The 144,179-nt window shown below is 38.3% G+C and overlaps 3 protein-coding genes across 8 annotated transcripts; 1 reads left to right on the top strand and 2 right to left on the bottom strand.

Moving 5' to 3' along the window:
* Nucleotides 1–51,787: 51,787 nt before the first annotated feature.
* Nucleotides 51,788–53,455, bottom strand: crh (corticotropin releasing hormone). The gene has a single exon (XM_031904646.1). It carries the CDS (start codon nucleotides 52,764–52,766, stop codon nucleotides 52,260–52,262), a length of 507 nt encoding a protein of 168 aa, XP_031760506.1. The 5' UTR covers nucleotides 52,767–53,455; the 3' UTR covers nucleotides 51,788–52,259.
* Nucleotides 53,456–59,093: 5,638 nt separating this feature from the next.
* Nucleotides 59,094–61,527, top strand: LOC100485454 (corticoliberin). Of its 2 annotated transcripts, none has more exons than XM_004915180.4 (2): nucleotides 59,094–59,431; nucleotides 59,860–61,527. In XM_004915180.4, exons 1-2 carry the CDS (start codon nucleotides 59,353–59,355, stop codon nucleotides 60,414–60,416), a joined length of 636 nt encoding a protein of 211 aa, XP_004915237.1. In that variant the 5' UTR covers nucleotides 59,094–59,352; the 3' UTR covers nucleotides 60,417–61,527. The 2 variants fall into 2 exon arrangements, with proteins under 2 accessions (XP_004915237.1, XP_004915236.1); XM_004915179.4 differs by having other exon boundaries at nucleotides 59,815–61,527.
* Nucleotides 60,678–124,034, bottom strand: trim55 (tripartite motif containing 55). 5 transcript variants are annotated; one of them, XM_004915176.4, is made up of 11 exons: nucleotides 123,669–124,034; nucleotides 121,875–122,047; nucleotides 108,657–108,822; nucleotides 104,989–105,084; nucleotides 96,810–97,043; nucleotides 94,832–94,854; nucleotides 93,243–93,367; nucleotides 89,159–89,364; nucleotides 83,616–83,903; nucleotides 77,192–77,282; nucleotides 61,675–61,762 (listed from the first exon to the last, which is right to left on the bottom strand). In XM_004915176.4, the coding sequence occupies exons 1-11, from the start codon at nucleotides 123,834–123,836 to the stop codon at nucleotides 61,758–61,760; spliced, it is 1,575 nt and encodes a 524-aa protein (XP_004915233.2). In that variant the 5' UTR covers nucleotides 123,837–124,034; the 3' UTR covers nucleotides 61,675–61,757. The 5 variants fall into 5 exon arrangements, with proteins under 5 accessions (XP_004915232.2, XP_004915235.1, XP_004915233.2 ...); XM_004915175.4 differs by lacking the exon at nucleotides 77,192–77,282 and having other exon boundaries at nucleotides 60,678–61,762; nucleotides 123,669–124,032; XM_004915177.4 differs by lacking the exons at nucleotides 61,675–61,762; nucleotides 77,192–77,282 and adding an exon at nucleotides 81,199–81,714 and having other exon boundaries at nucleotides 123,669–124,033.
* Nucleotides 124,035–144,179: the final 20,145 nt, after the last annotated feature.

Raw genomic sequence — 144,179 nt, 5'->3', positions numbered from 1 at the left:
TGTTTCTCAGGAAGGCCGTTAGCAAACACAGGCGCCACTTACCGTCTTCTTGAATTCCCTTCTAAATCGTATCAAAATGCAATATCAAATTATTATTCAGTTAATTGCTATGTAGTAATAACCCGTTATAGCATTGGGATCTCAACATAATTGATCTTTTAACTCTATTAACGGGTTAATTCAGGTACCACCATATGGCAAATCAAAAAAGAATGGAAATATAGACTTATACCTTAGGGTGCCACTTGCCGTCTTCATAAAATTCTTGATTTCCCCTTTAAATAGTTCATAAAATGCAAAATTCAATTATTATTCAGTTAATCGCTATGTAGTAATAACCCGTTATAGCATTGGGATCTCAACATAAATGATCTTTTTACTCTATTAACGGGTTAATTCAGGTACCACCATATGGCAAATCAAAAAAGAATGGAAATATAGACTTATACCTTAGGGTGCCACTTGCCGTCTTCATAAAATTCTTGATTTCCCCTTTAAATAGTTCAAAAAATGCAAAATCCAATTATTTTTAGGTTAATCGCTATGTAGTAATAACCCGTTATAGCATTGGGATCTCAGCATAAATGATCTTTTTACTCTATTAACGGGTTAATTCCGGTACCACCATATGGCAAATCAAAACAGAAGAATGGAAATATATACTTATACCTTAGGGTGCTAGCGTTTCCGGGCAGCTACAGTGTTTCTCAGGAAGGCCGTGAGCAAACACAGGCGCCACTTGCCGTCTTCTTTATTTCCCCTTTAAATCGTATCAAAATGCAAATTTAAATTGTTATTAGGTTAATCGCTATGTAGTAATAACCCGTTATAGCATTGGGATATCAGCATAATTGATCTTTTAACTCTATTAACGGGTTAATTTAGGTTCCACCATATTTCAAATCAAACAATAAGAATGGAAATATAGACTTATACCTTAGGGTGCCACTTGCCGTCTTCATAAAATTCTTGATTTCCCCTTTAAATAGTTCATAAAGGCAAAATCCAATTATTATTCAGTTAATCGCTATGTAGTAATAACCCGTTATAGCATTGGGATCTCAGCATAATAAATCTTTTAACTCTATTAACGGGTTAATTCCGGTACCACCATATGGCAAATCAAAACAGAAGAATGGAAATATATACTTATACCTTAGGGTGCTAGCGTTTCCGGGCAGTTCCAGTGTTTCTCAGGAAGGCCGTGAGCAAACACAGGCGCCACTTGCCGTCTTCTTGAATTCCCTTTTAAATCATATCAAAATGCAATATCAAATTATTATTAGGTTAATCGCTATGTAGTAATAACCCGTTATAGCATTGGGATCTCAGCATAATTAATCTTTTAACTCTATTAACGGGTTAATTCAGGTACCACCATATGGCAAATCAAACAATAAGAATGGAAATATATACTTATACCTTAGGGTGCCACTTGCCGTCTTCATAAAATTCTTGATTTCCCCTTTAAATAGTTCAAAAATACAAAATCCAATTATTATTCAGTTAATCGCTATGTAGTAATAACCCATTATAGCATTGGGATCTCAGCATAATTCATCTTTTAACTCTATTAACAGGTTAATTCAGGTACCACCATATGGCAAATCAAACAATAAGAATGGAAATATATACTTATACCTTAGGGTGCTAGCGTTTCCGGGCAGCTACAGTGTTTCTCAGGAAGGCCGTGAGCAAACACAGGCGCCACTTGCCGTCTTCTTGAATTCCCTTTTAAATCATATCAAAATGCAATATCAAATTATTATTAGGTTAATCGCTATGTAGTAATAACCCGTTATAGCGTTGGGATCTCAGCATAATTCATCTTTTAACTCTATTAACGGGTTAATTCAGGTTCCACCATATTTCAAATCAAACAATAAGAATGGAAATATAGACTTATACCTTAGGGTGCCACTTGCTGTCTTCATGAAATTCCTGATTTCCCCTTTAAATCATATCAAAATGCAAAATTCAATTATTATTAGGTTAATCGCTATGTAGTAATAACCCGTTATAGCATTGGGATAGAAACATAATTAATCTTTTAACTCTATTAACGGGTTAATTCAGGTACCACCATATGGCAAATCAAAACAGAAGAATGGAAATATATACTTATACCTTAGGGTGCTAGCGTTTCCGGGCAGCTACAGTGTTTCTCAGGAAGGCCGTGAGCAAACACAGGCGCCACTTGCCGTCTTCTTGAATTCCCTTTTAAATCATATCAAAATGCAAAATCAAATTATTATTAGGTTAATCGCTATGTAGTAATAACCCGTTATAGCATTGGGATCTCAGCATAATTAATCTTTTAACTCTATTAACGGGTTAATTCAGGTACCACCATATGGAAAATCAAAAAAGAATGGAAATATATACTTATACCTTAGGGTGCTAGCGTTTCCGGGCAGCTACAGTGTTTCTCAGGAAGGCCGTGAGCAAACACAGGCGCCACTTGCCGTCTTCTTGATTTCCCCTTTAAATCGTATCAAAATGCAAAATCCAATTATTATTCAGTTAATCGCTATGTAGTAATAACCCGTTATAGCATTGGGATCTCAACATAATTGATCTTTTAACTCTATTAACGGGTTAATTCCGGTACCACCATATGGCAAATCAAAAAAGAAGAATGGAAATAAAGACTTATACCTTAGGGTGCCACTTGCTGTCTTCATGAAATTCCTGATTTCCCCTTTAAATCATATCAAAATGCAAAATTCAATTATTATTAGGTTAATCGCTATGTAGTAATAACCCGTTATAGCATTGGGATAGAAACATAATTAATCTTTTAACTCTATTAACGGGTTAATTTAGGTTCCACCATATTTCAAATCAAACAATAAGAATGGAAATATATACTTATACCTTAGGGTGCCACTTGCCGTCTTCATAAAATTCTTGATTTCCCTTTAAATAGTTCAAAAAATGCAAAATCCAATTATTATTAGGTTAATCGCTATGTAGTAATAACCCGTTATAGCATTGGGATCTCAGCGTAAATGATCTTTTAACTCTATTAACGGGTTAATTTAGGTTCCACCATATTTCAAATCAAACAATAAGAATGGAAATATATACTTATACCTTAGGGTGCTAGCGTTTCCGGGCAGCTACAGTGTTTCTCAGGAAGGCCGTGAGCAAACACAGGCGCCACTTGCCATCTTCTTGATTTCCCCTTTAAATCGTATCAAAATGCAAAATCCAATTATTATTCAGTTAATCGCTATGTAGTAATAACCCGTTATAGCATTGGTATCTCAGCATAATTGATCTTTTAACTCTATTAACGGGTTAATTCAGGTACCAACATATGGCAAATCAAACAATAAGAATGGAAATATAGACTTATACCTTAGGGTGCCACTTGCCGTCTTCATAAAATTCTTGATTTCCCCTTTAGATAGTTCAAAAAGGAAAAATCCAATTATTATTTAGTTAATTGCTATGTAGTAATAACCCGTTATAGCATTGGGATCTCAACATAATTCATCTTTTAACTCTATTAACGGGTTAATTCCGGTACCACCATATGGCAAATCAAAAAAGAAGAATGGAAATAAAGACTTATACCTTAGGGTGCCACTTGCTGTCTTCATGAAATTCCTGATTTCCCCTTTAAATCATATCAAAATGCAAAATTCAATTATTATTAGGTTAATCGCTATGTAGTAATAACCCGTTATAGCATTGGGATAGAAACATAATTAATCTTTTAACTCTATTAACGGGTTAATTCAGGTATCACCATATGGCAAATCAAAAAAGAAGAATGGAAATATATACTTATACCTTAGGGTGCTAGCGTTTCCGGGCAGCTTCAGTGTTTCTCAGGAAGGCCGTGAGCAAACACAGGCGCCACTTGCCGTCTTCTTGATTTCCCTTTTAAATCGTATCAAAATGAAAAATGAAATTATTATTAGGTTAATCGCTATGTAGTAATAACCCGTTATAGCATTGGGATGTCAGCATAATTGATCTACTAACTCTATTAACGGGTTTATTCAGGTACCACCATATGGCAAATCAAACAATAAGAATGGAAATATATACTTATACCTTAGGGTGCCACTTGCTGTCTTCATGAAATTCCTGATTTCCCCTTTAAATCATATCAAAATGCAAAATCCAATTATTATTAGGTTAATCGCTATGTAGTAATAACCCGTTATAGCATTGGGATCTCAGCATAAATGATCTTTTAACTCTATTAACGGGTTAATTCCGGTACCACCATATGGCAAATCAAAAAAGAAGAATGGAAATATATACTTATACCTTAGGGTGCTAGCGTTTCCGGGCAGCTACAGTGTTTCTCAGGAAGGCCGTGAGCAAACACAGGCGCCACTTACCGTCTTCTTGAATTCCCTTCTAAATCATATCAAAATGCAATATCAAATTATTATTAGGTTAATCGCTATGTAGTAATAACCCGTTATAGCATTGGGATCTCAGCGTAAATGATCTTTTAACTCTATTAACGGGTTAATTTAGGTTCCACCATATTTCAAATCAAACAATAAGAATGGAAATATATACTTATACCTTAGGGTGCTAGCGTTTCCGGGCAGCTACAGTGTTTCTCAGGAAGGCCGTGAGCAAACACAGGCGCCACTTGCCATCTTCTTGATTTCCCCTTTAAATCGTATCAAAATGCAAAATCCAATTATTATTCAGTTAATCGCTATGTAGTAATAACCCGTTATAGCATTGGTATCTCAGCATAATTGATCTTTTAACTCTTTTAACGGGTTAATTCAGGTACCACCATATGGCAAATCAAAAAAGAATGGAAATATATACTTATACCTTAGGGTGCCACTTGCCGTCTTCATAAAATTCTTGATTTCCCCTTTAAATAGTTCAAAAATACAAAATCCAATTATTATTCAGTTAATCGCTATGTAGTAATAACCCGTTATAGCATTGGGATCTCAGCATAATTCATCTTTTAACTCTATTAACAGGTTAATTCAGGTACCACCATATGGCAAATCAAACAATAAGAATGGAAATATATACTTATACCTTAGGGTGCTAGCGTTTCCAGGCAGTTCCAGTGTTTCTCAGGAAGGCCGTGAGCAAACACAGGCGCCACTTACCGTCTTCTTGAATTCCCTTCTAAATCATATCAAAATGCAATATCAAATTATTATTAGGTTAATCGCTATGTAGTAATAACCCGTTATAGCATTGGGATCTCAGCATAAATGATCTTTTAACTCTATTAACGGGTTAATTCAGGTACCACCATATTTCAAATCAAACAATAAGAATAGAAATTTATACTTATACCTTAGGGTGCCACTTGCTGTCTTCATAAAATTCTTGATTTCCCCTTTAAATAGTTCAAAAATACAAAATCCAATTATTATTCAGTTAATCGCTATGTAGTAATAACCCGTTATAGCATTGGGATGTCAGCATAATTGATCTACTAACTCTATTAACGGGTTAATTCAGGTACCACCATATGGCAAATCAAACAATAAGAATGGAAATATATACTTATACCTTAGGGTGCCACTTGCTGTCTTCATGAAATTCCTGATTTCCCCTTTAAATCATATCAAAATGCAAAATTCAGTTATTATTAGGTTAATCGCTATGTAGTAATAACCCGTTATAGCATTGGGATCGAAACATAAATGATCTTTTTACTCTATTAACGGGTTAATTCAGGTACCACCATATGACAAATCAAAACAGAAGAATAGAAATATATACTTATACCTTAGGGTGCTAGCGTTTCCAGGCAGTTCCAGTGTTTCTCAGGAAGGCCGTGAGCAAACACAGGCCCCACTTGCCGTCCTCTTGAATTCCCCTTTAAATCGTATCAAAATGAAAAATGAAATTATTATTAGGTTAATCGCTATGTAGTAATAACCCGTTATAGCATTGGGATCTCAGCATAATTGATCTACTAACTCTATTAACGGGTTAATTCAGGTACCACCATATGGCAAATAAAAAAAGAATTGAAATATATACTTATACCTTAGGGTGCCACTTGCCGTCTTCATAACATTCCTGATTTCCCCTTTAAATAGTTCATAAAATGCAAAATTCAATTATTATTCAGTTAATCGCTATGTAGTAATAACCCGTTATAGCATTGGGATCTCAGCATATATGATCTACTAACTCTATTAACGGGTTAATTCAGGTATCACCATATGGCAAATCAAACAATAAGAATGGAAATATATACTTATACCTTAGGGTGCTAGCGTTTCCAGGCAGTTCCAGTGTTTCTCAGGAAGGCCGTGAGCAAACACAGGCGCCACTTGCCGTCTTCTTGATTTCCCCTTTTAATCATATCAAAATGAAAATTTAAATTGTTATTAGGTTAATCGCTATGTAGTAATAACCCGTTATAGCATTGGGATCGCAACATAATTAATCTTTTAACTCTATTAACGCGTTAATTCAGGTACCACCATATGGCAAATCAAACAATAAGAATGGAAAAATATACTTATACCTTAAGGTGCCATTTGCCGTCTTCATAAAATTCTTGATTTCCCCTTTAAATCATATTAAAATGCAAATTTAAATTGTTATTAGGTTAATCGCTATGTAGTAATAACCCGTTATAGCATTGGGATCTCAGCATAATTAATCTTTTAAGTCTATTAACGGGTTAATTCCGGTACCACCATATGACAAATCAAACAAGAAGAATGGAAATATATACTTATACCTTAGGGTGCTAGCGTTTCCGGGCAGCTACAGTGTTTCTCAGGAAGGCTGTGAGCAAAGACAGGCGCCACTTGCCATCTTCATGAACTTCTTGTATGTATTAAAATTCAAAATCCAAATATTATTTGTTTAATTGCTAAGTAGTAATAACCATTTAAAACACTGAGATTAAATATTTTAATTCAGGGTTAATTCATGTACCATATGTTAAAAAGAGTTATCCAAATTTACACGTATACCTTAGGGTTCTAGCGTTTCCATGCAGTGTTTAGATTGTTGTAAATTCTATAAGGAGAATAGTACCTGGATTAAATATTAATTGACAAAGAACAATTAATATCTTTAAGTGGGATTAAAACATTTCTTTCTAGCTATAAGGATTGTTATTTATGTGCACAAGCTGTGTTATGTTTTATAAAGTTATATGTTTCTGAAGGATGTTTGAATGTTGCAGCCTTGGGAAATAGTGGGAGGAGAGTGGGAAGCTAGTCTCTGTGTGTAAGGAATAAAGATGGTGAGCTGATAACAACCTGCCTGCATTACTGTCCAGCATCACTGATATATCAAGGATATTAGAAATAGCGACATCAGCCAATAGGGTTGAGGTAGACTAAAACCAAAGACGTGGAGACATGGGTGCTGCCTCTTAAGATGTCCGGAAGAGTTTTTCACAGCTGCCTTTTACAAAACCTCTATAGTAAAGACTGCCACTTTAGGCCAACTCTTTTTGATAAGGGTCTGAAATTGTTTGCTATTGTCTAATCTAGTTAGGAAAATAATTAACTATGTTTGATAAATCTGCCCTTAGTATTAAAAGCAAGTCATCTTAAACATCTAGAAAACTGCACATTAAGGGGCTGATTTGTGGTGAGGCCACAAAGGCCCGGGCCCAGGGCAGCACAAATTTGGGGGCGGCATGCCGCCAAAGTCGCAAAGAAATTTTGCTCATGTACAGAGCAATGGGGAACTCCATCACTGCTCCGTCTGTGAGTTTAAATGGGGGGGGGCGTGCGAATGGGGGTGGCCTCGGGCGCCCATTTAACAAATCCGGCATTGCTCACATCATTATTGCTTAATCCTGATGGCATTGACGCTTTACAATGTTTTGTATATATTATATACAATATATATCTACTGTAAATCTCATACTTTATCTTGTTTATGGTATAAATGCATTATACAAGAAATTGTCACTCTATGTACACTGCTTTGAAGAATTATACACGGCTAAAGAATTACTTTTATCATATGTTTTGGGATCCATTGTCTGGAAGACCCTTATACAGAAAGTTCTGAATTATTGAAGGCAATCTCCCATAGACTCAATTATAATAAAATAATTCTAATTTTAAGGTCTAATTTTTAAAAATAATTTATTCTTTTTCTAATAAAATAGCATGTATAATTAATCTTTATTGGAGGAAAAACAATCCTATCGGGTTTAATTAATGTTTAAATTATGTATTCGTAGACTTAAGGTATGAAGATCCAAATTACAGAAGGGCCCCTTATCCGGAAAACCCCATGTCCTTAGCATTCTGGAAAACAGGTCCCATACCTGTATATATTACTATGTGTTCTGATGTATTATATGTTAAGTTACCACTATACTTATTTATGCATGAAGTGGTTTGTTGTTTCTGAAGGAGTTTGTGTAGGAGAGCAGCCTAATTAGACTCCCCCAAACAAAAATCAAACCTATGCAGCCAACACTGCCCCACACTCCCTGTTTGACTGCACCTGAGATTTATTATATATGACTCGCGGTGGATTCAAAAAGGGTTCTGTGCTGAGTGAGGGGGGGGCACAAATCTGATCTTTACCCAGGGCCCACCAAGGCCTTTACAGCTGCCCTGGCTCAATCCACCGAGTTTTTTTATGCGCCATGCCCCTACAATTCTTGAACCCCCATTTCACTGCCCTAAAGCTATCTAACCCACCTCCCACTGCAACTCCCAGTGGTGCAGGTAAAATATAATTATTTTTTTAATTTAAGGTTTTGAAATTTTCCGGTGAGTTTATAGACCTGTAAAAAAGGTGAGTTCAAAATGAACTTTGATTTACAGCTTTATTTCATTGACTTTATAGATACAAATTTTGTAATAAATAAAAAGACATTCGACTTTGGTGATATTTATTCAAATGAATAAAACCTAAAAAAAATTACACATTCATACTTTGATAAATAAACCTCTGCATCTATTAGGAACAGAAAGCAATATCATAAATTATTAGTGATCATTAGCTGTCCATAAAATGCAAAGAGGATTTATGGGGAAAATGAAAAGGTAGCTGCTGAAACAGTCAAAATAGCAAAATGAAATGAAATCATATTTTTATTAAACACAATAGAAGGAAGAATTTCTCTTTCAACTGTCACTAAGGTGTAGGCAATGACAACTGCTCATTGCTTTTTAAAATTGTTATTTTGTGTGGTATTTGGCCCTAGGGCCCATGCATATGTTTGAATGGCACAATGAACTGTGGATAGGACCCTCCTGGTCAATGCGCTATTTAGTCTCAGTGGTTATTAATGGTTATTAACAAGCTGGCATTTCATTTGTAGGAGGGGCTAAAAATATGGAAATGTGGGAAAAATGAAAGTGTAAAGCTGCTTAGATTGCTCCCATCTTTAACTTAATGCCCTTTTGAAGTTGAGCTTATTTAGATGATAAGTGCTCCTATTAAGGCTTGGCCACACATAGTTACAATCTCCCCTAGTAAGTAGTGTCAGTCAGTACACTGAGGATGGTTTAGGGATGCTTTCCATAGATGGGAACAGAAAGAAAGCCCATGAATGTTCCAGAATGCATGCCAGCGTAGAACATATAAACATTAGGATTTCCCAGAAATCATTCTGCTGATGTTATAGAGTCTTGAGACTGTACCATTTTCCCCTTATTCCAGGGCCCTACCAATACAGATACCATTACAGATACCAATGCAGTGATAAATAATATATGTTGCCTCATTTCAATCCGAGCTAAAAGGACATTTACAAAAAAAATCCCACATGAAAAGCTGATCACTTACCTCTAGGCCAATTCCCCCTCCCCGTTGATGCTTACCATCAAGTCTTTCTTGTCTGTTACAAAGAAGCGGTTGGTTTGTCCCAACTGTCATTACCCAATAGGATGTAGGCAGCCAATCAGAGCCCTGCTTTCACACAGGGGTTTCTTGTTATGTCTATCTAGTTGTGGATTGGCTGATATACTACAATGCAAAGTGCTGCCAAGTGCTTAGCTGGGCAGCCTGGGAAATCATGTATCTGTGTAACAGCTCTGGGCACTTAAGGGGCTTTGTGGAAATTTTCAGTAAAGTATGAAGGTGAATATGCAATATATTCTTGAACCAGTATTTGCAGAGATGTGCATCTTGTCTGTGCCCTGTACTGTCCCAATCACACTCTGCCATGCCCCCAATCACATCCCAAGCCCCCCCTCATCCTATTAGGAAAACTTGGGCAACCTTAAGCCATAAGCCTAACAGTAAAAGCATTTACATGATCCATTCACTTTCACATAAGGGAAAGTGGTGCAGTTTGGGATATTTATCCAATCATGGTGGTGCTGGAACAAGACTGCTAGTGGTCCATGGTGACTGTAATGTGTTATTATGCAATCTATAGTTATGACATTCCACTGGCATATCACTGGTATTACTGGTGCAACCTTACATGTGGTTAATAAAAAAGGAAAATGAAGACCAACTGCAATTGCCATCATGATGTTTTTTATATAATAAAAATTAATAAAATATTATTATTTTTATATACTGTAAATACAAAGCTCTTGTGTAGCCTGCAGCTAATATTTGACAGCTCCAGTCTTTGGTATTTACTTTTAACATTTCAGGTGCAGAAAACACTGGATTCTAAGCAGCCCTGTGATTTAATTACTAATCAGCCTTGTTGTGTAACTTTTATATATATATATATATATATATAGATAGATAGCTTGAGAAGCTGCAAACCACAAAATTTAGATAATACCTGGGTGCCTGTGCAAAAACAGTCTGAAATTATATTTACAGGAGGTGACGGCACTCATCAGGAATTTTCACTCAGGAGTCAAAGTTTTAAGAAAAAATAAACCGAAGATTTATTAGTCCGACGTTTCAGTTCCCACTGGAACTTTCATCAGGGACTCAAACACCACAATGAAGCACACACATTTTTGAACCCAAAAGGGCGCCAATATTGCTGCAAAGCAACCGTATACAAACATAGACAGAAAGAAAAAGTGCTAAAAGACAATACAATAAGTAATCATATAATACCCATATGGCATTACTTATTGTATTGTCTTTTAGCACTTTTTCTTTCTGTCTATGTTTGTATACGGTTGCTTTGCAACAATATTGGCGCCCTTTTGGGTTCAAAAATGTGTGTGCTTCATTGTGGTGTTTGAGTCCCTGATGAAAGTTCCAGTGGGAACTGAAACGTCGGACTAATAAATCTTCGGTTTATTTTTTCTTAAAACTTTGACTCCTGAGTGAAAATTCCTTATGAGTGCCGTCACCTCCTGTAAATATATATATATATATATATATATATATATACTGTATATTAACGGTCCCTAAACTCAGATGACTGACAGTGCCATTAACCAGAAGAAAATAAGATGGGGCGCTACTGGGGAAAAATACTTAGGAATAGATCTTTGAACAAGTGGTATTACCTAAAAGCTGCAGGTCTATATACGTCTAAACCAAAACCAGAATTTTCCTCTGGAAACCTCAGGTAGCCAAAATGGCTCTCTAGTCTCACACTATTAATTAAAAATTCCATCATTATGTTTAAAAAATTAATTTATGAAGGGTGTCTGCTATTTAATAGTTATCCAGAGATTTGACCTTGGTGAGAATGACACTAAAAAGGGGAGAATCAATTCAAACTATCTGTTCTTAAATTGTACTTTTGTACTTTTACTAAAACTAATGCAAAACTCACTCGGGGGTGGGGGGGTACCTGCTTATGTCCGTGTTTATATGTTTTGTGTGACTGTGTGTTAGGCCAAGAACAAGTGCAAGTTCAGTGCAAGAATCAAATAGATGAATGAATTTTTAATGCATATTATTTTACCCTTTCTGGAAAATGACACCTTTGGATTTGTTAACGTTTTCTATTCTTATGCTGTGGAGCCATAAAGCAAGCAATTGGCACTGCATTTACCTGGCACATGTCCTGAGGGTAATGTACATTAAATTGCATTCTTGTGGCAATATACTGTAAATTCATAAGAAAACGCCACAAGCCACATAAGTGCTGGAGCATCATAGATTAAACTGTCAGTTCTGAAGGCATTCTGTATGAAACTGTCACTGTATTTATCCCTTTGTATATATTATATACAATGTATATCTACTGTAAAATTGGTACTTTATCTTGTTTATGTTGTAAATACATTATACATGAAATTGCCACCTTATGTACACTGCTTTGTAGTATTATACACGGCTAAAGAATTAATTATATCATATCTTGTTATTTGTAGAAAATTCCATTATCCGGAAATCCGTTATCCAGACAGTTCCAAATTACGGGAAGGCCATCACCCATAGACTCCATTATAATCAAATAATTCCGATTTTATTTTAAAATTTCCTTTTTCTCTGTTTTAATAAAATAGTACCTTGTACTTGATCCCAACTAAATGTTTTATTAGAAGATTTAAGGTATGAAGATCCAAATTATGGAAAGATCCTTTATCCGGAAAACCTCACATCCTGAGCATTCTGGATAACAGGTCCCATACCTGTGTATATTACTATGTGTTCTGAGGTATTATACGTTAAGTTACCACTAAACTTATTTAGGCATGAAGTGGTTTGTGTAGGAGAGCAGCCTAATTAGACTCCCCAAACACAAAAAAGAGATCTTTTAACAATCTTTTCTCAGCTCAATTCAAATCGAGTAGGTGCACTTGATATTTATTATATATGGCTCATATGGTCTTCCTTGTTGCAAAATTAGAATTTTGGATTATTGTTGGGTGACTGGAAGCTGGAACCAACCTAGGAATAATGATTAATTACCTATAGGTATAGGATCCCTTAACCGGAAACCCCTTATCTAGAAAGGCCATCTCCCATAAACTCCATTACAAGCAAATAATTCTAATTTTTAAAAATGATTTCCTTTTTCTCTGTAATAATAAAACAGTGCCTTGTACTTGATCCCAACTAAGATATAATTAATCCTTATTGGAGGCAAAACAATCCTATTGGGTTTATTCAATATTTAAATGATTTTTAGCAGATTTATGGTAATTTCAGCTGCCAACTAGTTGCTAGGGTTCAAAACACCTTAGCAACCAGGGAGTGGTTTGAATGAGAGACAGCAATATGAACAGGAGAGGACTTGTAGCTTCACAAAGCAATAGTTTTCTGGTTGCTGGGGGCAGTGACCCCCATTTGAAAGCTACAAGAAGACTGCAAATAATTTTAAAAAACTATAAAAAAATAAATAATGAAGACCAATTGAAAAGTTGCTTAGAACTGGTCATTCTATAACATACTAAAAGTTAACCGAACGATGACCCATCCAATTAATGAAAAACAATTTGTAGAATTGATTTTTAAAATATAATTATCACATTTTAAAGTTTACTCCAGATTAGTTTGCTAGTAACAAACCCAGTCAATTGAATCAATTTATGTCTACATATCAGCAGCAGTAATTGACCCTTTATTTATTTTTAGAGGCATTTTTAAATATAATGGAGGAATAATAAGGGTGTGAGTGCTAAGGGGTTGTCTGTGGTCTCTGTAAGACATACACACAATGTTCATTCTGGTTACTTCAGCCAATGAATGGGCAGAGCCGTGTCCTTCAGTCCCACAATTATTCCTGTTACAGCTGGAACCCACATTTTATTTGCTCATTGCTGTCAGTGATCAGTGAGGGGCTCACAGAGGGTCAGAATATGTTGGCTCAAGGCAAAAGTTGTGTGAGAGGAATATTTATTCCTGGGTATAATTCATACTGTTACAATACATTGCTAGGTCTCGTATTAGGTTAATAATTATCTGTTGCTTACATTCAAACATCCTATTGGTTGCTAAGGCAAACCTGGGCAAATTTAGTGCCTTTAATTACATATGGGGAAAAACTTTTATACCAACTCTAGAAACCCCTAGTAGGGAATCAGATGTTTCTTTAAAAAAAAAAAATGCTATCAGTATATGAATTTAATTGGGCGCTGTATAAATGTTTATAGAAAGCATTCTCACTTTCTGGCAATAGTATATAATATTTCAGTTTATCTGCTCCTTTTATTTTTACAATTTATGACAACAGCACGGGCAGCAGACAGAAAATACCGTGTTCAAGCACATAAGGCACATAAGGCATAAGGCAGAAATAACAATATGAAATTGTTTGCACACTAAGGGGCTGATTTATTAACATAAATAAGAATTTGAATTAGGACTTGAATGTTCCATATTTATTAAGTGCAAATAACTGAAATGTATCATTTTGTCATCTAAAAGCTTGTGGTTCCTGTGACAACTGCTCATTGCTTTTTAAAATAGTTGTTATTTTGTGTGGTATTTGGCCCTAGGGCCCATGCATATGTTTGAATGGCACAATGAACTGTGGATAGGACCCTCCTGGTCAATGCGCTATTTAGTTTCAGTGGTTATTAATGGTTATTAACAAGCTGGCATTTCATTTGTAGGAGGGGCTAAAAATATGGAAATGTGGGAAAAATGAAAGTGTAAAGCTGCTTAGATTGCTCCCATCTTTAACTTAATGCTCTTTTGAAGTTGAGCTTATTTAGATGATAAGTGCTCCTATTAAGGCTTGCCACACATAGTTATAATCTCCCCTAGTAAGTAGTGTCAGTCAGTACACTGAGGATGGTTTAGGGATGCTTTCCATAGATGGGAACAGAAAGAAAGCCCATGAATGTTCCAGAATGCATGCCAGCGTAGAACATATAAACATTAGGATTTCCCAGAAATCATTCTGCTGATGTTATAGAGTCTTGAGACTGTACCATTTTCCTCTTATTCCAGGGCCCTACCAATACAGATGGTTAAATAATACAGACAGATTTTATTTTAAAAATCACCTTCATTATACAAGCAGTGATAAATAATATATGTTGCCTCATTTTAATTCGAGCTAAAAGGACATTTACAAAAAAAGATCCTCACATGAAAAGCTGATCACTTACCTCTAGGCCAATTCCCCCTCCCCGTTGATGCTTACCATCAAGTCTTTCTTGTCTGTTACAAAGAAGCGGTTGGTTTGTCCCAACTGTCATTACCCAATAGGATGTAGGCAGCCAATCAGAGCCCTGCTTTCACACAGGGGTTTCCTGTTATGTCTATCTAGTTGTGGATTGGCTGATATACTACAGTGCAAAGTGCTGCCAAGTGCTTAGCTGGGCAGCCTGGGAAATCATGTATCAGTGTAACAGCTCTGGGCACTTAAGGGGCTTTGTGGAAATTTTCAGTAAAGTATGAAGGTGAATCTGCAATATATTCTTGAACCAGTATTTGCAGAGATGTGCATCTTGTCTGTGCCCTGTACTGTCCCAATCACACTCTGCCATGCCCCCAATCACATCCCAAGCCCCCCCTCATCCTATTAGGAAAACTTGGGCAACCTTAAACCATAAGCCCAACAGTAAAAGCATTTACATGATCCATTCACTTTAACATAAGGGAAAGTGGTGCAGTTTGGGATATTTATCCAATCATGGTGGTGCTGGAACAAGACTGCTAGTGGTCCATGGTGACTGTAATGTGTTATTATGCAATCTATAGTTATGACATTCCACTGGCATATCACTGGTATTACTGGTGCAACCTTACATGTGGTTAATAAAAAAGGAAAATGAAAACCAACTGCAATTGCCATCATGATGTTTTTTATATAATAAAAATTAATAGAATATTATTATATTATTATTTTTATAGACTGCAAACACAAAGTTCCCGTGTAGCGTGCAGCTAATATTTGACAGCTCCAGTCTTTGGTATTTACTTTTAACATTTCAGATGCAGAATAAACTGGATTCTATGCTGCCCTGTAATTTAATTACTAATCAGCCTTGTTGTGTAACTTTTATATTATATACTTTTATATATATATATATATATATATATATATAAAATACTCCACAGATTATGCGCACTTCAATGCCAAATGCTTGTCTTTATTTTAGGCAATTACATGGTTATTACATCAACGTTTCGGTCCGGGTCTAGGACCTTGTTCACAATGTTATATATATATATATATATATATACAGAGAGGAATGGAGACCGCACTCGCAGGACTTAAGAAAGACGAAAAATTTATTATATTGCCAAGAAATGAACTAACGTTTCGGCTGCAACACCAGCCTTTGTCAAAGTTTGACAAAGGCTGGTGTTGCAGCCGAAACGTTAGTTCATTTCTTGGCAATATAATAAATTTTTCGTCTTTCTTAAGTCCTGCGAGTGCGGTCTCCATTCCTCTCTGTGTATACCTTTTTTGAACTCTGCACCCAGGCAACTTCAACACTTTTTTCGTGAGTGCCGGTAGTTTCTCTATCTATATCTATATATATATATATATATATATATATATATATACAGCCACGGTAAAATCCGCACTCCAAACTAACATTCCACCTCTTGCTTGCCCGGGTGCTGCCAGGGAATATTACACAACGAAACCACGTACAATAGGCGCACTCCAGGGTCGTTTCATAAAATTCAAATCTTTATTTTCATACAGATCTGATGGCGTGCGCCTATTGTACGTGGTTTCGTTGTGTAATATTCCCTGGCAGCACCCGGGCAAGCAAGAGGCGGAATGTGAGTTTGGAGTGCGGATTTTACTGTGGCTGTATATATATATATATATATATATATATCAATCCAAATGGTGTCCGCATTCCAAGGCTCAATATTCTGCGGGGTGCTTAGCCAAAATTATGTATGCATAGAAAATAATCATCTGTGGCCAGCACACCCTTCAATGTTTCATCAAAAAAATTGTTATTGTAGATATATTGTTAAAACCATATATTGTTTTAACAATATATCTACAATAAAAAAATTTTTGATGAAACATTGAAGGGAGTGCTGGCCACAGATGATTATTTTATATATATATATAGATAGAGAAACTACCGGCACTCACGAAAAAAGTGTTGAAGTTGCCTGGGTGCAGAGTTCAAAAAAGGTATACACAGAGAGGAATGGAGCCTATTGTACGTGGTTTCGTTATATATATATATATATATATACTGTATATTAACGGTCCCTAAACTCAGATGACTGACAGTGCGATTAACCAGAAGAAAATAAGATGGGGCACTACTGGGGAAAAATACTTTATTAGCTAAAGCTGCAGGTCTATATACGTCTAAACCAAAACCAGAATTTTCCTCTGGAAACCTCAACTAGCCAAAAGGGCTCTCTAGTCTCACACTATGAATTGAAAATTCTGTCATTACGTTAAAAAATCAAATTATGAAGGATGTCTGCTATTTAATAGTTATCCAGAGATTTGACCTTGGTGAGAATGACACTAAAAAGGGAGAATCAATTCAAACTATCTGTTCTTAAATTGTACTTTTACTAAAACTAATGCAAAACTCACTCGGCGGTGGGGGGGTACCTGCTTATGTCCGTGTTTATATGTTTTGTGTGACTGTGTGTTAGGCCAAGAACAAGTGCAAGTTCAGTGCAAGAATCAAATAGATGAATGAATTTTTAATGCATATTATTTTACCCTTTCTGGAAAATGACACCTTTGGATTTGTTAACGTTTTCTATTCTTATGCTGTGGAGCCATAAAGCAAGCAATTGGTACTGCATTTAACTGGCACATGTCCTGAGGGTAATGTACATTCAATTGCATTCTTGTGGCAATATACTGTAAATTTATAAGAAAACGCCACAAGCCACATAAGTGCTGGAGCATCATAGATTAAACTGTCAGTTCTGAAGGCATTCTGTATGAAACTGTCACTGTATTTATCCCTTTGTATATATTATATACAATGTATATCTACTGTAAAATTGGTACTTTATCTTGTTTATGTTGTAAATACATTATACATGAAATTGCCACCTTATGTACACTGCTTTGTAGTATTATACACGGCTAAAGAATTAATTTTATCATATCTTGTTATTTGTAGAAAATTCCATTATCTGGAAATCCGTTATCCAGAAAGTTCCAAATTACGGGAAGGCCATCACCCATAGACTCCATTATAATCAAATAATTCCGATTTTATTTTAAAATTTCCTTTTTCTCTGTTTTAATAAAATAGTACCTTGTACTTGATCCCAACTAAATGTTTTATTTAGAAGATTTAAGGTATGAAGATCCAAATTATGGAAAGATCCTTTATCCGGAAAACCTCACATCCTGAGCATTCTGGATAACAGGTCCCATACCTGTGTATATTACTATGTGTTCTGAGGTATTATACGTTAAGTTACCACTAAACTTATTTAGGCATGAAGTGGTTTGTGTAGGAGAGCAGCCTAATTAGACTCCCCAAACACAAAAAAGAGATCTTTTAACAATCTTTTCTCAGCTCAATTCAAATCGAGTAGGTGCACTTGATATTTATTATATATGGCTCATATGGTCTTCCTTGTTGCAAAATTAGAATTTTGGATTATTGTTGGGTGACTGGAAGCTGGAACCAACCTAGGAATAATGATTAATTACCTACAGGTATAGGATCCCTTAACCGGAAACCCCTTATCTAGAAAGGCTATCTCCCATAAACTCCATTACAAGCAAATAATTCTAATTTTTAAAAATGATTTCCTTTTTCTCTGTAATAAAAAAACAGTGCCTTGTACTTGATCCCAACTAAGAAATAATTAATCCTTATTGGAGGCAAAACAATCCTATTGGGTTTATTCAATATTTAAATGATTTTTAGCAGATTTATGGTATGGAGATCCAAATTACGGAAAGATCCCTTATTCGGAAAACCCCAGGTCCCGAGCATTCTGGATAACAGGTCCCATACCTGAATAGAGATAAAATGAAACATTATTTAAAATTAGAAGTATTTGCTTAAAATGAAGTCTATGGAAGATGACCTGTAATTTGGAGCTTTCAGGATAATGGGTTTCCAGTAATGGATCCCATACCTGTATTACTGAATATTTTAGGAGAGAGGGCATATTTGAAAATGTGTCTGAGCTGGGTGTGGGGGGCCCCAAAAGGCCCAGCAAGGCCTTAAAGCAGCCCTGGCTCAATCCACCAAGTTTTTTATGTGCCATACCCTACAATTCTGTGAATTTCCACTGCCCTTTGCACTTTTCAGTTCCAACCCTATTGGGTTTATTCAATATTTAAATGATTTTTAGCAGATTTATGGTAATTTCAGCTGCCAACTAGTTGCTAGGGTTCAAAACACCTTAGCAACCAGGGAGTGGTTTGAGAGACAGCAATATGAACAGGAGAGGACTTGTAGCTTCACAAAGCAATAGTTTTCTGGTTGCTGGGGGCAGTGACCCCCATTTGAAAGCTACAAGAAGACTGCAAATAATTTTAAAAAACTATAAAAAATAAATAATGAAGACCAATTGAAAAGTTGCTTAGAAGTGGTCATTCTATAACATACTAAAAGTTAACCGAACGATGACCCATCCCTTTAATGAAAAACAATTTGTAGAATTGATTTTTAAAATATAATTATCACATTTTAAAGTTTACTCCAGATTAGTTGGGTAGTAACAACCCCAGTCAATTGAATCAATTTATGTCTACATATCAGCAGCAGTAATTGACCCTTTATTTATTTTTAGAGGCATTTTTAAATATAATGGAGGAATAATAAGGGTGTGAGTGCTAAGGGGTTGTCTGTGGTCTCTGTAAGACATACACACAATGTTCATTTTGGTTACTTCAGCCAATGAATGGGCAGAGCCGTGTCCTTCAGTCCCACAATTATTCCTGTTACAGCTGGAACCCACATTTTTTTTTCTCATTGCTGTCAGTGATCAGTGAGGGGCTCACAGAGGGTCAGAATATGTTGGCTCAAGGCAAAAGTTGTGTGAGAGGAATATTTATTCCTGGGTATAATTCATACTGTTACAATACATTGCTAGGTCTCATATTAGGTCAATAATTATCTGTAGCTTACATTCAAGCATCCTATTGGTTGCTAAGGTTACTGCACCTGGGCAAATTTAGTGCCTTTAATTATATGGGGAAAAACTTTTATACCAACTCTAGAAACCCCTAGTAGGGAATCAGATGTTTCTTTAAAAAAAAAAAAAAAGATAAAAATAGCTATGAATATATTAATTTAGTTGGGCGCTGTATAAATGTTTATAGAAAGCATTCTCACTTTCTGGCAATAGTATATAATATTTCAGTTTATATTTATACTATTTATAACAACAGCATGTGCAGCAGACAGAAAATACTCAAATGTAACATTTTGTCATCTAAAAGCTTGTGGTTCCTGTAGAAACCAAAGGGAGTTGCCCTAGGTGAAATACAGGTATGGGATCCATTATCCAGAAACCCAATATCCAGAAAGCTCCGAATTACGGTAAGGTAAATTGACCTTTTTCTCTGTAAAAATAAAACAATGCTTTGTATTTGATCCCAACTAAAATATAATTAATCCTTACTGGATTCAAAATAATCCTGTTGGATTTAATTAATCTTTTATTGACTTTTTAGTAGACTTAAGGTATAAAGATCCAAATTACAGAAAGACCCCCTATCCGGAATACCCTTGGTCCCGAGCATTCTGGATAACGGGTCCTATACCTGTATGTGATTTTTTTAATTTGAGTTTTGCAAATGTTTGTTGAGAGTTTGAAGACACACAAAAAGTTGTGAGTAAAATATGAATTTGATACATTTTTTTCACAGTTTTATTTAATCAAGTTTATTCAGAAATCTTTTTTAACTAAATCAGCAGACATTTGAGTTTGGTATGATTTTTAGTTTATTCAAATAAAAAGAAAAATCATAAAATTTACAAATTTACAAATTACACAGAAGGGAACATTTCATGTGAGATACCCAGAATTTCATATTTCTGTTCAAGCAGCAATGGCTGAAGAGATGTCCAGATATTGGGCTTTATAGCAAAAATGATTTCATATTGATATTGATTTGTTCCTTTAATAACTGGAACCTGGATCACTTCCATGTATCAATATACCTGTACATTTGGATTATTTATTACTGACATAATTTGGAATGACAGAGGAACTAATGTGCTGATAGGACTCACCCCTAATAACCAGGCAGAAAGTGTGGGCTATACCTTTGGCTTAAGGAATGTTTATGTATGTAAGGAACATGCGTGGTACATGGTTACATTCGCTATACTCAAGGGCAATGAAGCTTTCAACTAAATGATGTTTCCAAGTAACATCACAAGGATCAGGAATGTGTATCAATTGACTTCTTATAAATGTCAGTGAAAAGACCAGAATTTATTTTAACTGCCATAGAAAGCACAATCCAACAAGCTGTAATTATGGTGGGTAATATGATAGCTGATTTCATAAATCATTTTATTATTGATTATTAGCTGTCCATTTAAATACAAAATTTACGGGGATAATGTAAATCAAATTACATTTCTATTAAACACAATATAAAGAAGGATTTCCCTTTAAACTATCACTACCGTGTAGACAATTAAAACTGATCATTGTTTTTAAAGTAGTTGTTGCATTATTTTGTTTAGAATTTGGCCCTAGGGCCCATGTATATGTATGAATGAGGCAATGAAGTGTGGATAGGACCCTGATTAGTATACATTATGCATAAAAATACTCTTCAGACTATACCATTCTTCCCTTATTCCAGGGCCTTACCAAACAGATGGTCAAATAAGACAAACAGGTTTTATTTTTAAAAATCACTGTCATTTTACAAACAATTATGAATAATATGTGCTGCCTAATTTCAATCCGAGCTAAAATAAAAAGATTTACATAAAAGATCTCATATCAAAGGCTGATCACTTACCTTATGGCCAACTCCCCCTGCTCTGTTGTTGGTGCTTACCATCGATATGCTGGTCTGTTGTCTGTTACAAAGAAGCGGTTGGTATGTCCCAACTGTCATTACCCAATAAGATGTAGGCAGCCAATCACAGCTCTGCTTTCACACAGGGGCGCCCAGACCACAGTTTCCTGTTATGTCTATCTTGTGGTTAGGCTGATATACTACAGTGCTAGGAGCTGGGCAGCCTGGGAAATCAGGGAGTGAAACATCTGGGGGAGGGGGTGCTTGAGGGGCTTTTGGATAATTTTAATAAAGTATATAGGTGAATATGCAATGGCAAAGCCTTGTTCTTGAAACAGTATGTGCAGAGATTTGTAATTTGTCTGTGCCCTGTACCATCCCAATCACATCCCACCATGCCCCCAATCACATCCTAAGCCCCCCTCATCCTTTCAGGAAAACGTTAACCCCTTGGGCAAACCTTTAGCCATAAGCCCATCAGTAAAACCATTTACGTGATCCACTGGCTTCCACATTAGTGAAAGTGGTGCAGTTTGGGCTACATTTCAGATAAAGAAAATTGATTGGCACACCTTGGAACGTTTGCTATGCCTCTAGCAATATTTATTTATCTATCCAATCATGGTGGCGCATGTTACAAATGGGTATAACATCAGCAATGTGAAATCCTTTTCTTATTAGAAAAATTCTCAAATAAAAACATCTATAAAACACCTGCTTGGCTCTACTAAGCAATGACTTTTAAACTAGGTGCCTCCCAGACACTGGGAAACTTTAAGTAAATCTATAATAAGTTGGTAATAAATATCATAATGTCTCTTAAAAGTGTTGTTTACCTTTGAGTTAACTTTTAGTATGACGTAGAAAGTAATATTCTGAGACAATTTGCAATTGGTCTTCATTTTTTATTGTTTGTAGTTTTTTTTCAATTATTTCACTTTTTATTCATCAGCTCTTCAGGAGTTTCAGCAGCTATCTCGTTGCTAGGGTCCAAATTACCTTAACAGTCAGACAGTGGGTTGAATGAGAGCCTGGACTATGAATTGGACTGAATAGAAAGATAAGGAATAAAAAGTAACAATAACATTTTAAGCTCACAGAACAATTGGTTTTTGGTTGCTAGGGTCAGTGAAATCTGGAAAGAGTCAGAAGAGGAAGGCAAATAATTTAAAAACTATTACAATAAATAATGAAGATCATTTGAAACGTTGCTTAGAACTGGCTGTCCTATAACATACTAAAAGCTAACATGAAGGTGAAGCAGAACAGTAAATAGAATATATCTGTCAGTGAAATATTTCTCACTTTCCCTATTTTTTGCTTTGAAACAGTATCCTTTGAATTTTTCACTCATGCTAATAAACAAATACATGCACAGACCAACATCAGCCGCCATCTGCTGTTCTTATTAATTACTCTCTGTTGTACATTCCACCTGAGAGTGAAAATAGAATAATAAAGGTATATAATATTAACCCTTTCTATCTATGGATCACAAATCTGTAGCCTGCACAGAAGCAATCATTTCACTAAGTGATTTCCCTCATTTCACATGTGTTACTACTCATGTCGCATGCGCAAAAATCCTGATTATCGCAGAGCATTATTTCCATCGCATTGAGGTAATTATCGAATAGAAATAATACTAACGCATGATTCACAGATATATTTGAAGCGTTAAAAGCATAAAATGTGGTGATAATTACTGTGAAACTTAGGCTAATGCCAGACGAGGCGTAGGGTGGATATTTTTGGCAAGCGGAAAAACGTTTGCCGAAAATACTGCCCTACGCCTCCTACATGTGCCTGCACCCGAATGAATGGAATACGCTCAGGTGCAGGCACATGTAGCCGATATCCGACAAAAAACGCGGGACTTCGTATCTTCGGTGGATATCGGCTACATGTGCCTGCACCCAAGAATATTCCATTCTTTCGGGTGCAGGCACAGGTAGGGGCGTATGGCGTATATTTTCGACAAGCCAAAAAACGCTTGTGTGGCATCGGCCTAAGAAATGGTGATCAATCAGCATTCACACCTAAATAGAAATGAACAAACATTCTCATGCAAAACACTTGCATCTTTCAGCCATATATTATGTATTCTCTTCCAATAATCTGCAGTTTATATGCAAGAGGAACACAAACACACGAGGAACAATCCTGTAGTTAAAGGCAAACTGTTGTATCTTGTAAATGTTTGTTGTGCATTAAGGGCTTTGGAAGACAGTATTGATGGGCACTTGCAGGACACCAGAAGGCACAGTAAGTACCGTACAAATTAGCTTGAAATGGGATCTTATTTGAGTTGGGGATCTCCAAGGACTGGAAGCAGATATAGCCCTAGAACATTTGTGTTATCCTAGAAAAAAACAAGGAGAAAAGTGTGGCATGAAAACCTTGCCCGCTGCTCCCTGTTTAAACCTATTTTTGTATATCTCTTTTAACCTCGGCCGGACTGCTTCTTGTTATAGCTTTTACAGCAAAGACTTAAGTTTTCCTCAAATACATTTGTCATCCAGTGTGAAATGATTACATGGTGCTTGCTGTGTTAGATTGTAAGCAGGGGGGGTAGGGACCAACACATATTATATATTATATAGAACTGGCTTGAGTTTGGCCAAGCAGAAGGAGTCACAGGCAGCCACACGTTCAGGCCATTTGCTTTGCTCGATCTGGCGGGGTTAATTTCACACCAGAACATTAGTAGTTGCTTCATTTATCTAGTTAAAATTAGTTTTTGGGTTTCCACTTGTTTTTCATGGAATAAATTATAATTCCTCTCTAAAGGAGCAACCTATGGAACCTGATGATGCATTGAATATGATTTTTGGTAGATTTTTGGTGCTATGTCTTACATTTACTAAAACGTCTGAACTGAAAAAGCCAACGTGAGAAAAAGTGTCAAAGATCACAATTTTTTTTCACAGTTTTTCCAGCTGTGACGTTTTTCGAATTGTTGCACCAAAAATCAGCATAAAAAAATCTAAAACATTACGTATGTGATCGCCCTAGAGTGATGCATCCTCGAGTTTTCAGGGACAGGTCAATTCTAGAGGGATTAACAAAGAAGGAAATAGTGAGGCGCTATAGGTTAAATAGAGCAGCAATCTATGGCCTGTATGAGGTACTGGAGCCTTACCCGCAGCCAGTAACACACAAAGCTATGCTGTTTCTGGCATTGTGAAATTCTGTGTTCCCTTCATTTTTTCGGGACAGGAAGTTTTCAGAAAGTTTTATCTGCGTCCTCCATCTTGCGACTCAGCAGAAATGGAAATTGGCGGAAATCATGTGATATGAATGTGCATAATAGCATGCGCTAATATCGTGTGCTACGAAATAACACATAAATATATTGCATGCTTTAAAGTATAGCAGCAATAACAACAATAACATCGCTTCTTTTCAGACAAGTGTCCTTTTTGTGAATCGATCGTTAATTCTCCAAATATAAGAAGTGATAATATTTTTAATGCATGCTAAAAATAACACTCTTTTTTTGGCCTTTTGTGAATTGGCCCCATAAAATATATTTATTAACTGAACATGCCCTAAGTTTGTGCAATTATATAAATTCAGTTCCTCAAGTTCATCCAGAGGCACCTGGCTATTTACACATGAGCACAAGAGAACAGTAATAATTTAACACGTTTCCCATATTTTATTTTCCTTTATTTTGTAGTATTCCTAATGTTTAGACCACTTTTAACTTTAGTCACACCAACACCATGTAGTCTTGTCCTCGGATCATTCATTGTCATCGTCATCTATTATCCAAAGCCAAAAATAGAAGACTGGGTGTCTTCATGAGATAAATATAAAGGTCAGATGTTTCTCACCCGCTGCAGGCTGTCAGATGTGTAAAAGCATGTGCCCTGCTGGGATTCTTAGTCATATAACAAACATTTAGCTTTTGGATTCCAGAAACTGTGTTTTTCATCAAAGAAATTACCTGTGGATTTTGGAAGTGGTATACTGTATATATATATATATATATGTGTGCACAAGTTAATTTAATATTTCCAGAAGAAATGTTTTTAACATATATATATATATATATATATAGCAAGAAAAAAGAGCTGCACTCACCAGGACTTGGCAAAAATATAGTAAGTTTATTTAAGCAAAGAGATCTCTTTGCTTAAATAAACTTACTATATTTTTGCCAAGTCCTGGTGAGTGCAGCTCTTTTTTCTTGCTTTATATTTTTTAGCCAGCACCCTGGGCATTTGAATTTCAATAGGGTGTGCTCCGTTTGTTCTTGCTATATATATATATATATATATATATAAAACAACATGGTGTTATCTAAAATAATACTTTTAAAAATTGTAACCCAAACCCTAGAATCTACACACACATAATTTCACACAGGTTTCCCTAAAACAGTGCTGTCCAACTTATTTCATTTATTATTCTTTGGAGGGCCATATCCAGCCCACGGGCCTCCAGTTGGTCAACCCTGCTCTGTCAACTGCACACAGAAGCAGTTGTTGTACATGTGTACACATACAGACACATACAGCTGTAACACCAGCTAACACTGCTATAGTTCACTGACCAATAGTAAACCCAATCCAGAATGTACTGAAAACATTCCTTCAGAATGCCAATGTGTAAATAAAAGTTCTTTATTTCTTCTTTTTGGCACCACCAAAGGACTGTTTGGCTTTTGGAAGATTGACACTAAGTAGGGAACCTACTTTCCAGCCTAATGAAAACACCCACTATAAAAGCCCAAATATAACATTGCTTATTTTGAGTAATCTGTGGCATTGGGCTGCTGTGCCATATCAATCCTGTGCAGCCCTATCTTATATTCATGGCTCTACAGGTGTGTCCTTTCTCTAAGCCCTGGTTGTAGCATGAATACAATATGCCACTCTGGGCTGTAGGTTGCTTAATGCACCTCTCCAGTTACACTGGGGAACCTGGAATGTATATAATACTACATGGGGGTGGATATGGGTATAAGACTAGTGATACTAGTAAGATGAGACTAGTGATACTAGGTAAGGTAGTATGCATTTTCATGTTGACACCACTGACAGGTGGGATCTTTCTCTTTCAGCGCATACTAAAGATGGGGGAAAAGCAACAGATCGGCATTTTCTCCACCGGTGTATTTACACTGTTGGAGAAAACAACATGTTAGACACTAGCCCAATAGTTGTCTGTAGGATTTTTGCCTTGATAAAGCTCTGACGAAACATCCATCAGGCATTTTTCAAAACTTTTAAATCTCTTTTAATATATTGAAATTCAACCAGACTCTGTACTTGGCATATTTGCTTTTTAGAATTCCAAGAATTCTATTAAATCTTGTCTATCGCTAAGGCTAATAATGCCTTAACTTCTCTATCTTTAAGTCAAAATGCCACACTGGGCTGTATAGAGTTTGGCACCAAAATCCGCTCTGTGTGCCTGCACCTGGGCCAATGAAAATGCTCCAGGTCCTGATACAGGGAAAGGCTGATACCAGTGTAGGGGCTGATCCTCAGCTTGCATTTATCCACAGGCCGAGAACCAGCCCCATGTGACATTAGCTTTAGGTATCCAGAGTTTGTGTGTTTTATAGGTTAATTTAGCCTCTCTAAGTGAGATATAGGGAAACCACAGCCCTGTGTGTCCTAACTACCTCCAGCTAGGTGGTATCCCTAGGGACTAGTAAGTAAAAAATTGACATAGCAGTTTTCTCTGGGATATCTCCAACCTTCTGATTGTTTCCTTTTCTATATACCAATCTGTATTTAATTTAATTCTAAGGAACAATTGATGGTTCTCTCTTAATGCTCTTAATGAAGGAAATTGATTTTAGCAATTATTTATAAATCATTACAATATATATCATTACAATATAATCATGGGACTGCGATCAATGTTGGCAATTTCTTGTTTAATTAATTAGATTACAACCTTTTTAGTAGCCTAATAGTTATTAATATAACAACATAAGCAGCAGTTGTCACTTTAATGATATTGGAGGTGTGCAGTAAATATTGCTGGGAGTACATTGAAAGGTCCTTGAGAGAGTTCTCTTTCTTTTCCTTCTAATTTTATCTGTAGGAAGCAGCACTGTGACCCAGTGCCATAAAATTAATTTAATTAAGCAATGTTTAGTCCAAGCTTTATCATCCCCACAAGAAAACTGTTTACCACATACTAAATATATTTGCTGGCTGGTTATTCTTTTGCTTTCAGACCTCTGTAGGTCAGAAGGTTTGTATAGTAAAGGGGTAATTTAGAAAGCTCCCAAGTGCAAAGGCAAGACCACTTAGTGGTAAAAGATTGGAGTTTTAGAGATTTATGTATATATTTTACATCTAATATTTGAGAGGAAAACAGCAAGATACACCTATGCTCTAATAAAAATATAAAATGTCTATTGATGAAGATCATCCTATTATTAAGATCTGTCTTCCTGTGTCCTTTCTAACTGTGTGCCTGAATATTTATATGTCACAAAGGACAAACAATGAAAACAAAATGGCAGGAGCGACTAATAGATTGCCAGTTTTGCATTTTTTTAAAAAAATTGCATTTAGGAGCCAGTAAGCCAAGTGGTCAGCAATGATAATACCCCAGGATGTGGCAGGAATTAGAATGTAATATTGTTCTTCTTTACAGAGATACCAAAACATTGTGGCACCATGGGTATTCCCCTGTATTATACACAATTCTACAGGAAACTTGTAGTGCATATTGGCCCTTTAAGATAAGTACATTTGTACAAAATGGAAAATCGGTTGTATAACTTCCTACATAATAAGATAATTAAGTGATACATTACTCTTAGGTGATGTTCTTTGTGGCGAGCTGTCTCATATTCTAGCTCAATTTTGTGTTATCAATGACATCTAAGAGGAACAAGTCTTTAATGTAACACCTATGATTAAATCATTAATGCCATTATGTGAGACTGGTCTGTTGCAGTTCTCTTTTCTAAGCATTTCTATAGAACACCAATTCTATTGAATAACAGTCTTTCTGTGAGTGGACTTTTGCAGCCCTTGATCAGCAGCAGATTTCTATGTTTTTTTTTTAAAATTTAACACAACTAATTAAACAGAATATTGTAGACAGTAATGAACAGCAACAGACTTAAATTAGAATAAATGCCACTTTCAGCACAGTATAAAGTTATATCACTTTGGAACAAATGTTTGACTAGACCAAAGGCATAGTGACCTGTTCCTCAGTAAGAGTAAGTTTTGGCTAATTACCTGTACCATGCTATATTAGAGACTAATTGACTCTCTAAATAGTTACACTCTGGTGCTCAGTGCTGAGGGGGTCGGCACCCACAGATTACTCATAAACGACACAGAGCCGGCACACACAATTGCTATTCCATGGGGTGCTTTGTTGTGGAGGAGCAATTCCATGTGTTAGTCCTGTGTTTTTATGAGCATGCTAATATAGGTCATAATGATTCCTACTGGGACAAACTACCCTTACATTTGTATTTGATGTGCTGTTTCCCATAGACATTTATGAGTCTCCAATGTCTGTATTTCTCAGTATTTTTACTGATCCTGGCTGCTATGAGTTCCATCTGAGAGCACTGGTTCTGCCGTTATATGGTGAAAGGTTGGAGGAGAGGGTTTTTTTTGTCCAGCACCAAGCAATATTTATTCTGTTTGCAAATAGATTGTGGCAGACTGCATGGCAATATTGAAAAGCTTTTCATTCATTTGCAAACATAAAGAACAACAAAAGCCTCATTCCCTATTTTGTTGACTTTTCCCCCTCTTAGCTTAAACTATTTGTAATTCTATAGCACAAGGAGTGTTTTGACCACCGCTGTGACAACAATGGTCAAAGTCACCCTATTCGTCTGTCACTGCTTCCCATAGAGATTTATAGGAAACATGATACCTAAAGCAGATATGACAGGTTGACTACATTGCAGTTACGCAGAAGTGAGCCCACTATCCGTGTCTTTTGTGTTTGTCAAAATGCATATTTTGCATTTATTTGCAAATTTTTAAATGCAATGTGGGTTTGTGAGTTCCAAATGCAACCCTCTGTTATTAACAAAAAATGCAGAATTTATTCTCACATTAATTTGAGAATAACAAAAATTAATGAATATGCTAAAGTAGGCTTCTACACTGACCTTGCCCATGGGTTGAAATGCTTCCTTTTTTGGTTTTGGCTACATATTATAAAGTCATATTATCTGGCTTTTGACCCCAGGCACTTACAACTCTGGAACGTCACTTAAACTATGACGTCAAACTGGCTTTTTAAGCATTCAAGCCTTTATATTGCCAGGTAATAAACACAAAAACCAAAATCTGCATTTTCAATTGAAAGACAGCAGATAAATCACTGGAAACTGTTGGCATGTTTAACTGTTCTGAAAACATCTGCACTGCAAAGACTGTGCAAACAATGGCCCATAAAGGACACATGCTGCGTGCCTGGTTTCAAATGACAATTTATTTAGAAATGCTATACAGAACTGAGATTTCAAGAGAATTTTTAGGGAGAACTATCTCTAAAATATCTTCAAAAAACATACCTCATTGTATTGTATGCTGTATGCATATGTAATCTCGGCAACATTGCATTTGGCCTCTATTATCTACAAGTCCCTTTGTTTCTAGAAATTCTGTGCACCACCCATTATGGAAACAGCTCTCAAGTCCAAATGAATGACCTTATGTCAATAAGGGGCTATATTTTCCGTTTAAGCCAAGGCAATATTAGATGTTGGCTTATTAATTTATTTGGGGTGGCTTATGAAATCTTATGCAATAATAAGAAATTAAAGCATAATTTAAATGATTAAGGGAACATTTAATAATGTTAATTTTTTCTCTGCAATTCTTGCTTTTTACACTCAGGGGAAGATTTGCCAATGGTCATACACAATTTGTTTTTTGTGTAAAAAACCTCATTTTTTTCCCATTTATTATACCGTATATACTAGAGTATAAGCCGAGTTTTTCAGCACTCAAAATGTGCTGAAAAAGTCACCTTCGGCTTATACTCGAGTCCCTCCAGCAAGCACCCTGCGCTACCTGATTCCCGCTCCTGCTACTGCTTCCCCCGCCAACCCTGGACCCCTCAGGTACCTGCGGCTGTGCACTCTTCTGCGCCGCCGCTCCTTCCCGACTCCTTGCCCCGCCCCTGGCATGATGTCACACACTCCCTGCACTCGCACCATTTAGGCTTGAACCCAAGAAGTTTACTGATGCGGCTGTGTATGGACCTGATTCCCGCTCCTGCTACTGCTTCCCCGCCAACCCTGGACCCCTCAGGTACCTGCGGCTGTGCGCTCTTCTGCGCGCCGCTCATTCCAGATGCCTTGCCCCGCCACGGCGTGATGTCACACGCTCCCTGCACCCACACCATTTAGGCTTGATCCCAAGAAGTTTACTGATGCGGCTGTGTAGGTCCAATATAGCTGCAGTTCTGCACAGGACCTGAAGGTATGTATTAAGCTAGCGTCCTCCACGTCACATCTTAATCATACTGCTGATTTTTCTGCATACAGTTTATGTAACAAAATTCTAGTGTAATATTTACCATATATAAATATAACAGCCTGTATTTGTAAAAGGGGGAGCTTAGTAGAGGAGATTGTAACATTTGTGCTCACTGGACATCTGTTATTGGTTCAATATTGTGTTCCCATTCATCCATAACTTTCAGCTGGGTCCTGAAGGGTTATGTTCCGCAAGGCTTTGTAGAACATACAAAGTATTATGTCTTGGGTTTTCTATGTGGTGTACTTCTGTCACAGTGGAGATAGACACCTGTAAGTTGGGAGGCTGGGAAATCATAGGATTGTTCAAGAGTAGCAAATTATGGGTTAATGCTACTTAAACCATGCACTGGGTGATCTGGTCACTACAGATTGTCTCATGGGGCAGATTTTAGTGACTTTTGCTGTATTTGCTCAGTAAGATTGACAGATCCTAATTTTATTGGTATTTATTTTGATTATTGAAACTTAGCAGTAGCTGCTGCATTTCCCACCCTAGGCTTATACTCGAGTCAATAAGTTTTTCCAGTTTTCTTAGGTAAAATTAGGTACCTCGGCTTATATTCGGATCGGCTTATACTCGAGTATATACGGTATATCAAAACCACGAAAAACGCAAATGTAAAAACAAGCCATTTAAAAGCAGTTGAAGTCAACAGGAGTTGTCCTAGGCAAATGGTAACACTAATTACATTTTTTTGATTTTTTGTTGCATGGAAATTCTTACATAAATTTGTTTGTGCTTTTTCAATATATTACTATGGATACTGCAAAACACGAGTTAAGCTACTACATCCACAATGATATGTCTGATCTTATGTGATAAACTTCCTCTCTAACTGATAAGCACAAGTATGAAAAATCCACATTGGTGTTTATATTTTGTTTGATGATTGAGCCCTAATGATTGACTGAATTGTGCCCTTTGCCTTTTGTGCTTGGAATCTTATAGATTCTAAGCAGCAATGTGCTATGAAATGCAATGCAAAAATAGCATCCTATTTAGCAAATAAATTGAAAACTATCACATTGGAGTGGATTAGGTTCTGTGCCTGATGTGCATTTTGTGATAGATATACCCTACCATAGTTTTGCATTAATATAATTCTCATTCTGTTGGTTAAAGGCTCCATTATATATTATATGCATTATAATGTTGTTGTTAGGACTGTAATATAAGGAAGCCTGAAGACTGCTTGTAACAACCTTTTAGGCCAGAGCCCTGGCAACACCGGTTTTTACTGACACCCTTTTGTGTCCCTGGACTTTCTGTTGCATGGAAGACAGCGATTCTATACATTTCCAAGGTTGATACCGAAACATGGTACAAAAGTTGTCAGGCAGAGGGTCAAGGGCAGGCAGAGAAGATTCAGCATCAAAAAAACAGGCAAAGAGTCAAAACCAGTGGAACAATCAAAGAAAAAGGTCTTAGCTAAGGTCTGGATAATCAGAGCCAGCTTGGGCAAGGAAAACAAGCAGTAGCGCAATATTAACTTTTGAATTTAGATATAAGTGCCGTCTGGACGTGCGCCACACCGATGCACGAGAAAGTAGACAAGTCTGGGGACCAGCGCGTCTGCAGGTAAGAGTGTGCACCCCAGTATTCCCCCTCTCAGGAGCACCCACTGGGGGTACCCAAAGTTTCCCTGGAAACTTTTTGTGAAACGAGGGGCATGGGTGTCTTTAGCTGAAAGGCAAGGGGTGGATAATAATTATGAACAGCCTGTTTTACAGCACAACAAACCATGTTTTTGTTATGAACAAACATACACCCAAAAATAGGCTGTCAAGCTTATTTATAATGTCTGCATTTTTGAAACAAAAAATGAGCTTACTGGTTTGTTTGTTCTGAGTGCCAGTAGTAACAATTACCAGTGTCAATTCAGAAATTGGACTATTGGTCTTGCTTTGTGTCAAGGGACTGATTAATCAATGAATATCTGCTCTAAGGCAAATATCAAACTTGGTGGTTTCTCTGCCAGAAATGGCCCAGATTGCTTGTGCCTCTATCCCTATGGTGCCTGACCCAGCAGGTAGAGCGGGTTACTGGCCCGAAAGTGCTCAAATGCAAATAGGCATTCCAAATATTGCCAGTGTCTTCTATGTCAGATTACTATTACAGTCACTATTAAAGTCAAAGGAAAGTGGCCTTGTCTGGCTTTATCCTTCAGCAAGAAGGGATTTGGTGGTTTTCTTTTTTGTCCAACGGGAAATAGAAAACATCATCGTTTTTCGTCAGATTTCTTTAAAACTGCACTGCCATTCAGCTTTAAGGTGTCATTCTCTATCTGCAATATCTTTTTTTTTAATCTGAGGCTCTGTCAGTAATTTATAATAATTTACAGCACAGTTTATGTAACACAGTCCTTTAAATGCATGGATTATGTCTTCTGTATATTACACCAATTAGTTGAGCAGAAATCTTTTTCCTTTCTGTAAACAGCGAAATGACAATATTACTCATATATTTAGAAAATATCCTCCTTCCATCATTACTTTCTCGTGGAAAGTGTCAGCAGGTTGCTACATGGCATTTACAAATTCAGCATCATCTGTTTTGTATCTGTCTTGCTCCCAGGTCTGTTCTTTCATAATGCTTTAGGCCAATCAGTCATAAGTTAAGTCACGAATCACGATGAACTTCATGAATCCAATTACAACACGACGTAAGTCATCAATTATTCTTCTGCAATCTGCCCAATTTGGCTGAAGCAAGCCAAGTGTTCAAGACCCTCTGTACCTAATTTCCCTTTACTCCTGGTTCCCAGGAGCTTAAAAACAGAAAAGCAATTGCTATGGCCGCTTTCCATCAAGTCTTAAATCACTTCAGTGTTGAAACATTGTTTCCTGTAAACTTCTCCTACAAAGTAAAGACAGTTTTCAAGTACTGCAAGTTGTGTAGGTTTTAAATGATCACCCCTTGACTGAGAAATTATCCCCCCTTTGGTTGGTCTGTTTGGTGCACAAAAATGGAACATATTGGGGCATGTCTATCAAACAGACCAGTTTTTGCACATTCACTGTGCCCTATGTTACCCCATTCCACCCCTGACAATTATTTACTTGTTTTAGAATTTTATGACCAAGCCAGTGGGCCTTAAGATGAGGTACAGTGATAAAACACACAAAGTCAGAAAATTAGCTGGGCTTTGTGTCTTCAAAATTGAATCATCTGGATGTCGGATGTCAAGGAAATTAAAGTATTTTATAAAGTAATCAAGCATCCATTTATAAAAGTAACCAATCAGCCATGTTTAAATGATAAAATGGACCTACTATATACCAATTAAAGTTACCCACAATGTTGCTATTGAAGACTCCCAAATAAGGACTATGTAATGGGCCAGCATGGGGGTTTTGAAACTATTTACTATTTACCCTGTCTAAATGTTTATGGCTTAGAAAATACTCAATATTTCAGTATGCTTGACCCCTAAACATTTAATTTAGCAATGTTTAGACTGAACTACATAGTGATATACAGTAAATTGGTCAAAGGGCCTATTGAGCTGACAGGTAAGAGCATTGGGCTTACTGCTCCACAGTCACTGTTACATTAAATAGCACTACAGTAACTGAACTATTCAACCATGTTATTGCAAAAGGTCTGAGGTCAGCTCAAGCCCCACAACCTATATATAGGGGGCCTATTCATCAAAGTACGAGTTCAAATTCCGTATTGGCAAAAATTCGGATTAAATAACATCATTTCTGATGATCGCAAATATCCCGAAAATGCTTACGAAAAAATCGTAATAGTCACGATAATATTGTATTGGCGATCCAAAAGTATCCGAATGATCGTAAACAGCAGGAAAACCTTGCTGACTTTGATCCTTCAGTGCATGATTTTGGAAGCCTCCCATAGGAATCAATGGCACTCTGCAGCTCCAACCTGGCCCAAGGAAAGTCTCCCATAGGGCTCAATGGCACTCTGCAGTCCAACCTGACCCAAGGAAAGTCTCCCATAGGGCTCAATGGCACTCTGCAGCTCCAACCTGGCCCAAGGAAAGTTTCCCATAGGGCTCAATGGCACTCTGCAGCTCCAACCCGGCCCAAGGAAAGTCTCCCATAGGGCTCAATGGCACTCTGCAGCTCCAACCCGGCCCAAGGAAAGTCTCCCATAGGGCTCAATGGCACTCTGCAGCTCCAACCCGGCCCAAGGAAAGTCTCCCATAGGGCTCAATGGCACTCTGCAGCTCCAACCCGGCCCAAGGAAAGTCTCCCATAGGGCTCAATGGCACTCTGCAGCTCCAACCTGGCCCAAGGAAAGTCTCCCATAGGGCTCAATGGCACTCTGCAGCTCCAACCCGTCCCAAGGAAAGTCTCCCATAGGGCTCAATGGCACCCTGCAGCTCCAACCTGGCCCAAGGAAAGTCTCCCATAGGGCTCAATGGCACTCTGCAGTCCAACCCGGCCCAAGGAAAGTCTCCCATAGGGCTCAATGGCACTCTGCAGCTCCAACCTGGCCCAAGGGAAGTCTCCCATAGGGCTCAATGGCACTCTGCAGTCCAACCTGACCCAAGGAAAGTCTCCCATAGGGCTCAATGGCACTCTGCAGTCCAACCTGACCCAAGGAAAGTCTCCCATAGGGCTCAATGGCACTCTGCAGCTCCAACCCGGCCCAAGGAAAGTCTCCCATAGGGCTCAATGGCACTCTGCAGCTCCAACCCGGCCCAAGGAAAGTCTCCCATAGGGCTCAATGGCACTCTGCAGCTCCAACCCGGCCCAAGGAAAGTCTCCCATAGGGCTCAATGGCACTCTGCAGCTCCAACCTGGCCCAAGGAAAGTCTCCCATAGGGCTCAATGGCACTCTGCAGCTCCAACCCGGCCCAAGGAAAGTCTCCCATAGGGCTCAATGGCGCTCTGCAGTTCCAACCTGGCCCAAGGAAAGTCACGATACCGAAGTTTGAATGAATTTAAAACTTTCATACTTGGTGCGACAATACGATTTTGTCACACAAATTTTGTTGCAAGGTATACCCTGTAAGTAAGGCTTAGATCTTCCTTTGAGAAAGATTTAACTCTAATATGTGTGTGTGTGGTAGAGGTTTGCCAATAAATTACTATACAACAACAAATGTAGCAGTTAGAAACAGAGTGGCACAAGAAATATGGCAGCTGCTACTCATGCACTAATGTAAAATACAGAGAAACGTAAGGTCCTGTGCAGCAGTGTATTGATAATAAGCACACAACCAGACTCAATGCATTAACACCTGTGAAATAGATCTGCTTTCCACATATAGCAACTTCTAAATGCAAACAGGGGGAGCACTGATACGGGAAGTAATGCAACACAGCTTTATTAAAGTGCTGTACGCAACATGTTTCGGGCCCTTTATCAAGTGTCCTGTGCAGACAATAAGCTGTCTGATGTACAACCCATCCAAATTAAGATGCAAAGACCAACCCACTACTATAAATACAACATATTTTCTCTTTGCACATATCCCTTTATACATCAGTGCAGCCATGTAATGTTTAACAGTCAGTACTCTTTAAAAGACTGGAGCATCTGTAACATCATAAAATGCAGCATCATGACATTCTTGATGTAATTCTGCTAATGACCCCATAAGTGATGGATTATATCTGAGATGTCCTTTTAAAAGAGCATTTTCATTTGAGGGTACAGCGAGACCAATCATCCTTCTCTTGAAAGCTTTGTTTGCTGTGTGTGTCACACACCAAGTGTTAGTAGTCTGGGCACACTGCGGCTCAGGTCAGCGGTGTCACAAGCTCGCCTTATTTGATGTAATGAAAGCAAAGTGAATGTTTATTGGATTTAAATGTGAAGGTTTATTGGGTTTGGATAGGGTCAGAATGAAATAAAGGGTGATTAAAATGACCTATATTTCTAATATTAATATTTTATTTGATAGGCTGCGCTGATGGGCTACTATGACAGTAAGTGGTTGTGGCTTTTTAATCTCTCGGAGGTGTTAAGTAGCTTTGCCTGCCATCTCTGATGAATTAACTTGTTAATAACACATTGATTAGTGCAAATGTAGGGCTGTATAGAATTGGGTCCTTAAATGGAAAACTGCATAGAATATTCTATAAATGTTCATGGATGGTACTTGCATTCTTATAAAGAGAATTAGCATGTTATCGACCCTCTCGTTAAATCTTCTCTTATATTAACATAGCCTTGCTCATTATTATACAGAACTACTTACTGTGCACAATAAATCCTGCACCACAGGGATTACCACCTATTATTGTGCCTCAGAAGATTAGAAATGTTAACTGGCTGGCCTGTGGTTAAAAGGAGTTGATAAAGGAATCACCCAGGGTTTCCTGAGTTGGCGTCTAGAGAATAAACATGATAGTGATACGTTTATATGAAACAAAGTAATCATGTAATTATCCCCCCCCCCCATAAATCCACTGATATCTTCACTTACTGGCTTTTAGTACTTATAATGCACCATACATAGGTTAGCACTTGTAGGAATCCAGCTGTTTAAACACGGACTGAACAAATTTATGGCATGGCTGTCTTTCTATTTTCTGAGCAATTGAGCAAACTGCTGTGCTCCTCTTCCCTTCCTAGGCTGTTGATGCACCATACATTGGCAAATAGACTAGATCGTAGGCTAGATTTTCAAACATGGCAGATTCACAAACTTATATCCATAATACAGAGCACAGATATCAGTTGGTATACACATACCAAAAATAACATAAAATCAGTACATGTATGGCCAGTACCTATCCTAAAAAATTAGGAATGCCACAGACCAGTATGCTAAAGTATTGCTCGTGTCATTCTCCTTTAATAAAAGCTATGAGGCAATAACTTACCATAGAGAGCATTTCTTTTCTGCACCTTTGTGTTTTTACCTATAATAGTCATCCGGCTAGCTATATGGTTCCTCTAAACACAGATGACAATTTTTATAACAACATCATACCAGCTACATTTGTGTATATAATAATATATTATAGTATAATATGCAAAGACTGAGTATTTCCTTTACAAATTAAGTTCCTTAATTCACTTAATAAAACATTTATAGAAGATAAACTCTGCTTGTTATTGCTCTGGTTCCATATAAAGACAGATGGAAGAACCTGGGAAAAAAGAGGCTAAGCAAAGGCTGGTTCCAGATTTATTATGAATGTGAAATTATGAATTTAGTTTATGAATGACTGTATTTCTTCATACTCTTTCACCAAAAGATTTCACAAAATATACTTTTTTCTTACTTTTTTAATCTGTGCTACAGAAGTACCCAGAGAAGCACTCGCCGTCTGTTGCTTTTTTTATTTCAGTCAGATGGTTTTAAGCCAATATATACTTTAATCATCACAGACAAATCTAGTTGCTGTCAAATTAGCCAATACAATGTAATTTGTGTAACTGAAATGGGAATTTGATGAATATTCGTAATAACACCCATAAATGACCCAGTTTTGTTTCTAAATAAGGGCTTTTACATTAATACTTCCTAACATCTGATTGCTTGATGTTTAAAGAAGATTATTAACTGTTGACTGCATCTATTTAGTGTTACTATGAATATCCCATATAACAGAATATATTTGATTTCCGGCATCAATAGGATGTTTGATTATATTATAGATGCTTCTTTTTCATTAATGTTGCCAGGGCACTTAATGACATTAAGGATACAACGTGTGCAAGCATTGGATGAGTTCTACCAGCCTTCAGATGGAATTTGTCTCCCTGCTCGTGCTACCATAAAAGAAAATGTGGTGACAAAAAAAATCATATTTCATGTAATTCTTATTGTTAATTATTGTCACTTCATAATAAAATAGTTATAGTTTAGATTTTCCCCAAAATATAAGGGACATATTATCTTCCCAAGGGGCATATTTATTACATTAATTTCAAGCTAAGATTGGTGTGTAATATAAGAGCTCTTTTACATCTGCAAGCACAGCATGCACCGTGCACTTTTCCCCACAATCAGTTGCATATAAATTCAGTTTCATTAAAGGTACTTGCATCTAAATGTGCTCCTTACACTTCTGTAGAGTTGTGCTTGGCGATGCTCAGCCCTTCCTGCCTTCAGTTGCGAACTGGTTGCTGCTGTACCTATTGACACATGGAAAACCTGGAGCTATTGCCACCTCCTGATCAGGCAGTGGCTCCAATGGCAATAAATCACATGCACAGTTGCATCTATTTTGCCGAAACAGTTGGCACAGTGCAATTGCGTTAAGATAATCACCCTTTTTTGTCTTTAATGATGCCGGAATTATCTAAAAAAAATGCTGCATTGTGGGAAAAAATATGGTGGTTGCACTTTGCACACTGCATTAAGGTAAGTGAATAGAGTTGTGTAACAGCTCTGGGTTACCTATTTTTTAAACATGATATTGTGCATTTTCTAAATACAGATACCTTAGTATACTTATACTTTAGAAAAATACAGACCACCACACGGCTATATTGACATCTTCCAATGCCAATCACGTTCAAGATACCCCTGCTTCTGTGGCTTAAGTCAAGATGAAGTAGTTTCTGTCTGAACTTAACATAGTTTAACAAATTGCATGTTCAAAAAAGCAATAAAAATAATAATTAAAACATTTCTATATTACAGCTAATATTCTTTAGTGTTGTGGTTTATGCTGACACATGTTCCTTACATTAAAGAATGTGATTCACTGTTGTGCTAATTAAGAACAGAATGTGCTTATATTTCAGTACTGCTTGAAAGATTATTTTTTGCATAAACCTTACAAATACTGACACTGAAATATTAGTCTGTTTTATTATATTTAATTGAATTTTATTGTGTCTATGTTTATATATTACATTTATAATTATGGTCTTACAAATTATAACAAAAGGGAAAAAGGCTGACAAAGCGTCCATAACATGAAATTGCCAAACAGAGCAATAAAACAACTTGATACAACAGCTAAAACATTGCCAGTAAATAGGAATAAAAAAGGGACAAAGAAGGCAATGAAGAGCATGTGTGTTTGTGTGTGTGAAGGGGTGGTGGTTGAATAAATAGATAGAGGTCGATAAAGTTTGATCTGATGCTCAAGTAAAGCTTACTTAATTTTCAGCTGATCACGAGGAAGGCAATAAAACCCCACCTGACTCTTTCTTCTTGACTCCAAATGGACAACTGGACCAGTACTTGAATCAAAATATCAGTTACCATATATTTGCGTAACAGGCTGTCACTTAGCTGTCAAGATCACAAGACCTTTTTGCAAGGAATGGGCTCCCTGTGGATTAATTTGGTTTGTACAGTTTTGTATTACCAGCCTCATCCAAGTCAATAGTGGGCACATTATTATTATTTCTAAAGAGCTCTTGTACTGCTTTAAAGAGTAAGGGACAAAAACACAAGCTATTGTACACCTACAAACAATTACTTCTTAATGAAGGAGATAACCATTGTAGAGGCCGATAGTATTAAAAACAATAGGGGGCCCTTGCATTGCTCAAAAGAGCTTACTGACCAAAAGGAAAGGGGAAGGAGATGGGGAGGCCTGTGCATCTGGAGATGGGTGGATTGTACTGAAACACATAAAAATGCACCCAGTACAGCGCCCTAAGGCATACAAGGCATACAACTCTAGTCTGCTAGATTCTGTCTACGAGCTATAATTGTATGTTGCCATGCATCTGGCAATGTATTCAGCTGTTGCTGAAATGAGTTTGTAGAGGGTAGCTTACTTAGTAAGGGAATCCGAGGTATGGTAGCTTGAATAGCCAGTTTATTACGATGGGTATGGTAGCTTGAATAGCCAGTTTATTACGATGGGTGTCTGGCTTGCATTGCAACGAGGAATCAAGACGTCCTCATTAACATAGACGAAGATATTTGTTAATGAAGTGTATATGCCCCTCATGCACTGCCTTAAAGGAGAATGCAAGTCAAAATTTAAAAAGCATACTGCCCAATAGTCCTCCTATTGTTTAGTAAAAACGCCACACTTTTGGCTCACCTAATCAAATATTTACTCAGTCACACTTACTTCACATTTTCTAGAACAGGCAGCCATCTCTAAAAAGGTTTTCTCCTTTCCTTTCCCTCCTTGCTTCATACTGCACATGTGTTTCATTCCCTCCCCCCCTCCCCTCTGCCAGATCCGCTTCTGATTGGCTGGTGGGCATGTGTAGCTCAGAACAGGAGACAGGATCAAGTTACACACATGCTCAGAGAATAGGAAGGCTGCCGCTGGCACCTACAGGAAGGGGAGAGAGATTTCAGTGATGTCACTGTAGGCTTCACACTGCTGTAGGCTGCCAGCACCATATCTCAGAGAAGCAAGCAGGGATCTGGGAATTTAGATATGCAGTAAGTACTTAAAAAGAATGCCTTTAGACTTACTTTTAATTTATATTAACCTTTCATTGTCCTTTAATATACAAATCTTCCTAACTTTTGAAAGGCTTGGGTCGCAGGATAGCTTCTGATAGTCACCTCCTCGTCTGTCAGTTGTATTTACCCTGTAATTCCTGTTCCCATCTCTGCACATACCAATGTCTCTCTCTGTTGGCTTTTAGCTGAAATGATTTTAAAAAGATTGACAAAAATGTGAAGGGTGCTATGTTTGAAGCTGAAGCCAGATCACTATTTTATGTACTTTTTGTATTAAATATATACTTTTGTATAAAATATATAACATACCAAATTAAATTAGTGGTAAGACCTGTAGCATTGAAAAAAAATTAAGATTTACCCCCATATGTAATAAAAGGCACTAAGTTTGACCAGTCGCAGTAACCCATAGCAACCAATAAGATGTTTGCTTTTACACAGGTGACCAGTAAATACTACCTGCTGATTGGTTGCTATGGGTTACTGCTCCTGGGCAAACTTAGTGCATTTTATTACATAACCCCCATAGACTTTTTCACTTTAATTCTCAGCCCTGTTGGTTTATGTTGTTGATATTTTTTCAGAAGCATTCTCAGTGCTGCTGGCTCACATCTTTTCCTGAAGTTAGATTTAGTTACTTGTAGACACCCTTGAAGGAGATTAAGGTGCTTTAAAAATGCAGATTGCACCCCTAAGGACTATGACACACTTGTTTTACCTCTAAGGACTATGTCACACTTGGAGTTACCCTGCCAGTAGAGAAGTGCCCCTAACACACCATAGGGCTCATTAACATCCTCAAGTGCAGTTGCAGTCCCTGCAATGTCAGTTTCACATAAAAAAAACACTTTCTTGAAAGGCACATGTGTCAAAATGCACTCCCCTATAATGCACTTCCACATAGTTGTCTATTCCTGGCTTTGGTTGGAAAACGCTGGAAATGATGCCAGATGGACTTCCAAGCAATATCATTTAATTTGTGCTGAAATGTGTGCTCAGTTGCTGGAACTTTGCTTAATGGGATGTAGTTGCTTGAAGACAATAGCCCCTTTGCAATTGCAATAATGCTGTAATTCTGGGGAAAAAACACTACATTGTAAGAAAAAAATCCTTATTGCACTGACAATTGCTTTTTGCTCACTGCACATGTGCCTTGTGTCTGTTCAGACTAAAAAGCGTACTAACAGGCAGATGCCATTTATGTCAGTGCTGAAGAGGCACAGGGCGTTAGTGGAGTTTCTCTGTCAGCAGAGAATGATCACATGTGACACACTCCTAAAGATAATATAATGTTTGTTAGGAAACGTCAGTATTAGGAAGGTTTTTACAGGAAAAGAGGGACTTGTGTAGGGAGAGGATATTTATTAACAAATATATTTAATCAATATAAGGAACCCCCAAGGGTTTATTTTAGTAATGGTTTGTACAACAAAGAAGCAATTATTCCTTGGGATCAGAGGGTAGGAAAATTCACCTTCAGTAATAAGAAGCTATTATTTTTCCAGTTAAACCAATGCAGTATACTGTCCTTACTCTAATCCCAACAACCTGTCTAGATGTACTATGCATCTATTTCTAATTTGTAGTAATACTATCACTTCCAAATTACCTAATTTACATTATTTCTATTCTCTGTAACATAAGATATCAAGGGCCTGATTCACTAAAGGGCGATAAAACGTGCGCTATTTTTATTGTGCGCAAAAATTTTTACCGCGGCTTAATTTTGCCGATTTTTCGCACGATTCACTATAAGCATACTCGCTTTTTTACGCACGATATTGCATGCGTTATTTAACTCGCGAAGACTATTTCAATGCGGTATTTGCTGGTACATGTGCTAAATTTCGCCCACGAATAGTCACCGCATATGAATGGTAGCTTAGAAATAGTGTATAAAAATTGTCGCCGCATATAAATGGTGTATATAAATATTAGCCACATATAAATGGTATCATATAAATAGTAGATGCTTATAAATAGTAGCCACTAGTGATGAGCAAATGTGTTCTGGTTATCTTTAGTGAAAAGATCCACGAAACGGCAAAAATGTTGTGCGGGCAAAAAAATTGTTGCTGTGACTATTATTTTTTGACGCTTGTATAAATTTTTGTATGTGCGGTGAATTTTTGCGTGGCAAATTTTTTCATGCGTTTTGCCATTGGCGGATTGTTTTGCGAAACGCATGAAAAAATCTGCCGCAAAAAAATTCAATGCACATCCAAAAATTTGCTGCGAATCCATGCCTGGCGAAACATTTCATCACTTGTAGCCAAATGAACGCACGCCATGTTAGCCATACACGCCAATACTTGCAGAAAATTACTGTATTAAAAATGAACAGTTCGCTGCAAACTGGCGGCTGCGTCACTCTAGGGGAAACACATACTTGAATAAATAACACTGTAAGTCCATATTTTATTGCAAAAAATCATTTACTGTACTTTTGTATAATTTTTCGCCTGCCTGTAGTAGGTGTTAATTTTCGCATAGCCAAATGCGATATTTAGCGCGCAAAAGTTATAGTGAATCATGCGATCGTATTCTTTTCAGCGCGGAAATTAACGCATGCGGTAAAACTAGTGCGAGAAATAACCCATGCGAAAATGGCGATTTTTCGCACGCGATAATACTATGGTGAATTGCGCGCAAATTATTTTGCTTTTTTTAACGCAAAAAAGCATGCGATAATTTTTATCGCACTTTAGTGAATCAGGCCCCAAGTTTTCGAATGTATATCTTTTAAAGGTTGATGGCTATGATTGCTCTTTCTGTTTCTTTGCCATTCCTCTTCTTCTGTGTATTCTTGAGTATTTATTTGTTTTTTTGCTGTTAAACTAGCAAGCCTTCTGACTGATGAGCGTATCCTGGAGAAAAGAACGTAGCTGCAATTCATACCTTAAATTTTAAAGGTCAGGATATTTCTACTGTAAAAGGCCCATGGGTGCCTTGAAATCTGTTATTTTCCAAGTGTCACCAGCTATGATCAGTATCTTATTCATATGAAAAATTGTTTATTTTTCCTTACTATATATCACAGGCGAATGTAATACAGGGAGTTGTTAGCTCATTGTATTTTGCCCGGCTTAATTGCAGGAAGCGCTGCTTGATGTTTCCCATGCTTGGGAACATCTTTTGAGGGGACTTAAAGTATAGGCATTTCACTATGTTTGTCTGGTCACCTGTTTAAAAGCCAGCATCTTATTGGTTGCTATGGGTTACTGCTCCTGGGCAAAATTAGTGCCTTTTATTACATATGGGGGAATGGGTCAGCACTTTGGGACAATCAACGCAGACAATCAACCTTCTTTTTGTCTTTATGTCCAGTTCAAGTTATACATTTTTGATAGCTTCTTTCATAATATTTAAGGAGATGTTTGTTACAAACTAAAAATATAATATAAAGCCTAAGCTCAAATTTTCTATTTTTATTAATACTTTCATAATCTACAGTATTTATAAAGCACCCCTATATTTATAAAGGTGGGCATTAGGAATGATAATGTCCATGATCCCAAACGACAGCAACAGGATCGGCCATAGGAAGTGTGTTTTCTGTTTGACATAAGAAGAAGCTGTTGCAGGTGGGGCATTATGGGGCAAAATGTATTACAGGGCATTATAGACAAATAAAAATGAACAAAGTACAAGAAGCCACCCATTTGGAGCATTTGGAGGCAATGTTTTTTTTCTAAAATATGGCCATATTTATAAATTGTATATATTGGCAGGCTGTCACTTTGCTTGCTGATGATATCACCTACGTTGGCAGGATAAGGGTTAAATGGGCAACATACAGTCTAGCAAATAAATAGGGTTTGCGATTACATTTATTCTTTCTGTTCACTTAATAAAATGTATATTTTAATTATTCTTCTTTTTAACTAAAGCACTAAAAGCCACTTTTATGTTTTTTCTGCCTCCCCCTACTGTCCTACCTGTAAGGGCTCCGATATGACATCCCACCCGCGAAAATGTAAATCGCCGGTGGGATAGCATACGCGGCGGCACGATTTGCGGAAATTGGCGAAGTTGCCTCTCGAGGCAACTTCGCGTCGCCACATACGCCATATCATATCGGGGAGATTAGTCGCCTGCAACAAGGGAGATTTGTCGTGGGCAACTAATCTCCCTCGTGTGCCAGAGCCCTACTTAGTACAGTTTGTTTAAATAGCAGTAATGAGCTCTGTAAAGCCCCCCCCCCCACCTTCCACAAATTGTTAACTGCATCTCAGTCTTACAGGAATTAACTTTGACTGATAATCTGATCATTTGTGATTACCTTGCATAAATAATCCTTACTATCAGTTTCTTCTTCTCTATATGATTTTGTTACAGAATGTGGTGAAAATAAAGCTAGTTATGCTGGTAGTTATGGTTTTCAGCAGCATGTTACAGAAACAGTTAATTATAGTTCTGTGACTCATATTTCTGTCTGACATATTTAAATGAATCAGCTGCTCAGACAGGTTCAGTTGCAAATAACAGCATTAACTTCCCAATTAAGAGAACATATCCATAATGGTGGGATCTCTGAGGCTCACTGACCATGTGTGGGACCGTTTATTTAACTCAAAAGCAGACATTAATAAGAGTCACTCATCAATAATGAAATAAGTGCTCACTTTAGTCAATTACAGCCCTTGTAACATCTGCCGTTAAAGATTGCACTTACAGAATAGCAGAAAGTTTATAATCAGGACGTAAACATTAAATGGAAAATACACCCTATTTACTAATCGCATTTATATTCACCTAGAAATGCGCAGTAAAACATCTATCTATCTATCATCTATCTATCTATCATCTATCTATCATCTATCTATCTATCTATCTATCTATCATCTATCTATCTATCTATCTATCTATCATCTATCTATCTATCTATCTATCTATCTATCTATCTATCATCTATCTATCTATCTATCTATCTATCTATCTATCTATCTATCCATCTATCTATCATCTATCTATCTATCTATCTATCTATCATCTATCTATCTATCTATCTATCTATCTATCTATCTATCTATCTATCTATCTATCTATCTATCTATCTATCTATCTATCTATCTATCTATCTATCTATCATCTATCTATCTATCTATCATCTATCTATCTATCTATCTATCATCTATCTGTCTGTCTGTCTGTTTTTATTTATCATCTTAAATCTCAACTAAGAAATCTCCTTAGCTTGATTGTGACATAACAAAAAATGTAAATTAATATTTTTTTTGCTGTTTATCAGATTTTATTCTGTGTTCTTGGTCTCATTGAAACATTTTGGGATCTTACAGCTATAAAGGGCTTTGTGTGTTACTGATTTGTATTTACTGTAATAAGTCATTTATAATAAGGCTCCACAAGATGCTCTACAAATAGATTATGGGGATTAGAACAGTGTGATTGGAAAGGTGCGTTCAGTTAATCCAAACAATTGCAAATAGTGCTACAGGCATCAAATTCCCAGCAAGATTTACTTCTAACTTGGGAAATGCCAAATTATATGCAGCTCTGGTTATCACGAGTGCTGTCTGTTATACTAGCCATAACTCCACTCCACTGTATTTTTTTATGGTGCAGCCCAAAGAACATCAAGTTCAGCTTTCTTGCCTTAAGGTGGCCTTATACAGGTAGCTTCCAATTCCGCCCCCCTAGACCAATTCTGCCCATGTATGGGACTTTTTGACAGGCCTACCTGAAAATCAGTCAGATGTCAGCAGGTTTGATTCTCCCATTGGACTGTGTCGCTTGTAGATGCAATCCTCATCCTCAAATGCCAGTATCCCCATTGTTTTTTTTTTTTTTTTTTTAAAAAGGCATTGAGTTCAACCCTTTTGCCTAAATGTGGCCTTACACAAGCAGATATAGGCTGCTGCTTTGGCCCCTTCAAACCAATTCAGCAGTTTGTTTCTAAGAACCACTGGTGCCCATGTTTATTTGTGAAGAATTAAATGGGCAGTTCACCTTTAAATTAACGTTTAGTATGACATAGACAATGATATTCTGAGACAATTTGTGATTGTCAGCATCTTTCACCACTACTTTTACTGGGCTGTCTAAATTCTGTCTCAAAATCTGAGCCAGTCCCTTCCCTCCAGTCTCCTATTTGCCACCTCTTTCACTTTACTACCTTTGCCAGCCACCTCAGTACACCCCTGCCGACGTGGAAAGGATTTGAAGACAGAGTTACAGCAATGACTGAGGAAATGGACAGCTTGTTAAACTGTTGATGCATCTGGATGCATACGTCAAGGCTGTTTCAGAATATATTCTCCCTTGTCTGTGCCATAGATAATAACTCATTTGGATAGAGAGGCAATTTAGTCTGTGTTGCTGTTTGCCCTGGGGCCAAACGATCGGATTACATTTGTGGTTATGGGGCAGTCGGTTCGGGGACCGCATCAACGAGCCGATGCGGTCCCCGATCCAACTGGATTTTCTAACCTGGCCGATTGAGATCTGCCCAATTTCAGGACAGATATCGGTCGGCCAGGCCGCTCTGTTCTGCCCATACGCGGGCCGATTAGCTGCCGAATTGGTCCAAGGGACCCATATCGGCAGCTATAGTCGGCCCGTGTATGGGGACCTTAACCCTGCTGGAGCTGCCAGAATGTATATAAATGCCAACACAAGCTACTAAGTGCACAGAACTTTACTTTTCATACTTCCTAAAAGCTTTCTACCTAGATATTGGCGGACCTGCCTTACAGTACATTCTGTTGAAATTCAGCGCTAATGTTATTCACTATTATTCTGATGAGGGGGAAGTTGCTTGTCTATGAAACATTGATATTTTGTCAGTACCCTGGCTGTTAAGAAATTGACGAAACACTTTAAATCACCATTTTATTTCATACTGTTCTTATTATGCAACTGACACCCCAATATGACTATGTTTGCTCTGGAAATCCAGGGAACCTTCTGTTTAAAAAGAGAGCAGGAAGCGATTAGTTTGGATATTGCTACAGCATTAGCCAGTAAGAAAAGTTGATGTTTTGCAGGAAACCGGAGATATTTCTCCTTGTCTAAATTTCCTTGCTTACTCTCTGTCTAATGGCACATATTCTTATTTACTGTGCTAATTTAAGCATCCAGACACCACAACAGTTTAACAGGCTGCCCATTTCTGGAAAGAGTCATTACTGTAATTCCCACTGGGAGGGTTTATTAAGCCAGAAAACATAGGTTATGCCTGTAGCTTTAATCTTATTAGAACAGAAGGCAGAATGCCCAGGACCTGTTTCTTTGCATCTTATTGGTTGATAACTCTGCAGGACACTGCTCATCTTATTTCAGTACTGTCATCCCTTGTATCCACATCCCTTATATCAGTCAGCATCTTTCACCACTACTTTTACTGGGCTGTCTAAATTCTGTCTCAAAATCTGAGCCAGTCCCTTCCCTCCAGTCTCCTACTTGCCACCTCTTTCACTTTACTACCTTTGCCAGCCACCTCAGTACACCCCTGCCGACGTGGAAAGGATTTGAAGACAGAGTTACAGCAATGACTGAGGAAATGGACAGCTTGTTAAACTGTTGATGCATCTGGATGCATACGTTAAGGCTGTTTCAGAATATATTCTCCCTTGTCTGTGCCATAGATAATAACTCATTTGGATAGAGAGACAATTTAGTCTGTGTTGCTGTTTGCTAGAATTCTTTATTTACCTAAAAATTTCACCCATTAATTAATCCCCACCTTCACTCTTATTTGATCAGTGCATATTAAAGCAGCATCAAAAACACCTGAAATTCCCCTCTGATTCCTCCTGCTGTGTTCAATGGGAATGGCATGAGAGCATCAGTTCTTTCTAAAACTATACATATAGGGGCATATTTATTATAGTGTGTAAGCCAACATCATCAGTGATGTTGCCCATAGCTACCAATCAGATCTTTGCTTTTGTTTCTCATTGGTGACCGTTCAAATCCAACTGGTTGCTATGGGCAATGTCACCAGTGAAATTGGCTTTTACACTATAATAAATATTCCCCAAGTATTTTCAGAGCACGATCATATGAAAGCTTTATGCTGGCACTTGATTGCTGTTAAACATTATCGAAGGAAAGTTTCAAGCACTTTGGTTCAAATTTTTAGTACCAAAAAAATACCCAATGGTGGCTAAAAAAACACCCCATCTGCCATAAGCCTAATTACATTGGTGAAAGTTATTACACCTCACTTTCCTTTATCTCTTTTAAAATGAATCTTCTGTACTTTACTCCTATTCCTTCTTGCATTTTGAATGGACTTACGCTGCACAATCGCTATTCTCTTTTCATTATCAGTTTCATTCATCTCCTCAGTGTGACATGTTACCTACCACAGCAAAAATGAACTGCCCAGTCATCCCATCCTAATTATGTTTTACTACTCAGATAAACCTTCCAAACAGGCAGTAACTCTAACTAATAATGTCTTTTTCAGCTTTTGTATTGTACAAGGGTGTCTGATGCCCTTCAGGAGTTGCACTGGTACTTTTATGGTTAGTGAACTATACTGTTGGTATAAAATCAGACTCTAGAAATATTGGCCAAATGTCCTGTTAGTGGCAGTTCCACATCTCTTTATGTGTGCTCCCCCTTTGTCTTGCTGGCCTTGCCCCACCTGAAGCGCACAATCTATTAGCCCACAGCTTTTCTGGCAGAAACATCATTTTAACATCATATGCCCTTTAATAAATATATTTAACTGGCTGCCAATGAAAAGAGTAATCTAATCTGATCAGGGAAGTGCACTTATTATGTTTTCTGTAAAGTGCTTCCTATTCCTTGCTTGTGTTATTATGTCTGTGTCTGATACGGCAGCTTATTTCCTATTGTATTCTTAATACAGTTATGAAAGACTTGAGAGGACAGGAAACATTTCATTATTGTAATATAATATATGTATATATAAATATATATATTTTGATTGCAGCAGTGCTCCATAGAATATTGTTATGATTTGGTATCCAGGCCACTATAGCAATATGTGACTGATTTATTACAGTTGCTATTGGAAAGAGGTGCCAGTGTTTTTTGTTGTAGTTGATATTCTTGTATTACAGTTTTTCTCTAAAAGGATTTTACTATCACTCAATATTATGGATCACATTCAAAACAGACATACCATTTTAATTTTTTAGATATCATTGCAGCTAACTGGGTATCCTACTTAACTTGTTTTTGAAACGGCATTAATTCTTAAATCTGTAAATACCATACCCATACTTTCCATGTAGGCAGTAAATACTCACAAGAAACTTTTATAACCAGGTTGTCTATTGCAGAACTGTAGTTAGTACTAAAATCTCCTATTTATGATTATGGTCACTTTTTAAAACCAAAGAACTCATTTATTATCGTAGGGTACAAAAGTTAAACACTTGCACTTTGCAACTTGTCCTTATGACATTCAAATTTTGTGCCCAAATGTGCAACAAGCTGAGGACAAAGAGTGTTGTTGCTTTCCTGGATGCAGTTCTGGAGGCACTTGGCATTTATATTGACTGGAGGACATTGGCATCCCCTGTCTCACCCCCGGCTTGTGTGACAACAACAACCTAGGAAGTGCTCTGTGCTTATGGCAGTGATTAAGTACAGGGATTCTTAGTTCTGTGCTCTGCACTTTGTGTGCCAGATTTTTGATTCAGTTCCAGGTATGAAGTGCAGCCTGCACATTGATCTGGGTGCAAGTGCTCTGTGCAATAGTCCTAAGAAGCGCAATTGTGTGCATGCTAGTGTTCTAGTATTTGGGGCAATAGTAAGTAAGCCCTTATAATACTACTATAATACTACACTCCTCCTAAAACCAAATGTCACAATGCTCATAAAGTGAACTCTTTGCTTAAAATATCCTACTCTGCCTTTAGATTCTACCTATTGAAATCAATGGAAGATGCTCAGCCAATGGCCACCGATTTCCACCTGATTACCCCCAGAAAACATCAGTATTTGCCAGAGGCAGAGAATTTCCCCTCTACAGGTGAGGAAGGGCATTTTGAATGGGAAGAATCTGCAGTCGGGTGGCAGGGTGTCAGTCCTCCATGAAAACAACATGGCAGTGTACAACATGGGTAGTGTACAATATTATGTATTTCATGCACGTGGGTGAAAAAATGAAGTCAGTCTTATTTTTATTATGCTCGCAAGAAACATGTATCTTCTCCATAGTAAGCTGTGTGGGAATGCATAGCATATCTTCTTACCAAAGAAATTATATTAAACACACAAAGCTTTGTTTGTTTATTTTCTATTTTATTAAAAATATAGATATTAAATGTTATGTTACACACCCAAGTTGTGCCAGCACTGAAAGCATATTTTGTTATGGAAATGTATACAATAAACTCTGATGCAAAATAAATGACAACAGTTCTTTCCCCTCCCAGGAAAAAACCTTTAGGTTTCAACAAATCAAGCATATCGTTTAAGATGTTTGTTAGTTAAAAGGCCAGAATAGTAAAATAAAGGTTATACTGTATTTACAAATACAAATGACATATGTTGCCTTTAACTGCAGTCAAATATACCTGGTACATGCTGAAAAACAGATATATCCTGGGAACTTTTTATTGCTTCCAGAGGGGCCAGAAACGGAATGCACTGGGTCCATGCTGGCCCCTTTAGCAGCAAAGGGGTTAAGATGCACAACCTGCAACTTTGAAGCTGTAAAAAAATAAATATGGTTTCAGGGCAGCTTTATGGTACATCACCTTTTGTGCTAAATGCAGAGAACTCTTTGGCAGGGAGACCTGTGCTATTTCCCAATGATGTCCATGAGTTTCCTGTTGCTGTGGGCTTGCTGGGCTATTTGCTCAGCTCTTGCCATTTCTAAGACTTCACGGAGCAAGTGAAAAGTCAGATCCAGGGAAATGGGAGGCTCTTCTGCACGCTTTGCTCTTTCTGTGGGCTCTTCCTGAGCACTGTAAGGGCTGTCTGCTCCATCCAAAGCTGCAGCTCTCAGCCCTGGCTGGCTGCTCCACTGCTGAGCCTGCAGTTGCTGCTGTACAGCCCTCACAAAGTTACCGCCAGATGCCTCGGGAAGCCGGCTGGCTGCAAACGAGCTTGGGGAATACTTATGGAGATTGCCTAGCCGGAGGAAATACTCTTCTCCCATGCGAAGTAGAAAGGGCTGGGAATTGGACAGAGCAGGCAGGGGAGCTCCAGGAGAAGATGCTGGGGATTTACTGAAAGCTCGGCACTCATGGCAGGGGAGGAGAGAGACCAGTAGGATTCCTGTAGACACCCACAGCTGGAACTTCATATTAAACTCCAAAGATTGAAGCTGAGATAAAGCTGATGCACAGGGGATCCCTAGAATGGATTGTGAATGGCAGTGAGAAGAGAATGTGAATAGAAAGATAAAGAAGAATTAGAAAGGAAGGGGAGAGAGAGGAGAGAGAATTATAGAGTGTTGAGGAGAAGCATGCTCACTCTCCGTGGTGCTGAAACTTTGCACACATAAGAGAGTTCCTCAGGCAGTGACTTTACAATCTAACGCCATCTCTGTATATGAAAGTACACTATTCTAAGTTATTGTAGAGGAGAAAAATCAAAGGTAATGCCTGCTCAGGTAACAATAATACTAGTGTTAGTCATGTATTTATACTATTGTTATAGAATGATCTACGTTCTACAAACACATAAAGAATATATTCAACAACTTGTGCAAACAGTGTGTTTATGTCTGCATATGTATATGTCACATACATTCATGGTATATATGAATGATTAGAGGCACATAGAAGTTGAACTTACTTGCAGAGAGAGTTGTGCTTGTCTCGCTGGGTGGGTGTTTGGCAGGTGCTGTATCCCACTGTAGCATGGAAGGTATGAGGTGTGTGGGGGCGTCTTCTTGTGCTCTTTTTTACCCCTTAAGGTGCTGCCATATTTCCTACAAACAGAAACCTTCTTTCAAGATCGTGCAGATCTTCTCCAATAAACTGAATCTTTCTTGACAACTGTTGCTGAAGCTCTTGTGCTGAATTAATAATGGCCCTTGAGAGCAATAGGTGGAGTTTTGCCATGCTATCTCCTTTCCAATGACATTCTCTGATTTTCATTGCCCCTTTAATGACGTGAGTGCAACCTAAATGCCATGTTCACAAATCTCCCATTGACAAAAAACTTGGAAGAGATTTCCCAAGTGGGTTGTATAAAGCTACATGACTCCTAAGTCAGACAGGCTAATGTTTTGGTCCAAGGATCTGTTGTAGTTGTATGCACCCCCAGTCACATCCATGCTAAAGTTGTATGGGTATTGAGGGGAACATAATTAACAGGGGAGGTTATGCCCTTTATGTTCCTATGTACATCACACATAAGCACAATTAATTGGCAGCACAAAATCATGGAAACGTAACGAGGTTACTTTTATATGCTTTTGGCTTTTTTAGGATGCCATGGGTTATTGCTCTGGTGCAAATCTGCCCATTGTTGACCCGACATAAAATTTAGAGCAAAAAGTGGTACTGGGGTAAATTTTCAACATAAATCTCCAAGGTTTTGAGATGCTTGGTGCAAATTTACCCCAGTGAAGTTACCCACAAGAACTAACATTTTAACTATGCTAGACAAATGAAAGCTAATCATGGTTGCTATATAAATCCTTTTTAGATGTATGTGATAACTCCAGCATACTTACACATACAATATTTACAGTATATAACAGATTTACCATTCTGTCACTGCTAGAATGTTATCACTGCTACTTCCAATGATTTATTTATAGTGCAGTTTAGGGGTTAAAATGAATAGCTGGCGACACTATACCAGATACTGTACAGCTATAATGGATTGAGAAAAGGGTCATATTAAAGGGATAGTCTCCTCACCACCCCTTTTGTTAATCCATTTAATTTTTAACATTTCAATAGGCGTGCTCCATTGTCTTTTTAATTAAAGGATAACTATAACTGTAACTTATAAAGTTGGCTAGAAATGTTGTAAATTGTGATATGGGTTTCTGTACCAGCCCGAGGCAACTACAGCCCTTTAGCAGAGAAGATCTGTGCCTCCAAAGATGCCCCAGTAGCCCCCCCATCTTATTTTCTGTGCTGCTATTCAGTTATCTGAGCTTTGGGACTGACTCACGATATACTGCATATATAGAATGTAAATGTCACATTATAAGTCTGATTAGTAACTGAATCAGATTTACATTATATGGCAGCTCTAAAACCAGCGCTATTAGCATCAGAAATTAATAATTAGCCCTACAGAAGCAGAGAAACCTTATTTTCTGCTTGATAATTTGTGATGACCCCTAAACTCAGCTTCTCAGCAGCCCAGAGCCCACCGAGCATGTGCGCTGTCCTGGACAGTTCTAACAGAATCCAAGATGGGGAGCTCCTTTAACACTACTACTGTAGAGATGGTGAAACTTTAAGCTAGTGCTGTCAGTTTAGTCTATAAAATATGGCACTTATTCATCTTTTTAGTTTAGTTCTCCTTTAAAAGTTCAAATATGTATTTTAAGAGCAAGAAAGGCTGTTGCACTTTTCAGAATCAAGTGAATGTAAGTAGGGATCCCACCCCATACATCATCTTTGTTTTAACCTACACTACTTTACAGTAAATTGTGTTCAAGTATATGTAACAACACTCTATAAACACTCTTGTGCTGGGGGCTAGAAATTATGTTGAGAGAAAGAAAATACACTGCTTTGGGTTTTCCGAAAGAGAATGCACCGTGAAGGGTTTAGAGAGATGTTGGATTGCTGCACTTCTGGAGAAGTTATGGTCCAGTTGACGGGGGTAAAGGTGGAGAAATATTTTCATTGCAACAATAAAGGGTTATGAGATAATTCAGTGCTGGGTGTGAGGGAAGTGGATTTACTTTTGGGAGGGAAGTACCCTGCTGGATGGTTTGAGATCACTTGCTAGGGAGGATGGGGGGGGGGCATCGTGCACTCCTTGAGGCAAGGAATGTTGTTCTAATAGGAAAAAGCTTACTGCTAGGTTTGGGGGCATAATAAGGATGGCATTCATATGCACTGCTGGCTGACAATAGAGAAAATAACCTTCTCGGCTGGGTGGAGAGGGTGTGTAGTTATAGGGGTATATGCTGCTGGGGGCTAAAGAGGGTGCAGTACTCCTGATGAGTACACTGCTGGGGCAGGGGGTAAGAAAATATGCTTCTGAGTTTATAGAAAGGATACACATCAGAGGGGAAAAGAGGATTCACTGCTTGGGGGGAAGGAAAGAGGGAATAATGCTGGGGGTAGTGGATCCCTTACTATGGAGAGGAAAATGTACTGCTGTAGGGAAAATGTGATGCACAGCTAGGAGTAGGAGAGGGTGAATGCTTAGGGCACAAATACGCACTGCTAGGAGACAGTGAATGGCCAGTGAATGACCTGTCTGACTGTGGGAATGAGGCATTTCTTACAGAGAGGATGCTTTAATATATGTACATTTTATTTCATGTTTAATGTCTTGCCTTCCTCCACAAAACTGTATAAATAAATGGAAACGTTGGCCTATTATAAAGAGGTTGTTTATCCTTGCCAGAATAAGGGGTGGTAGGAAGTGGAAGGAGTGCATTTTGATGCATGTACCTTAATGAAAGTGGCTTTACACACAAGTAACTGGGAGAAATTGCTGGGAGTGCACTTGCTGACGAAGATGAGCCCTCATGTATCCTATCAAGATTTAAAGGGAATATATACCCCCCATTTTCGCATGAGCTCATTCATATTGGCTAATGTAGAAAAGGTGGATAAACACTATCAGAACTTTCCGATATACAGAGAAATGTATTTTATTTTTACACAGACACACCGGATTCCACAGTTTTTAAGGATACCATGATTGTTTGTCTGTGTGTTTGCCAGTTCCCCACACTTCACTGTACTTACAATTCTCCCTTCCTTGTTCCATTTTAAAGTGACAGTTACTGAGGCTAGAAGTCCCTCTGCTTTCAGCACACTGCCCACTGTGGTAAGTAAAGAGACTTCAAGCCCCCTGATTCCATTACTTTACAGCTAATTAAACAGAGGGAGGAGGTTGTATTACACTGCCAGCATAGGGGATCTTGGGAAATAGCTTGTTGCCATTATCATGGTATCCTTCAGTTTTTTAAATCAGAAATGTTTGTGTACAAAAAAGCATTTATATTTATATATAAAATTCCAGATGTTTATTCTCATTTTTTACATAAGCCCAACTGATTGAGCTCATGTCAAAATAGGGGGTATATTTTCTCTTTACGTGCATGAAGTGGCAACTTTAAGGGTATATGCCATTGGGCAAACTGGCACAAGTGTTGATTGATCTCTATGGGCTGAACATCAACACTGAAAATCTGTAACATCTTCTATTTTTCTACATGCTCAGATTTTCTGTTTCAGGGTTTCTGTTAGCTCCCATGGGTGCAGACCCATACAGCAGACAGATGAGTTAACACTTGAGTTACCATGCAGTGCAATACATGAAAAACCACTGTATATCAGCCAGAAGATTAAACACCGATTGGCTCTTACCCTAATTATACCACTGCTGTACTATGATAGTTATTTCACCATAATATAAAGGTTAATATAAAGGTTTAAATGATTACATTCCCAGATTAAAAACAAAGGCAGTACTATGGTACAAGCCAACATATGACTGAGCCACATCTGCACTGTAGGAAGAGGTGAAGGATGTAACATGCCCTAGTTATGGGCTCCAATTTTTAAAACTGAATCTGACCTGGACCTGCAACCTGTGACCCAGACCCGCAACTTGCATTTCTACCCACTTGGACCCACTACCGCAACTGCCTCTGTAAACTAATCCGTGACCCGCTGACCACCATAAAACAGCAAGTGCTGTTGCTGCAAACCTGTAAGTGACCTAATCAGGAGTGGGGTAGAAAAAAACATTTAAAAAATATTTAAAGCTGTAAAGTATAGATAATATAATCTAAAACAACGCTTCTCAATCTGTGGGTTGGGAGCCCTTTGGGGGTCGAACGACCCTTTCACAGGGGTCTCCTAAGACCATTGGAAAACACATATTTAGGAATATTTTATGAGGAACTGTATTAAAGGGTTGTGGCATTAGGAAGGTTGAGGACCACTGATCTAAAATAACAAATATAGAGAAGACCTGCAACCCGATCTGCGACCTTCATCTATACCTGTATCCAGAAAGCCAACCTGCAACCAACAGGTACCCACTTTTCTTGCAGGTAACCCAACCTGCTGCAGGACCAAGAAGTATGTGTGATGAGTGAAATGTTTTGTCAGGCCATTGGTGATTTTTTTTCACGAAACTGCTGCAAAAATTCAGCGAGTGAGGAAAAAGTTGCATGTCAAAAAAGTAATTCACACAAATTTTTCGACAGATTCTGACATCACTACCATTGTGTTATATCAGTTGTCTCCAAAGAGTTTACACAATGAGAGGTTTGCATATTAAACAGGATACCTTCTGGTTTATAACAAGTACTGCCTCCATAGTAATAAGTACACAGTGATCAAGCCAGTGTAAAACAGAAGCCCAAAGCGTCAGTACCACTAAGGAATATCATTGTATGGTTGTTAAGACAAAAGACATAAAGACAAATTTTTATGTTTTAAAGTTTTTATGTATTAAATGTGGATTGAACTGACTCACATGTTCTCCCAAGCAATGAGACCCATGGATGTTCAATAGGTAATTGCAGTGTTTGTTTTCCTAAATGAGACTTAATCTACAGAATGAATGATTATTAACAGCTTACCTCACATATAATGGAAGGGGTGCAATTTAAAAAAAAGCAAGAGCAAATCTCTCTTCAATGTCTGCTTAATGAATGATTTATTGCAGCGTTCCCATAAGGCTAAAACATTTGCACCACAAGGGCTTTTGCACTCTGTCGACTACAAGTAACAGTGATTAATATGAAGGGAGTCAATTCTCAGTGACAGCAATAGTAAGTGTTGTGAGTAGCTCAGAACCCCCAGTCATTGTTTGAAAAGGCATACACAGCTAATTATGTTGCTTCCAAACATCTATTAATGATTTTCATAATGTGTTTAATCACTACAAGGGCACCCAAACTGCCTTACGTTTCATAGTGCTAAAGGCATTTTACACAGTGGCCAGTAATGGTCTATGGTTCCAAAGTAGTACATTCATTTAAATTAAATGCTAGGGTTTGTGCGTGATTCTTCAACAGAACCTGGAAGGGTGAAAAGAATTCCTTAAGCAAAATGTAGAACACAAACATAGTGTATAATATGTCATCCCTCCTAATTATCTATTCTTTAATATTAAACTAACAAGTATAAAACATTCTTGATTATATGAAATGTGCACGTTCGTATGTGAGAATCTGCTGGTGAGCGTTGCTGGGGGGCATCACAGAATATTATTCCTGCAAGCACTACCAGACTCATTAATACCCCACCGACTATACCTCCATGGGGTTAAATTGCTGCCTGTTTGACCTTTGGTAGTAAAAGGTCACTTGGCGTTGCACGGCCCACATGGGAAACCTCATTCATGATTTTTTGTCAATGGGAGACTTGTGAACATCACTTCCAGTTTAGGTGTCATTTACGTCACTAAAGAGGCAATAAATATCTGAGAACATAATTGGACGTAAGAGTCATTGTTGTAATAGCAAACTCTGCCCATTGCTCTGAAGGGCCATTATTTATTCATTCAGCAGAGGAGTTACACGCAACAGTTGTCAAGAAAGCGTCAGCTTATTAGGCAAGATCTGCGTGATCCCCGAAGAAAGTCTAAGCTATAAAGCCTGGGTTCAGGACATCTGTTTGTAGAGAATTATTTCAACCAGAAAAGATCACAATATGCCAGCACCTTAAGGAAGAAAGTCTAAAAACATCACAAGGAGGCACGAACATCACTTACCTTTCATGCTACAGTGGGATATAACCCCAGCACCAGCCAAGCACCTTCTGAGGGAGACGAGACTGACTCTGCCTCTGTCGGCAAGTAAGCTGAACTTTTATGCTGTGTGTGTGCAATTTTCTATTTTGTATGTGTCTATATACATATAAAATAATAATATACAAGGAGTGATACATACTTTAGCAAATATTTTGTGAGTCCTTATGAAAATGACTGATGTTCAGAACTTGTTTTATATATTCCTTAGAAGCTGGGACCATATATTAATTCTGTTGTGAGAATAGTGACATAGTTTATCCTATGCTGTTGTTCCCTATGTACACTTTCTGGTTATTATAGTAAGTTGACATTCTTTTAGTTAAAATACAATGTAAAACTCACCATGGGTAACTAACTCTGTCCTCTGTTTCTTCTCTCTGTTCCTACCCCAATTTCCCTTTTTCATCCCTTTTCCTTTTCTTACTCAGTTCTCCTCATTGCCCTTTTCCTTGTACCGTTTCCATCCTTTCTAGGAATCCCCTGTGCATCAGCTTTATCTCAGCTTCAATCTTTGGAGTTTAATATGAAGTTCCAGCTGTGGGTGTCTACAGGAATCCTACTGGTCTCTCTCCTCCCCTGCCATGAGTGCCGAGCTTTCAGTAAATCCCCAGCATCTTCTCCTGGAGCTCCCCTGCCTGCTCTGTCCAATTCCCAGCCCTTTCTACTTCGCATGGGAGAAGAGTATTTCCTCCGGCTAGGCAATCTCCATAAGTATTCCCCAAGCTCGTTTGCAGCCAGCCGGCTTCCCGAGGCATCTGGCGGTAACTTTGTGAGGGCTGTACAGCAGCAACTGCAGGCTCAGCAGTGGAGCAGCCAGCCAGGGCTGAGAGCTGCAGCTTTGGATGGAGCAGACAGCCCTTACAGTGCTCAGGAAGAGCCCACAGAAAGAGCAAAGCGTGCAGAAGAGCCTCCCATTTCCCTGGATCTGACTTTTCACTTGCTCCGTGAAGTCTTAGAAATGGCAAGAGCTGAGCAAATAGCCCAGCAAGCCCACAGCAACAGGAAACTCATGGACATCATTGGGAAATAGCACAGGTCTCCCTGCCAAAGAGTTCTCTGCATTTAGCACAAAAGGTGATGTACCATAAAGCTGCCCTGAAACCATCTGTTTATTTTTTTACAGCTTCAAAATTGCAGTTTGTGCATCTTAACCCCTTTGCTGCCAAAGGGGCCAGCATGGACCCAGCGCATGGTGTTTCTGGCCCCTCTGGAAGCAATAAAGGGCTCCCAAGCTATATCTGTTTTTTAGCATGTACCGGGTATATTTCACTGCAGTGAAAGGCAACATGTGTCATTTGTAAATATATCGTTTTTTTATTTTACAGTCAAGGGTCATTCTTGTGATATATTTCCTGAGAACACCCATCTGGGGAGGGTTGCATTTTAAAGTCTTAAGGGAGAAGCTAAATCTCTTGAAACCTAAGGGGTTTTCCTCTGGGAGGGGAAAAAATTGTTGTAATTTATTTTGCATCAAAGTTGATTGTATACGTTTCCATAATAAAACATCTATTCAGCATTGGCACAACTTGGGTGTGTAACATAACATTTAATATCTATATTTTTTAATAAAATCTACAAAGCTACAAGTGTTTATTATAGTTTTTTTGGTAAGAAGGTGTGCTATGCATTTCCACACAACTTTGTACAGAAAGAGATGGTCCTGAAACAGAAGTGAACCAAAGCTGATATTTGTCTTGCACCCACATATATGAAATACATAATAACAAAATATTTCCCAGCATGTTAATGTCAAAGCCCCACCAACAAGCTCAGAAGAGATGAGCGACACAAGTTTCAGTGAACAATCTTGATATGTAGATATTTGATCACTGAAACTGGGGTAGGTTTGCTGCCCTTGATTATTATATCACGATGGTGGAAAAGACACACAGAGAGGTAAACAATAGTCAAGTGATGATAATATTAACTCACTAAAAAAAGACATTTTTGGCAGATTTTCCACAGTACTGGGTTATAGTCCCACAGTATCTCTGTATGAGGTATGGAGAATATGAAGAGTTTTGTACTAGTCATATCTGGATGCTAGAATTGTTTATGGTGTCACCACTAATGACTTAGGTAGAAGGTATGGTATGGACCAGTGCAGATTTCCAGATGCAGAAGAAGTGATATAATGTTAAGAAATGACATAAAACGGATTAACAACCACAACAGGGATGAAGAACATTCCAGTGGGATCCACCAGTGCAACATTGCTCGTGTTGCTTAGAGAGTCTCTGTAGAGCCCAAGAGTTACTTAGGTACAGTATTGAGCCAAGAGAAGGAGAAGACATGCTTTGGGTCGCCTGGGCTGTCAGGTTGGTTTGCCACTGTCTGTTCCTGTGCTTCTCCTTGGAGAGATGCTGCAGTCTCATTCTGAAGGGGAAAGATAAATACATGAATTAGACAGTGTGGGAACATTCCCAACCATTTGCTTAGTGCATTTATACTTAAATGAACCTGTGATGCTTGAACACTCTCCATTGTCTAACTTGAACCCCTTAACAACTGTAAAATGGTGCTGTTCCCAACTATTAAATGGTGAGAAGAATCCCCTTTTTTGATTATTCAGTGAAGCAAGAGATTGGGACTTGACATGTGGTCCGTTATCACTTATTACTCTTTACTTTATTATTCATGGGGTGCATCAATCTCTCCTCTTTCTGTTTTCTCTGCTGACATGGACATGTTGCACACTGGGGGAATATTATGGGAGGAATAGTTGAGCAAGAACAATAAATCAGCCTTTCTCTCTCTATATATATATACCCTGAATAGGTTGGGTACCTTTGAAAACTAATATATTCTGACAGTAATTCACTATATACTATTAACTGTATGAAACAAGCAATAAGAACTGAACTCTGTCAGTGACAGAAAGATCACACAAAAACATGGAATGAGAAATTGTTTACACATGGGCTTGGGTTACAATGAAGGTATTAGAGCACAGCACTGCACTTATCAGTTTAAATTGCCCTTTTTATTTTTAGCATGTTCATAGCACAAGTCTTTGTGATAAACAGTCATACACAGCAAAAGCTTCTTAGTGTCAGTATTATGGAATTGGAATGCCATTATGTGCCCTCCAGCTACTGGAAATATTTGTCCCATCTGAATGAAGATAATGGGGGTAGTAGTTCTACAACAGCTGTAAGGCCCTCCTCTCCATGAAGCACAGCCCCATAATGTGACCAATGTGCTCTCACTTATGATTGGTTTTAAATAGTTTGACCCAGTGAACTCAGAGGTGACTTTTTAAATCCTCCTCTTTTCTTTTATTTCTTATAATAAACAAATTGTCATGTGACACAAGTAAAATCATTTGGCACTGTTTATTACTGATCACATCTATAAGCATTATAAGCATATATTTTCCAGGTTATTTGTGGCTATACATATATAGTTATATTCTCATAAGTCAAGCAGTCATCCTAAATGTCCTCATGTTTCTGTCCAGTGTCACATTTTCCCTCCCACCTTAATTTCTAACAAATACTTCCTTCTCCCTCCCTGTTTCATATCTCCAGGATGCCTACTTATCCACACCAACCGCTGCTAGGTGCCATTTCTCAGTTCCCACCCCTTTATATTGTGTTCATTTGTGTCTCAGTTGACACAGTTGCATCAATGTACCATTTTCTGCCCACCCCCACTTCTACTTTGCCTTATTCTCTCTCTACCTGCACCCCTACTCTATATCTACCTGTATAGTTTGTAGCAATGTGGCCCCCTTAAGCTGGTTTTGACCACACCCAAAGGTAAAATCAAAGTAGTCCCCATTTGTAACCGATGGAAGTCACAGATATTCTCATTATCAAACTAAGCATCCCTTATACCAAGCATATAGATAAATGGCCAGATGGGATATTTGGCACTACTGTGCTTGTCCAGTTAATGTACAGAATGAGTGGATCTCTGTGGTAGTGAGATGACCCAGTTTGGACCCTCTTCAGTGCAGTGAGGGCGCACATGGGAACAGGCTGGGTTTAAAGGAATTGCTTGACTACATAGTAGTGGTATTTGTAGCGGTTTTAAATCACTTTTTTTATAACCCAATAATTAAAAGATGTAATAAATAAATACTTAAATATATAATCGGCATTCTGTTGCCCTTATTTAAACAGGTACTGTCTAAACAAGATTACCAAAAGAAATAGGCAGGATGGATAGATAATGGATAGCACATAGGATATTGCATATTTTGAACTAAAGGAGGTCCTGTTAGGCAGCCTATGTTAATTAATACAGGTATGTTCAACTAAAAATTATTCATTTATAAAGGGTGAAACAGGCACCATTTTGATATATTCAACTGTCTCCAGCTGCTGGGGGCTCTGTTACTCAGCAGCAACTGAAAGGACAGCAGGTTGGGTATTACTGATAGAATGTATTATTGTTGTCATGTTCCCCTGGTGGCTCCATCTCAACTCTGTTACACCCACTACTAGAACATTGCTACCTATTCCTAATGACAAAAGCAGATAGTAACAAAAAAAATCAGCAATACACCCCATTTTTGAGTTTAGGGTTACTAACCTGAGCAGGGCCAAGTTAAAACAAATATGTTTGTGAAGAAGTCACATCTTTATGACCTGTTTTATGTCTTTACTCAGTCAGTAAAGATGCACCATGTATACTGACATAGGCAGTAGCACATCCGTTATATTTCTTGCATTGACTGTGATCAAACACACATGTTTGTAGTACAACAGGCAGCAGCTTCTGGTTCCCTTATTGCCCTCAAAAGTGCAGCACAGAATCCCCTGTGTCACAAGACATGCAGAATCTAACATTTGTTCCAAATATATATGATATGGGTACCAACACAAATACCAATGAAAATATGAGTCATGTACTTTTGGGGACACTGTGACTATACTGAGCCAAACAAAAAAAAATTCTCTGTAGATCTTTGAAACCCATACAGTCTTTACAAAGGTGTCTGTAATATCATGTCAGCTTCAAAATCAAAGAGGTGCCAATCACCATCACTCAACCTTCGTACCCACAACCACAACTCTGTAGGCTTCACTATGTGTGGGGCACAGTATCCCCTGTATGGACCACCTAAAAATACAGTATAAGTATAATATCTCCCTTTTCAGTCAATACTCAGAGACATCTAATGATGTCCAGAGTAATAAAAGGGGCATATTTCTTATAGTGTGTAAGCCAACATCACCGGTGTGTTGCCTATGGGGGTTATTCTTCCCCTTTACAGGGGGTTATTCTTCCCCTTTACAGAGCACTGGTAAGGCCCCATCTAGAATATGCTGTTCAGTTTTGGTCTCCAGTGCTCAAACGGGACATTATTGAGCTAGAGAGGGTCCAGAGAAGGGCAACTAAGCTGGTAAAGGGTATGGAAAGTCTCGGTTATGAAGAAAGACTGGCCAAGTTGGGTCTGTTTACACTGGAGAAGAGGCGCTTAAGAGGTGACATGATAACTATGTATAAATATATAAGGGGATCATATAATAACCTCTCTAATGTTTTATTTACCAGTAGGTCCTTCCAACGGACACGAGGGCACCCACTCCGTTTAGAAGAAGGGAGGTTCCATTTAAATATTCGGAAAGGATTTTTTACAGTGAGAGCTGTGAAGTTGTGGAATTCCCTCCCCGAATCAGTCGTACTGGCTGATACATTATATAGCTTTAAGAAGGGGCTGGATGGATTCTTAGCAAGTGAGGGAATACACGGTTATGGGAGATAGCTCTTAGTACAAGTTGATACAGGGACTGGTCCGATTGCCATCTTGGAGTCAGGAAGGAATTTTTTCCCCTCTGAGGCAAATTAGAGAGGCTTCAGATGGGGTTTTTTGCCTTCCTCTGGATCAACTTGTAGTTAGGCAGGTTAGGTATAGGCATTATGGTTGAACTTGATGGACGTATGTCTTTTTTCAACCCAACTTACTATGTTACTATGTTACTATGTATAAGCAGATTTGTCAGAATTGTCACCTACAAGTTAGAAAACAAAACCAAATATCTCATTACCAGTGATGTTGAATTACACATTATAAAAAATATGCCCCTTAGGGGTATATTTCTCATGCTGTGTAAAAAGTGGAGTAAAACATTATCAGTGATGTTGCTCATAGCAGCCAATAAGATGATTTGCTTTGGTTTTCTAACTGTTAAAATCTAATTGCTGATTGGCTGCTATGATAAATATTGATAAATATGCCCTTATGTGTAAGAATCATTTAGATAAAGACAAATGTTTAGTCCTCCTTAAATTTGGGGCCTATGTGACTATAATAAAAAGTTTAAATAATGGCTCCGAATTGAAATAATGAGTACAGGTATAGGATCTATTATCCGGGATTTACTACATAAGGGATCTTTCTCTAATTTATATCGCCAACACCTAAAAATCATTAAAACTTTAGATAATTCCAATAGGATTGTTTTGCCTCTAATATGGATTCTTGTAGCTTAGTTGCCATGAAGTTTTATTATTACAGAGAAAAAGGAAATTGTTTTCAAAAATTAGCATTATTTGCTTAAAGGATATGTCAACAACCCAGAAAACTGTTTTTTTTCCTAATAAAAGAAAGGACATTTCCCTTGGACCCCTAGAAAGAGAGGTGCCCTGAGGGGAAGAATACAGATAAAAATACTATACACATATTATAAAATATATTTCTGTATATACATTAAGAAAGTCAACCTTGCAGTCAGGAGGGGGTGTAGAGAATTGCTGTCCAATCACAGCTGGAGGGTTGCAGGTTGGATTTATACATTTTCCACCCACTTACATGAGGGTTTCAACCTTCTGTCATTGCCAGGGACCCTCTATTCTCTAATTCTGGCCCTGAGTATGAAGTATCATAAGGTTTAAAGCATTGGTAAGTGCAGGAACGGCTGTATCATTAGTTATCGTCTTTCCAGGCTTCCTTTTGTGTTCAGAATATAGAAATCCCCACAAAACCACCATGTGATGTCTGTGTGTTATCTATCAAGGGAAATAAATCGGAGATAATTTAAACTCCATACAATTTCAAAGCAGAATGTAACTGTCTAATGTTCTAGAGCAGCTATTTACTTTATCTAACTATTTATATGGGTTAAAAATGTTATTTCTACCCAGGATATAAAATGATAAAGTTTCAGATAAAAAATGCAGTGTGAGCTAAAAAAAAAATAAAATATATATATATGGGTTGTTAATATCCATTGCAATGCAATTTTGTTGTAGATTTTGAGATATTTCCAATTGCAGATACCTTTCATATATATATAGTGGAGCGGTAAAACTAGCTCATTATCTGTCACATTGTGCTGTTTTGTACATTAGCGTGGCACTCAGAAAGCATTAAAGGAACATTTATTTTTCACTGCCTCTTGAAAAAAAAGAGACTGCACTTCTGCTTTTAAGCCATAAACAAAACAGATTTCTAAATGAAGGAACAGATAGGGGTTACTGTGCAAGAAATACAATCTAACACACACTGTAAGCCATTAGTTATTCTCTAATCCGTTGCTTCGTTCCCATAAATCCCATACTGAGCTTAGAACTATTTACAAAGAAATCAATTGACCTTAAAAAAGAGCGGAATGTCTCTGAAAATGCAGAGGGTGTTGAGAAAGGTCTGACATATTCTGGCATCTTTTTATTCTATAGAACAATAGAGAAAAAAGTGTTACCCAGAAAATTTGTCATAATCCAACATACTAATACATAGAAGTAGGGATAGGTGCACCTGCTGTTGGTTCTGGTATAGTAACCTATAAAAGTGAAATAATCATGATTACATGCTATAGATTACTAGATATAAACAAAATCTTCTCCATTTATTACATAACCTTTGCATTTTGGGAAAAGTAGAGGGTTATATACAAGCAGACTTTTCTTCAAATCTGCAAACTGAATACCTTAGAAATCTATGGCCATAATAATAGGGCCCTTGGGGCCCATACATTTAGCAGATGTGCCTTGGGCAATGGTTGCTGCAGGCTGCATTTTGCATCTAACACTGGATTAAGAATCTGGCGCAAGATGCAGAGCACAACCGCGTCCAGCAGTGTTATATTCATGAGGGGTGGGCTGCGTTGGTTTGTTCATTAAGGGAGTTAATGCTCCAGCCTCTCATGCATGGTTTCTGCATCTGAATACCCTGGCTTGCTACCAACAAAAAATAAAAAGCTCTGCAGGTTTTAGGCACCAGGCCTTTTATTGATTTTTGAAAAATCTGCTCGGGGAAAAATAAATAAGGATCGGTAGCAGGCCAAGGTATTCAGATGCAGAAATCACACATAAGTTTAGGAACTCACATGTGATTTTAGGAGCCCAATGCTCAAGCCTGGACGCTTGAGCATTAATAAATTTGCCCTTTAGACATGCAAGCTAGGGCACATTGCACCCGGGACCTGTACTTACTCCCTGTCTGTGGCATTCGTAATTGATGGGTTGTGTTCATGGCATTACATCTTGAGCTGGATTCTCACAAACCAGGACTTACACTTCTTCATTCAGTATATTAGGGTAAAGGGGTTATCATGTGTTTGCTGTGATTTCTGTTTGAGTTGCATATATAAGGGCTCATTCCCTGCAGTCAGTTGCGTGCAAAACTATGGTACCTGTGTCAAAATTCCATAAAGTTGCTCTCAGCACTGCTTAATCCTTCCTAAGCACCCTGTATAAATGGCCACAGTGTATATGCACCAAAAGTACATAGTGCACATGCCACTCATATGTCAAACTCCAGAAATGATGCCAGACAGACTATGACAATATTCAGCGCAACTGTGTCTGATTTGTGATAAAGCACATATACAGGGGTGTTGGCAAAACAGACGCAGGTGCAGTAGGCACAGCACAAATAGATCAAAGGCACCACAATGTTAACCACAATGATGCAAGAATTTGGAGAAAAAAACACTGCATTGTGGGAAAAAACATGGCAATTGCACTTAATATTGCACTTAGATCATTGCACTTGCGGATGTATGTCTACATAAATACATATCCTGGTTTCATTATGCTTACAAGCCAATAATAACACAGTGTAGAGATTTTACTTCTACAGTAATTTCATAGGCTAACTCTTGTTTTTCATGACTGCTATACCAATATCCAAAAACAGCATTGGACATAGGGATCCTAAATTAACCCTTTTCAGCTGGATCAAATAAGAATAAGGTAGTCACTAGATGTATAGCTCTCCTACTAAAGGATGAGTATGCGTGGCATATAGTGTTCTCAGATCCATCATAAAATGTTAATTAGCTGTAAGAGTGTGAGGGAATTGCACCGTAACCAGTGTCATTAAGTCATTAAGGTGACAAGTGCTTAATTGGACCATGATTACTGGCTAGTATATTCAGGCTAACAGTACTGGGGCTAATGGGATGTCTTGCCCTGTGCCTGGCACAGTAACATCTCATTTACTCTGAGATGGTTCCCTGCCTAATTCTTTGCTCTTACATCTCCCTTCCTTATAATCTCATTCTATCTCACTGTTAATTAACTTCAAAATGGAAAATCATAATAAGATACTCTGATAAGAACAAGTGTGCCAGTTAGACACATTTTATTGAATATGTATATTTTCTGAAATGGAAAGGAAGGCTTAAACTGCCCCAATAAATTTTAGCACTTAGAATTGCCATACAGTACATGCCCAGATTTGGCTAGACAGTTTGGGAATATACAGTTTCAGATATATTGCTATATCTGCTAGACATGAAAGGCATAACAATTTAACAGATTGTATATAATTAGTGTTGGCTGGTCACCTGGTACTTGGTCCTCATTCAGGATACCAAGGATAGAGCATCACACGTTACCCATTTCTGATGGATGCTGATGTTAGGATGCACCATAGATAGAGGACTCAATAAGGGGGCTGCAAATAATGGAGGTTTGGATGTCCAGTCTTTGGTCACACAATGAGTTTAGAGATTTGGAAAACATAGGTGTATCATCCATTACAATATCAAGGACAGAAAAATATCTTGTTTCCAAATCTCACCCTAATGGACCTTCAAATTGGGCTCTCAGGCATATCTAGGAAACCAAATATGTATTCTTCCCTGATTAGAATTGAGACTGCCCCCCCTTCCCCAGGAGGGCTGACCACACAGTTTGGTGGGAACGTTAGCATGCATAATTATACAATATTGGCACACCCATGTAAACTGACAAGGGTTACTTTCTCCGAGCCAACACACTTTTGGATGAACATGTCTGTCTTAGATAATCATGGTTGCACAAACAGAATGAAGATTAGAAAGGGGCCAGTGAAAACTGTGGCATTGTTAAATTGCACCAAAAAGGACAGCTCTTTCAATCTCATTTACTTCCAGGTCCTAGATTTTATTGGGCAGGGACATTTGTGCTAAAAAATTAAGCTATTTTACCATAGGCAGAACATGCCCAATTTTGCGCTGTTAAAAATACATTGATGTTTGGAATGTAGGTTGTTACCTTTGATCAAAGAATATGCCAGCCATGTCAGACCCCACATCTGATCAGCGGTTAGATCTGTATGGCATATCTTTTCATTAAAAAAGGTTATACTGCTCCGGTACATGGTGGTTTTGGAAGGCATAATGAATTGTATATCACTATTTTGCCGAATACAAGGGAATCTTCATAACTGACAGATTCTTAGCACAAAAGTTATTGCTTGGTAAGGCCAAACACTCAACAATTTTTATCATCACCGTGCCCCTGGGGGCACTGTTTCATTGCAATTTATAGATGGTATTTCTTTGAACTTTGCAGAGGCTGCAATATTGCAGCTTCCATTCATGTTAATAAATAGGCATATGAAAGGTTAGAAACATGTTTCTCTGAACTTTGTAGCTTAAATAGGGAATATATCTCCCTTAAGCTATGAAAGCCACACTTTCCTCTGTACAAGTGGGAATTCTCTTTCAAGTAGAACAGCATTTCAGTGCAGATGGACATATAACAGATATGATAATGATGTATTCCTTTGGGGATTAAGTATTTCTCACTTCAATAGCGCTCAATTTAAATAGCTGAATGCACTTTGGTATAGGTAACTTTTTGTTCATTTACTGCCTAAGTAACGATAATAACCTTATATAATTCTGTCCTTATTAACAACTTTATATACTTCTATTCTTACCATCTGTATGAACAGTGATGTGAGTAAAAAATATCTTCAGAGTGGCTAAGCAACCATAGTGACCCCTACCAGCACCTGCCTGCTCCCCTGCTCCTGCCAACTGGCTGGGGAGGTGGGATTTCTTTTAACTATAGAGGAAGCAGACCCCATGGTTCGGGCCCCCTTCCTGTGACTGTGGGCTCTGCTTTCTCTATATTTACGCCAGTGTGTATGAACAGAACTGTTTCTTCAATGCTCCTTTCAAAGGTGTAACTGACTCACACAATCATATTTCTAATTATTGATGAGCGGCTTTTATTAACCTATGCTTTATTGGATTTTAATAAATGATCTCACAAGTCGCACCAAGTCAGGGAACTTCAGACTCTCCGTCATATATCCTTTAGCTTTTGCTTACCCGTCACTGGGAAGTTCATGCTTTTTATTTGCAACTGAAACATAGGAAGATTTGGTTCTTGTAAAGAAGTTAGACAGAAATATGAGTCATGGAACTATAATTAACTAGTTTTGCAAGACACTGCCGAGAAAGTTAACTAATCCAGACTTGATCAGTAATACAACAGCGACAGCAGCAACTTATTTGCAATGTTAATTTTATGACAGTTTTTCTGAAGTGGGTTTAAAACAAGCAAGCAACTAATTTATTATTTACACTAAGTTATATCATTACAGGTAACTTTCTTATTGTTCACTGTAACAGTCAAGGCAAATCCATTTGTATATCTTATTGTGAATAATGCCATTGACGCAGTGGTAATTCTCACCAAATGTATCTAAATGTTCCATAGTTTGACTCTGGAGAAGAATTAAGTTAAAGTAGAGGTGTTTTAGCAGTTAATCCAAATCCACTATAGTGTAGGGGTACAAACTTTTTGGGGGGCACGTGATCACCCCAAAATGCAACATTTATTAAGTACTGTACACAAATGGTGTTCAACATGATGTGCTTCTGCATGGGGTGTGTGCGATGTGCGCTGCATGTATGGGGGGCGAGTTGCTGGGGGTACAAAAGCATACAAACAACTGCCAGTAACTGTGTATGCGACTGTGTACGAGATTTGGAGTATTAGTAATATCAGGTGCACCCAATGTGTAATGTACACAATAATCAATCATAGGGGGCTGAACATGGAAAAGAAAGGTGGGGTAGTGAGTGGGTTTAGGAGTATCATAAATCAGGTATTGGGATAATTTTTGGGTTGGATCTGGGATTATTTGGATGTAAGGGGCTTTTAGTTGTCATTGGGGTCCTATTTTACTTGTAAGCAGGGGCCACCACCAAGGTGCCCCAGATGACCAGTGGGCTAATAATGTGGGCCCCCTGGGGGGAGGGCCCTGCTAACTTAGCAACATGAGTCACCATGAATACTGATGGTGACCCTGAATAAAAAGAAAAAGCATATGACTATTTAAGAGGCACTCTGAAACTAAAACGTAGGTATGATTTACAACAAGTTACTTAAAAAAGAAGATTCCTCAACCCAAAGCAAACAATTATGGTGCAACTGAAACTGAAGTCAAAAGAAATGGGCTGTAAGAGGCATAACCAAATGGTTGGGATGGCTCATATGTATAGAAGCTGAGTTTAAATGGTATTCATATCTGGAGGGAGAATGAATTAAATAAAACCAGTGCACCCGGTTAGGGAAGCACCTCTTTTGCTTTCCCTTTGAATAGCAAATAGATTTTGGTAAGTCCAATTGTCATGCAGGTACCATAGATTCTACAATTAATGGCACTTAAATGATGCTCTTTTGTTTCTTTATGATACTCATTTGTTTACATGGCAACTAGTGTCATAGAATAAAGGACTGAGCACCTGTGCTAGAAGAATTAAAGCTATTTAAGGCAAAGCGACTCCTATAGGTCTTCTTTAAAGTCTTCTTTTTTTTTTCTTTTTTTGGTATTTGTTTTTAAAAGACCTTTTAAAAAGGGGTTGGTTGAATCTGTTATAACATGAAAGAAAGAGGATGGACATACAGTATATTATGCGAGGCAGCAGCAAAGGGCGTTGTATTGGCAAGAAGATTAATTGTGTCAGCAGGTTTGAAAAGGAAAATGATCGCCTACTTAATGTGGATAATCATTTAAAAACCTGACTTGCCAAGAAAAGCAAAGCAAAGTAAAATCCATGAACCATGGTATACAAATTTAAAGGGCACTGAGTGAATTGTGCTCTAAGTGCACTTGTTTGTAACAGATTTTCCCTGGAATGCTTGCAATCGGCACACACCACTAGATGGCACTCCCCCAAAACAGGTTCCCCGGCTCCTGCTGGATCTTAAGGTTTGAGAGCACTCAGCTGAAAGTCTTTATACAATTACAATGATACAGGTAAAGGATTCATTATCTGGAAACCCATTATCCAGAAAGCTCCAAATTACATCTCCCACAGACTTTATTTTAATAAAATAATTTACATTTTTAAAAATGATTTCCTTTTTCTCTGTAAGAATTAAACAGTACCTTGTATTTGATCCCAACTAAAATATAGGTAATCCTTATTGGAGGCAAAACAATCCTATTGGATTTACTTAAAATTATTTTTTAGTAGACTTATGGTATGGAGATCCATATTATGGAAAGACCCTTTATCCTGAAAACCCCAGGTCCCATACCTGTGATAGCGCAGTAGTAGCACATAGAAGAATTGCATATATACATAGAAGTCATTTATGAAGCACAGAGCAGGGTGGAAAGAACAGGTACAAGCTACTCTGTGGGTGAGCACCTAGAGGTGCAGGTCCTTGCACTCCAGAATACAGCACTGCCTACATGAGTGATACTGAATTTATGAAGGGCGGGCTAGGAGAGGCACCTAGGAAGACCCCTACCTTTCCCTTAACTTGTGTGTCAATCAGATGCAAGTTAGAGAATGCCAGCGGATGCAGAGACACAGAGTGCAAAATAGCCTTGGGCTTATCGGCTGCCATAGGTAAGGACAAGGCGGGTTTGCACCTGTCAGTGCTGGCTCCACCCTATGGCAGATTTTTAATACAGCACAAGACGCGGATCCGAGCAAGGCCATGGTCACATACTTATTGAATGAGCACCAAAGGTGGGGTTGCCACCGGTCCGGTTTTGACCCAGACAGTCTGGTTTTTCCAAATCAGCCTGGCTACAAACGCTGACAGAGGTGGCAACCCAAACCAAAGGGTTCCAAAAGTATGATCCCTATAATCTTTATTTTTGGCTGAATTGTGCAGTCTGTATAAATATGTTAGAAACAAACTGTTTACTCCAGCCTGATTCTGTGGGGGCACTTACACATGGCATGCTTGCTATCCAAAATTATTTTTTTAAGAATTTGTTGACGCAAAAAATCCAAGCGTTAAAACCTCCATAAGTATGAAGCAAGGAAAGATCTTCCAGTTGTAAAAAGACCAGGGGCGGGCCAAGCTGACCGGGCGCCCTAGGCAACCCGGTCGGCCAACTCCGCCCACCTCCCCGCCCCCGAACGGCGCATGCGCGCCAAAGCACAGGAGGAGGTTCAGGGGGGGGCAGTGCGATTAGATCGATCATTGCCTCCACCGCTAATGATAAAGTAGCACTAGGGGTAAGCAGGAGAGGTACCTGCCTGGCGCCCCCCAATTGTTGCACCCTAGGCAGCTGCCTCTTCTGCCAGCGCCTACCCCTAGTTCCGGCCCTGAAAAAGACACCTACCGCAGACTTCTAGATGATCTCGACAGCTTTGAGATGGTGTGTTTTTGCATTTGTTGCAGTTTTGTCACATACTAAATTGCAAAAAAAATGTGTATTTTTTTCGTATTTTGGAGCAAAAAAATATGAATTGTGAAAAAAAAAATCGAACAATAGTAAACGCCCCCCATGGAAATCAAACTGAAAATCTAAATATGTTTGGGATATCTACCATTTCAGATTCAGTACTCCCTCTGTATATACTGTAATGTTTGAACACATTTCAAGCACATTATTTGATTATATAAAACTGATTAATGTGCTTAATGGGAACACTCAGCAAGCTTCATTTACTGTGTATCCAGGTCATCATTACAAGAGACTGTATAAGAATATCTAGAACCCCAGTATCAAACAGATGTATTTGTAACTTGACTTTATCTTACAAGCAGCATTATACCCTCTACTGAGCCATTTGACTCTTGTTGTGCCACTGCATTACTGTGTTCGGCTCTTTTCAAATTTTGACCTCTCACCCCAGAGCCAGCAGATACATGGCAGCCAATCAGGCAGCTCTCCCTCCTGCTACATCTCTAGTCATCCACTTTCTATTTTCTCTTCAAATCTTTTGAGTATAAAAATGTGTTGTCTAATGAACTAGCCCATCTCATAAGCTGTCCAAAATCAGAGTTTCAATCTGGTCATGTGGTCTTCAAATAAAAGGTGAGGTTTGATTTAGCCAAGGATCCAACTGCTTGGTTTCCTTGTTGTGCACTGTATTCTCAAAAGTCTCACCAACACCAAAGTTAAAATCATCAACAGATTTCCTGTCCATCGTCTTCACTGTTCAGCTTTCACATCCATAAAGCACAATAGCCTGGACAATTCTGATATGTTAGTACATTCGCAGATCGTTTTTAGGCTTCTAACCTGGTTCTACCAGGCTCCAGTCTGCATCATATTTTTAATGCTGGATTGTTCATAATTAACCCAAAGAAGAGCCAAACCTGTCTACTACTTCTATGTCTTAACCATCAACTGTAATGTTATCTGTATTTCCTATTGTCATAATTTCATATTTGGCTACAGTCCCATCTTTTTACTCTGTTCCTCAACCTTCCTTGTAAAGTGTATATAATTGTCATAACTTATAAAAACATGTAGCAGCTGAGCCTACCCCTAAATTCTTGACTAATATTTGAGATTTCCTTGTATAAAAAAATTTCATACAAACATTCAGCATAGTTCAGCTTTTGTTATTATGAGAGATGGCCATCTGCTCATAGTAGCATGCCTGCTTTTCTTTGTACTCATAGTATATACCAACTATACGCAGGCCATATAAAAACATGGTAAGTATCTCAAGAAGTCTAGTGATGCACATCAACCAACCTGATGTTTACTTGCAAACAGTCTACTAGACCTGGTACAAACTTCTATATAAATTCATAACATTTAAAGTAGAAGGAAAGGCATTTTGGCAGTGGCAGTAGATTAGCCACAATAGTGCAAGCTAGAATGCTGTAGTTATTCTGCAGAAAGCAGAAGCTCCCTCTGTTTGTTTAAGATAGCAGCTGCCATTTTAGCTTGGTCTCAGTAACTTCCATGCTGCAGCTCTGGCTGCTGTAGCTCAGATTACAGCCCAGTTGGGAGGGGGAGAGAGTCGAGGTTGGAGGGGGAGGAGTAAAAGGGAGGAGAAGTGAAGAGCAAACTTGTGCCATGCCCTGAAGGGTTTTCTCAGAGCAGGAAGTCTGACACAGAAGATCGTGTATACAGAGAATTGTGGTGTTTCTTTTCACTGAGGACTCATAGCAGCAGTTCTGTGAGTGCTTATGGCTGTATTTACATAGAGTTTTCCGATAAAGCTTACTTAGTTTTTACCTTTCTTTCTCATTTACCTCTACATTTGCAATAACCATTCCTTTAAACAATAATGGCAATGTATTTACTATATCTCTTTCCCTTTTTTTTAAGACAACTAGCATACCTCTTAATTTGAGCTCTTTTAAAGTGAAGAAAAAAATGCTTTCACTCCTTGCTGGAGAGAAGGGAAGATGTAACAGACTCCTGACTTGGCAACTAACATCCAAACACCTTTAGACCCTTCTGTCTAAATTATTTTAAGCAGTCAGACTAATAGGGATGAGTTATGTGATTATTATACAGCATACTGCGCATTTGAAGGGGTGTATATCGTTTTTTAACTTGCTACTATGCTGACTAATGCACATTTTTTTGCTGTCAGGCAATGGAGTGTTTAACTTGATGAGACCGTGCATTGCTAAGTGGTGCCGTTTCCTTGCTTCCTTTCCCTTTTGTTGTCTTTCTCAGCCTACTGCTTTCCTCCCTCTGCTTTAATTTTGTAATAGTTTAGACACACAGGACACATGGGATAGATGTAAAGCATATTTCAAGACTTAAAACTAGAATGGCAGCATGGCAGTGAGCAGAATGTGAGCAGAATAGATGGACAAACTTGTGTTTTTCATTCACAGTCTATGGATCTTCGGTTCTAATACAGTTTGGTAGTTTTGAGCAACAATATAGTTTGAAAGTTTGGAGTAGGAAAAATACTGTAGAATTCTGCAGAAATTTAGAACATTCTGCTGCCTGGGAAACAGATAAATTCTTTAAAAAAAAAGCCTGTATGGCGAGAAAGCTGACGTCATCCCCAGTTAAATTTCAAGCTTAAAGTTAAAGCATGAAAAAATAGAGTAAAGCAGAGCCAAGCTATAAACCTGTTAGCTGATTTTTGTGTTTACAAGGATACAGGGAAATTGCTCAGTATTTGTTGAACCATTACTTTCATGTGGATAAATCCTGCACCTGCTACTGAAAGTCATTATTTGTTCCTTCTGTGCTTTGTTTCCTTAGTACAGTTATTTCTCTTCAATGTAAATATGATCAAATAAGGAATTAATAGCACACTGCAGATACCCAGTTTAATGTAGTCATACTGATGATAGTCCCACAGTGGGCATGAATTTGAGTTGTCATTTGGAAATGAGTGGGAAAGGGAACAATGAAATGTTAGTAAATAAACAAAATAAAGTCTTTCGTACCCATGATAGTAAATATCATATACTGAATCTGATTCCAGAGATGACGCAGAATGAAAAATAATGCCAGAACTGATAAGCAGAATGCTAACTCCTGTGAGGGAATAAGAAAAATTCTTCACAATTGACATTTATACAGTTTCTCTTTAAAGAAATGGTGACTTTACGCCACATTGACTCATATAGCTCCAATATACAGTAAAATGCTGGCAAACTTAATAAAGAACTCCCTGTCAGTTGCATTTGAGTATCTGAACTGCTTTTTGCTTTAAAGCAAGATTTGGTTTAGAATAAATGTTGCTACCTTTAATTAACATAGTCATTTGAGTATTGTTAAGAGGACATTTCATTTGTATTAAAGGAGATCGAGGTAAGACACTCTAAACTGAATTTTGGGCCACAACTATTTGGCTAAGAACCCTTTCTTTATGGGAATAAAAGAAAAGTACACTGGTATATATTGTCAGGGCAGGGTACATACTGCAAGCGGAGAATAGAATTGTTGGGTAATATGTTCTGTCCCTCTGTCGTCTTTATCTCTTACTTAATGCTTCCAATGTTCACCTTAAAGAGGATGTTTAACCTTTATACTTTTAGGGGAACCATGGCATTGACCATGCCTCCAGAAATGACATAGGTTAGGCAGAGAGATGAGTTCTGGCAGCTGCTGCTATTTGCACATGTATCCTGAACAACCTGATTAGGTCAAGAGCCATATTCGGTTCTTAGACCTCAGTTCTAACATGTATTCATAAATGCCTTGGGAAGAGATAAGTGGTAGTCTTGCCTTTATTTTTATTTAGTGACTCATTCTGAACCATTAAAAGCCAAGGAAAAAAACAGTGCTAGCTTACTGGTAATGATGCACACATAACTATAGAAATATAGTCATTATACACTGCTCAAGCAGGAAGCATGTTACAAAAAGCCTCTTACTAAGCAGACACTAGTTAAACAGACTTTATTCACTATAGTATTTAATATGTATATATATATGTATAAATGTATCATTAAAAACACACCTTCAGCCTGAAAACCATTAGGTGCTTGGGAAGGAGAGACCTCCACTAACAAAGAGATAAAAAGTTTATCACAATTAAGCCTCTTGAGAAAGTAATTATTATGGTGAACGGTTGCTGGGAATATTGGAGTGAGTGGTGAGAGTGGCCGTGACCACTTTTGGCTTTTGTCTGGCTGTGGGATGTTAGATGTCAATATTCCCACAATTCGTTTTACCTGTGCTATTTTCAGCTAAGTATTTTGCAGATTATCAGTGTCCAAAATGCTGGACTTTAAAGTGTGTATACTAGAGTGCTTATGTACAATTCCCCACGCAGTAGGTAAAGTGAAAAAAAAAGGCCACAATCTGCCATTTTTTTGGACTTTGCACACTGTGTGGTCCATTGTGTGAAAAGCTGCAGGCCTCTGCAATGTATTTCTGGGTGCAAAGACCTCAGGACTGTGCATTAAGCAGCACTCCATTTAAGAGGGGCAGAAGGTGGGGAGGCACTTAGGTATTCACCTCGCATGGCATTCTGAGGGTAGGAATAGCAGAATGTGCAGCCTGCATTGGTGCCCTGTCCTTTCCAACTGTCTAAATGCAGCACTAAGGACAGAGCTAAGCTGCATGCCCTGATGCTGCGCTCTTCTTTGAGCACAGAATTTTTCATCCGGCATTCAGTGCAGAGCAGTGTCCAAGGGGGCACAAGTACTTGGGAAATGAGCACTAGGTGGTGCACTTAATGGCCCATTATGTATATTAGTCAGCAATTCACAGCACTGTATTATATACATGCTGTATATCATACAGTATATGTATATTCATACATACAGTATTGGGTTATATACACTATTTTTATTGTGTGAAAGTCAGGATAAATCAACTTGTGATCTATACTTCTGAGGACACAGAATATTGAGTTCACGTATTGGATCTAATTTTGCAAATATAATTAGCAGCATTAGTTTGCAGTAGCTATTTATTGAACTGTTTACTCACATTAATTCTTATGTGCCAGTGCACACACGCAGAGTGGTTGTACTATTACTATGCAGTAGAGAACTGGTTTAATTACTGGAAGCCCTGTGGCTTTTATATTTGGATCAGTAAAGGGGACCCTCCTTCCCTGGGACCTGATGGTTTTAAGGATTAAGGTGTATTTTTTGTGATTCATTTATTACATACCTATAGGTTTTTATTTTTATACACTATGTGAGTGATTGATATCTTTAGCTATGATTCAACCTGGGTGGCTATTAGTTCCTGCAGTCAGGTTGCTTTTTTTGCAAATATACCTAAATACAACCTCCCTGAATGATAATGAGACATTAAATATTCTATATATGCAGATACAAATCCATCCAGTGCCCAGGCTAAATTGTTTGCAGTTTATACCTTTAGTGGACTTTTTCTTGGCCTCTATCTCTATCTGAATCTGGATTATTTTAGGCTCACCAGACATTACTTATTTCTGGAACAAGTCTGGCATTAAAGGAACAGTAACACCAAAAAATGAAAGTGTATAAAAGTAACTAAAATATAATGTGCTGCTGCCCTGCACTGGTAAAAGTTGTGTGTTTACTTCAGAAAGTCTACTATAATTTATATAAATAAGCTGCTATGTAGCCATGGAGGCAGCCATTCAAAGGAGAAAAGGCACAGGCACTTAGCAGATAACAGATAAAACACTATTGTATTCTACAGAACTTATCCGTTATCTGCTATGTAACCTGTGCCTTTTCTCCTTTTTTCCAGCTTGAATGGCTGCCCCCGTGGCTACACAGCAGCTTATTATATAAATTATAGTAGTGTTACTGTAGCAAACACACCAGTTTTACCAGTGCAGGGCAACAGTGCATTATATGTTTATTACTTTAACGCTCTTTCATTTTTTGGAGTTACTGTTCCTTTAAAGGGTCCTTCAGTTGGGTAAAGGAGATATTCATTTTAACAAGCATTCTGCACTGCCATTCCTGCCTAGAGAATGGGAATTGCAAAGTTTGATTTTATCTGCTCCCAACAAAGAAAAGAAGATGGTATTATCCAGTTGGATTTACCAGGTGGCAACTTAAAAGTCAATTGTATTGAAGAGGTCAGAGTTAAAAGCTCTGATTATATTACTGTGGCAGAGCAGACAAGCTGGATATATCACTGTAACAGAACATACAGGGCTGGTGATGTGCACTATTGTTGAACATTGAGTGCCAGCAACAGATCTGTGAGCATATCATCGAGGCCAAGCATGCAGAGCTGATAATGCAAAAGCCAGACATGTTACTGATAGCAATGCTGGTAATGCAGCTGATGGGCATATCACTGGCAGATGGGATGGTATAGTCACAGCTCAAGACCTAGCACTGTAGCAGAACATAGGGGGCTGGTAATGCAACTCTGGCAATGGGTAATATATCTCTGAACATATACTGTAACTGTGGCATTGCATACTGGCTGGTTGTGTAACACAGGGACATATGGTTCAGTAACAATAGAAGAATTCAGGGTGAAACTGGGCCGCCGGGGCATCTCGAAAAAACCTGGTAGGCCCCAGCCATCGGTGTCCCTCCCCTGACGTGTTGAAAGTAAGTTTCTCTTATGCTTGTGTGAGGGGTGCGGGGGATGCGGCGGGGGAACATTGGGGGTGCAGTATTTTTGTTTTATGTGATGGTAAAAGGTGTCAGTCCCCTCCTTTTCTGGGTGCTGGGCAGATGAATTGAAAGGCTTGGGTGTTCTGGCATCTAGCAAAGAAACAATAGACACTAAAATGTGGCAGGTCACAAAGTATGTCCTGTATCCCAAAGCTTATCATTGTGTAAGAGCATATGGGTTCATATACTGTAGATTAATATAACTCTGTGTGTGGTGGCTGAGCATTCTCTCTTATTATGGAAGATTGCCAAGAAATGTTGTAATAAATGTTTGAAAATGGGCATGGCCACACAAAGTGCGGATGTGCAAAAATTGGATGTACAGAAAGAAAAATCAAAGACAATAACAAACCATTAGCAAATAATGGTAATTGTATATTTTTTTTATTTCAAACAGTAGGAAGAATGGAACCATTTGCATATTGCTCCTATTATACTATAACAATATACCTATTTAGGTAGTAACACACAATGTTCCCTCTAAGCTGTGCACTCGTGCACACAAATTTTGAGACCAGCACACAATAAATTGTGATGGACACAAAGAATTTTAGGTGAAAACACATACTTTTGTACTGCGCACACCAGTTTATTTAAAGTGTGCACACAGTGTGCAAAAGAAATTTTCTGCACACACAGCCAAGAAGAAAGGAACATTAAAGAAGAGGGAACATTTGTAACAAAAATGTAATATATATAAAGGAAAAATGATATTGTATCTCTTTCTCCCCCCTGTTTGTAGATGAACAGGGCTGAAACCCTTCCATTCTCTCTGCTGCCAGGGAATATTTGCTGGGCTGCAGGTTTGTGTGTGCCGGTATCCCAGTCACGTATTTGCTATTTAAAGGGCATGTCTTGTTTTACAACACATTCTCTTGCAACTGTTTTGAAGAAAGAAAATGTATTACGGTTTTATAAACCTGGTGATTGACAAAATGCCAGCATTGAAACACTGCAAGGCTTCACTTGGCCCTTCTCCATAGAGAAACTAGAAATGTAAAAGGATAAGGGGTTTTAAATAGCCCCCTGATAAAGCAGTTCTATTCTTGACATCATGGTAAGGCTATTTCTGGCTTCCACTTGGGCTTGCTGCTGATTAATGTTGGATAAGTTGAGTGTGTCCGGAAGTCTCATCACTTGTAGATATTCAATATCATTTTTACTATGAAATGGCTGAATTCTAATTTGTGAATATTGTCATGACATATTGTTTGTATTGTGCAGTATATTGTGTAATAATGTTCCAGGACCCAATGACTAGGCTGCTATGACAGCCAAAGGGGAACCAACTGCAAATTAATACCCTTGGTTGGGGAAAAAGATGTTGCACAGACAGATGTCCAGATACTTTTCGCCACATAGTTCTTAACTTAAATGTGTCAGATATAACAGTAAGCATAGAAATGCATCTGTTCAGGCAGAGAGCTTCTGCTTAGAGGCAAGCATTTTAGCCTTATATGCATTAGTTCAGACATGTGACATCAGGGGCTGAGGCAGAGGGACAAACTAGAGCACCTAAATGTTACTTTACAATAAGAGAAACAAGGTTCTAAAGGTACAGACATGCTATTTTAATATGCATTTGGCGGGGAAGACCTTACATTCTTAAAGGAACATTAATAGTTGCCATAACAAATTGCCTTGTTAAGTTTGTGGCCTCATTTTGTTATTGGTTGGTCTGTAATACACCCAAGGCAAGACACAGCAGGAAGTAGAAAGATAAATTAAAGGAGAACTAAACCCTAAAAAATGTATATGGCTACAAATGCCATGTTTTTTATACTGAACTTGCTGCATCAGCCTAAAGTTTCAGCATCTCTATAGAAGCAATGATCCAGAACTTGAAACTTGTCACATGAGCTCCCCATCTTGGAAAGTGTCAGTGACATTCACATGCTCACATGCTTGGCAGCTGTTGAGAAGTTGGGCTTAGGGGTCTTTGTAAATTATCAAGCAGAGAAAAGCTTGGCCTGTAATATAAGCTGATGCTGTAGGGTTCATTATTACCAATGCACAGTTGTCTGAGCTGCCATGTAGTAATTATCTGTATTAACTGCTATATTTATATGAAGATTTTCATTCATCCAGGTCATGGTATATCTAGTATAAATAAATTTGAAGCAACTGGACTTGTTTGGTAATCATTGAAGACGTTTCACTACTCATCCGAGCAGCTTCTTCAGTTCAACTGACTGGTATGGGAAGTCCTCAGCATATATACTTTTCCACTAATCCAATCACAATGGCACTATGTAACTCTTCAAAAAGGTGACATCTGAAACTCACAGAGGTGTGAATGCTGTGGAGTTACTTTGAAAGGATTACCAAAGTATCATGCAACTCTTCAAACAGGTATGGGACTTCCCATACCAGTCAGTTGAACTGAAGAAGCTGCTCGGATGAGTAGTGAAACGTCTTCAATGATTACTTAGCAAGTCCAGTTGCTTCAAATTTATTTATACTAGATATAACTGCTATATTGTTACATTTATATTCTGAATATACAGTATATTGTGCGTCACTACCTAAGAGCAGATAAGTGACAACAGCACAGAGAATGTGAATCAGTAGAAAAGAGAATGGGGAGCTACTGGGTGTATAGCTAGGCTTTAGTTCTCCTTTAATCTTGAGAATCTTTGCAAAAGTAAGCCTGAGAGCTAATCAAACATATTTATTTACAAGCAAATGTTCTGTGCAGTATAGGAAGCTTATCTATTCTTTCTAAAAGGTTTGTACCTATGTTACACTGTCAAACAATTGCAACGTGGAGACAATCACTGACCTTTGGGATTTCTGCAGATGAGCTGGTGTCCTTACCAGCCACTGCCAAACTTTCTTTAAGAGTTACTGATGAAAGATCATCCTTTACAGTAATTTCCTTAGTAACTGATTGACCTACGGGACCCAGAGCATCACTCAACTCGACTTTGTCTGCGCTGGAATCTTGCTGTGCTTGGCCCTTATACCAACTAGGATAAAGCAAGGGATCGGTGGGTTCTGCTGCTGACAGCACTTGAGCGTTAGACTCAGAGGCCTGTTGGATATCACTTGGCTCAACCTCCCCCTTTATCTGAACAGATAAAGTAAAAAAGGAACAGTTATCTTCTGGCATGAATGAGGAAACGCAGTCTTTCTGAAAGCTCACACAGTATATTGCTTTGCCATGTACCTAGTCACAATTACCTAAACCAAAAGCTTCAATGTGCCTTGTTAGTTAAATAAAATGGTTTTAATAGAGTGCCTTCTAACGTTCCCATTCTGTATCCAATATCTATCAATATCAATATATATATATATACAGCAGAAAAATGGTGCGTTATGAATATTTTGAAACTTCCAAGTGAATTACTAGTAATATTATTTGGTTTTCCTTTATACAGATAATAAAGACCCACAATGCAATATTTACAATAATAATAATAATACAAAACTGTAAGACTGTAACTGCTAAAAATTATATTTAAATACATACCAAACAATGTAGGGCAGATTTATCAAACTGTGAGATTAGAGCTCACCACAGAAAAAGATATTTTCATTCCTATGGGTATTTAGAAGCATATTTATCAAATGGTGAACTCTAAGAACCGTGACACATGGGGAGATTAGTCGCCGCGCGACAAATCTCCCTTGCCGCTGGCGACTAATCTCCCTGTGTGTCACAGCCCTAACTTTCACTGATTGATAAATATGCTTCTAAAAATCCCATAGGAATGAATAGAAAGTGGGTACATTTTCTATGGAGAGCTCTAATCTCACATTTTGATAAATCTGCCTTAAAGTGTCACAATCACATTTTAGGAAATGAGAGTACCCATCCCCTGTAAATTCCACTTTGTAGTTTAATGTATGTGCGACTATTTACTATTATTCTGTGTGACGTTGCTGTACTCCTAGTGGAGGTCATTAATAATGATAGCCACAAAATTTGCAAAACCGCTGAAAAATACACTTAATTGCAAAATGTATGCACTGGAGCCAATAGGCATTTTCTTGCACAAAATGCTTTTTTATCAAGCCAAATGCATTGCAGTCAAAATACATTGGAATTAATGGGCGTTTTTTTTGTTGAGTTTTCCAAATGGATTGAAATGAGTTGCTGTTTTTTCTCAAGAATTTTCTCACACCAAAATGCTTTGAAGTCAATGAGATGAAATAAAACTCCTGGTGAAATTCTAACACAAATTTGCAAAAATTGTTGCTACTTGCACAAATTCAGACACAAATAAATACCAGTTAAAAAAATGTGCTCATCGCTAGCGGTCAGCAACACTGCAGTTTTGATATAGGAACCTTAGAGGTGCGGCTTCTCTTTATTACATTCCTCTCATCAACAAATGCTCTAACATCCACTAGGTGCAAGGGCCATAGAATAAACTCATAGAAAAGGTATCTTCTACTAAACAGGGACAATTACTGTATATTATGAATGTTTTAATTGCAGCTTGTAATAATGACGTCTTTTCTTTTTAAACTTTAAGCTCTTTTGATGCCCGAGTTTAGCCAAGTGTGTAAAGGGCAATTCTCTGTCCCTCCTCCTAGACAGAGAACTAGAGGCCAAACTCAAGGCTACAAAGCTAAAAATGTCTCACTCTTCTTTGCTTGACTATTATATTAATTAATTGGCAAGATGCCCTTAAATGCATAAATACCGAATGGCAGGAGAATATTCCTTGCCTCAATGGGGAAATTGGTTAGACAATAAACCCCAGTGAATGGCTAAATCAGATCATGTTCATAATCTGTGTGTATCACCTTCATAAATAATTGTAACCCCTTTTTGGATGTAATAAAGTCCAGCTGGTGATTGGTTAGAGCATGGGGTATACTGGACTCTAACAAACTGGATGGGCCTTTCGCTATGTGGAAGGTTTGTTATGGATGGTGTTGTTGATCTACACCTTCCACTGCCAGATGTAATAGCGACGTAAAAGAAGGATGCTAGTTGTTCTTTTTCAGCACACTCAAACAGAATTGGTTTATTGTGCAAGACAATCAAGGCAATGCAGGGTTATCAATACTCACAAATGCAGATGAAATGGCAGGTATGCAGATACACAAGATGCAGCAGTAACAAATGATGCACCACTATGGAGAATCAGCTGAGTTAAGTAGATTTACAGTATATCCTTAGGGTTTCCACCTTAATTGACCTGATCCCCTATAGCAAAGAAGACTATGCCTGATACCCTTGTCAGTACTGCGCTCCCCTGTGTAGTCCCTACACTAAGGCAGCAGAGCCTGTAAAGGAGGCTACTCCTGCTGTTCTCCTGGTTGGAGCCAGAACGCTGCTCTTTATAACTAAAGCTGACGTACTAGAAAGTGCTATTATATAAATCTATCCTGCCCCAGCTAATCCTCGTTCATGGGGTCCCTGCCCTGACTTCTCCAAAGGTAATGGATCCCTCTGGGGTATGATGGCTTTACTGGGGCCATGTTGATACCAGGCTCAGTGGAAAATCCACCTGGTTCAACAGATGCCAAAGAGAAAGATCCACCCCTTTCCTATTAATAATATGTTAAATCTGTTACATGGATCTCTGCCCAGAACCAGTAAAATAAATAAGTGTAGGGTTCAAAGCTATAGGGATTGTTAGCCTTATAGGTCCCTACATAATCCTGGTAGAACTGGTAAAAATCAGAGGTGCCTATTCCCAAGGAAATCCTCCAAGATTTGAGAAAATTAGATTTTTGAAAGGTGATCTAGGTCTCCCAAGTATTAAGAAATGTAACTTTCCCTGCAAATTATATTTAATGCAATTATATAAATAAGCTCTGTTCAGGATTCTTTTTTGGGGGACACATTTAGTTAACTTGTTTGTCAGCGACAAGGAGTTAGAGATTGTTGGTCGGAAGCACAGAATTTCAAGCAGTTATGTGACTTTTTGCAGCAGACAGAAAGACTGGCTATTTAGATGTCCAAGTGGCAGATGAGTAGTCATTGTAGACAAATGCAGTTGTGAATTTAGGCAATAAAAGACTTATAACTGGATCTGGTTAAATGGAAGTAAAAAGACATCAAAGAGAAAGATAAAATTCAGCTTCTTCATAAAGCAGTTTCTCATGTTTATTACCGAGCACATTTTGGGCACCAATTCACAGAGACAACCCAAAATACAGAATATGGGCTTGCTATTTCTCTCTATTACAACTTTACTAGCAGTTTCACAGGAGGCTATGACTATTTTTGTTTTTAAAAAAGTCAAATTAATGGGCATAGTTTTCTTTCTATTTGTTTCAAAGTTATTTTTACCTTGAATTATGCTTTGATTTAATGCTTTTGACTTATGTTAAAAAGCCTTGGTGAGGAAAGTCCCCAGACTACAGCACATAGTAGCTCCTGGCTGGTTACTGTATGGATGGTATATTTTAGCACAATGGAATTCAATTATTATAAATCCTTGTGATGATCACAGAGATTAGGAGGTTAACACAGACTATAGATAAGTATATAAACAGGACACCTTGGTCATAGACTGGGAGCTCCATTTATCAACATTTGGATTTTAGTGCTTTTAGAGTTTTGAAGCCAAAAGCACAAATGTCTCGTTATTTAGATCCGCATTTAAAAAACACAAATAGATAAAAATGGAGAATGAAAACTTCCAAATGAACCCCTCCCAAAAACCTCTAAAACCACAAAAGATGGCATTGTTTTGTCTTTTCTTGTGGTTTTTTTCACTTAATCAACATTTTTTTAGCGCTAAAAACCAGGATTCATTATAACGAAAAAATACGAAAGTTAGTAAATGGGCCCCATAGACATATCAGCCAAACTCTGGAAAAGGCAAGTACAGTCCCATATGCCACATTATAGGCCATGAAACCTCAAAAGTCCAGAGTTATTTTTAACAAACAAGCACTACTTTTATTTAATTTCACCTCACTGGGGTATATTTGTCAGAAGGTGCCTAAAAATACTAGATTTTTTTTAGCATTAAAACACTGATTATTATTATCCTTGTGAACTATTTAACAAAAATAGGACCCACTACTGTCTCCTTAAGTAAGTTACTGAAATGAATATAAACATGGAAATGCACCCAACACACTTCAGAAAAACTAAAAGTTATGTTAAAATGCTGCAGTTTAAACCAGGGGCTGTTTTCAGAAAAAGGCATTTGCCCTCGGTCCCCAGACCCAGACATAATAATGATGTTGTCTCTGATTTACCACTAACAATCTTGAAAAGTAATACTTTGGTAAAGAGTTGCAGTGTATATATATGTCAGGTGATCCCAGTGGAGCCAATAAATGGGCAACCATTTGGGAATTTCAACCTTGAAAGCAAGCAAGTTGCAGGTAAAACTCAGCCCCTTTATTAAATGTATGTTGAAGCAGTAGAATTCTTAATGAACCAGATAAGTAAGTGTAGGACTGGCCAGACCAGGGATGACTGACATAGTTGGCCAGCTTGAAATATATTGCAATATATGGACAAACAATCCCTGTTTTGCTTCAAGGAAAGGACATTCCTTGGTAGCTTAATGCACAGAATGTGTTAATCTCTTATATATATTGATAATGGGTGAATACACAGTACCTCTTGTTTCTGTCTATACACAAAGTTTCATTTATTGCAGGCAGTCCCCTATGGTTTGGCACAGCTATGTGTGGTCCTGATTTAGAGATGGAAGGGGGAGATGTTTCCTTATCCTAGATTAGTATTTCCTGTCAGTTCAGAAACTGGCCAGGAGATGTCATAGTTCTAGTTTTTAAGGGTAAGCCAACATGTGTTCAGCCTCTTAGGATCCCATCTGTTGGAGGAGGTGGATGTAACTCAGAGCCTGTAGGTTAAAATAGTTTTATAACAGCTCGTTCTAGGAGTCAGAATTAGGATCAGGGTATATAATGAGCAGCCTAATGTTCTGACAAAGAAAGTAGAAAGATTAGTAATCCTGGCTGTACTAACCACAGAGTAGGGACTCAAGTGTACAGATCTAGAGGCAAAGGTACTCCACCTAGGTTCCACTTGGAGGGCTTGTACCTAGGGTTGGACACTTTTGAACGAGACTAAAACCACAGACTAATTACTGACTCCTGATTTGAGCAAGCACTCTCTGGAAGTTCTGTTTGTGAGTATCTCTGACTGTCCTTCTGGAAGTTTTTCTACATTTCTGTAAATAAGGAGGTATAATTTGTTTTAAGAACCACAAAGGCCCATCCCAAGTCACATGTTTTGATTTGTATAGTGAGCAGATTTTTGGAGCTCCCCGCACCTCAATCTAACTATAGGCTTACATAACGTTTAACAACAAGGCCCTAATTTATATAACTCAATCCCATATAACATTAGTATGTTATATACATTGTGATAGGATTTACCTGAGGAGCAGGAACAGATGGAGTACTGAGCTCAAGTTCTGGAGGTGGAGGTAGCACTTCAGGTGTACTAACTGGTTCTTTGGTTTCAAGCTGGGATGTCTGTGCACCTCTTTCTGCTATATCTTCTTCCCCTGAAGACTCTGTGTGGGCCCCTTCAAAATCTTCACCTTCTGCTGCTTCTTCTTCCTCCTCTTCTTCTTCATCTTCTACATAATGAGAAAACGTTAGCGCTGCATTATTTCCTGTCAGCTGATCTCTGAGGGAGCACACAGCCCATCACTAAATGGTGGATTGAGGGAAAGGATGTAAAAGGGCAATATTTACTGATATATATTCCATTTTGGCGAGATTCCTTAATAGGTCACTTAAAGGAACAGTAACACCAAAAAATGAATGTGTATAAAAGTAATAAGAATAAAATATACTGCTGCCCTGCACTGGTACAACTAGTGTGTTTGCCTCAGAAATTTATATAAACAAAGCTGCTGTTTAGCCACGGGGGCAGCCATTCAAAAGAAAAAGGCACAGGCACATAGGAGATAACAGATAAACACTATTGTATTCTAGAGAGGTCATCTGTTATCTGCTTTGTAACCTGTGCCTTTTCTCCTTTTTTATAACTTTAATGGCTGCCCCCATGGCTACACAGCAGCTTATTTATATAAACTATAGTAGTATTACTGTAGCAAACACACAACTTTTACCAGTGCAGGGCAACAATACATTATATTTTAATTACTTTAAAAAACTTTCATTTTTTGGTGTTACTGTTCCTTTAATATAATGTAAACTGTCTGTTGGTTAAGTATTAATTATGGGGGAATAGTTTTCCTTTAATGCTCAACAATTATAACATTAACCTTTATGATGCATCTGCTGTTACAGCTTCCAAATACCACACTGAATCCACATGAATAGTCATGAGCAAATCTGTCCCGTTTTGCTTTGCCAAAAAAGTCTTGCATCAGAAAAAATGTTGCACAAGACTTTTTTGGATGCACTCAACCTTTTTTTGACATGCACAACTTATTTTTTTTAACGCGGACAACCTTTTTTTGTTGTGTGGCAAACTTTGATGCCCGGCAATGGTGAAACGAGGAAATTCGCCACGAATCCATGCCTGCCAAATAATTTCACCCATCCTTACACGTGAATTATCATATTAGAGCTTTGAGCAAAACAAAAATTGCTTAAGCTAAAATCAAATTGTCCCTTTGAATATCCAGTGCTTTAGAGAAATCTGCCTTTAAAGGAGAACTAAATCTTGAAAAAGAATTGGGCTAGAAATGCTGCACATTATGTTTTGAGATTCTACCAGACCAAGACAATCACAAACCTTTTGCAGGGAAGATCTGTGCATCCACAGATGCCCCCAGTGTAGTATATTTATCTGTGTCTTTACCACCAGTAGTAATATAGAGGGCGCTGTGCTAGGCCTGTAGTAGTTTATTTTCAGTGCCTGTTCTGCTAGGTTTTTCTCTCTCTTGTACAGCAGAGTTGCAGGGATAAGATATTCCTGCTCAATAAGCTTACAGAAAGTTGCTGATAATGTGAAAAATTATTGGTGAACTTTGTATAAAGTACTTACGAAAAATGCTTTAGCTCCTAGTTGTTGCTCTGTGCTGCAACCAAATACAACTGCAAAAATCCAAAAATAGGAAAAAAAAGCTCCAGCAGATTAACTGCAAAACATTTATTATGGGTAGTGGTAACACAGTGTTACCACTACCCATAATAAATGTTTTGCAGTTAATCTGCTGGAGCTTTTTTTTCCTATTTTTGGATTTTTGCAGTTGCTGATAATGTGCTGCCTGTTTTTGGAGCCATCATATAATTTACAGAAGCTGAAAGGCTGAACACAATACCCAGCTACTGTCACTTACCTGACTGACACACAATTTACTGTATCTATAGGATATAAAAGTCACAATACAAGGCTGATAAATAATGATTCCAGATTCTTATTATATGGTAGCTGAGAAACCAGTGCAATTTTCATTTAATAATCAGCCCTGTAGCATCAGCTTCTGTGACATGAGATGATTTGCAATGAGCCCTAAACTTAGCCTATCAAAAGACCAGAGCACATTGAGCATGTGTAGTGTCACTATTAATAAAATCCAAGATGGCAACCCCCTTTGCGCAACTTTGAAGGCCTAAATCATTACTGTTATAGAGATGCTGAAACTTTAGGCTGGTGCAGAACGTTTAGTTTAACACTTTTACCCATATTTGGTTTAAGGGCTTAGTTCTTCTTTAAGGGTTTGAAATTGGCTCAGTTGTAAATTAAGTATTTGGTCTTTGGTTTTAAGCAGAGCAACAACAAAAGACAAAGGAACAGCAGTGGTGCTGTTTAAAATTCATGATATGTTCATCATAGTTAAAAAAAATGGTAAAAACTGCTAATGTATTGAAAACCAGAAACAAAAAGTAAAGTCCTTAGAAGAGCTTTTTGAGCAATTTTACATTCATTTGTGTTTAGGGTTCACATTTTTTAAGGGTCTGGATTTGGCTTATCTGAGCACTGGGTATTTGGCCAAATCCAGATCCAAATCCTGGATATTGTGCATCTTTTAATAACCTGCTTTTAATCTATAATAAACATGAAATTTGGCAATGGCAGTAATGTCTCACTGACTGCTAACAACACGAGTCATGGTATTAGGCATAATATTTCTTCAGTACAAATGGATTAAGACAATGAGGAATTTGGCAGCATTTCGCACAGGTGGGGTTAATTGTGAGGGATTATTAGGCAACCTAAACAATCATGTGAAAAAAACACTAAGACATGATTAGGAAAATATGTAAATCCTTAATGGAAAATACATTTCAGAGTATTTGTAGATTGACTGAGCCTTGGTGTGTAGTGTAAATCAGTTACTATAAAGAGCCATTTATATAAGAAAGGTCACTGACACAAGTGGAGAATAGATTTCTTTGCCACTTTGTGGTAAGGCACCGAAATAAGCACAAAGAAATGAATCCTTTATGTTACTGTATGTGCATTTTCATTGGGATAAATACTGATATAAAAATACCCATTTCATACCGTAACAATATAAAAATAAACATTGTATGATAAAGAATAAATAGAATAATACATTTTTGGATATTAAAATAGTTACAGACTGAGTAATTTCTTATGAGAATTCTTATGGATCAGTTTCAAGGAAAATGAGAGTGAGGGAGGGCAGATTGGCCATGTCGCAACCAACTAAAGAGGGTTCAAAACTAAAAAACTCAAAAATGACTTAGAATTAAGTAAAATAAAACACTAAAAACATGTTCTACTCTTCATTTTCAATGTCTGCACAATTTTGATCTATTTTGTCTTATTTGGAAAAATGTTGATAAATGTGCCCCATGGGGTATTTACAGTTGAATGCTAGATATTTCCTTGCTGCAATCAACCATTATCCGTAATAACTGGGCTTAATTTCAAGAGTTTCTTTCCCCCGTAGTTACACAAGAAGGAGGATGGGTAAAGACGGGGTAGCTATTTCTACAGAGAATGTGACATATTAAGGAGGGTCAATATTAGGCTTGTTCTTACAAGAAAGGATTGCAGGTATAATTACATGCAAATACATTCAAGTCAATACTAACGACTCTCTGGGTATTCTTTCATTAAAGGTTTGTACAGAGAAAAAACAATCATTGCTCATTGAGAATGTATCTCCAGCACATGAACTTGCAATGCAAACCTGTAATCACTGTTCCAATATATACAATTTTTGAAAATATTTCTATACTTAATGGAAGTATTTATCGGTGCATATATAACTAAGGCCAAGCAAAACACATAGGATGAGACAGGCTTTTATTACTGTCCCGTGATTGGGAGAATGCCTGAAGCCATTTTCTCCGTGCATTTAGCTTGCTTCATCTGCTCCACGCCATCTGCATGTCTCTACAGCTTGCTGGCTTGTTATTCAAGAGTTAATTTAAAAATTCTGCTTTAACACTACATTAGGCATCAAATCCACAAGCAAGGTAAAAAAAAATGAACTTTTACAGTGTATAGGAAATATCCGAAAATGATGGTGAAAATCATCAGGCTAAAATCATTTTACTAGCATACCTCTGTAAAAGTCGATTTCTCGTATTATTCTTTCTTCTCTATCTAAATCCACTAGAAAATTATTCATGTTTTCGTATCCAGATTCAATTTTTTCCATCTGAAATCCACTCGATGCTTCTGACATTCTGAAAGTAATTGGATGACTGAATATTTAGCAGATCAGAAACTATACAGTTATTTATTTAAAATGGGTATTAGGGGGTTACTGATTAGTAGTAACATGATCCTCCCAACAGCAGCCTATTAGAAGAACAATGGGAAGTGTGGTGAGTGACCCAACAAATGAGAAGAAATTTGAGTTTTCCCTTTAAGTTCTCCATAGTGGGAGATGTAGGCTTTAACGGTGATGTTGATTAACAGAGAATGTTTTCTCTGTTTAAAGGGTTTAGCTGTCTGGCCCTGGAAGCTATAGTGTTCTGTAAGGAACATCTGGACCAGCGATCCATTCCAGTAGTCCAGCTCACATATTGGAGCTTACTTTCCACAGGAAGGCTGTCCTGTGGAAAAGTATTGAATTGTATGGAAAGGTGTGTAACGGTGTCTCAGAGCAGGGCACAGAGCAGGAAGGATACCTGTCTGTGTTTTAGAACTCCCAGAAGGGGTAGGGGTGCTGCCTGCCATTGCAAGGAGCAGAGGGAGCCTTGAGAAAGTGACTGAGAGACTGGAAAACTGAAAGGAAAGCCAGCAGGCTAAGAAATTCCACAAGAAGCCTTGTGAGTACAGGGGTGACCCCAAACATTTGTGCTTTCTCACTGGTAGTCCACAAGGTGCCCAGTTTAGTGAGGGAACTCATCTAATGTGTGAAGGTAGCGCCCAGAGGGCAGGATTTATTTTTATGATTTATGTATTGTATGCTGAAATGGGCACCCCAGTGTTAAATAAACAGCCTTAAAGCTAAAAAAGTGTCTCTCATGGATCCCGCAAGTTTACAGAAGGTAAGAGGATAGCAACTCCCTGACACCTGCATTGCTAAAAATACTCCCATGCCCCAGTGGTAGATATGAGAATATCACTGAATAGTAAAATTGTAAGTCCATTCATGGCCCTCCAGTTACATGGGAGTAGGAGAAACAATAGCTTATCTGAAAGCAGTTCTAATGTGTAGTGCTGGCTCCTTCTGTAAGCTCAGACTCAGGCACAATGCACTGAGATGGCACCTACACACTAACATTACAGCTACAAAAATACATTTGTTCAAAAATAAAATGTTAAATGTTAGAATGAATTATTTGCAATATACACAGTGCAATACACCATAACAGAATCCCTGTAAACATGACTTACACTGCACACTGCAGCATGATGGTACAATGAGTTGCAGTGACACTGGCTGTAAGGAGTCTTTATGTTCTCCCCATGTAGGTTTCCTTCTAGTTCTTCAGTTTCCTCCCATATTCCAAATACATTCAGGCAGCTTAATTGGCTCCAGATAGAATTTACCATAGTGTGTGTGGGAATGTGATAGGGATGGTATGTGCCACTGGGGCAGGTATGAATTGTCTATAATATCTGTAAAGCTCTGTGACATATATTGGTGCCAAATAGACATAATAATGACGGGCATGCATCTTTATAAACAGCATACTTACTTTTGTAGCAAGGGTTTAGAATTCTGCAAAAATAAAAACATGTTTTTGGTTAATAAAAACAAGCAATGTAATTTTAAACTTCTTAATAATAAAACGTGACTCACTTACACAATGCAGATAAGACGTTGTGACACACGAACAGATGAGTTGGATATGGAAATGAAAGTACATTTTATATTTGTTCATAAATATTTCAATAAAGAAGTTGTCAAAAAGTTTTTCTTTTAATGAAAGGCTTGTGTAATATTCACCTCTAATGAATGAAGTGCAATTCATATGTTTCCCACAATTACATATCCACCCTAGGGGGCCCATTTACTTACTCACGAACGGGCCGAATGCGTCCGATTGCGTTTTTTTCGTAATGATCGGTATTTCGCGACTTTTTCGTTACCAATATGATTTTTGCGGAAAAACGCGAGTTTTTCGTAGCCATTCCGAAAGTTGCGATTTTTTCGTAGTGTTAAAACTTGCGCAAAACGTTGCGCCTTTTAAGTTTTAACGCTACGAAAAAAGCGCAACTTTTCGCGCAAGTTTTAACACTACAAAAAAATCGCAACTTTCGGAATGGCTACGAATCGCGCAAATCGTATTGGTAACGAAAAAGTCGCGATAATTTCCGAAAAGTCGTAAAGGCGCCGAAAAAATCGCAAAAAATACGAAAAAGTCGCAAAATGTTCGTTTTCCAATCGGAATTTTTCCAATTCGGTCGGAATTCGTGTCTTAGTAAATCAGCCCCTAGATGTGCATGAATTACATTTTTTTTTTTTAAAAAGTAATGTAATTTAGAGTGAGATTTTGGGATAATGCATATTAAATGCACTGAAAGTCCATCTTAAAGGTCAGTAAAAAACAGATTTGGGGTTGAATACCTGTTTGCCTTCCTGAAACTATATCTGTAAACTTGTTATGAGCTAAGGGGGCCCTAAAAAAGAGGTTTTCCAACAAGGGGGCTTAAACCAAAACTACAGATCTAGAGTGATTTTCAGGAAAAAAAAATGGCACAACTGTCAGGAATTCAGTGCTGCATTGTGTATAATAGTCAGCTATGACATAAAACTTGTATAGTAGTGTCTGCTTATGTGCTGACTACAAGGTAGTACAAGCTCTGTCGACATCCTGCACTTTTTGCAGACTTTTTACAAAGTGCAAAAAACAGGTACTAGATTTGTTGTACTTTGCACCCTGTCCTCACTCTTTGTGCCTACAGACACATGTTCTTGGACTCCAATAAATGATATCTCTGCCGAATGCATAAGGGGAAATCTGAAGGAGGCAGGTAGGCATAGCCATACCCCCTTCTAACTAGCCCCTAACTTGCACATTTTTCAAACTAGTGAGTGCTGATAGGTGTAAAGTGCAAAGGAGCTTGGCAGGTGGTAAGAACAGGGCTGCCTGTATTCCAGGGCACTGTGTATCATTTATCTCTCTCTCTAACTACAGATTTAGACAATAATGTTATTGAGCGGAATAAAAAATCGTTATCTGCCCATACAAAGACAATTTCTCTGGTTCTTTTTTCAAGAGTAGAGGATCATTTTTGACCTTGGGGTGCAAGAATATGCATCCTTAGTGCTTATTGTGGGAGCCCCCCTGTGTGCTACGCTCTCAGGATGCACAGCACAGCCCTGTCCTTATCTTCTGCCTTCTCACCCCTGCCCCTCTCACCTGCCTTGCCTAGACCCTGCTCTGACTAATGCAGCGGACTAATTGCACTTTTTTTTTCTTTGCACACGGTTTGGCTTTGCAAATGAGGTCTTAGGTGTATGACAATTTGGGGGGATATAATAAAATTTGTAAAGAACTAAAATTTGCCTTTCACAATGTATTATTCCTCATTAGAGAGTTATTGCATTGTAAGTTTGAATTGTGCATAGTGCACTTTTATGGCCTAATTAGAGTGGTGCACTCTCTTAGTACAAAAGTAAAGACTTTTTTTAGTAAGAAATGTTATCACATACACAAGAATACTGCATACCTGTAGGAATACTGCTATTTCTGGCTCCTCCATAAACTGAATCCCTGTTTCAACAAGCTTTGAAACAGTCTCCATGTGGCTGCCATATTTTCTCATTAATGATCGGACATATTCAAGCCTTTCTTCTTGGTCTCTGGTGATTATTTGGGTCAGTTCCCCCTTTCTTTCTTCCAAGATAGCATACAGGTAATCAAATTTTTCACACAGTTGTTCTTTTTGCCTTTTACTATTTTCCTAGTAGTTGAAAGGTATAGTGATGTCAGTATCTATGTGTATATAGACAAGTAATGAAAAGTACAGACACTCTATATATATTTAGAAATAAAAATTATTAAAATGAAACACAAAACAGGGATAAAGATTATGAGGGAAATGGGGTACCCCAGGGGTCTGCCCTTGGCCCATAAATAACACTGATTTTGGCATTGTACCAATATGGTGCAAATCAATAGACTCCAAGCAGGATGTTTCCATAATACACATGAGCTGTAACTTTGCATTTACTGTCAGCTTGAAGCTTGTCAATAGGCACACTCGCACGCAATTTGGAAGAGGAGATGGGATGGATGCACTGCTACTGTAAGAAAGTGCAAAGAGGTGTCTTTGGACGTACCAAGGTAAGTGCCTTAAATGAATGGCTTCAATACCTGCAATCACTGCTTCCATTTTAGCATGGCCGCAATTGCAGCTGTGGTGGTAAATGATCTTCTATATCTTATGAGAATTTGTCTTCTTTCACTGGTTTTCATATAATTCTTATTTATGATCATGCTAAAAAAATGATTGGCATGTGTCATATATTTGATTTATTTGAAGCTATAGCTCTCTTTTATTAAAGTATTTTGATTATTATTTTGATGCCTTTACACAAATTTAATCTGTTGAGTAAACAAACAACCATCATCTTACTATTAGACTTGCTGTTTTCACTAGGTCATAGATGCCTTAATCTCGCTTGAGTCCAATACGAAAATATTTACTGAATATTTTCTATATGCTCTTGCAGTGCTTCTATGGCTACTGCACCCAGGGAATGCACATCAATGGGTACAAAGGAAGTTTATAATTAAACAACTAAGTTGGAGAAGTTAAAAACAAAACAGTGTTGTAGCTCTAAAGAAAAGAAAAAAGTGACTTGGGACATGATAGAAAGTGGCCATATCAATTGCTTTTCTGTTTTTAAACTCCTGGGAGCTGGGGGTGAAGGGAAATTAGGTACAGAGGGTCTTGAAAACTTGGCTTGCTTCAGCCAAATTGGACAGATTGCAGAAGAATAATTGATGACTCAGGTCGTGTTCTACTTGGAGTCATAAAATTCATTGGGATTCGTGACTTAACTTGTGACTGATTGGCCTAAAGCAATATGAAAGAACAGACCTGGGAGCAAGACAGACAGAGAAACAGATGATGCTGCCTTCTTGCCTGAATTTGTAAATGCCACGTGGCAACCAGCAGACACTGTCTTTGTGCCCATTAGGACTAGGACACATGCAAGGCAGATTATTTAAGAAAAACAAAAAAACAAGTTTATTAAGAATTAATCATCTTAAAATCTCATGAAGACATATTTTTACTTTATTCAATGGCATGTATTGTACGACTTGTATTGTGTGGCTTTTTACAAGGGAAATAGTTTTCATATGGATGTACCGTAATAATGTAAAAAGTAGTATCATTTTGCACGTTATAGTAATTTATGTTGCTTACACTGAGCATTGTTTTATTCTTAATTTCACCTCTTTCTCTTGTTTCTTGTTAGCAAAGTGCAAGAATCTTGCTTTGTTTTGTGGTTGAACATGCATTCAGTAATGAAGACTCAACAAGCTCTGCAGCCTTAGACTTAGACTTCAATTTCTAAATAGGTGATATAACAGTTGGTTATATTTCTTGGGGTCTTGAGAGAAGGAGAGTCAGGGAAAATGTTCTTTGATCCAGCAGATAGAATGCCACAAAGAGTCCATTACATACTATATAATTCTAGAATTATGTTGTAGGGAACAGTGTTTATAACAAATGCTCTTTCAGCCAACCAAATCAACAACAACAAATTATACTGCAAAAGCTCCCACAATCCAACAGATGCTGTTAGGATATTTTCGTGTTGCTATGTACTGGTATTTTGTTGACCACATATCATGTGAGGCCCATGTTTCACAATAGCTCTATCAATCACAAGGGCTAAGCAAAACTGAAAATCTTCCATACAAAAAAATTCTCGGGTTAGAGAAAGAAATGTCCAGCAGAAGGTTGATGGATATTGTATACAAATTAATTAGGAGGAATATTAACCCTGTATGAATGTTTATTATTTATTACCATGATATCATTTAATTTGGGTGATCACTGTACTAGGGCAGACTAGAATAGTAAGCAACCAAGCAATACAGGGGGACAACAGCAAACAAGGTAAATGGTCATTACTGCAAGTTTTGAGGTGTCCCACTAGAGGGGGTGAATTCAGCAGGATCCCATAAAAGAAGGTATTTTTTTGCATAGAGAAACTATGTATAGGGTGGCAATCAAGTGGTTATTCTTGTTTTTTCTAACGTCCCATAATTTGAAATAGGGATTATGTTAATCGTATATGATATGAATGAATAATGTTGAATTATGCTTATTCTACATTTCAAGAATAGATGAGGAGTTTTACAAGCACTCATTGCCTTTGATAGGTTACATAATTTAATAAGCTTCATAATGGGCATTATACTATTTATTTGGCATAAATATGACTATACCTGGGTGTATTTAGTGGGTGGAACCCATTTAAGTATCTGTATCCAATTTCACTTTTGAATAAAGCACCAGAATAAGTTACATGTTGAAATGTCTGTGTTGAGATCTCAATAATAACACTGCACATGTCCAACACATTACATTGGTGAGTACCATGTGACTGAAGTATTTATGGCTTGATACAAAGTGGAACTCTGCTCTTCCGCACCACAACAGAGTTTGGACTTTGTTATGTAATTTCACAACCAATACTGAAGTTTAAAAGCATTTCAGGAAAGCAACAAAATAATGTCTGTAACTCTACACAGCCAAATGATGTGTTTTTTAGCAGTTGTTTTCTGTCTTTATTTTAGCAAAATACATTTTGTTCATTCCTTGTGTATTCCAGGAAATCATATTTAATGTGCACTCTTCCTTGGTGAAAGCACTATTTTCAGTTTTATCATCACTTTTGCAGTAATAATGTCTCATTAGTCAGTAGACAACCCTGTTTTCTGAAATAATAGTACAAATGTTCACTCAGTAAAAAGGCCACATATAAAAGCCAAAATACACCTAATAATAAGTCTTCCCTTTTCCAGCACAGTTTAACCCTGCTCCTTTCTGGTATGTGCGGCACAATGTGTCCAATACCTGAACTATTCTGTTACGCAATGTGTCTGATCCCACTAATGTTTGTACATTACTTGATTAGAGACCAGCATGAAATTGCTCACATCAGCCCTTTGATGTAGTGATTAGAAAAGCTGGTCTAACAAATCATTTGTGGGCATCTTGTCCTAATATACATTTCATTAGCTACAGTGGTGTGAAAAACTATTTGCCCCCTTCCTGATTTCTTATTCTTTTGCATGTTTGTCACACAAAATGTTTCTGATCATCAAACACATTTAACTATTAGTCAAAGATAACACAAGTAAACACAAAATGCAGTTTTTAAATGAGGGTTTTTATTATTTAGGGAGAAAAAAAATCCAAACCTACATGGCCCTGTGTGAAAAAGTAATTGCCCCCTGAACCTAATAACTGGTTGGGCCACCCTTAGCAGCAATAACTGCAATCAAGCGTTTGCGATAACTTGCAATGGGTCTTTTACAGCGCTCTGGAGGAATTTTGGCCCACTCATCTTTGCAGAATTGTTGTAATTCAGCTTTATTTGAGGGTTTTCTAGCATGAACCGCCTTTTTAAGGTCATGCCACAACATCTCAATAGGATTCAGGTCAGGACTTTGACTAGGCCACTCCAAAGTCTTCATTTTGTTTTTCTTCAGTCATTCAGAGGTGGATTTGCTGGTGTGTTTTGGGTCATTGTCCTGCTGCAGCACCCAAGATCGCTTCAGCTTGAGTTGACGAACAGATGGCCGGACATTCTCCTTCAGGATTTTTTGGTAGACAGTAGAATTCATGGTTCCATCTATCACAGCAAGCCTTCCAGGTCCTGAAGCAGCAAAACAATCCCAGACCATCACACTACCGCCACCATATTTTACTGTTGGTATGATGTTCTTTTTCTGAAATGCTGTGTTACTTTTACGCCAGATGTAACGGGACACGCACCTTCCAAAAAGTTCAACTTTTGTCTCGTCGGTCCACAAGATATTTTCCCAAAAGTCTTGGCAATCATTGAGATGTTTTTTAGCAAAATTGAGACGAGTCATAATGTTCTTTTTGCTTAAAAGTGGTTTGCGCCTTGGAAATCTGCCATGCAGGCCGTTTTTGCCCAGTCTCTTTCTTATGGTGGAGTCATGAACACTGACCTTAATTGAGGCAAGTGAGGCCTGCAGTTCTTTAGATGTTGTCCTGGGGTCTTTTGTGGCCTCTCGGATGAGTTGTCTCTGCGCTCTTGGGGTAATTTTGGTCGGCCGGCCACTCCTGGGAAGGTTCACCACTGTTCCATGTTTTTGCCATTTGTGGATAATGGCTCTCACCGTGGTTCGCTGGAGTCCCAAAGCTTTAGAAATGGCTTTATAACCTTTACCAGACTGATAGATCTCAATTACTTTTGTTCTCATTTGTTCCTCAATTTCTTTGGATCTTGGCATGATGTCTAGCTTTTGAGGTGCTTTTGGTCTACTTCTCTGTGTCAGGTAGCTCCTATTTAAGTGATTTCTTGATTGAAACAGGTGTGGCAGTAATCAGGCCTGGGGGTGACTACAGAAATTGATATTGAAATTGAAAATTGAAATTGATAAACCACAGTTAAGTTATTTTTTAACAAGGGGGGCAATCACTTTTTCACACAGGGCCATGTAGATTTGGAGTTTTTTTTCTCCCTTAATAACGTAAACCTTCATTTAAAAACTGCATTTTGTGTTCAATTATGTTATCTTTGACTAATAGTTAACGGTTTTTGATGAGCAGAAACATTTAAGTGTGACAAACATGCAAAAGAATAAGAAATCAGGAAGGGGGCAAATAGTTTTTCACACCACTGTATATGTCTCCAAACTGTCCTTGTGTGGCCACAAATATACATATTAGTACCATATTTTACCACAACCTACACTGGAGGATTACAAAGACAAGCAGAACATTCATTATAGATTGGATACAATTATCCCAACCTACATGCATTTGTAAGTACTTTGTAATATATAATTGACTAAGATAGGTTACTAGTGATGATTGCTTTCAAACAGTGCATGCTTTTGTTTTCTATTGGTTACTATTTATACATTTGTCCAAATATCCTATTTTTCAATTTTCTGCATATTTAGCTAGGATATGATAAAAAAGCCTGAATTGGCAAGTTTCATAGTATTAACCGGCCACTTGCAGAAGACATACCTTCCATCTGTGATTATTTTCCCATCAGTGTATCTTTGATATGAAACAAGCAACCACAATATAAAAAAAAGTGACCTAATACTTGATACATAGGTGAGGATGTTTGTGTTCCCCCTGTAGTTTTCTATAAAGTGCAAAAGCTAATGCATGGTGTGGGGCTGGCTCTTAGAGATGGGCTCATTATATGTTTTTTCAGTCTCCTTTAGCCTAATGGTGCTTAAAGGTGTACTGACATCAGGAATTTAACATTGTTTTACAACTATCATAATAATGTTCTTATATGTTATTTATAATTTTGCTATAAAAGTATTTGCCCGGTGCTTTTTACACCTATCAGAACCCCCCATGTTCCCCTATGAGGGGGCTGCCATATTTGTGCAGCAGGAGTCCATTAGCATTAGAAGCTATAACTGACAGGCTGAGAAGGGACAGTCAGGTTGGCAAAACAGTCAGGTTTAGGGACTTCAAGTAACAATTACTTACAAAAGCAGCCCTATCAATGAAAAAAAAATCAACATGATCTATAGGTAACTTTAAATGTACATTATAGAGATCCATAGAGAATTATATAGAAAGTCCAAAGCCACTACCACCACCACTGGCAGGGGCATTATGAATCAATAGGAATAAACGTAGACTTTTTGACCAGTTTTGAATCCCCCCAGATGTGGGAAGTCTCCAAAACCAGACAGATATAATAATAAAGGAAGGAAGAGCTAATACCATATAGAATTTTTGTAAAATATTTTCCATACCACTATAATGTTTAGGAGAGGAATAAACCAAAACAATTTTAATGGAATGAATAAAAATAACTACTAGCACGCTGCCAGCCAATGTAATAATAGTATGCATAGGGAAACTATAACCAACAGCCTCAAAATGATATTAAAGACAAACTATAGAAGGGTATATCTATCACAACATGCGCATCAGGCACATAACGTCATTCATTCCATTTTCCTACCTTTCAATTTCTTTGCTAAATAGAATGCTATTTTTTCATTGCATTTATCAGCATTTTGCTACCTGGAATGTATAGGAAAGAAACCCAGAGCAATGCAAACTAATGCAACAGGCAGCCAGGTCAAGGAAAGGAGGCAATGAAAAGTAAGACCTAATGATTAGAAAGTAGATTGCTTGACCCAATACTAAGCACAAAAGGTAAAGGGGGCAATTCAGTTAATCATTAGGGTTCAATGATGAGGCAGGATATAAACACCAGTGCACGGCTTCCATACTTACATATTTATTCTAAGGCCAAAAGTGTTCTTTTTTTATTTTATTGTAAAATGACAGATATACCTTACATCTAAACTATTGTTTAATATTTGATATCATAGTAATAAAAAATAGTAAAAAAAACAAACCTATTTTGCAATTATTACAGCAACAGTACATTAAATACACTTCGAGCAGACAAATTACATTGTTGGGCTTATTTACAGAGTGCAGTCATGGCTGTGTGAATTTATGTCATTAAGGTTCTCCTTGCACCTCCGCATAGCTGCACCCACCTCTAAGGTATCAGCAATTGCATCAGGCACATTGCTACTTTGCACACTGTACACACAAATACTAATATTCAGTATTTGCCATGCAAGGCATAAGTGTGTCAAACATTTCACACAATAGTGCAATGAAGAATAAAATAGTTGGCTGAAACTCAGACCAAGGTCAATGCTGAAATTTATTTTATTAAACACTACAGGCCTTAAAATTGGCCACGGTTGTGGGCTTAATGAAAGTGGGGAACATACAGTATATGTGATCCCATACTAGTGATTAGCCTGTCCTACCTGCATAAGTCCAAAACAGGACAGGTAATTAGGACATGCTTGGGTGAGGCTGAGCTTTGCTGAGCAGAATAGCCTGGATTGCGCTCTACACGCTTATCATCATGCAGCATCTACCACTGTATGGTAACCTACAGCTACCAATAAACATTAAGTGAATATACTGACCCCTAATACAAGATCTATGATAGGCATTTGCCTCTGTTTCTATAATCACAATTCCTGATTCCTGTACTGTCACACAGAACCAGCATAAAATGGAGTGTTTGAGCTAAAACAAGACCTAATTTACCCTATGTAAAAGAAAAACAGAACCACATTGACACACTCAATTGACACAACTGTTTGTGCAGATGAATAAGCATTCTCAAAATGATTTTATCTCCTTATAAATAACCATATCATACATACAAATATCATTACATAAAATCAGAGCTACATTTACATTGTTTGCCAAAATACAAAAATAATTAGATGCACTTTTTGTAATTAGCGCCTTTAACAAATTAGCAGTGGTTTCTTTCTACTAAACAAGCTTCTGATGGCACCTTGCCAATTTACCAGCCTTACTGGAATAGAGATAAAAGTTTGAACAAACAACAGATATGTTTTAGATTTGAGGGATTACATTTAATACAGACGTGACAGCCAGACCGTACACTATCCTCTGCACTATCAATCTTTATTCAAAATAAAAGGAAGGAAATCTGGTCTTGCAGTCCCAAGGTTCAGCATACAAAATGAGATGACTCACAGAAAACTGATAAACTTTTTGATGATGACTGTTTAATAACGATGGTATTTATAGTAGAACAGTGGGAGGCTGTAGGTTCTAAACACCTGCAAAGTATTACACTTACCTCAACGGTTTTGCAACTCTCCTCCAGTTGGCTTACTACTGCCTGAATTCTGTCATTACATCCAACCAGTATCGCAATGCCATCTGAGAGTTCAGACTGGGGATTAGAAAGTGCATCATTAATCCCATGGTAAGATAACATTTTGACATTATCACGTATTATCATCTAGGTCTTTGTCAAGGAGGTCTTACTAGATGACAAGGGCAGGTGGTACCTAAAACCACCATTCAGATGTCTATGGCCTGCACATTCAGCTATACGCCAGGCACAGCAGTTAGCTTTATTTGGCTAGCGTTTTAGTCTGAAAGGGACAGCAACCTTTTGTCATTAGTGATTCTTAATAGAATGCTGTAGATACTTAGAGAATGGGCTATGCAGAGTAGCAGTCATTTAACATGATTTCTAAAGGAACAGATTTTCTGCATGCAATATTATTCAGTTTACATAGCACATAGAACCTGGTCCATGTGCAGAGTGCATGTCAAATCAAAGGTGCAAAGGTGCACAACCTATAGACTGTGCAGTTTTACAGATACCTGTAGCAATAACTATATTTGTTGTACCCTACATGGCTAATAGCATATAATATAATATAATATTTCTCCTTTATTCTTCAGATGTGTTTCTTCACAGCACCTTTGCACTTTCCATTTGGCTGCAGCTCTTTTGCCTTACCTTGCCCTGTCATCTCTCTGTTCTTAGCTAGGGTAATGGTATTAAAGAGTTAAACCCAACAGCTTTGGCTAAGCTAATGTGTTATTGTTATCCTCAGCCAGATTGCTCTGATATGTTCCATATACAATAACTGAATTCAGGACACCTTATTGATGTAATCCCTGGCAGAAAGCCACATACTGTATTTAATAGTGCTTATGACTTACTTTCAATAACAGTTACAAAGAAATGGTTACAAAACAGAACCAGCAGCAGACCAATCACACATAAAAGCAGTAATCATTTTATTCATCTTTTCAATAGGTGCTGCATTAGAGACCTGGTCCCCTTAGATGTCAGACAGGGACCTGGTTACAACAAACTAGTGCTTAGCATCAGATTGCATTTAATTTACATATTACCTTAAAGACCGATTTGCTGCCTTTTTCACTAAATAAAAACAGATGTATAATATACATCTTCTGAATACAGACATAAATACAGCTCACAATACATCTGTCCCCTTTTGTTATTTGCACAAGTATTCAGATATGCAGAAAGTTGCAGGTAAAACTTAAGGTCCCCATACATGCGACATCGCCAAGCGAGCGGAACTTCTCCCAATATCCCCCACCTATGGGTTTGCGATATCGGGAGAATCCAGGGTAGTTTGATCGTTTGGCCCTGGGGCCAAATTATCGAATTAAAATGACGGGCATAGGCAAAGTCGATCCGGGGACCGCATCAACAAGCCGATGCGGCCCCCGATTGGACTAGATTTTCTAACCTGCCCGATCGAGATCTGCCCAATTTCAGGCCAGATATCGGTTGGGCAGGCGCGTCGGAAGTGCCATACACGGTCCGATTAGCTGCCGAATTGGTGCAAGGGACCGTTATCGACAGCTACTATCGGCCTGTGTATGGGGACCTTTAGTCCCTTTGCTAAAAGTATATTGAAGCAGTAGAATTCTTAATGAATCGCATAAGTCAGTGTAGGACTGGCCAGAAGGGATGACTTTGACGTAGTTGGCCAGCTTGAAGTATATTGCAATATATGGACAAACAATCCCTCTTTTGTTTAAAGGGGAGGGAATTTCCTGGTGGCTTAATGCAGAGAATGTCTTAATGTCCTATATATATTGATAATGAGTGAGTGCAGAGGATCTCTTGTTGTTGTCTATATGTATTTTGTGGTCCCAACCTCATTGCACCCCCACCAAATGGTTTACAATTTAGTGGTTGACCACAACTTCCCCCTTTTTTGCTATAGTTTATGCAGTCACTGAAATAAACATTTAGCTGAACCAAATCTCAGGGCATTCACTCATTTCTGTCAGCATCTAGGGTTTTGTAATCTAGAATACATTTCGCCAGGTCATCGTCAGCTTCTAGAATTTCTTTGATAGATCTGTTCCTATTGGAGTGGCAAAGAGTTACATCTCATCTGTAGCATCTGCCTACTTTCTCTGTGAAATATCTTTAATTCTGGTACCTCATCTTTTTAGGATAGCTCTGAAGACCAGACTTTGTAACAAATGTTAGACTTTTAATAAATAGTTCCTTGTCCCCTTTAAACCTGAGGAACTGAATTTTCATTTAGGGCTCTGGCACACGGGGGAGATTAGTCGCCCGCGATAAAACTCCCTGTTCGCGGGCGACTAATCTCCCCGAGTTGCCTATCCCTGCCATCCCACCGGCGAACATGTAAGTCGCCGGCGGGATGGCAGACGCGGCGGCACGATTTCGCGCAAATCGCCGAAAAAGCCTCGCGAGTCTTTTTCGGCGATTCCCTGATATTGCACCGCCGAGTCTGCCATCCCGCCGGCGACTTACATGTTTGCCGGTGGGATGGCAGGGGTAGGCAACTCGGGGAGATTAGTCGCCCGCGAACAGGGAGTTTTATCGCGGGCGACTAATCTCCCCCGTGTGCCAGAGCCCTTAAAGCAGAGTAGGTGGTTCTTCGCAGTGAGGGCAGTGAGGTTGGGGAATGCCCTTCCTAGAGATGTGGTAATGGCAGGTTCTGTTAATGCCTTTAAGAGGGGCCTGGATGAGTTCTTGAACAAGCATAGTATCCAAAGCTATTAGGATATTAAGATTTTCAGTTTATAGGCCTGTATAAGAAGTGTATATACAGTATATGCACTGGGGTTCAGTTGGAGTTAACTCAGTCGACTTTTCAGTTTTAACCCAAATGAACTAATAACTATGCCAATGAATAGCTTTTGGATGCAATCAGTTTTCTAAAGTAGGAGACTTAGACACACAGAAGGAAAATACTGCAATATGCGGGTGTTAATTCACAATACAGTTTTGGGCTCCACAGGCTCACTTGACACATGACAAAACATTTGGTGTGAATAAAGACTCATTTTGCAGTATATTCTTGCTGTGCCCAAGTACAAAAGTGGTAAAATTGGATGGCTGGGCCTACATGTAGTGATCTACATAATATGTAGATGTGGCTTTTGTATGCCTTGGTCTCCTGGTTAATGTTCCTATGAACTCAGCTATGAGTCAGCTCACTTAAAATGTTACCATGACTGCTAAGAAAGAATATTATTTAACACTTGCTATGTATTTGACTTTTCCAAGAACCTAAAATGAGCAGTGAATTCTGCATTGTTCATTTCGGAGATATGCTAAAGGGAAAAACACACAAAACAATGGCCAGCACTATTTGGCCTTTGACTGAATACAAAGTACAGTCTCCTTGGCTACCGAAATTGTGCCTCTAGTGCATGAAACCTCTAAGATCAATCTGTATTTGGCATTTTATTGCCTTTACAGATGCCTTTAGAAAATACATGTCTACGTGTCTAATCCATCCCACTGTGCTGGTATTTGATGTACCCTCAGATCTTTCTACTAACAAGCAGCAGCAGGACTGGGTTTAACATGTAATTTGGACTTGGTAAAGAAGCCTAGAGTCATCTCCCAGCACAGTCTTATCATCTATTCTATTAATGTAAAATACAAGCAAAACAGAAATCTGTCAGTTAAAGAAACAGAATTACCTTTTGTCTTTGGAAAACTTGTGTGAGAGGAGCAACTTCACAGGTCTTGTGCGCTCCGAACACTTTGCACATAGAACATGTAGGAACTTCACAATTCAGGCAATATATATTAATTTTTTCATCTTCATGCTCATCACACATTGGGCAGTCAGTCTTTCTTTCGGGCCTGTAAAAGAAAATACACAAGTGAGTTCCCTGATTATCACTCAGCACCAAATGAAGTTCCATTTTTTAATATTTTGGATGAAAAAGAGGAAAATGTATATTGTTCAAAAGCTATCATTTCTTTGTTCAAAAGAGATCTCATTTAAGTTGGTGTAGCACTATAGTAAGCTGATATGGTGAGGGTCTCTGGTGTAGAGTGAAATGGATCTCCCAAATGTCCAGGTAAATGGTACATATTGAGTAAGTCAGTATAGAAGCACTAGATGTGGAATTCTCACACATTCACTGGGCTAAAGTTTCACCCCTCGATTGAATACTTAACCAATAGTTTATATCATTTTAAGTGGCTTATTAAAGAATCTTAACAAACTGGAATATACGTACATAAGTAGCGCTTTATAAATAAAGATATACATACATACATACTATTTACCTTGCACCCGGGATAAAGACTGAATGTGGAGTGCCACCCCTGGTTTGATATATCTCAGTAAATATTGCCCTTTTACATCCTTTCCCTTGAGCCACCATTTAGTGATGGGCTGTGTGCTCCCTCAGAGATCAGCTGACAGGAAATAATGCAGCTCTAACTGTAACAGGAAGTAGTGTGGGAGCAAAAGGCAGAACTCTGTCCATTCATTGGCTGATGTGGCCTAGCATGTATGTGTGCCGTGGCTTGTTTGTGTGCACCGTGAAAGGCAGCCTTTAGTACTTACTCGATGGCACATACTACTAAAACTACTTTTATGAAAATGGTGGATTTAAATGAAGCAGGGTTTTAGATATGAGCTGTTTTATGTGATATATTTTTATAGAGACCTACATTATTTGGGGGAATAGTTTTCCTTTAAAACTTTTTTAGAGCAGGTTCACCATATATAAAACAAGCTATTAATAGGTAGAATGTGCACTGTTTGCAAGGGATGAATCAAACAACTTTCTATAATGCATTCCTATATGTTCCTTTCAATGTACAGAGCTTTTGATTGTATGCCCCTTTGTCTTTGTGCACCTTGGGCAAATGCCTATTTATCAAAATGGGCCTGGGAGGAGGCTCTGAGCTAAAGTTCAACAGTTACCCAATCTCTCACAGTTGCCATAATGCCAACAATTTTACATACAGTAGCTAACAAAGGGAGAGCAGACATGTTATAATAAAATGAAAGGCAATTTGAAAGCAAACCTGTGTTCTGTAAGGGGAATAATTATTAAAGGGTAATACAGAGCTTACTACAGTTTACTATAGAAAAATGTTACTGCTGTCTAGACATTTTAGAGGATTTTAGGCGCATACTGTATATCACAGGGTGAACTCTTCCTTTCACCCCTTGATAAATACACTTAATAAATAACATCACCAAACCGAATACTTTTAGTACTGTATTTGCTTCATTCTCACTTTGATCCAACATTTCATGATATTTCCATGAGCACATGATCAGTTTTTAAATATCACATTATTTATTGAGATAAGTAACAGCTTGCGAGCACTTATTAATCATCCGCTTCCATGAAGTATCCAATAAGCAAATGTCATATTATCAACACCTTCACTCCTTAACCTGCGCGCTGGTGAATGCTAAACTTGTAAATGTGTAATTACTATTCTGAGAGCCTAAAAACTTACTTAGAAAATCGCTCTATAAATAAAGGTGTGGATAACGATACACAATGATTAACAATAGTATTCAGTGATATCCTGATATATTTACACTGTCCAATTTGTCACTTCTGTTATTCAGTGAATTCAGTCAAAGCACAAAAAATGGCATTATAGGTGGGAAATAAAGTGGGCACCCAGCCAATCAGTGTATTAGCAGGCAATGCAGTTTGGGATGGACCATGTTGCAATCTATAATAATCATCATCATAATTAAGAAGTACTTCAGCAACAATTGGATGAGTACTAAACCATATTACAGCTTCCTTTTCTATGTAAATTTTGTGTATACTTGACACTTGTTTCGCTCTTACAAAAAACTTTTGTTTAAGGCATTATCCAGAAAGTTCCAAATTACAGGAAAGCCATATCCCATAGTCTAGTGATGAGAGAATCTGTCCCATTTCGCATCGCTAAAAAATTCTCAAAAAGATTTGTGAAACGCTAAAAAATTCTTTAGACACATTAAATGACACGCATCAAAAAAAAATTGGTCAAATAATTCAGTTGTTTAAAACTGATTTCCTTTTTCTCTGTGATAATAGAACAGTACCTTTAGCAGACCTAAGGTAGGGTGGTCCAAATTAGGGAAAAACCCCTTGTGCAAAAAAAAGTCCTGAGGATTCTGGATAACAAGTCCCATACTTGTATATTCTTAATATACAAGTATTCAAACTTACAGGACTAATGAATTGGGACCATTTTGGTGGGCCCCCCTACACAAGGGGGCAGATTTATCAAAACACGAGTTTGAATCCTGAATGGGAAAAATTCGGATTGGAAACGAAAATTTCTGAAGATCGCAGATATCACGAAAATGCTTATGAAAAAATCGTATTAGTCATGATAATATCGTATTGGCGATCCGAAAGTCACAAAATTTTTGTACCGAACGATTGTAAACAGCGGCAAAACCGATCCAATTTTTTCGCGCTAAAAATACGAAAAAGTTGCGCAAGGTACGAAAAAGTCACGAAAAATACTATTGGACCGATCGAACAAATGCTCGGAGTGTTCATGGATAAGTAAATGTGCCCCAAGTTATTGCCAGCTGGCACAGGGTTCCAGGGCTGGGTGGGCAAATAGTCCCTGCCTCTCACTCTGTGGGTAACGCTGCCTTATCACCTGTCTTTCCCCCCGTGCACTGGGCACTGACACACCAAGCAAACTATATATAGTGTAAAAAAATGATCATTGGCCCATCATGCACATTATACACAGTGAAAGTACCCTGGGGTAGCAGTATGAATGCAATGTCCACTTTGTGGTTAATTTATGTGTCATAAAATAAAACATTATTCAAGAAATCTTTCCAATTTTTTCGCGCTAAAAATACGAAAAAGTTGCGCAAGGTACGAAAAAGTCGCGAAAAATACGATTGGACCGATCGAACAAATGCTCGGAGTGTTCATGGATAAGTAAATGTGCCCCAAGGTGTTGCCAGCTGGCACAGGGTTCCAGGGCTGGGTGGGCAAATAGTCCCTGCCTCTCACTCTGTGGGTAACGCTGCCTTATCACCTGTCTTTCCCCCCGTGCACTGGGCACTGACACACCAGGGCAAACTATATATAGTGTAAAAAAATGATCATTGGCCCATCATGCACATTATACACAGTGAAAGTACCCTGGGGTAGCAGTATGAATGCAATGTCCACTTTGTGGTTATTTTATGTGTCATAAAATAAAACATTATTCAAGAAATCTTTCCAATTTTTTCGCGCTAAAAATACGAAAAAGAATTAGAAGAAAAGAAGATGGGAGCATCTTTTGAGGCACAGATCTTCACTACTAAGAGGGTAGTAGTTGCCTGGTTCTTTAAACTAAATTGATTCTTTAGTTCTACATGGAACTGTTAATCAGGTACCAGGCTTTCTGGACACCTAACTATAAGTAATGCATTAGTGGTTCCAATTGACATTCTGTTATCAGCAGACTACCGAAAGTACTCCTGCAAGCTAAAATGAACCAGATAGTGATCACATGAACATTCACAAGGCTAATTTTTTGTGTAAAATAGAAATTTTAATTTGATTATCTAAAAAAGGTCCTGTGACCTTTTATCATCTACTATGTAATAGCGGATAATACGTTTGACTACGACCTTGCTTAATAAAAATTGCACGGTCGGTTTTCTTGCCCCCAGTTTCTTTTTTTACTGAATGGAAAAGATTGCTTTGCAGTCAGCGCAGCCCCTTGGTGTAACCTGGAAAACATGTTCTTGCTTATGATGCGGTGAACTTATTTCTGTAACCCAGAACTGCTAGGCACCAGAGGTTCTTAATAAAGCTTTCATTGGCAATAACTCAACTGTTACGCAACTTACATGGTTTATTTTACAATCAGGGTATTAGCTGCACTTCATTACTCATGCAGTATGTTATAGTATAGTCTGTCAGTGAACCCCAGGCCACTGCCAAGTGCCAATCAGGTCAGCCCAGGCCAAGCTGGAGTTCAGTTTAGGTGTATTATGAGCAAGTAATAAGTTTATGACCCAAATTATCCTGTGTGAAAGGGGTATACAATGGAATCAAAGGCTCTTTCTATGCCTAGTGGTACTTTCATTATATGTGCTATATACGGAGGATATGGGGATATTAACTACACTGTATGTTGTGACAGGCAAGCAAAGCAGTTACAAAGTCATACAGTAGATGCAGAACTCTCTAATATCTGAGAAAATGTCTGCATCAAGTTCCATCATGCAGTATCCCAGTAATATCAAAGTTGGAACAGTTTCTCTGAAGTTCCTCTGAAGCTGGATAGACTCTCTCTGCTGCTGGATGTAATATTTGTTTATTGCTGAATTCCAAAATGCTTGTCACTCACACAATGAAAGTTCCATAATAGCAACTCAGAAGTAGGAAAGGTAAACAAGAACAGTGAACTAGTTGAAATGGAAGCAAGGATAATGTATTATAAATAGCTCTCAGAATCCTAGTTCTGGCACTTATAAACAGATGCAAACACAGAGCAGGAGGAACATCAGTTGTCACTTGTCTCTAGAGACATCAGTTTCGTAAGAGTCGTGCAACATACCAGTATTTATGTGACTCATGATAAACATTTTTGCAATGGGGATAATGTTGTTCATCTCAGTTTCAGAGCACCAACCAATTACCACAGTGATTTCCTTGGTCATTTTCACTGAATGAACAAAATTGATGGCTCTTTATTGTATTAAACAACAAAATTAATTGAAATAAAGACTTGGAGTGGGTCATATAACATCAACTACTGAAAAACTATGGAATAAGCTGATTTTTTTATTGTGCTTGCCCAACTTTTGATTAACTTTAAGGATCGTACTCACAAGAGTTTTTCCCTGAGATGGTCTTCGCACCTTATTCTTCCTTACGGGGCTGTACTAACACAGGTGCATGCTTACATGTGTTGGAACGCAGGAGATTGCCACCGCAGGGGAGTACAGGAAAAAATGTAAAAATATTCAATATTCAGGCTATTAAAGATGTCAGTGAAAACTAATAGAGATGTCTCTAAAGTATGAATGACCTGTGTCACATATTTCAAAATTTCTATAAACATAAAAACCAATGCACCTTAAATAAATACCTTTTTGGAGCAAAATATATAACTGCCACCTGAGATGCCAATTCAAGAGAGTAGGTGGCTGGATTTCCCCAGAGATAATCATTGGTTTCTTAACCAAAATATAACCAAAAATGTACTTGCACTCAACTGTTACCTCATTATTTGTGATGGTACAGGTATAGGACCCATTATCCAGAATGCTCAGGACCAAGGGTATTCCGGATAAGGGGTCTTTCCGTAATTTGGATCTCAATACCTTAAGTCTAATAAAAAATCAATAAAACATTAATTAAACCCAATAGGATTGTTTTGCATCCAATAAGGATTAATTATATCTTAGTTGGGATCAATTACAAGGTTCTGTTTTATTTCTACATAGAAAAATGAAATCAGTTTTGAAATTCTGAATTATTTGATTAAAATGGAGTCTATGGGAGACAGGCATTCCGTAATTCGGAGCTTTCTGGATAATGGGTTTCCGGATAAGGGGTCCGATACCTGTACAAAGAAATGTTCGAGGGTAGTCTATACCTTTATCATGAGTAACAAAGGAAGGCTACTGGCCACAGCCAAAAATTGTCATTGCACATGTCTGAATCTTAAAAAGAGGGGTTGATCTGGTTTGTGAGCTTTGTGCCTTCAGACTTGACAGCCACATGGAGCAATATGCTGTAAGGAGGCTTTATATTTTCAGTATTTCTGCCCAGGATGATAGCAATAGGGATAGTTTCTCAACTATATTTTAAGAAGCAAAATATATACCATCTGGTTGCTACTTGACATGGCAACTACAGCAATATCACAACAGGTGGCACAGTAGGCAGGTGTGGCATTAACCTAACTCTTATAAAGCTGTCTAATCTTAGCCATTGGTTCCAGATTTATACATGGAAACATCCAGTCTTAACTAAAGATTAACACTGTACTGCAAGAATGTCTTTTATATACTCTGGTAATGAAAAGTTCCTTAAATACCGTATGCCCTTTACTTGACATGCAAAACCAGAGACAAAATAATCATATTGGCTGCTCTGTAGATTCATCCCATTATTGGCTTATATCAACAGGCACCAGCATGCATTTAATTTCTGGTCCTTTTTAGATTGATGTTGTTGCTTAGACATTAATATAAAATGTTATTAACTGTCTCTGAACCTCCTTATTTGAAGCAGCTTTTAACCCAGGATTGTTGGCCATACAGTGCTCAAAGCTGTACATTATTAAGAGGGATCATTATTTATCTATGTTTTTGCACATTATATAACCATTATATTTTGGCAGACCCAAAGTCAAAACTGGAAAACTAGTTAGAAATAAACGACAAAAGGCAATCATAAAACACATTAATATAATGTAGCAGAGCAATAATTACATACTGTAGAACAGAAGATGTATATATGAAAAATACAGTTGAATAGACCTCTTCCGTACCAAATAGAAATGCATATAATAATGGGGGCAGTGTTTAAAGATATACTTGTTTGCTTTTGGGTTGAGTGCCATAACGTGGCCAAGTAACTTTAGATCTCTGTTTGTAAAGAGGAGGTTGTGTAACTATCACAGGTCAGGCTGGGCTTTGCCTGTCATAAGGGCTTAATGCAGCAATCGCTCCCTGGGCTGAGGATAGAGCTACTGAAGGATTGCCGCTGGCACTTCCTGCTAAGAAGAAAGCAGACAAGATATTACTGACTGTGAAAACTTCTGTTTCAGCTTCTGGCACCCACTATGTTTTGACTGATAAACTCCTGCACCTGCAGTGTTTGCAGACAGCTCATCTCTGACAGACAGAAGGTAGACTATAACCAAGACACAAGCAGTTCAACAACAGAGCAGTTGAAAAGAAAAGGCCCCCTTGAAATATACAACCTCCAAACCAACCCAGGCCAGACCAACCCAGGCCAACCCAAGGATCACAAAAGAATATAGAACCTAACTTTTAATATTCAACTTAAAATGCCTCATATGGCAGTATAGAAAATGTTAAAACTAGCAAAAGTCTCCTGCTCCACCATCAAACCTATAATTAGTAAGTTTAAACTATGAAACTCAAATTTACAATGACCATTTAAGTGGCTATCACCGCATTGCAACCAAAATACATAGGTGGAAAGTGCTCCTCTCCACATATTTAATAGAAGTATCAATCACCCATCTCAATAACATGCTTTCTCAGTGTTTATGGTCATGGTGGATCCCTTTATAACCATTTAATGGTCATTAGAGGCATCTTCATAATACACATCGGTTACTATATATAGTTTACAGCCACTGAAGATTCCTTCCTACTGCATAGCGCAGGGCAATAAAACAGAAAACTATTAAACATGCACAAAAGATGGTCCCTCACTCTTCCAGATCAACACATAACTCCTACAAATCCATCTTTACAGATCACAAGCTAGGGTAACTCTGAATAAGGAGTTTCTTAAATTGGCTTGTTTTCAACAGAAAATAGAAGAGAAAGAGAATAGAAATGCTCCATTTGTGGGTCTGTAGCGAGAAAATTCATACAAAAAAATCAGAACAAAAGGTGTTATTCCTAAATGAAAATCTTTTACTACTGAGCCACACTGGTTCTTGTGGCAGGTACTCAACCAGCAATGGCTTAGCTTGTTAGGTGACCAGTGAGATTGACGCAAGTGATTTGTGAGGCCTGGCTACTGTTCAATGACAACTAGTGTATATTAAAGTTGATGGAAATCTCAGCAATTGTAAATCATCCAGAGTTACTGTGAGCACCTTGCCTATAGACTATAATAAAGCAAAAAGCAAACTGTTTTTAAAGGTGCAACAGTTACAGCCTGGCTTCTTGTGTTGCGTTGCTTCAGAGGTCACATCTATTTCTGTTCTGATGCTTCATAGCAATCTGCTTTGTGGTCTCTGAAGATTGAAAATACAGTTGGAGCTAATGCAGATAGCAGAATTCAGCATTCCAGCTTAAGATATAGTGTCAAAGAAAGTGTCTGGACAAATGGTGTTGGCTGAAGTGGTGTCAACTGATTATTAGAATAGCGATAAAGTGAGGAAATGAACCCTCTTAAAATAAAATTGTAAGCCCTTGCACATCCTGTGATTTAATAAAAGAGTCTCTTTGAATTGGTGACCATTTTAGGTTTCAGCAGCACTGCGTATACTTGTAGTGCTTTAAAAATAAAGTTATACATACATACATATACATACATACATTAGAAAGCCAAAGGCCTTATATTTACTATAAAGTATTTGTGATAATACTTCTTATCATAGTAGGGGTCATTTATGAACAGCTAGGCATGGGTGATGGTAAAAAAATCATTCACAAGCTACCATGTTTTTCATACTTTTCACCGTCCCACTGTGATCATTTTGGTACCCCCAAGTGATTGTGACTTTCCTTCTCTTTTAAGTGACATTTCCCCAAAAACTATACTAGAATTACCCATCCACTTTCAAATCTTAGCACTCAACACCTAGCAATTCAGAGGACCTGAAAATCAACTGTGGTGTACAAAAATATGAACTTTTGCCCAGAAATCTGCTCCCTGTACACAGGCCAACACCATGCCTTTCAGTTCTGCTACACATAGAGAAACCAATGCACAGTCCCATGTGCCCTTAGCCTAAGGGTAAAGCTTTGATTGGCTAAAGGCCAAAAACCTCACATGCTACTCAGGGATCTCTGCAGAGCTTCAATAAATGTGTCATTTTCAAAGCAATAAACATTTTTTCCACATTCAGTGTGGCACTATATATTATTTGTCACGGCCTATAAGACCAGGCGTGTTTCTAAGGTATGGTGCATGTCCCCCTTTAGGGATTTTTGAGCATAGTCACTTGCAAACATCCAAAAGATATAAAAATCTCTAGAGCAGTTTAAAGGTTTATTAGGTAAATTCACATTTCATACACAGAGTGCATTAAAGTGTAGCCCTCACTCTAATCAGGAGGAGGATTTATTTCAAGACTCTTAATAAAACATTCTTTCTTCTCAATGACAATTCTTTGTTGGTTCCTAATCAAGCTCTGCATGCCTTAAATAGCTCTTATCTTCATCAAGGCTCTCCATTTCTACACCCGTCTCAAGCCTTTCCTTTAAAACTGACAGTTATTTTATCTGTCTATTCCTGTCTCTTCACAAACTGCAGCTACTCTGCATAGCATTCATGTCTGAAACACAGTTCATTCAACAGTCCCTGTTAGTTATTAAGGTGGGGGTGTCCAGTGATATATACAACCAGCTGTAACCTATGTTAAATAATGACAATATTTATACAACATTGGGCCAGATTCAATCCTAGGAAAGAAATGAATTAAATCCTTATTCAATTACAAAGTTCTTCATAGACTTAAATCTAGTTTTTATGTCCTAAGCCATGGGATCAGCTTTTCTCCTTAATGAAATCTGGTCCATTGTAAGGTATTAATAAGAGGGTCAAATTTGGCTCACTCGCTATGGGCCAACTGTATAGTATTCAGGCAGATATCCTGAAACTAGTCAGATAATGGATGTGACTATCGTCGTATGGTACAGTTGTTTGTGCCTCGTTCATTTGTACAGGGGTACACAGAAGTTAGAAACTTTGGATTTCATAAATGGTAATGACTTGATTAAATTATAGGTAAAGGTAGGCCTGAACAGAAATAGAAATGCAACCTTACATTCAGTAATCACGTAGGACTGTACATTTCAGAGAGATAGACACAAAAGAAAGGCTAACAATCCATTAATAAATATAGTGCTAGATGTACTTAGACTAACATGAAATTCAACAAAACCCAGTGATTACTATGGTGCATCTGATTTGTACCACTTGAAGTCTTTTTCTGCCCCTGGCAACCAGATCTGCCTCTGTAGTAATTAGAGACATAATATTTGCATCATCAGGTTTAAAGTCACTCTGCTTTATTTAAAACCAGCATTGCAATATGTGTTTTTCCTAGAGGGATGATCTGTATTCATTCTTACCTTATGTTTGTCACTTATTGTGTTTTGTCAGCTGACATCATGACAAATATATTCGGTAAACCAAAAGGGTGTAAGTAACTTATGGACAGGAATGTTATTGTAACCCATCTGCTACACTCATGTTTCCTCTTAGGAGCAGCTGTTGTCCCCAAAACCTTGCAACCATTTGCTCCAGTGGGGATATTTAAGGGCTTGGTGCATATTCTGCTTGTTTACAAGAGTTGCTCATAGTGCCATGACCTATTAGCATGCATATGAAGCCCAAGTATTACATGAATATAGGTGTTATTAACAAAGACCTGGGGCAGAAATGCAAGATTGCTAACGGGGCTCAGGAAGAGAGAACACTTTTACTGTGTGCATAGCTGGTAATGGGTAATGGCTGCACCCTGATCCTGGCACTGGATAGAAAAATCCAGCAATAGGTGCAGAGTGTAGCGTCGGCTCATGAAGGGCCTGCAACTGCTCCATAACTTGTGCATCTAAATAATATGCAACTTAGCGATGGGCAAGGGGAGGGGACGGCTGATTGTGCCTAGTAAAGCCTCCATTTATTGTTTCATTGATAGCTACACTTTGGCAACCCTCATAAGCAGGATGTTTGTATTTAGCCAAAATATACAGTACAGAATTTAAAAAAAACTCCACTAGTCTGTCTTACATAATAAATGGCAATTGCTCTGTATGTACTACTAACTAACAATGTATGTAATTACTAACAATGTATGAAAAATAAATGTATTCATTCAAGTTTGGTGAAACGGAGAAGCAAAAGCAGGTAAAAAAGAAGTCTAATGGGTAAGAAAAAAGGTAGGTGGTGATTTATTCTTTTAAGGCATGCTTCTAATTCATTATTCATTAGTACCACCTTATGATCACACAGTGTCTCAGGTTTGTTACAGTTCTCCACAATAGAACAAGCAACCCCCTAAGACAATAATCATGTACTGTGCTGGGGGACTGGGAGAAATTTTGTGTTGTATAAACAGCCACTCCACAGTCTCTGATAATCTCTGCTTATCTGAATGACATCATGCCATGGATGTCCAACCTGCAGTCTTGCAGCTATTGTTACAACTCAAGCCAGCCATGAAAACCCTTGATGGGTTAGTTGATGCTAGGTGCTGTAGTTTAAAAACAGACTAAAGGTGGCCATACATATTGCAATCTGCTTGTTTGGCAAGGTTGCCAAATGAATGAATCTTCTCTTGATACGCCCATCTAATGTAAAACGGCGGGCATGGGCGCCATCAGACCAAGAACTGTGTCAACAAGCTGATGCGGTCCCCAAACCAACAGGAAAATCTAACCTGCCTAATCAAGATCTGGATAATTTAAGGCCAGATGTTGGTTGGGTAGGCCCAACAGGGGTGCCCAACACGGGCAGACCAGCTTCCAAATCAGTCTGAAGGACCAAAATCAACAGCTGAAATGTGCCCTTGTATGGCCACCTTAAGGGTATCTCTAGTTTGGACAATGACCATAGCTCACAAAACACTGCATTAAATATCTTATATAAACCATTCAAACCCATTGTGCAATTAGAACCTATTATGTACCCCAGTACCTTGGTGGCCTACGGTTCTCTCACACTGTGGGTTACATCTATAAGCTACAAACTTTACAACTGCCTCTCTCAGCCAAAAACTGACTTCATTTGCAGGTAACTGGCTAGGAAGTATCTATTTGTCCATACAATGAGAAGTGGTTTGTAATGCAAGAGGGAGGCAGATACTGTAATTATGTTATTTGTTTTTATATTTTTCTGTTTTGTTGTGTGCCTCAATTGTTAAACCTACAATTTACAAAATCTTCATAATACAAAACATGAAAACTGGTTAAAGCACATGAAATAGATAGATATGAAACAGTGCTTATAATTTAGCAACAACCCTAGTCCTATAACCAGCAGCATTTGGGATAAATTGGTCTGGTAATGATAATGGAACATACATCTGAAAGATATTAAAGACTTTACACATGCCACTTACTAACCCTATGCAATATACTGTATAATTGCTTTTTTACAATATATTCAATTGAGAATTATAGAGCTAATTAAATGAAGTCATTAGCTAATCACAATCACTATTATAAAAACAGATATGCAACTGTTAGGGACAATGGGTAAGGTTTGGCCAAATATTCCACTGAAAGAACTAAATAAACCTGGAATCTGGCTCATTTTCCACCCAAGGTGTCTCAAACCTTGCTTATTGGCAAAAATGCCCCTGGACATAATTGACTGGGCAAACTTTATCCATGTCACAGAATGCACAGATATATCTTTTCCCTACCAGTCATTTGAACTGAAGAAGCCACTCGGATGAGTGAAAAAACTCAGAAAAGTCCAGTTGTTTTAGACTTAATTCTACTAGATACTGTATATCATGACCTGGATGAATGAGAATCTTCATAGACATAAATATCTTGTTTTCCTTACACAATGCAATGCAGTTTTACAAATACAGTGTGGCATGTAAGCTCTTGTGGATAGGGCCTTTATTACCTACTTTATTTGTCATTTGTCAGGTACTCCTATGTACAGTGCCACGGAACATGTTGCCACTACTGAGGAGCAAAACTTTTTGCCAGGTTTTGCCATGAAAAAACACCCATAGACTCACAAAAAAAAGCTGTATGTTAAAAAAAACCTCACATGGTAAGGAAAAAGTTGGCAAAAAAAAATGTGAACTTAATGCTGATTTGCCATTTGGGATCCTTATGAATCTATAACAAGGTGACTAATATGACAGTGTTCTCATACCTCTAACCATGTCACATGCACATGGAAACCCTAACAAATTTAGGGCCAAAAAGTCTTGAATCCAAAAAATTCAGAAAAACTCTGCTTTAGGATATTTACTGTTAAAAAACAAGACTAAAATGCCAATGTTACCTTGTAGATTCCTGTTTATAAATGTCAATAATATTTTCAACCAGTAAGTTCCTTTGTAGTCCATAGACCCCATGTCTGTCCAGCACCACTTCATGCCGGCACGAGGGGCAACGAAAACGTCCGCCTGATGCTACTGTGTTTCCTCCTCGTGTTGGCAAATATGGATTGGAAGCCTGAAGATGACAGCAGAGAAAAATTGGTTAAAAATTTTCTATGTGTGTTAGACACGAGAATAGATTGAGATAAGTCTGTGTCTGACACAGGTAAATACAGGTTGTTGTAATAGTAGCATCATTGTCTCAGTTATAAGTACAGTCCTTTCAGTTTACATGCAGTATATACAGATATGGGATTCTTTATACAGAAACCCGTAATTCAGAAAGTTTCAAATTATAAGAAGTCCAGCTCCCTTGGACTTCATTTTAATCAATTCACAGTTTTGAAAATGTGTCTGTGAAGGTTTTCATTCATCCAGGTCATGGTATAATCTGTAGTAATCTGTAGTAATAAGTCAAATCAACTAGACTTGCTGAATTCTCTGAACTGAGAAAGCCAGTTGGGTGACTTATTACTACAGATATTTTTGAAAATGATTCCCCTTTTCTCTGTAATAAGAAAAGTAGCTTGTACTTAATGGTAACTAAGCTATGATTAACAGGCCCAGACTGGCAATCTGTGGATTCTGGCAAATGCCAGAGAGGCTGCTGTAAGGTGCCATTCACTGTTTAGTGGGGGCTGTTTGGGCCTCTGGGTGTTTGAAATGACAGGGCCTATTCTGAATCCCAGTCCAAACATGATAATTAATCCTTATTGGATGCAAAACAATCCTATTGGGTTTATTTAATGCCTAAAATATATTTTAGTAGACTTACGGTATCCAAATTATGGAAAGATCCTTTGTCTGGAAGCCCCAGGTCCAAATCACTCCAGATAATAGATCCTATACTGTACTGTATATACATAAACTATTGTCTTTACATGTTTACATTCATGTTTGAATGTTTTTAGCACACTTAAATTATGTTGATCCAAATTATTCAAAAACTTGTGATCTGGAAAACCCCTGGCCCCAAGCATTCTTGATCCTATACCTGATTTGTTTTTTTGTACATTGAATGACTATAGCTGTCGAATAATTGTAAGCCCTTACAAGTTGGCTGCTATGTGTTTTATATTTTTGTATTGCTACTGTATTGTTCACAGTTAGGGGAAAATATTGGTGCTTTAGAAAAAAAACATTAAAAGATGTATAATGTCTGTAAATTATCATTTTAATCAGAGAAGGTCAACTGTACAGTATATGTATCCAAGGCTTCAAACTGAATGCATAAATGTCAGATTAAAGTTAGGCACTGGCCTGTTGCATGGTGGCTTTACATAGGTTACAGGACATGCCTACCATGCAGACCTAAGTTGTACTACATCTCCCAGCAGCCACGGCAGCCTCCACCTGGTGTGGGATTCTGGTATAGTACACAATAACAACACTCTGTATGAACACACTCTATGTACTTTTATGTTGGATTACCTAGAGTAGTATCTCAGGTTTACTGTTTCATATATTCTACAGTAAGGTTTTCATTTTAATGTTTAATTAATGTTTAAATGATTTTTAGTAGACTTAAGGTATGGAATTCCAAATTACAGAAATATCTGTTATCAGGAAAACCCCAGGTCTCGAGCATTCTGGATAACAGGCCCTATACTTGAATAAAATCATAACAATACTTACAGCACATGAAAGCGGTGCTTGGATTTTCTATTGATTAGATGATCAAACATTAAAATTCTTACCTGGAATATATCACTTGCGCACTTCCTACACAGATTATGCTGACAGGGAAGTATGACCACGGGTTTTGAGAACATTTCCAGGCATATTGGACATATGAGTTGCTTCTCTAGATTATCCATAGTTTGCTGCTCTTTGGAGAATGACTTGTACTGCAATGAGGTGCTCATCTCCTTTCTATTCTGAGAAGCATAAACTTTTAGGAGAACTAGGTTGTGCTGATCAGTTTCCGGGTTCCTTCCCTTCAAATAATTCCTGGACTGTGTGTGTGATCAAATGTCCAATGGGTTTCCTCAGCTCAGCTGGGTGACATTGTTTAAAAGGATCATCTGCGGAGTGCTGGGGCTGTTTTTAGTAGCAGTCTGTCACATGCTGCCATACTGCTCTGTCCATATATGAAAGTGACACCGGGATGGATTCGGACAGGTGATGGATCCCAGGCATGTCTGGTCTGCATTCCTCTGTGTGGGAATTGGAAGGAGTGGGGGCAGCTGGGTAAAAGGACATCTGGAAAGGAATCTGACAGTTGTCATTATATATATGTCTGCTTGATCTGAACAGAGGAGCCCATGTGGGAAAGGGTTTCTAAAAGCAGTACGAAGTAATAAGGAGCAGGCTAAAGCTTGTAATATTCTATTCTTATAGATTCAGCATGGCATGTGTAATATAGGGAAAGATCTGCATGTGTATTTGACTAAATGTTGTGTGTAGGATACAACACGCTGCCAGCACAGCACATCCATGAAATTACTTATGTATCCAAGCAAAACACAAACTCATAAGGGGTCATTTATAAAGTGCAGTTGCGGTTGCACAAATGTTTCCACAGTCACAAATATACACCATTTATTAAAGGCGCTTGCATCCAAAGCTCCTAGCCCTTCTGCACAGTTGTGCTGAGTGCCCATTTGTTACAAAATTGTGCGCTACAGTGCCTGTTGGTGCAGGGGAACCCTCAAGCTTCCTACAACAGCCTCAGCCAACTGATACAGTGAACTTGTGCCTACAGAATCTGGCACAGGCGGCATTTTTACGCGGAGCTCTGGAAATTACAACATTTGAACTCTGGAAATTTTCAGCACAATTAGCTGCTGTGTGTTCACATCAAAGCACTCACACATATGTGTATGTTTTCATGCATTGGCCACAATTGTATCAGACGCATTATCGCTGTGTGCATATAATTATGCTGGAATTGTGGGAAAAAAAATGCAGCAACTTGTGCCTTAAATTACTTTTTGCCCTTTATTTTGCTAAGCTTGTGTTTCTCACAACTAAATCTTAAACAATCTTAAATTATGTTAATTTTGCTAAATATCTAGTTCAATATTTACTTGTCAGCTGTTCAAATGCAAACATCTTATTGGTTTCTTTGGGTTACTGCACCTGGCAAACCTTGTACATCCTACTTAGATATGGGTGTTTGTGTTGCACATACAGTAACTTTGCTCAGGACGAGGTTGCTATCTGATTGGATAAGCAGAATCACTTTCATTTCTGCCAACTCCTCTAATAGGGAAAGCAGCTTCTTTCTTCTAAAGAGATATATGTACCATAGAGATCTTTATATACCATAACAGTAAAGGAGTTATTTACTATGAACCTGGATGCAATTTCTAGAGAACCAAGGGACCCGCTTTTGTAATCCATTGGTAATCCAGCACTAGGTACAGATTACAGCACAGCCCTATAGGTCCAGTATTTGGTGGGCCCCAGGTACCCCAGTCTGAAGCTGATAGGATAGTGGGAAATCTAAGTAACACCTACAGAAATGACAACCCAATTGTCCTTCATCTAAAATAAAAACAGAAAGAAATGTAGATCTACTGATGAGAAGATTTGAGTCTAGGGATTATTAGTATATCAGCGTCTGTCAGGCCTCAGAAATAGGGTCTCTCAAGGGTCTCTGGTGGAGAGATCACTTTTGATATTTCTATCTCTAGTAACGCAAAACTAAAACAAAACTAAACCTACCCCCTGGAAATGACATTGTGTTGTATTGCAAAAGGACTTCCAAATAAATGCCTTCAATGCAGAGATATCTGGTAATGTCAAATATTAAGGGTCACTGGGTACTCAAAACCACCTGGTGTGAAGGTTACTGGAATCCCTGGAACATAAGAGCTCCTTATTTCTGTCTCTGCAGGAAGCAGTCTGAATCAAGAGATTGGGTAACATTGGCCCTAAACAAGGTAATAATGCAGTAATATTGGGGCCCTTGGCCAAAAGTGCCAGGGTCATACCAGACGTTGTACTAGTGCTCCAAGAAGACATGAATTTATTTTTAAAGGGAATGAGGGAGAGTTTCTTACAGATCATGTCAGGGATAAAATCCTAGAGCTAAAAACCATATAGAAATGTTTAAATGGCAGTGTTTGTTACTGGTTTGAGTAGGGTTATTCTAAGGAATGATGGGGCCTCATATCTCAACTGGTCACACCCTGACCAAGGTCCATCAAGACTACCTAAACCACTCTACCCCTGGGTGTGAAAAAGGCAGCAACTGTGAGAGTAAAATACAGATACCTAAGTGAAAAATATAATAAGGAAAAGAGACGTGAATGGCTTTCAAGGTTAACAAAGGGATTTTGTATTTTATCCTTTGCTTTGCAGCCAGACATGCTAAAAATTTTATCAGGGTGTAAACAAGTTCTCCCTCAGGAAAGTGTAGGAGGATTTTAAACCAACTGAACTTTGAGACTTAAAGGGAGAGAGGTGAGAGTCTGGAAAGATGTACCGCTGGTTGGGAAGGTTAGGGCTGACAAACGCACATTCATTTTGGGTAGCGGTGAGGTCTGTGCCAAACTCTTTCTTCTTTCTACCCCATCTGCAAAATCCTATGCCCCACTTCAGCCTTAAGCAGTCTATATTTATAGACAACTGCTTGCTCCATGTAAGTAACAAACAATATCATTTCTAGTGATTGCCATGGAAGTGATGCATGTACCCTATTCATTTGGCGCAACTGAACTATAGTGATTGATGCAGGGCACCGAGGGAACCCTTGAGCTACTGCCTATTCCAAAGATGGTGGTAGCTGTGGGTTTCTACTGCATTAATGAGTGTCACAGCTCTCAATTCAATATGGAAGGTAGGAAGGATTGGGTGGTGCCAAGCGCAACTATATGGAAGTCCTTGGAGGACATTTTGGTAAAAATACCTTTTATGAAAGTGGTTTTACACGCAACAGACTGTGGGGAAATTGAGGGGACCACATGCACTTGTGGACATACATATGCCCTAATAGGTCTGCAAAAATGGTGAGGCAATAAAGGAAAAAGTATTGAACCGTAGTGTTTTCTACATTCTAGCATGTATCTGCCACCCCAATGCTACACCCTCATAAACTCCATTGTCTACAAGCCAACAAGTTCCCTAACTGATACTCATTTTATTATTTTAAGTAAGCAATTCTTTATTCATTTAAGAAAATCTATAACAACATATATTTGTTAACCCCTCAAATACCATCCAAAGGCTTCTGTGCTTAGCAGGCATATCCACCCCCACACACATGTATTTCGCCATTTACTACAGTAGGCTCTCACTTATATGATACACTTCAGTTTTATCCATCATTATCTTCTGAATGACAGATTTTTAGGAAATATAAGAGCATTAGACAACTGTGTACAATTTTTTAATCATATATTTCCCACACACTTGTTTGGGGTTCATTAATGGAGCTTTCACGAGGTGATCTTATAGTGCATAGTTTGGCTCTATGGTGCAAGACATGCTGTAAAGTAACATCTAAAAATGAAATTGTTTTAAAGCAATGGAAATACAATGTACTGTTGCCCTGCACTGGAAGAACTGGTGCCTTTGCTTCAGAAGCGCTACTATAGCTGTAGCCATGGGGGCAGCCATTCAAGAACAGGCTACACAGCAGATAACGGATTTTGTGTTTTTTCTGTCGCTACACAGCAGCTTATATATACAGGTATGGGATCCCTTATCCGGAAACCCGTTATCCAGAAAGTTCCAAATTACAGAAAGGCCATCTCCCATAGACTCCATTATAAGCAAATAATTATAATGTTTAAAAATTATTTCCTTTTTCTCTGTAATAATAAAACAGTACCTGTACTTGATCCCAACTAAGATATAATTACCCCTTATTGGGGGCAGAACAGCCCTATTGGGTTTATTTAATGGTTAAATGATTCCCTTTTCTCTGTAATAATAAAACAGTACCTGTACTTGATCCCAACTAAGATATAATTACCCCTTATTGGGGGCAGAACAGCCCTATTGGGTTTATTTAATGGATAAATGATTCCCTTTTCTCTGTAATAATAAAACAGTACCTTGTACTTGATCCCAACTAAGATGTAATTACCCCTTATTGGAGGCAAAACAATCCTATTGGGTTTATTTAATGTTTAAATTAATTTTAGTAGACTTAAGTTATGGAGATCCAAATTATGGAAAGATCCCTTATTCGGAAAGCCCCAGCATTCTGGATTACAGGTCCCATACCTGTATAAACTAAAAAGCAAAGTTTCTGAAGTAAAGGCACCAGTTTTACAAGTGCAGGGCAACAATACATTATATTTTAATTACTTTCATTTTTTTGAAATTACTGTTCATTTAAGCCTTGCATTGAGAAGAGCTAATGCTATAGTTTCACTTAGTGGAAAGCTGATAAATGATCCTGACCGATTTGCAATGTGCTTTGTGACACTAGGTCAGTGTGACCTGGAACATTTTATTTAACTCATATTCTCATTTTTTTGTGTTTGGGACAAAATAATCAGCATAACAAGCTCTCTAACAGAAACTGTTGGACTACAGATTGTCCTTTTTTCCAAACAAGTCACTACTTGGAGCTATAATGAAATATGACAAAACTAAACTCCCTTAAACAATCATGCAAGCCCCCCAACCTCTGACATTGGTGATATAACTGCCCATCAAAATGTTTCCATAAATATACAAAGTCCAAAGATCTATCAAAGTAATCCATGGGATAATGTCAATAACAGAACTAAATGATAATGAGAAAAAGGTTCAAATGAATAATGGGAGTGATCCAATGTGGCCATAATGATAATGAATAACTAAATCACCCAGGGAAGGGAATGATGGATGATAACTTTACATGTAAATTCCCTGTTCTCTTGATGCTTTTAGACTGGATATTTTTCAAGGCCTGGTTGAGGTGAGTTTTGTTAAAGGGCCAGTATTCGCCAAAAATGAGAGAATGTATATTTGTTTATAGATTTGATCTGTGTAGTAACTGCAAATAAGGTATTTTGCTGGCAACAACCTTATATTTTGTTTTGAGTCTCTAATGACATTTGCAGTTTGTTTTCAAAGAGCAAAATGTGTTATTAATATATTGGCTATATACGTATGTTGGGAAGAGGGGAAACAGACTTTGCCAACCGTTATTCAGGTATGTCTCCTGGGAAGCTTATTACCAGCTAAGAGCTGGTCCAGATTTTCCAGGTTTTCCATAGTTTATAAAAACGGGAAGGCATCATGTGTTCAGCCTCTTTTGGTCCCTACTTACTGGAGGAGGAGGTGCAGAAGGGCCTGGAATATCCCAGTAGGACTAGTAAGTGTTAGAAAGATTTGTAATAGCGCCCTCTAGGAGTGAGAGTCAGGATCAGGGTAGTTAGCAGAGCAGCCAAACACTCTAGCAAGGGTTAGTACCCTGCAGTGACAAGGCCACCACTATAGGGACTCAAGCGGTTAGGCTCAGGGATAGGAGATTTCTGGACCAAAGACCCCTTTGCCTAGCGCTGGGGATTGTTTGACCAAGGCAGTGAGGGATGTTGTGAACACTAGCAAAAAACATAGAGAATAATATCTCAGGGATGAAAGTATTTGAAGTAACTGTAAAATGATTGATATCAGTGCCATCATATTAGCACCAGCCAAAGAGATTGGGAACCATTCAAGTCAATAAAGAGTGTAATTTATTTTTATGAACCACTGGTGCCCAAGTTATTTGTAAGATTAAGTTCTGTGTGTGGAGTCAATGTTCACAAAGAATAGATGGTCAGGTGTCAACTCTGCACATACAACAATTAAACTTGATCAGTATCAATTATTCAGATCCTTTGGGGCCTACTCTTTTCCCAAGCAGAAGGCGTTTCTCCCTCACATTTACACTGCCAGAATGGTCACCTCCCCTTTGTTTCCTGCTTCCTCTATTACCTCACATGTCTGTAATGATACTTCTCTAGTGGTCAGCCTTATAAGTTGCTGCCACCTTCTGGCTGTATCTGTACATTGCTAACTATAAACATTAATAAAATAATTTAATTTCCTTACAGGCCCACCAGAGAGGAGAGAGTTTGTGAAACACACGGTCTACCAGGAGTTGCAGGGAGTTGTTACTGCACATAGCCAGGGTAAGACCTATTACAGTACAAGGTACTCGTGAGCAGGACCTTGTTTAAAAACCTATTGCATTTGAAGCCCAACATGGGGTACAAAGGGAGGAAATTGTAATAAGCAAGTGAATTATTAATGAGTTATTCATCTCTGAGGGAAAGGATATCACTTTGTATAATGGATAGTGTAGTGTTAAACAGCAGTCCTGTTATGAGATGTTTGTTATGTTTTGTTAATGCTCAATGCTGTGCAACATTGCTGACATTAGATGGCGCCCTCTCCTACAAGCCAGATAGTATCATGGTCACTATGGTTTTGATGAAGTAGAGCTGGCAGCCTTACATCTTGTTAAATAAAATCTTCAGTCAAAGCCTTGTGTGTGTGTGGGTCAAAACTTTACAGATAATTTTGTTATTGATTACACAGTTGTTCAATATCATTCTGCCTGAGGAGAGTGGATATGTCTAAAGGGGCCTAAAATTAATATTGATAAATATGCTGACACATGTTGAATAACATTTAATGTCCTGGCAAACAATTTTATCGAAACAATGTAGCCTATTTTTCATGGATGAACTAAAAGGAACTTTTTTGTTGAAGCAGATTTATTGTTTGGTTAAATGCCATATGTGAAATAATAGTCCATTTCTATTAACTCTGTGTACTACTTCTAAGGAATAACAATTAATACATTAAAAATAAGGCATAATTCTCTAGAGAACATATGTAATCCAGCGAAAACAAATGAATGGATATGTGGCAGTAAAATTAGGTGGGTGAAATGAGATTCTGTCAGAGAGACTTGTATGGTACAATATGTTATTACATTGAGTTAATGAATTGAAATCTCTTGCCAAAAGACTATTTAGCAAAAGCCTCAAACAAATGAATTGAACCTCTTGCAGAGACCAATAACCTAAATGAGAGTATACCTCTAGAGAAGGGACTCACTAGGCATGTAATGGAGAATTGACATTTGGTGTAAATTTGTAAGCAGGGCAATGAGTCTCAAGGAAAAGAGCTTAATACAGCTATCAAATAGGAGGAATTTATAAACATATTAATTTATAGAAATAATCCCTAATTGAGCAGCAAATATCAAATAATGAGGTGGTGGTTAGAAAACTAATAGAACTAAACCTATACATTGGTGCTTGAATATAATATTTTTGCATAAATATGACCTATAATGTGATCTGTTTTTCATGCAAGACCTAAAACTAGATAATGGGAATACAATGAAACGTAATGCTTGTTTGTTTATTTAGAGAGGAAAGTGATTGTGTGGCAAAAGCATGTAAACCTTTGCTTTTAGTATCTAGTGTGCCCCCTTGGGCAGCAACTAAATGTTTCAGGTAACTGTTGATCATTCCTGCACATCAGGTTGGAGGGATTTCAGCCCATTCCTCCTTACAGCTTCAACTCAGGGGTTTTCTCTCATTAACCGCCCTCTTCAGGTCCTTTCGCTATATATCCAAAAAATAAATTTTCTTCTGCTTTAACCATTCTTTGGTAAACTGACGTGTGTTTAGGGTCTTTGTCTTGCTCCATGATGCACTTTCTCTTGAGCTTTCATTAAGGGAGAGACACCCTGGCACTTTCCTGCAGAATTTCAATAATGGCAAGCCATTGCAGTACATAGGGAACAAACCAGGCTCAAACTATCATGTTTGCACCATTATGTGTTTCTCAAACAGGATAAGGTTCTTAAGGTGGCCATACACGAGCAGATCCGCTCGCTTGGCGATGTCGCCAAGCGAGCGGATCTTCCCCCGATATCCCCACCTACGGGTGGGCGAAATCGGGGACCATTTAGGTAAAAAAAATAATAATCCGATCGTTTGGCCCTGGGGCCAGACGATCGGATTATGTGGGCGGCAATGGGGCAGTCGGATCGGGGACCGCATCAACGAGCCGATGCGGTCCCCGATCCGACCAGATTTTCTAACCTGGCCTATCGAGATCTGGCCAATTTCAGGCCAGATATCGGTCGGCCAGGCCGATCTGCTCTTCCCATACACGGGCCGATTAGCTGCCGAATCGGTCCAAGGGACCAATATCGGCAGCTATAGTCGGCCCGTGTATGGCCACCTTTATGCTAAAATTCAGTTTGTACCTTTCACCAGACATAACACATTCAAGCCAAAAATATATTATATTTTGATGCCATCTGTCAACATTGTTTTAATTGTCCTCTGAATTAACCCCATGGTCTTTTGCAGACTTTTCAGTAGCTGGGCAGGATGTTTATTTTTGGTAGTAGTGACCTTCTCCTTGCAACCCTGCCATGCACTACATTGTTGTTCATTGTTCTCCTTTTTTGTAGATTCATGAACATTAACATTCACCTATCCAAGAGAGGCCTTTTGTTTGTTACTTGTTATCCTGGGTTTCCTTTGAGATCACACTCCCTGTTCTTGTTGTACAACCAGTCCACATAATATGCCTTACTTACCAAACCAAATATTTGTAAATATTTCCAGCCTGGTGAGCATCAGACAGCATGGATACAATTTCAAAAAAGCTTTATTAAAGATAAAAACCTCAGTTTCTTATTTGTAGTGGGAAGGACTGTGAGTCCCCAAACAAACAAATAGTACATGGTGAGCATCAGAAACAATTTTTCAGAAGTCATCAGAAATCTCCTTTGTTTGAGCCATGACACTTCCACAAATATGTGGCACAGCAACAGCAGCCATCAAGGCAAGTTTCCATCCCCCAATGTAATAGGTTTATGGGAACAGGTTCCTGAAATAGTTGATTCAGGTTCTGGGACCACTCTTATTCTAAAAGAATTGATCCCCTTAAACATCATTAACTATTACTATACTTTTAATATTTAGTTAACCAGTTGAAGAGCAAAACCTGTCCCCTTTGACAAAGTGGGTGTTGATATTGTTTGCCCTTTGGAACCTTCTGCAAAAGGTAACAAGTTCATTTTGGTAGTCATTGACTACAACACTTGTTATCCAGAAGTGTACTCTCTAAGAACAGCCACTGCCACAAGTTGCTACTAAACTTTATGAGATTTTCTCCAGGGTGGGGCTACCTAAGGTAATACTTAATGAAGGGGTCAATTTCATGTTCAAACTCATGAAGAGTCTAAAAAAACTTCAGTGTATCACACACAAACTGATGGGCTGGTAGAGACGTTTAACTGAACCGCATGTTCACAGAATTTGTAGAAAAAACCTGGGATGAATTGCTCTCCTTTATTGCTGGGATGAATTACGGTCTGGGATGTCCCACAAGCCTCTATAGGCTTCTCACAATTTAAGTTACTATATAGGAGACAAACATGTGGGGTACTGGATTTATTAAAGAATTCTTGGGAAGAACAATATTGCCTTGATAAAAATGTTGTTTTGTATGATGTTGATTTAAGAAATTGTCTAGATCTTCTTGGGCACCTTGCCAGAGAAAATATGAGGAAAGTACAACAAAACAAGGTACAGCAAAAATACTTTATTAGAAGAAGCCCAGATGATGTATATTTGAAAGCTTGTCTTCCCACCAGTAAAGGTGCTGGAAGTCTCCAGGTACCTATGGGACAGCAGTTCAAGGTAACCCAGAAAAAATGATCTGCTGACTCCAATTTTTACAGTTTTTGAAGTGTTTTCCAAATTTCTTAGTAAAACACTTCTTATGACACATAAAGTAGCGACAGATCCAAGGGGGAAACTTAGATCTTACCCTTATCATCTCCCCTACAGTAGAAAAGATCTGAGAGAAAGGATGGGCAAAAATGCTTGCGATAAATGAGAAATCTAACAGTGACTGGTGTGGCCCCAAAGTCCTGGTTCCTAAACCATATAGCTCAATAAGGTTTAGTGTAGAACAGGGGTGGGCCGAGCCGACCGGGCGCCCTAGGCAACCCGGTCGGCTACCTCGCCCCTGCACCTACATTGCGCTTTCCCTCCGCGCATGCACAGTTCGAGCGTGCGGGGGGCGCGGCGCAACGCAAAATTGATCATGTACTAGGGGTAGGCAGGAGAGGCTCCTGCCTGGTGCCCCCCAATCGTTGCGCCTTAGGCAGCTGCCTCTTCTGCCTACCCCTGGTTCCAGCCCTGGTGTAGACCAACTGAAGGTCTGTGAAGTTTGATGCTTATCCAGTGACCTAAGAGAAAGAACTATTGGACTCTAGAATCTAGATACTCATAATCTGCACATGTTAAGGGCTGTCACTCCTTAAGAAAAGCTGGCCTGACAGAAAATCCCTAGAGCTGCACCCTGGGAAAAATGAGACAAAATACCTGGTAGTAGGTAAAAGGCAGGTGAGACCTGTAGCAGACAAAATAGTGGTTCTTAAATAGACCCGAGTTCTAAAGACCCCTTTTGGGGTACTCTGGATATATCTGCTTTATTTCCCCATTACTCCACAATCAATTCACCACAGTTCTGACAAATAAAAGTGCCCCAACAAAGGTAGTCTGGTCAAAAATGTCCTTCCCTTTAAACAAAACAGGCATTGTTTGTCCATATATTGCAATATATTAAATCTGGCCAACTACTGTATGTCAAAGTCATCCCCGGTTTGGCCAGTCCTACACTCACTTTCATCTATTTTATTAAGAATTCTACTGCTTCGTTATTTTTACACAGGGACTGAATGTTACCTGCAACTTGCTTGCTTTTAAGGTTAAAACCCCCAAATGGTTGCCCTTTTATTGGTTTCACTGGGATCACCTGACTGTAACTGGGATGGGTGGGAGCTACAACATGGAACTGGCCCCTGCTCCTGTATAAACTATAGCAAAAAAGGGAAAGTTGTGCTCACCGCTACATTTTAAACCTTTTAAACTTATTCCTTATGCAATGTACAATGAATTTAGACATTTTGTGCAAAAGATCTAAAAATAAATATTGTTGCCATTAATAAAAAATGGGATTGTTTTCCATATATTGTTTTAAACTTTTGCCTGCTAAATGTGTAAATAACATGGCAGACTTATAGAGGCATCTCTGCAATGTATAAACTGGGAAAGGCTTTTCAAAGGGTTAAACAAGGAAGGAAAATAGAGTATCATTAAAATATTTCTTAGCAAGTATACAGTGTATTCCCCTTGTAAGCAAGGAAAGACATGGCAAAGCAAAACCTTTATTGTTTGGTAAAACTGTTAGTGTTGTGGATATTAAGAAAAAACTTGCTTTTAAAGCATCCATGTTAGCTGGGACAGCAGAAACTTTCATCAGGTACAAGGAAGCAAATGCAAAAGCATGCAAAAAAAGTCAAGGTAAAATAGAGATTTTTTTTTAAATATGTAAATAGTAAAAAAAAGAAGCAAGAAGGGGTGGGATCCTTATTATCACAGGGGGGGTCAGATGGTTGATAAGGAGAGGGAAAAAGCAGAAATTCTGAACTCTTATATTTCATCTGTCTACACAACTGAGGAACCAGCTAATGAAGCCATCCCTTTTAACAGACCCAATTCTAGTAATATAACTACTGATGCATGGGTCACTCAGGAGGAAATTCAAAAAAAGGGTGAACATGTAAGGTAACATTGGCCAAACCTCTTAACTTAATTTTTCAGGATTCATTAAGGTCTGGCATGGTGCAGAGACCAGCAAATTGCTAATGTGGTTCTGTTATTCAAAAAGGGATCCCATGCTCAGCCTGAAAACTATAGGCCTGTTAGTCTGACATAAGTGGTAAGAAAGATTTTGGAAATCTTTTGGTAATAAGGGATAGGGTACTTGAGTACATTGCTAATTACAATACTATAAGTTTGTGCCAGCATGGTTTTATGGGTAACAGATCCTGCCAGATTAATTTAATTGCTTTTTATGAGGAGGTGAGCAGGAACCTGGATGCTGGAATCCATATAATTGGACTTTGCTAAAGCATTTGATACAGTACCATACATAACGTAAATGATAAAATTGAGAAATATTGGCCTAAATCATAATATTTGTACTTGGAAAGAGAACTGGCTGAAGGATAGATTACAAAGAATGGTAGTAATTTCTAATTGGACCAGTGTGGTTAGTGGAGTACCGCAGGGGTCAGTCCTTGGTCCTTTGCTTTACAACTTGTTTATTAATGACCCGGAGGTGGGCATGAAAAGTACTTTTTCTGTTTTTGCTGATGATACTAAATTGTGCAAAACTATAAGTTCCATGCAGGATGCTGCCGCTTTGCAGATCAATTTGATTAAATTGGAGACCAGGCAGCAAAATGGAAAATGAGGTTCAATGAAGTGTAAAGTTATGTACTTTGGTAGAAATTATATTAATAATAACAAAATAATATTAATAATAACAAGTTATACACTAATTCCAGGCAGTGTCATTCTGTCATACATTGCACTTTTATAACTAGTTTTAACAGGGTTTGGTGTTTTAATTTCCCATTTAAGAGATTTTTTTGTCAACAAAAGAGCAATTTACTTTTCCAATACGTGGAAGTTGCAAATGCAGACCATATCAACGTCGATTTACACACATAAGAAAAAAATGTAAATTACTTTAACGGCCAAGCAGGCAGCAGAATAACATTCTGATTTAGGTTTAAAAGTAATCCTGAAAGCATTATTCTATAAGTGTCGATGTTTTAAATCCATTTAATTTCTCATTGTGCTTTTGTCTAAGTTCTGAGCACTTCCCGTGGGCTTCAAATGACGTTCTAAGTTACATGAATTTTAATCACATTTCAGGCTTTCTATGATAATGATAGGAAAGAAATAGGAAAGAAGTTGTATGTTCTGCTGCTGACAGACCTTGCTCATAAACACCTGTTTACCATTACTTTTTGATGCCCAAGACTCTTCCTCTGGGTCCTGTAACTCACACATTAGCCTTCGCACCATCAAATCCAACCCATGCAATTCCTTCTGTTTTTCTGCCACATCGTCCCCTCCAACACAAAACACTCTCTCTCTCTCTCTCTCTCTCTCTCTCCCTCTCCCTCTCCCTCTCCCTCTCCCCAACAGAAATGTATGACCTACTCTTCAGAGGAGAGGATGTTGGGCGGCAGCTAGCAATAGGCTAGGGAACAGAACCCGTCACTTCTCTCTGTATACTTCAGATTGTTTAATTTATGTTTAATTAAAGCTAATGGATTGTTCATTTACAAATATAAATCGTTTTGCTATCTGGTGATTCTGGTGTTTTTCATGAATTCAGGACTTCCGAGTGTTTGACAGCTTTTACTCCCCATGGTGCAACTGTGTTTCTTTGTTGTATATCCTACATAAAGTCAGGAATGTCCCTGTTTTTTTAGTGGATATAACATCTACTTTTATAAATTGCCAGATATATTGCATTTGCACTTTCACAATGCCTTTATATTTTTAACTCATGCTTTTGTGTTCTCTCATTAAAGGAGAAGGAAAGCCTAGTAAAGAGTTAATCTTAAGCTGCAGGCATACCTTCAGTTGTCTCAATAGTGCCCTTAAGTCTCCCCATATTTCTCCCGTTCAGAAGATCTGAAGCCAAACAGGAAGAAAAAACGCTGAGATGTGTAAAGAAAGTTCCCATAATGCCTCGCTCCTGCACAGACACCCAGACCAAGTGAACATGCTCAGTGTGTAAGACTATGAGTCAGCTTCCTGCTGATTGGCTCAGATCCACATTCCTCGGGGGGGGTGAGTCCTTAGCATTCTTGGGGGAGGGGGGAGCAGGAGAGAGCAGAAAGCTGAGTGTCTCTGGCAAAGGAATAACAGACACAACTAATCTTTTTACAGAGAAGTCAGTGCAGCGTTTCTGTGAGTGCTTATGGCTGTATTTACATAGACCTTTCTGATAAAGCTTACTTACCTTTCTTTCTCCTTTAACATAATAGCATAACAAAATGTCATTGTCGCAGAGCAATTAAGTTTGATAGTGCGATAATGACAGGTATTTTATTCCCTGTTCCAATGCACTAGGAAGTTGGCCTGCCCAATACCTTTTATTCCTCGCATGGACTCATCTTATTAGCAGAGCAGTATTTTCATCTTTGCTTAAAGCTACCATATCCACTCTTGGTGCCCCACATCGGAAAAAGGAGACTTTAATTATAATGTCTATCTTCAAGGAGAAGGAAAGTCATTTTGGCATTTGACTGCCAATAGCTCGCCACATTAGTGCCACCTAGAACACTATATTTATTCTGCAGAAAGCTTTACCATACCTGAGTAAAGAGCCCTAGAAGCTCCCTCCATTTGTTTAAGATTGCAGCTGCCATTTTAGCTTCCTGCTGCAGCTCTAGCTGTTGGTAGTTCAGATTACACATTCCTAAGGGGGAGGAAGTTTCATGAATTCTTATGGGAAGGGGGAGCTGGAGAGAGGGGAGAGCTGCACAGACTCTGGTCCCAGGAATGAAAGATTTTTCTGAGAGAGGAAGTCTGATACCGAAGAACATGTTTGCAAAAAAGGAGACAAGAAATCCTGTGTTTCTTTAGATAGAGTACTTAGGGCAGTGTTTCTGTGAGTGCTTATGGGTGTATTTACATAAACCTTTTTGATAAAGCTTACTTTGTTTTTACCTTTCCTTTTCCTTTAAAGACTGCCTGCATTTCCCAGAATAAACCACAAGGAACCTTGTTTACCAAAAGAGATTGTGTACAGGTACCCTAAGTTTTGGGACCCCTGGGCAATATACCCAAAGATCAGGTCACATTAATAGCTACGTTATCTGCAATGCTCTTACCAAAGTGGTTCTGGCTACAGAAGGCATTGAGATTAGTGATGAGCGAATCTGTTCCGTTTCGCTTCGCCGAAAAATTCGCGAATCTTTGAAAAGATCCGCGAAACGGCGAAAATGTCGTGCGACAAAAAAAATTGTCGCCCGCGGCTATTATTTTGTCGCGCGGCTCTTGTTTCGCCGCGCGCGGCTCTTGTTTCGTCGCGCGGCTCTTGTTTCGTCGCGCGGCTCTTGTTTCGTCGCCCGCGGCTCTTGTTTCGTCGCGCGACTCTTGTTTCGTCGCGCGGCTCTTGTTTCGTCGCCCGCGGCTCTTGTTTCGTCGCCCGCGGCTCTTGTTTTGTCGCCCGCGGCTATTATTTTGTCGCACGGCTATTGTTTCGTCGCGCGCAGCTCTTGTTTCGTCGCGCGGCTCTTGTTTCGTCGCGCGGCTCTTGTTTCGTCGCGCGCTATTGTTTCGTCGTTGGACGTGCGGCGAATTTTTCTGCGGCGAAATTTTTCATCCATTTCGCGAAACAATCCGCCAATGGCGAAACGCGGAAATTCGCCGCGAATCCATGCCTGGCGAAACTTTTCGCCCATCACTAATTGAGATATATAAAGAAAACATTGTGGCTTAGTGAAGGCACTAAAAAACTCACTGTTGATTCTGTTTATTAAGCGCTTTTTTTCTTTGTCATATGAAAATTGATCAGTCTGCACTACCAACTTTTCCTTTAATCCATTAAAGGAGATGGTCACTTTTTTTTTACCAGTGTGCAAAGAAGCTTTTATTAAGCAGAAGCTGATTGTTTTTTTTTTTTATTAATAATGAAAGGCAGCACTTCCCCTTACTCATTCTTCATCTAGAGAAGGCTGTGTCTAGTGTGCCCTACTGTGGTAGACCTATGCAAAACATGAACATTCCCTCAACTTATCAGATTTCTGGTAAACTGTTACCCATATCTTGTATACAGTATACCTATGCTGGTCCATTTGCAGAATGATTACAAATGCTTGGACTGAGACTGATTACAAATGCTTGGACTGGGTACTATATAAATAATGGTTTATTAATAATAATAATAATAATAATAATAATAATAATAATAATAATATTAATCACACTTGTATCTACCCCCTCCTGTACACTTATTACATTTTACTGTATCTGACTCAAGCGAGCCACCCAAAACTCCTTAGAGTAGAACTGTACACTAACTCCTTAGAGTAGAACTGTACACTAACTCCTTAGAGTGGAACTGAACACTGCTTAGGTACATCCAGTCCCGGATTTGTGTTCCGTGCGCCCCTAGGCCGCCCCCCCTACTTCCCTGAGTGTGCATGCAAACAGTTCAACTCCCATACGGAGCAGTGGGGAAAGGTCCCCGTTGCTCCGTATGGGGGCAAAATTAAAAGATTTTGTTGTGGCGGGGCGGCATGCCGCCCCTAAATTTCTGCCGCCTTAGGCCCGGGCCTTTGTGGCCTCTCCACAAATCTGGGCCTGGGTACATCTATCAGAATGAATGTTTGTAACCAGCCAAGGACTCCATATATCAGAAACATCATAAAAACCTCTGTTTTCACCTTTCTGTCAAAAGAGACAAACCTTAGCTAGGCATGAGCAAGCACTATATTGGGCACGGATTTCAGTCTTAGTAAAAAGTTCAAGTTTAAATGTACATTCTCTATGTTATTTATGAACTTTCAAATCCTGCCATCCTCCCCCAACACCTCATAACTCAAATCAATATGCTACTTTGTTTTAGTGTTTCACATCTGGATCCATTCTTATACTCCCCCTCTCTACTCATCCATTGACCTTATACCTTGTTTCTTGGATCTAATGGTGTGCTGGAACTGATACTAAGTTTATATTATGGCAAGCAATCTTTGCTTTATATGTAAACCATCTGCCCTAAGATGGAACTGTGTCCTGAAGGCTTGCTAAATAGATTTTTCAGTTAGCCATTAAAGGTATCACCTTTAAACACTTGTGTTATTTTTACATCTCACATGGAGAAACAAATCATTCTGTGAGGTCAAAAAAGCAGAAAGATGCTAAAGGATGTATAAATTTGCTGTCACATGGAAAAAATGTATAGCATTCACAGCTACAGTCTATTATTATATCAAGGAGCTGTTTTTCATTCAGAGTGTGGTCAGAAAGAGTGGACCTCAGCATTTTTTCCTTGTACAAAAGCATATATGGACCATTGTCTGCCTGTGGATATATATCTATGTATATATATATATATTTAAACATTTCACCAAAATAGTTATACTAGGTTCTTGACACTCAGCTCTAAATAAGTTCAATTTTTTAAACCATTTGTATATATTTGGGGTCATAGAAAATTACCCCTACAGACTCAAGATTAGGGATCACATTTCTTCACTGAACAGTACCACAGAATTATGTTTTCAGTAGATATTAAGGGCCGGTTTATTTATTTATTTGGAAATCATGAATTTGCCTATACTGTTTAGCAACAAAGGGTAAATGGGGTTAAATCTGAGTGATACAGGGGCCAATTCACTAAAGGCCGAAAAAACAAGTGATATTTATAACACGCATTAAAAATATTATCACTTCTTATATTTTGCAAGTTAGCGATCAATTCACTAAAAATACACTTGTCTGAATTAAGAAGCGATGATGTTGTCGTTATTTATGTTGCAATGACATATTTTAAAGTGATATTTTAAACCATGCAATATATTTATGCGTTATTTCATAGCACGCGATATTAGCGCACGTAGTGGTTACTTTCTGAAAACTACTGTTCTGAAAATGACCATTTCCCTGAAAACTGGAGGATGCATCACTCTAGGAAGATCACATACTTGAAAAAATCCCACTGCATCACCACAGACAATCACAAGCTGCAATGTTGTTTAGTAATGCCTACTCCTGGGAGGCGTTAAGTTCCACAGTAATTATCGTATATTTTATGCTTTTAATGTTTCAAATATGTCTGTGAATTATGGGTTAGTATTATTTCTATTCAATAATTACCTCAATAAAAATAACGCTTTGCGATAATGCTTTTTTTGCGCATGCGATATGAGTAGTAATGCATGTGAAATGACTTTAAAAAATCAGTCCTTAATTATCGAACACTTTTTAACGCATAAAATTATGCGTTAAGCGTTAACGACCTTTAGTGAATCGGCCCCATAGTCTGAAGCTTTGTGGCCATTAGGCCAATGACCACATTCACGAAATGAGTTTGCCGTTTTTGTCAATTGAAGCTTTAACAATTTCAGCTTGAACAGAAACTGATTCAAAACAGTAACATAACTTTCATCACTCTTTATAAAACAGACCCATAGCCTCACATTCAACGCTGGATCATAAGCTCTGCGCCAAGGGTAATGTTTATGATAAGGTGGCGGTTTTCTGTATCAGGGCTATTTGGCGTGCAAAGTTGCATGCAGAAGCAAACTGGAAGTTCATAGAAAGAAATTAATTTCAAAGAAGGTTCCAAATCAAACCATAAAATAGTTAACCTAATGAATGTTATGTTAGGATTTTGCCCTGGCCCTGGCAAGGTCCCTTGGGGGCATGGGGACCACTTTTGTGGCCACGCCCCAATTACCACACCCCATTTAAAAAAAAAAAAAAATACTCCTTTTACATAGTTGAAATAGTCCCCCCAATGGCCCAATAGACAGTACCCCCATACACAGTACCCCATACACAGGGCCCCCAATTGCCCCCATTGACAGTACCCCCCATAGACAGTGCCCTGAATTTCCCCACAGACAGTAACCCCCATACACAGTGCCCCCATAGAAAGTACCCCCATACACAATGCCCCTATAGAAAGTGCCCCCATAGACAGTACCCCCATACACAGTGCCCCCATAGAAAGTGCCCCCAATTGCCCCCATAGACAGTACCTCCAATAGACAGTGCCCCCGTAGACACTCCTTCTTCTTCTGCGGCTCTGCTTCTTATGCGGCTCCTTGTGCGGCAGCGACTGGCCCTTTTGTGTGACATCACACCTACGCACGGGCATAGCCTTATAAAAAGACCTGTCGTCGCCGCACAAGGAGCCGCATAAGGAGCAGAGCCACAGAAGGAGCCGGAGCTGGAGCGTTTGGCTCCAGCCAGCGCATCTCGCTGTCCCGGATAGTTCAATGAATGTCCCGGCATTTCTGTAATGCGGGACATTCATTGAACTATCTGGGACAGCGGGTTGCGCTGTAAAAACCGGGACAGTCCCGCGAAAAGTGGGACAGCTGGGGGGGTATGTTTGTATACAAATCAAGGATGCCCACCCTGCAGCCCTAACAGTTGAAGGCACCTCACACTCCACTGAGTAAGACCTCAGGTGAACTTCACAGACTTATATTACTTATACAATGTCCACTATATGAGGCCCCGCAGTACTGGAAGTTTTAACAGGACTCTGCTCACGAGTCTCCTAATATACAGCAGAGGGATAATTATCCACATTGGCCACCAGTTTTATGTTTTGGTTAGGAAAGTGGCAGAATAGACATATAAAGGGGAACTATTAGGAAAATGAAATTTTTATATACAGTAGGTCTCACCTCATGTAAATAAATATGATCAAAATCTGTACTTTCTGAAATAATCAAGTTAACCTTCACTATTCCCCCTTTTAGCATTCTGTTTCTGTATATGCAGCTTTGTTAGCTCTAGTACATTGCCTAAGCAAAGGAAACACACACTAATATATTTGACCTGTCAATTAAATATCATTCCAACTTGTAGAGCAACAGATTACTGAGAGGGGGGATACTAAAGAGAATTATACAGAACTTTTAACTGATAAAATATAAAATACATTTCTTATTTTCATGAGATGAAGCTTATATTAAATTGTACCACCACATCCAATAAAATGAAGGCAAGCTGCAAAATTGTTTAGATGCAACAGACTGCAGGGTACTAAAGGTTAATTTAAAGGTGAACTTAAGATGCAGGTGACATTGTTTGACATTAATACACACACACTATATTCATGCAATATTTTTTGTTCATCAAACCAGTTTCCTCCAGCATTATCTTTCTCATTTTACCTAATATTCCTCCGAACTCTAGCTGGTAAAAAGATCATCTAGTTTTATTGGCTGTCATGTGGGGGCTTGTGTTTCATTTGTTTCAGTTCTTCATAATAATGTCAGTGTGCGGGCTCTCACCAATGTTAAAGAAACTCAGTGGGGCTGATTATAATGATTTAATCATTTGTCATGGTATCTTAATTGAAATGTTAAAGAGAAAAGAGTTGGAAAAATGTATTTTCTTAAATAAGCTCAATGAAACTTGCATCAAGTTAAGTTAAATAACTCTTCTTTACAGGTCACTATATTACCGGCCACTATATGATATTCCCAGATACAGTGGGGGCGACAATTGATCCTTGGTCCAACACAGGAAAACATCTTGATCTCCTTTGAGATAGAGTTGTAACAGTTCTTGAGATTGTTGGCTGAGCTTCAGACAGGTTAAACAGATGGTTTCTATTCCCACATTATCTACAGCTCAAGTCTGAAAGAGTCAACTCAGTGAAAACATCCCCATTACTGT

Source organism: Xenopus tropicalis, chromosome 6, assembly GCF_000004195.4.
Source record: "Xenopus tropicalis strain Nigerian chromosome 6, UCB_Xtro_10.0, whole genome shotgun sequence".
In the NCBI taxonomy this organism is placed as follows: domain Eukaryota; kingdom Metazoa; phylum Chordata; class Amphibia; order Anura; family Pipidae; genus Xenopus; species Xenopus tropicalis.
Note: the sequence above shows the minus strand (reverse complement) of the source record. Positions and strands in the feature narration are given on the sequence as shown.

Bases quoted from the DNA above. Each gene is read 5' to 3' on its own strand.
- crh (XM_031904646.1), bottom strand. From the start codon at position 52,766: ATGAAGTTCCAGCTGTGGGTGTCTACAGGAATCCTACTGGTCTCTCTC.
- LOC100485454 (XM_004915179.4), top strand. From the start codon at position 59,353: ATGCTACAGTGGGATATAACCCCAGCACCAGCCAAGCACCTTCTGAGG. The intron at 59,432-59,814 runs GTAAGCTGAACT...TTTCTTACTCAG, and splicing joins GACTCTGCCTCTGTCGGCAA to TTCTCCTCATTGCCCTTTTC.
- trim55 (XM_004915175.4), bottom strand. From the start codon at position 123,836: ATGAGCACCTCATTGCAGTACAAGTCATTCTCCAAAGAGCAGCAAACT. The intron at 108,823-121,874 runs GTAACATTGGCA...TTTCTTTTACAG, and splicing joins TATAAACAGGAATCTACAAG to GCCCGAAAGAAAGACTGACT. The intron at 97,044-104,988 runs GTAAGTGTAATA...TTCAACTACTAG, and splicing joins AGAGTTGCAAAACCGTTGAG to GAAAATAGTAAAAGGCAAAA.